At 39.5% G+C, this 126,086-nt stretch overlaps 1 protein-coding gene across 1 annotated transcript; it reads left to right on the forward strand.

Moving 5' to 3' along the window:
- The first annotated feature begins 13,206 nt into the window (after positions 1-13,206).
- Fib (rRNA 2'-O-methyltransferase fibrillarin) lies at positions 13,207-105,121 on the forward strand. Its single transcript, XM_067151215.2, has 6 exons — positions 13,207-13,361; positions 16,974-17,168; positions 42,060-42,205; positions 81,289-81,462; positions 81,596-81,841; positions 104,754-105,121. Exons 1-6 carry the CDS (start codon positions 13,349-13,351, stop codon positions 104,922-104,924), a joined length of 945 nt encoding a protein of 314 aa, XP_067007316.2. The 5' UTR covers positions 13,207-13,348; the 3' UTR covers positions 104,925-105,121.
- The last annotated feature ends 20,965 nt before the right edge of the window (positions 105,122-126,086 follow it).

Here is a 126,086-nt window from a genome sequence, read left to right on the forward strand (position 1 = left end):
GGCGTCTCCGAAGACCTTAAAAAAGTAGTCAGTGGGACGTAAAGCAAATAACATTATTATTAAAACTGCCCGATGAAATGATTTCTCCTTCTGCTGATCGGTTCTGTTTGAACATCCATAAGCTGAATACTGCGGTATGTTAATACCCCGTAGAATGTTTCTTCATTCATATTTCAGATAAACACATACATATTTAAATTTAATCTTGTAATTCACAAGCATACTACAAGGCAACGAACCTAAATTCGTAAAATACACTACTATTTACTTTGCAATAACACAGCACAGAACACTCGTGAAACTACAATCAAGAGGCCTGGCGTCACTGAACTAAGCATAAACAAAGCAAGCGCGCTCCTCGTGGTCTATTGCACCATGCGCTCGCTGCCATCTTACGACGCCAGTCATCTTCTATTCGGCTTACTGCTACCCAAGCTACCAGCCATCCAGGTATAGAGATCAGTGAGTTAAACTTATAATTTTTGCGTGTGTTGGAACTCTGTTTGTGACAAGTATTGTATTGGACTTAGTGACAACAGTAAAGTATAACTTATATTCTGTGCGCATGTAGAAACTTCTCGATATAACTTACTTTCTTTCTTGTGGAACTGAGTTCATTACCACGTTGCCTGTGTGAAACTTAATCTCCGAACAAATATTAACTTAAATGTGACACTACTGCAATATTCTAGGAACTGTGATATTTCTCTAAATCTCAGTCAGCAGAGCTTAATCTCTGAACACATCATTAATTTCAGTGTGACGCTATTACGTTATACTATTAACTGTGACTTTTTAAAAATCTCAGTCAGCATAATTTCCTTAATAGACACGAGTATTTATGAAAGTGATCGGTCATTCCCATGAATGTTACTGCACATGATTACCATGATGAAAGTATAATCGTGTGCTGCGACGCAAGTGTTTCACTGTGAATTCAAACTGTGTTTTTATCCAATTCAAACAGAACTGTGTACCAATCCTTCTGAACAGTGTGTAAATTATCTGTGTGTGACTGACATCGGTGTCTTTGACAAACTCGAACAGTCGCCTATTTTATTTAATGCCATGTGCTCATAACAACGAACTGTACTTTTCATTACAACCATATTTCGTCGTCAAAGTGTTTAGTATTGTTTCATGACTGACAGCAGTGTCCTTTATAAAATTTAGAGCAGTCATACATTTTCTTCAATGTCAAGAGCTACTTTATTTAGTGGAAAATCAGCACGAACTGTGCCAAGTGCGTCAACAACTTTCAGTTTAATTATTTCTATTCATGAACTGTGCTTTATTTTCTTCCAATCTCGATGCTACTCGCATCTTCATCTTTAGTGAAGTTATAAATTCTATCTACAAGATTAAGAGTGAAATCGACTGTATTAAATGAAACAGTGCTGCTAAACCAAAGTGTCGGAGGCCTGTGTAAATTTGGGCTCTCGTGTAAGTTATGTGACGAGTGATTAACCCGCAACATCGTCGGAGATCGTCCAGAACGTCGAATGTTCGAGACTCAAACCCATATCAGTAGGGGAGCTGTGAGAGTTCTAAACCACCTCGTCAGCATTTTTGCTGAGCCAGCAGTGTGACGCTATTACGTTATACGATTAACTGGCGGAAGAATTTTAGTACGATAGTCGATGCAAGCATTATCGATAGGTGCGCGCGCACACATGCGATTGATGCACGCTCTGGTGGAAGAATTTTAGTACGATAGTCGATGCAAGCATTATCGATAGATGTGCGTACACGCTCTAGCGGTAAAAAGTAATAACTTACGTTTACATGATTTTTCATCATCGCATGTAGCTATCTCGCCCGATTCTAACCTTATTGCTATAACACGCGTTTAGTTTACTGAATGAAAAATAACAAGAAAAGAATCGGACACTGTACTCGATATCGAACATGTGTTTAGAACACAACAAGACTAGAATGGAACACAATACTCGGTGTTGTTACTTTCAACATGTTAAGGAATACCTTTGAGAAAAAAATATCGCTTACTGCAATGCTAACAAGACTAGAATTCTGAACAGCTTGCACAAGATAGCGGCTGTTGTAACCTCCTCTTCTTCCTCCGCCGCCGCTACCTCTTCCCGCTCTGTTAAGACATATCGCTATCGAACATACAACACGATCTTATGCATAAGGCAGTGCATATAATATAAATACAGCAAAAGTACATCTTCAATGATTTGCCTTGTCTTGTGCGAAAATAAAAAAGACCATACCGCTTAGCTAACTCGCTCAGTAAACGATACAGCAAAAGTACATCTTCAATGATTTTCCTTCTCATGTGCGAAAATCAAAAAACCATATCGCGTAGCTAACTCGCTCAGTAAACGATACAGCAAAACTACATCTTCAATGATTTGCCTTGTTTTGTGCGAAAATAAAAAATCATACCGCCTAGCCAACTCGCTCTCCGCACAGCTAACACGCTCAGTGATTGCAAATACACGGATTATCGAGTAGAACACTGATACACGTCATGCAAAATTCAAAAACCCATACTGCGTAGCCAACTCGCTCAGTAAACAATACAGCAAAGGTACATCTTCAATGATTTGCCTTGTCTTGTGCGAAAATCAAAAAACCTACTGCGTAGCCAACTCGCTCACCGCACAGCTAACACGCTTTGTAATTGCAACACGGGTTATCGTGCAGAACACTGATACACGTCACTCTTTTTTCGGAACACTCGGACAAGAATGTTGCGAGATAACACTTACACACAGATATATGAATAATTACATGTAAAAAAAAGGCAGGAGGAGAAAGAATAAATCATAAATTTTTTGTATGCATGTTGTCTCTTCCAAGTTGTAAGACCAAATGGGAGCAGACCTGTGAGTTTCTGCTACCGCTCGCAAAACGTGAACGGAAGTGACATGTACATACACGCAAGCCAGACACTTACAGAAATAAAATGGTGGATACTGGGATTCAAATCCCGGTCCTAGCGTCAAGAAGGTCATCTGCCCGTAAAACAGTTCCTTGCTGAGCAGGAAAGGTAGAAAGGAAGCAGCCCCCCAGCATTTGCCTGGTGTAAAATTAGCAGAGCTGACAGCCGTGTAGTTTGAACCCCGCTACATCGCACTGCATAACGCTGTTGATCGTGATTTATCTGTTAGGCGTACACTGTTTGCAAATCCCGGTCTTGGCGTCAGGAAGGGCATCCAGCTGGTATAGATTTTGGAACTTAGAAAATTTCCAGTGCTTTGAGACGAACTTAAACATTTTACGGTGCTATTGCAGAACTTACAATATTTCTACGATTCACAAACTTAGTATTTTACCTGTACACGTGGTCTTATGACCGAATCAGTCACTTCCAGGTCACTCAGCTAGACAGAGCTCTAATCGCTATCCCTCGATATCTCGCAGAGTGTCGCGTGTTGTCTCAAGACCGACTCCAATCCTCAGACATCAATGCTACTCTCGATCGCTCAAAGATGGTGAATCGAGTAGTCGGATTTTTTGGAAACGTGGGTTTGTTTTGGTTTGTTGTGATCGTGTTCAGTCGGTGTTTTTTCATGAAAGTTGAGGAGAGACGTTAGGTTATTTGCAGAATTTTAGCGTGGGAATGTGTATACGAATCAGTGAACATTCATGATGTGTAATTATGTGTAGTAATGTGAAAATGTGTTTATTTTAATATGGGTCGCTCATGCTGTGTGCCGGATTGTAAATAACTACACGAATGCCTCTCATACTAGTATTTTTAAGTTTTCTAAGAAGAAAACATTAAGAGAAAAGTGGATTAGGAGTATACACCGTGACAATTTTGAAGTAAATTATAAAACAGTCATGTGCATGCACCATTTTGAGGATAAGTTTGTGGTTAGGGAAGATGTTTTTCCAGTTCTAAATGGAGAACCTATTCGTGTTCCTCGAAAATATCCAAAACTAAGTAATTATGCTTACCCCATAATTTTCCTAATCAACCATCACATCTAACAGTATGGCTAAGTAAAGGAAGAAAAGATCCTGAACAACGTGTGCAGAAGATATTTCAGGGAGATGAGGAAAATTTTAATGAATGGTGTGAACAGGATACTATTGCAAATTTTGATTATTTTTATGTGAAGTTAAAAATAGATAGGTAAATCCATTCACAACGATTGTGAAGGAAGACTATGTTAGTTTCATTAAAATATATGATAGTGGATATTGAGATATTCCATCAGTGTTTGTGTGCTTTAAAGTGACCTGCGATTTAGATGTAAGTGTATTTTACAAGCATCTGTTCTTGCCTGTCGATAAGTTTGCCTGGATCTTGGAGTCCAATGGAAACAAAACCTACAAGTGTGAGAGATGGATCAAAATGGAGAATCTGGTGAGTTGTCTTACTAAATATAATGAGGAAAATGTGTCTCTCTCTGAAAGAGTAATTTCATTGATAACTGTTACAAAGGAGGGCTTTATACTCCATGCTGATATGGATGTAGAGAGGGCTGGAAAGATAAAGTTTGCATTAGAACAGTTGGAACTTTCTCTTTTTGTCAAATTAAATATTCAGCAGATCTTTTAGTATGGGCTGCAAGTATTTCTTACACACATCCAGGGGCTTATCAGTCTTTGAGAAGAACAAACATAATGACTCTACCTCATTATGTTTATCTAAGACAATTCTTGTCCAAAATACGTCCATACAGTTCTTGTATCGGCCCTTTGTAAAAGTCATTTTTAAGAGAAAAAGTAAGCTCGTGAATGATGCTGAGAAATTTGTTGCTATTTTGCTGGATGTGATCTATGTCAGTTCCAAACTCAGTTATAAAACAGGAAAAATAATAGGAATGGCTGAAAATAGCCCACGAGGAGACTCTGCCACTACCATTCAGGCTTTCATGTTGTCCTCTTTACATTCTGACAATAAATATGTAATAGGTATTTTCCCTGTGAGAAACATGGATGCAAAAACGCTATTGACTCCAACTACTGATGTCTCAACCTTCATGAACGAGCTTCAATTTGATGTAGTCTGCTTGATATCAGATAACCATAGCATGAATCGCAAGATGTTTGAGCTTTTGGATGGTGGTACTCTAAAATCCTGCATAGCACACCCAGCTAATCCTTCCGGGTCACTATTTCTTCTGTTCGACAGTGTATATTTGCTGAAATGTGTAAGAAAAAATTGGTTAAATCAACCCAGTCAAACTTTTGTCATTCGTAACACTGAGCAGTTTTTTTTCCAAAAATAGAAAGCATGCTACACTCTACTGCAATCCAATCTACTTTTCAGTACAGAGATGTTGAGGCAAAGTTATCTGATATTAGAGACCTGTTCCATTCTGAGAAAAAATATGATATTAAAACTGGTTCCAAACTTATCAAGAAAGGCACTGTATCCCACCGCTATAGAGAGACAGAATGTTGCTATTGCTATGAGTATACTATTTGATACAAAAAAATAGTGGCACTGGATATGCTTAAAGGTGAGGGTGTCACTATTTCCGAGGGGACTGTCCAGTTTTAAAAATTAGTTTCTAAGTGTTGGACAATTTCTAATGTTCAGCACTCAATGAAAGGGAAATACACACGAAATGATTATGTTAACCCGATTAATGGCCATGGTGGTGCTAAGCTTGTCTTTCTAGAAACTATTAAGACATATGTTGATATATGGCATAGCAGCACCTCACACAATGAGGGTAAACTTAGTAATGAAACATTATTAGCTTTCACAAACACATTGACAGCAGTTGTTCATTTATGCAGCTATATTTTCAATAAATATAAATGGTCCTACATTCTGACAGGTAAGCTATGGTCAGACAGTTTCGAGGGCAGATTCGGAGCGTACAGAAGGTTAAGTGGCTGCACATATAACGTCTCAGTAGAACAAGTGCTAGAATCTGAACGAAGACTCAAGGTGATAAATTTGTTAAAACTTCATTCTGCAAAGTTGGGGGAATTTACTCTCAAGGATCTGACAGTTACTTTCAGCCAAGATAAAGTAGTTGAAAACTTTGACAAATTTCAGTCTGCCTTAGATGAAACAACTTTAGTGTCGATTTCTCTTGAGACGCTAAAAATAATTGTATGTATTTCAAGTTACACGAGCATGAAGTTTTTGTTAAAGTTAGAGAAAAGTGGAAAGTGGAAAGTGCACACAGTGTAAGCAAGTATTACAATCTGAAGATGACTTAATCATCAATTGTGACAAGGAAGATCTTCTATCGTAATTCAGTGGACTCAGCAGGTGTGGACTGAAGTGTCCTTCATATTTTTGATGTGTTTATGTTATGACATTTATAGACTTGTTCAGGTACTCATTAGCAGCAGGTTTGAACCTGAATTTTTAAAGTTGGAAAATCAGAGAGATGCTGTGGTTACGTTAGGGATACAGTTTATAGAGAGCAATATAAGCAATGTAAGTGATGAATGCAGTTGTGGTGTGCCTTTGATAAAAATTGTCAAGAAATATGTGAACGTGTTTGCTAACATATTTGTTAATAATAAAATTATTCAAAAGTGCTGCATGATAAAAATGTGTCCAGGGAACTGGCAAAGAAACTTGAGAACCAGGAACATAAAAGGAAAATTACTGAGTAACTTGGAGTTAAAGTCAACAAACGTAAGGCATTAAAACTCAGCAGTAAATAAGGTACCGGTAGGCCTAAAGCATATTTTACATTCATTTATCGTTCTGTAGCATTTGCACCCATCTCCCTTTGCTGGCTTGATTACCTCCATTCACATTCAAACATTAGCTTGATTCATTCCAGGAATATTCCAGCCCCACATCCTCACCAATTAAACTCTGCTCTGTAATATTCTTGTTAAAATGTTTGATTCCCTCAGAACAAAAGTTATGCTTTCTTAGCTCTCATGCATAGGAACAAATTGAGAATTTTACACCTTAATTTGTTTAAATGTTCAAAATGATGTTATAAAATTATTTAACCAGTTTTGTAATCTTTTCCCGTTATCCTGTGAATTGAAATTGAAGAGATAGTGTTGTTTGACTAATTTCTAAATAATCAGCTTGCTGTTCCTTTTTTATTTTGGGGTTGTCCATTTATTGCAGTAGAATATATGAGTAGCCCATTTTCAAAACCCACTATATGACGGAAAATTCGATTTCGATTGTTTGGTTCTCCAGCCTTCATTACTCCAAGACCTACATATTTCACTAAAATTTGAGTTGCATAATGCGTTATTTGCCTTCTAAAACTGGAAGAGAAAAGTTCAGTTATTTGCAAAGCGCGCTATGTTCATCGGCCGTACATTTACAAAGGCAGTTATATTCATATGGAGATGCAAAATCCGCTATATTTATCGCAGCTGTTATGGCCTCCATCTTGTCAGAGATTATGCAGATGCAAAACCAGCTCAATTATCCTAATCATTGCATTGAATTCTTTCCTCTAGGAATAAATGTTTATGCTATATCAAGGCAAGCAGACATTGAGCAGAGAATAGGATTCTTTACTCTACCAAGGTAGCAGCTTCTGAGGCACACATTTGTTTGCTTTTGAGTCCGCCAACGGAAGGCAACGTGGTCGTTCTGGTCTTATCTTGATAGTTTTGTTTATCTAGTTTTATTTGCTTGTGATAAGTGTAATGACTGCAATGATGGAAGCAAATGAACGTACAGCTATGTTACGAGAAGAAAACCATACTGCAAATCATACTAGTGAGATTGAAATAGTGATTGAAACTGGGCCTACAATAACCAGGAAGAGGAGAAGATGCCCTGAAACGTGGAAAAGGGATGTCGCTAAAAGAACAAGGAATTCTTTATTTTCAGAACATTTTAATGGAGGCACTTAGTGTGCTTCATTGTTACGTGCTAGCTGTTTGTTTTAATTAGGTTGATGTATTTTCGAAATGCCTTAGCGGAGAATTCTCAAATAATTTTTTTTTGTTTCCAGACACGTATCTAAAGGACTACCAAAGAAACCAGATTGTAAACATCAGAAGTTAGCAACCTTTCGATGCCATGAGCTGTCGATGCAAGATGTTCGTAAAATACATCAGCGGTATTACGAGAAACCAGACTTGCAGTGGAAAAAAACTTAATCCTTCAGCATGTTCAACTTACTACTCCCAAAAAGAAGTGTGTTGCACCGGGTGTTCCTAGGAGGAGGAATTTAAGCACCTACTTTATTCTTCCCAAAGAAAGAGGTGATGTAACTGAAAATGTGGGAGTGTGCCGAGCTGTGTTTTTAAACATTCTGCACGAGAAGCGTGACCGTGTGAATCGATTGTGTCAGAGATTCATGGAAAGTGGTACTACACCTTCTGAAACACGAGGCGGTGACCGTAGAACTGAAATATATAAGCCAAAACGTGAATCAGTGAAAGTATTTATTAAAACTTTCAAACCAATTCAGAACCACTATTGTCGGGGAAAAAACTAAACGACAATACTTCCCTAATGATTTGAACACAAAAAAGATGTGGAAAATGTATGTTGAGATACACCAAAGTGATGATCTCTACGTTGAATATGCATTTTTCCGTACGGTATTCACAGAAAACTACAATATCAATTTTGACTATCCATACTCAGACAAATGCTCTACTTGCATGTGCACTCAGAATAAAATTTTGCAAGAAAAATCTCCAGAGAAGAGAGATGGTTTAAAATTCCGGTTGAAACACACAAGAAACGAGCAGATGCTTTCTACGATAAGATTCGGCTTGAAGTGGAAAATGCACTAACACTGAGCTACGATTGTCAGAAAAACTTAGTACTTCCGAAAATTCCAGATCAGGCAGATTACTACTCCCGCCAAATCTACCTCTACAACTTCACCATATGCCAGGGCTCATCATTATCACCACAAAGTAAAAGCAATACTTTTAGCTATTTTTGGACCGAAAATGAGTATCCCAAGGGATGTAACCAAATTGCTTCACCACTGCATCACAGACTATGCAACTCTGCTTTAGATTAGGTTACAACTGTACGTTCGTTTTCTGACGGATGCGGCGGTCAGAATAAAAATAAAGCAATGCTGGGAATATTGTTTCACTGGCTGATTTTTGAAGCCCCACAACATGTTAAAACTGTTGAGATTTGGTTCCCTGTTTTCGGGCACTCATTCATTCCACCAGACAGAGTTTTCGGGAAATTGGAGAGGGAATTGAGGCAAAGAGATGTGATTGAGAGCCCAGAGGATTACACAAAAGTGTTAGAGATCTATGCTACGGTAATCCATTTGGGTCGAAGTTGTTCAGTCCGTAAATGGAAATCCTAAACTGATGGAATCCTTAAACAGCCAGGCCAATGGCATTTCAAATTCCAGAAGTCAAAGAAAATTACGTTCACGGGTTGCAAAAACAAGAACATCACTTTAGTTCAAGGCGATCCGTTTTACATTGCCATTTGTGAACCTAAAAGTCTTTGCAGGAAGGGACAACACTTCATGCAGAACGCTTGTATTGAAAACGTTGAAGAAAATGTTCAAGTCAAGGCAGCAAAACTGAAGGATATCAGGCGACTTTTGTGCCTCCACTTTGGTGCAAACTGGGGTGAAAACGAAAAGTTGCATTTCTACAATACGCTCCTTGCAGCTGATGTTATTTCTACGAAAGAAGGCTGTATGGATGACGATTGTAAAGACGACAGTCAGAGTGATTTTGAACTAATGGAGGAAGGGGATGTTGATTTCATATAAGCAAGGATTTATTGCATGCTCACCTGATGTTTTCACACTGATGGGTATTATTATCGGCCAAAATGAACAATTAAAGTTTTCCTTATTTTGTCTCAATGTGAAATAATATTTCATTTAGTTTGCAAGTTTTTCTTATTTTGTCTCAATGTGAAAGACTATTTTATTTTATTTTAAAGCTTTTGCAAAGTGACTGTTTAACTAACACCTTTTGAAGTCAATAGATTTCAACTCGTCATATTTTATGTTGCATTATTCCTGTTTAATTTTGAAATTATTTTGTGAATTGGTTGTAGTTTATTAGTGTATGTTAATCAACAGGTAATATATAGTTGAAATACATTTTTTCACGAATATTGCTGTTTTGGGTTGCTATATAGATATTTCAAGTTATTGTTTGTGAATTTTTGAAAAAAATTATCAGCTTTTTATCAGGTTTATGATAGTTTGTACAGATTTTCGTCAATACCCAAGATTTCTTATAGGCACCGTGCAGGTAGATCGAAATGCTACTACTAGCGCTACATAGTGGCCCGTTCTGAAACAAGAGGTGAGGCGCAGTGCGAGAGTCTCAGTACAACGTGTGTAACATTCGAACAAGTTGCGGGTTTAAAGCGATTCAATTCGGGTATCTAAGTGAATCATCATGCAATAAAGAACCTTGTTGTCAGTGGCCACGTGAAGGGCGTTGACGAGTTAATTTCGAATGGTTTCGGATACATCACAGGAAAAGTCACCCGATAAATGTCTGGCAATTTGCTGCCTCATATCGTTAAGCTTGAGGTAGGCAAGGTGTAGTTAGGTAAAAATTTATATAAGTTAGTTTATTTAGTAAGGATTAATTGATGCATGTTTGCTAAGTTGTACGCATTTTTATTTTGTGTTCAGGTTGACCAGAATCGCAATGCCTCTACCAGTGAATGTTCCTGTCCTGCCGGCGCCAGAAGAACTTGCAAACGCGTAGCTGCGGTAGTGTATTATATAAATAATGAAAGTGTTGTTTCCAAAACAGATCGTCCGCAACAGTGAGGAAAACCGAGCCCGAAAACAACGTCAGCAGAAAAATATAGAAAAGGCAAACGCGTGAAGAACTGTTCGGTAAAAGGACTTTGAGGACATCTCTTCCCCCCTTCGAATTAACTGAGGATATTTTAAAACACATCCATTGCAGTCTTCGTAAGAAGCATTGAGCAGAAACTAGTACTGAAATCGAACAATCGTGGAGGGTCATAGTCGCCTTATTGATAGACAGGGTAGTGAATGATGTGGAGAGAGAAGAATGTGAGGAAATTGTGACACAGCTATTACATTTACAAGTCTCTAACGACGTGCGCTTGCCAGACAAATCCACCTTTCGCACTGTGAGTAACGAAATGTTTTTTTTACCAGTAAAGTTCAGGTTGATACAGATCATATAATTAAAAACTCCCTGGACACTCTATCTCAATCAGGAAGCCCTCGATGGTTTCAAGAAAAAAGATAAGTATATCTGCTAGTACGAAAGAAAATCAGATCAAAACTAGGCAACATAACTTTGATACCTTAGCTCTCGCATTTGTAAATGAATTTCCTATTGGGGGAGCTGCTTTGAACATTCTTACGTAAGTGAAATGGAAAGTGAAGCAATAGAATGCTATGGAAGTTCTTTTGTTGTTCGTATTATTCGATGAGGTTGCAAAGTCATTAACATCAACACACAGACGATGTCATCCACGTGTGGAAAAAGTTCTGTTGGCAATTTCTGTAATACCGGTATATGTTATATTTTGATTATTTGAATACACCTTTCTACGTGAATTCTAACACTCGCAATATTGTAAGTACTCTCAACTTCCTCAGCTGTTAATCTCCCGTCATGTAAGAACGGTGGTGTCACGATTATGATACCGCGGCCAGATAAGTTAGTTCTGATGCCTAAATCCTTTATCAGCCATGACCTCATCGCCAGGTTGAAGGAAAGTAAATCACTGACGGTTGTTATGAATGAGTCGCTAGATCTTCCACCGTAACATTTAGATTTAAAGCGATCATACCATTAGGCGTAATTGCAATTAAAACTTTTGCAGTGTAACAACCCTTGTATTGAGAATAGAAATACAATCTCTTGATCTACTTGGGGAGGCTGTTCAACTCTAAATTCCGTGCAGTCAATAATGACTCGACAATTACTGTAATTTCTTTTAAATGCTGGAGACATTGTTTCTTGAACACTTTCCTTACTAGGCCAGAATATGAAATGTTTCGTAAGCAGTGCAAGTTGCATAAGCACGGTCGTAAAAATACGTGAAATTGTTGTCTTGTGAACACCCTCAAAGCAGAATAGGACAGTCCGATTTTCATTTTCATTAGGAAACTGAATAATCTGGTTTCTTTGCATAATTTCGAAACATTACAGTTTGATAATAACGCAAAGCAAAGACGTTGAAGTTCACACCTGTTACGAGTAAATCACGCATTTTTGTATTGTTCCTTATGGAACTGTAGCCTTGGATACCTGGACCCTTGATGTCTGCATGATCGTCTTCCGTTCCACACATTTTATCATGTTTCGTAATGTCCCCTCCCAGGCCGAAATTAAGTGGAATACATGCTTGTGTATTTACGTCGGTTTCATTTTTTGAACAATAAAACATGAAGTCTGAACAACGAAATTCAGATGCATCTGTTCCCACGGATGCATCCTTGGTTATGTTACTTGGGCAAACTGGACTTGAAAATTTTCCGTCTGATTCTTCCTTTTCTAATCGCTTGAGTTGTTAGTGAAAGTGCTCTTGAGTTGTCAGTGAAAGCGCTGTAAGCTGGATCCCGGCGACACATTCCTCTTCTTGGATTCATCCGGAAATATTGTCGGAACATAGGCTGGACTTAGTGGGTGTCCAGATCTTTTGTTTCCGATGAAATGTGCACTACATATTCTTGAGTAAGTCGTAGGTTGCCAAAGTGATCCATCAGTGCTACAAATTAAATTAAATCCGATCAACTGAACTTATTGCAAACATTTGCAGTACGTATGTGTAGGCCTACTTACTTCGTTCGGTTAACTCCTTGTATCGCCTCCTTCGGTCCACATCTATCGCTCGTTTTGAAAAACAATAAATTTGTACTTCACTTCCCGTATTTGCGTATGTATTGGATCATCCGACAACATAACAATTGCGTTTACTTGATCTCCTTTTCTCTGACATTATCATCTGAGTGTTGACACGCTCAGTCATAACAGAACAGCTACTGCGAGTCTGGAGTCTGCCTCACGTGTTGTTCTCCGCCCGGCCTCTAGAGCGACGCGCACGGTGCCTATAGTGCATATGGGGGGGTTTTCCAAATGGGCTACTCATATGTGCATCTAGTCCATTGCCGACGTGTTTTCGTACGTCCAACAGTGGTTTTCCCTATGATGTTACATTTGTAATGTAATGTTAAATTACCGCCTGTGTACATGATATTTTCGCGTTAGCAAATCCCAGCAATCCGGCTACTTCAGCCACCATGTTATTTTTATATTACGGCTTGAGGATTGGAGATGGTCTTCTTTATCCCTACCGTAAACTGTGCAATCTCTTTGGTGTATATTTGGCTTCTTAAAGTTGCCGGCATGGAAGAAAGTGTTGTTTGATGTTTGTAAATTGAGTTTTGCGTCTTACACGTGGTTTCGTTTCAAATTGGATTGAGGATATTTCGGGGTGCTACTTTCGTATTGACTTCGTTGTGGTGAAATGGGTAGGCCTGGTAAGAATTCATAATTTTAGAAATATTGGTAGCTTCTTTTAATATTTCGTGTTTTGTTCTAAGGTTATGTGTGTTAACTTCTGGCACGTGTCTAATATTGTGTCACTAAACTGTTCCCAGTAAAAATTGTACACACCAGGCGAGTTGGCCTGCGGTTAGGGACGCTTAGCTATGAGCTTGCATCCGGGAGATAGTGGGTTCGAACCCCACTGTCGATAGCCCTGAAGATGGTTTTTCGTGGTTTCCCATTTTGACACCAGGCAAATGCTGGGACCTTAATTAAGGCCACGGCTGCTTCCTTCCCATTCCTAAACATTTCCTTTAACATCGTCGCTGTAAGTCCTATCTGTGTCGGTGCGACGTAAATAAAAAAAAAAAAAAAAACAGTTAACATTTTGCCTTCCTTTCGTTGCTTGCCGCGTGAGAATTGCTAAAATATTGGTTATTCGTCGGTCTTTGTAGCATAATTGCCTATTTTTCAGATAAGCATCGTACAGCAAGATCACTTCCTCCTAAAATTTTTAATCATCTTCCCATCCCCTTTTCGACTTTAGGAAAAATTGTATATACAGTATATATCACATGCGTTTTTATTTACATAGGCTATACATTTTCTTTACTCGGTGACAGAAGTGGGGAAGAGGAAGCAGTTTTACTTCAGATGGTTGAAGATTCCAGAGACCAGCGGACCGTGCGTAAAATCCATTTAAATAAATACAATGTTGTTCTTATGCCAGTGGGTGGAAGAAACTCCTTGGCGTCTCTTAACAGAGTGGTAATTAAGCTGCAAGCGGTGGAAAGGGGAGAGAAGTTTGATGCCTGTCAGGGATTTCTAAATGAAGGCTATGCCTACTTATTTACATAACAACTTCACTGGTGGTAATTATACATTATGCTCAGCGCAGGACACCTTGTAGTTTCCTCATACTTTCCGTTGTCATTGGGTACCTGTGTATGGATGGGTCGAAACACCTAAACCACCCTGGAGTCGGAGCTGCATTCTATTCCCCTGATTTCAACCTATATAAATAATTTACTCTACCTGAGGCAGCTTCCTCTTTAATTATTTGCTACCAGACAAGCTCTTTTATATATTAAACACTCCCATATTCTCCAGGCATATATAGCCATGGACTCACTTGGTGCACTGCGAGCCCTAGAAAATTTGAATCATTCACATAACTGGTACATAGAGAATCATACTACTATGGGTACCACGACATTCAGAGATACCAGGAGATCTCCATCATGACTTTTTGGCAAATAGAGCAGCAAAATGGACATGGTTTACCTTTCTCCCTGGCTATTCTGTATTCAGACATGTCAGAATCCTCAGTTGTTGTGGAGTTCCATATAAAACTGAACGGTAAAATTCTGGAAGTAGTTAAAAATTTCATGAACTTGGGAAGTGTGATAACAGAAGATGGAAAGATAACTGAGGAAATTGGGAAAAGAATGCAACAAGCAAACAGTTTCTACCAGAGTGTAAGGGGTATTTTGTGGAACCAAGATGTCCTGAAGAAATGTAAGAATGTATTATGAACCCATACTAACCTATGCAGCTGGATTGTAGACTGCAACAAAATGAGAGGAGAATAGAATACAGGCAGCAGAAATGAAATTCTATCGAGGGCAAGACCAGAAAGGATAGAATTAGAAATGGAGAAGGAAAAGGACAGGAATCTTAAAACTGCAAGACAGGATGGTAACAACAAAGATAAAGTGGTATGGGCATATGATGAGAATGGGAGAAGACAGAGTGCCAAAAAAAAAAAGCTTTTTCAGAGAATTTGACAGGAAAGAGACCACGAGGAAGACCCCTAAAGAGGTGGACAGGTTCAGTGTGGGAGTGCATAGAGAAGAGGAGAGGAAAACCAGAAGATGTACTTAAAAAAGGAGAAGAGTGGTGGAGAGACAGGCAGCAATGGACGTCCTTGATTCATAACCCGACCCGGGGCAGGATGGTGGGTTCTTGGCAAGCATAAAGGATGGATCTCACATCTTTGCTAAGTAAGATATCATTTAATGTTAAGAATTTCATTATGGTCCGTACTGAATCGAAATTTAGAAGGTTGATTAAGGATAAAGGGTTTCCACCTGTTCAATACGTTGACATAGTGACTTAATTAAAATATCACATTTTTATTCTTATCATTATAGTACCGGTTTCAGCATCTCCCATGCCATCATCAGCCAATGAAAATTTGCAAGGTATTATAAGTAATTACATGAAATATTTATGCAGTATAGAAACATATACAGAGCATGCTATCTAGTGTTGTAAAATTTTACAATTTTATATATATATATATATATATATACACACACATTAAAATATGTGTGATTAAAATACAAAGACCGCTTAATCTTTTAAGATGTTAGACACGTCATAAAACACAACACTTTCTTGTGTGTCAAAAAGATTTTTTTACAGCTAAAATGTATGTGAATGGCCTGTAAGAGTACAAGGTGTTCCTTTTAGAACTTTATCTTAAGTCTTTATACATTATCTGACGTAGTGAATTAAATACTGATTTCTAGAACATTGTTCCTTTTTGTTTATGTAAATAGGGTATTTAATCATTATTCATATTTATATGAATCAGTTCCACCTAGTATGTATTCCTGAAATTTCTGTGATATATAGATTTTTTGTCAGAATGTCACAGTCTTTGTGTAGCTATTCTAAAACATCTCATATGATTTAAGCTTGAACTCTGCATTTTTGTGTTGTTCAAAAATTATTGTAAGGCAGAGGCCGTGCGTTGATAGATGATATCTTGAAAATTTCAATATCAGGTGGATTTTGACAAGTTAATATCGATCTCGATCCAACACGGACCTAAAAATAGAGAACGAATTGTGAATTTTACGTTGGAATTCCAAATTTAGAGAAGGCGCTTATTGAAAGGAAAAGAATATTAAGGTATGAAACTCACCTTTAACTCAAAGTGGCCAAGCGTGGTGTATGTGAGGAGCTGGAATGCAAAGTGTCAAGTGACAGCCTGCCTGGATCAGCTGTTACGCGGAGCGTGTTAGGTAGCGGGAGGGGAAGTTGCGGTAACAGGAGAATGTAGGTCAGGAGGGCGTGGATTCTGCTGGGGGTAGAAAGCCAGCGTATTGCGTATCGTTTTATGGACTAATTGATTTTTGGAAGTCTGGCATTGCTTTTCGCCTAGGTAAGAAATTTGTTGAACTTCACCTCTTTTGTACTTAATATATTCTCGTCACGCGTACATTTGGTGCATGCCGTGACACTTTCAAACTTTGCTGTTTTCTTATTTTCACAGAATGTTGCAGCCCTGAGCTTTAAAACCTTGCTAAATGTTTTGGCTTGATATATTTTTTATATCTTTTAAACGTTTACGTGTAAGCTGACTTCTTAATTGGGATTTGTTCAACTTTAAGAGGGAGAAAACTGTTCACAAATCTACTGTATGTGCTACCAAACATGAAAAGTATATTAGAAAGACTACATCTCCTGCCTGCTGCAGAATCTCATATTTCTAGCAGTGAATGCAGTGCATGATAAGAACACCACTACAATTACCATCTTTTTATGCACAGACATGAGGATATGTAACTTTCTTAAGATTTTGTTTACTTCTATAGGATTTTCACCTGGTGGCCGAGGTGGTGGTGGCGGCCGAGGTGGAGGTGGGGGACGTGGAGGCTTTGGAAGAAGTCCAGGTGGCCGTGGAGGATTTGGAAGTCCTGGTGGTCGAGGAGGATTTGGAAGAGGCGCAGGTGGTGGTCGGGGTGGTTTTGGTGGTGGCCGAGGAAGAGGACGAGGTGGACGAGGAGGAGGTAAGAACTGTTGAATATAATTTAGAATATTTCTTTGTATTTGCAGTGGAACCTTGTTGGCACATGTTTTTTGTGCAATCAGAAGAAATATGACAGGATAAAGGGGAAAGCATGTTAAACAGAATTCAACATATGTGGACATAAATTCAGGGTTTAAGAAAATATAGTTATGCGGACGTGCCAACTCTCCCGATTTAAGCGGGAGACCCCGATTTTTCATCGTTCTTCCCGATCTCCGGGACCTCTCCCTCGATTTTCAGAGCAGTTTCGATAATTTTCATATTATTTTAAACTCCCGCGCGTTTCCTCGTTCTATTGATATATGGCAGAGTATGGCTGGTCGATCGTAGTTCTAATAATCACAACCGGATGGCAGTACGGGGCACAGTGGCCAGCCATGTGCTCCTCTTTGGTCTAAACTGTAATACACTCAAATACCTAAATAGCTTAATAATAGGAAATGGAAATCGCAAGCGAGTAACCTAACTTCAGAAATAGCACACCATAGACGTCTACCTTGGGCAGGACCTGCATAAGTGCTCGTATTACGTCACGTAGTAGTGCTTCTTGGTTGTATGTCTTAATATTTGTTTTGGCCGAAATGTCGAAAAATAAATATGATTCAGTGTTTAAAAGCGCCTATAGGGAAGAGTTTCCGTGTTTCATTGAGTCCAGGAAGGGACCAACTTTCACATTCTGTACTATATGAAGGTGTGGCTTTTTTCAGTTGCGCATGGCAAACGACAAAAACATAACAAGAGTGTCCAGTGTGTAGAAAGAAACCAGAAACTGAACTTTTCATGTAAAAACAAAGGTGAAAATCCTGTAACGAATGCCAAGGCTTTATTTACCTCATTTATCGAGAACGTAACCTGAATGTAAATTGTGCCAACCACACGTGGTCTTTGTTTCTCAAAATGTTTCCTGATTCGGAAATCGCAAAACGATATGTGTGTGCTAGAACGAAAACAGCGGCTATCATTACAGAAATGTTCATGGAAGAAAGGGCGAAAATTGCATCATATTTGCAAGTGAATGCATTTTCTGTTGCTACTGATGGTAGCAATAAAAGCGACTTGAAAATATATCCTATTGTTGTAACATTTTTTGGCATGAGCTCAATGAAATTCAGAGTTGTCTACTCTCTGTGCCTAATTTAGAAGGGGATGCTGCTGGAGCTAACATTGCCAATCTTTTGCTCTCAACTTTTCAGGAGCCGGCCTGAGTGACTCATATGGTTGAGGTGCTGGCTTTCTGACCCCAACTTAGCAGGTTCGATCCTTGCTCAGTCCGGTGGTATTTGAAGGTGCACAAATACGTCAGCCTCGTGTTGGTAGATTTACTGGCACTTAAAAGAACTCCTGCAGGACTAAATTATGGCACCTCGGCATCTCCAAAAACCGTAAAAGTAGTTAGTAGGACGTAAAGCAAATATTATTACTATTATTGTTATTATTAATACTATTATTCTTCAGAAATTCTTCATTCCATTAAAAAACTGACTAGCTCTTGGTGCTGATAATGCTCCAGAAATGGTAGGATTAAAGAATGTTGTGGCAAGAGGTTTGAAGCTGGAAAATAGGAACAATAATCGTAGGCTGCTCTTGTCACCTAATTAATCTTGCTGCAGAGAAGGGTGTGGCATGCTTCTCTGTAAATGTAGATTAAAGTATAACTGATATATTTTATTATCTGGAAAGGGGCGCAAACAGGAAAGAAAAGTTCCGAGAATTTCAGACTTAACACAACACAGAGATCAGGAAAATTATGAAGCATGTACCTACTCGATGATTATCACTAAGAAGGTGTTTAAATACGATTTTGCTGCAGTGGGACCTTTTGGCTACTTTATTCAGGAGCGAAATTGTGAGTAAGGTTTCTCACATGGGAACTTTGAAGACTTACAAAATTCCTAAGCAAGTCTTAAGTGCAGATGTCTTGTTTGTCTGAAAAGGTGAAGCATTATTATAACATTTCACCACACTCCCGAGTTAAAGGAGAACTCAGTCATCAGTTTCACCCTGCCCCCCCCCCCCCCAAATGAAACTACTCATGACACTAAGGCCATGCTTTGTCACGTGAAGAACGACTGTTCATATTTCTTTCATCAAATTTACACTAATCTTTTTGCCATTTTCTCTCAAGTTTTATGGATATCTTTGAGAATCCAAACGTAGCTCTTCAGTCACGTATGCCGCACGTCCAGTTATTGAAGTCAGTTTTGGAGGAACTATTGAAGAATGTGATGGCAAGGTTTGTGAAACCACACGTTATTAAAAGCTCCTCCTCTCTCCTTGATATAGATTATCATACTCCAGCAAATCAAAAGGATGATTGTGATCTGATGATAGGGAACTATGCGTTTGTTTAGGTGAACACTTCGAAGTCTGTGCAAAAGTGCATATTCTTTAAGTCTGTTAGAAAGTGTTTCTTTTCAGCATGTGACTATATGGTACCGTACACAAATTTTCGTTCAAAGATGTTTTAATTAATGCAGAAGTTGCAAATATTTCTGCTATAAGTAAGGCATCATTTTCTAGCCTTAAATTTTTCATTAATAAGTTTCCGAATATTCTAACTAGTGAAATGGAGCATTTAGATAAAGAAACTGATGTTCTGTACTCCCAATTTTGTAACTTTCAGCTCGAAGAAACAGCCCTGGCAAAAGGAAGAATTGATGATCAGTGGGCGTTGGTAGGTCAGATGAAATCACTTGATGGTGTACTTAAATATGCTTGATCGAGGATTTAGCGCTGATGGGACTGAAATTTCTGGACGGTTGATCTGGGAAATAGTTTCTTCAAGGAACGAATAACGCAAGATTTTCACAACATGATTTAATTAGGATGTTCGCGAGACCATATAATTTGAACAAATAATCTGGGAAAACGTAGTTTGCGGGAACGGATAATCGAAGTTCCACTGTATACCCATAGAAATTGAATCATATTTTTCTGACTCTAATGAAGTAAATGAGGAATTTGCTTCTTTAGTAACTTCACGGTTCAAAATTCTCGCAGTAGAAAATTGCATCATTCAGCCAGGTATCCTCTCTGGTAAGGATAGGCTGTGGTGGCAAAGGTAAAACTGGCAGGCTTTCTTTACATGCAGCAACATGAACAGGATCATTCGGGAAAACCTTCAACATGAAGTTAATTTGTCTGTATTTAATTACAGTAGAATTCCATTAGTCTGGCATCCAGCAGTCTGGAACGCCCGATGGTCCGCCACCATTCCAGGATTTTTTGTTATTAAACGTTATTAAACGTTTGTTTAAAACGTTTTTGACAGGTGAAGTGCATGGTGTGGTTCGAAACCACCTGGAAGTGTCCACTACGCGTGTGCTATTGTTAGACACAATCGGCATTGTTGGCTGTCGCCACACACAGGTTCAGTTCATTGTTTTGATTGCGAGCGCTCCACAGAGTTTTGTACAGAACATCAGTACTGGAAATGCATCGAAAAATCAAAGCCAGCAACAAAATTCAATAACTAAAGAAACTGGAGATTCAAATCGTGAAGCACCAAAAAGAGCGTTACTGTCGACATTGCCTTCACCTTCTCCTCCTTTATGATCTGGGCATTGGAAGGAGGGCTGGACTTTCCAGCCCTATTTGATGGCTGATGATGCCTATATACAAGGCGAAACATCTATCATTTTAATTAACATTTCAGTGTAAATCAACTAAGACAAGACTTATTGTATTGTGTTGTTCCTCCTCAGTTGAAACTATAGGTGACAGTAAGGAGGTTCTTGACACGCCTATATCCCCCGCTCCTCCACCTCCTCAGGTGCAAGAACAAGGAAGAACGCATCATCAAAATTACACCAGACACAAGACTGTGAAAGAATGACAGGAGTTACTGATCCAAAGGAAAGCAGGCTTAATAAGAATTGACAACTAGGAATTAGTTATATTTTCATCTGCATTAATAATAAGAGTCGCATTGTGATATCTGGATTTCTTCATTTCGACAATTACTTATAAATTGTATAATTTTTAATTTATAAATTGACCTTTTTTATGAATTATTAAGATAAGAATATTCATTAGGACATATTCTCTATAGATTATTGTATAAGTGTTTCCTTGATGACTGCTTTCAATTGTCCAAATAATTTATATATTTTCTCTTGAGTTTTTTGTTTATTTTAATGTTGTCAATCTTATGTTAATTTTAAGGACACTTCCTCTAAAGCATTACTTTGTCAATTTATGTATTTTTCATCTAAACAGTGTTATGTGGCTGAAGATGTTGATAATATACGAAACATATACCACTTTTAAACATTAAATTACCTTAAGCAATCATTGTATCGACTAGGTGGAAAATAAATAAATACTTAATTGTGAATCTAGTGAAGTGCAATACGGACCATGAAGCTGATTTTATGTAAAGGAGGTGTAGATGTCATTGATAAGATGAAATCACAGTACACTGTTATGTTGTCGTTGGCCACTCAGATTGTTTTTTTACACCTTTAGATGTTGGTGCGATCAATGCTCAAGTAATCCTCTTTTGCAACACTAACAGTAAAATGGAACGAAGAAATTTTTTGAAAACTCTGGCACTGGGTCTCACTAGAAATCGTATGGTGGCAAGACTTTCAAAGGAAGGATTTCAGAACGACCTGAAGATTCGAATAAGGAAATACCTCCAATATCCAGAAACAAAGTGTACTCCACAACCTGCTACAAACAAAGAGAGGGTGAGATGTGGCTTTTGTCTGAAAAGAAAGAATCGTTTCTCCATGGTTCGGTGCATTTCTTGTCAGGCTACAGTTTGTGGAGAGCATACAATAACCATGTGTCATCAGTGGTATGGTGAGAAGGAAGCCAGGGATGTCAGCAGCAGTGAATGAAGCTGCAAGATACCCAAGACAATATTCAGAATATAAATGAACTGTACATAATGCAATAATTTTGTTTTCTCATTGGCATATTCTACATTGTTTTGTATATTACATCATTTTGATATAATTTGTGAATAGATTCTCTAAATTTAAAATAATAATTTTCATCATTTATTACGGCACTCGTTCATTTGTATAATAAGGCATTATGACATACGTTATTTTGGGTTTTGAGGCCAAATGTGATAAAAATAAATTAAAGTGCTCCATAAGGTGACAAGAGAATAAAAATAGAAACTTCCTAGCAAGATAATTTCCGATTGATATACATAAGAAAGACGGAAACTTCTTTTTCATTAGTGTGAGCGCCGTGCTAACACCTCGACCGATGACGTGGCGTTACTAAGTTCGACCGATGTTGGGTTAAATTTCATAAAGGCTGTTCCATTGTAAATTTGTAATGAAAAGGTTACATTACTCTACTGAAACTTGGAATAAGTTTTCATGATACATGCATGGTTAAGTTAGGCAATGTTTGTATAAGAAAACAAGAACGTTTGCTACAGAAGCTTCTGGTGTGAAGCTATTGCAATTTTTAAGAAATGACATTGGACATGCTTGTTCACATACTATCAGTTTTAGAAAATAATTAAAAAGAGTAAGCCACAGTATGGAAATCATCCGCAAAATTGTAAGTTTTGAACAGACTGATTGCCATTTCATATCAGTTTTAATGCTTTTTTCCAGCTTTATCAATAATTTGATACAATAGCAATCTGTTCTCGCTATAATGGACTTCCACTGTACTTGCATTTGTGCTACCAAGGAATTAGGGAACACTTCGAGCATAATATAGGCTACTATACCTTCTTTGTGGAGTACAGTGGAACCTCGATTATCCGTTCCCAGAAACTACTTTTCCCCAAGTTATTAGTTCAAATTTGTGGTCCCGCGAGCATCCTAATTAAATCACGTTGTAAAAATCCTGCATTATCTGTTCCTTGAATAAACAATTTCCCGGATTAACTGCCCTGAAATATCAGTCCCATCAACACTAATTCCTCGATCAAGCATTTTTCAAGAAACTGTATATCTCACAAAAGGACACCTACAGCATACTTATGGATCTGGGAGTTAATGTCCCATCATTGCGATAATTAGAGCAAGTAGACTACTGTACTGGAAGAGCGATCTGCGGTGAACTTGCATAAGGGACCATCGTAGCATCGCATTCGGGTGGTATTTTTAACAGAATCCTCAGAAATAAAGCAGAGAATGGCCACAGCAATTGGAAGGAGATGGCGCATTTGAATAGCTTTACTTGAAGACGGAACGAGTCTCGTCCAAAGTTCATACTTGTAAAACGTCTGCATTATGTCCAGGGTTAGATGTTTGTTTTTACTTTTTTTCAATTGTATCGCCGAAGAAGTTTTCAGCACTTCCCTCAGGGCACTGTATAGTCACTGGGCATTCAGGCAGAAATCAAAACTGCTCCTTAACACAAATCTAGTATTTTAATATTATTGTATACAATTATGTTATCAAGACCATCACAAATGTTGCACTTTACATTCATAAGACCATGGGAGGTCCTGGGTTTGCCTATTTCTGTTTTGGTCCTAATATAAGACTGAGAATTTTTCGTTTTTCTGTTAACACCACAGTCGTTTTATTTGCGCACTTTACATTTTAAAAGTTTGCATTATTTCCCACTTGTACTGACTTGTGCAGCGAGCGTGCTTTCTAGCTGAGCTCAAAGTCATGAATAACCATAATTTCTGAAGATTTGATTATATTTTTTCTTTCCAATTTTATTGTACGATTAGTGATAGGCAGGAATGAATATAATGCATTTGAGAACTTTTGAGAATCGATGCTTACATTCAAAACCGCATTCTCGTGTTTAATATAACCTTTAAACGTCGATGCAGGCCTAGGCCTAATTTACACGGTACTGGTATGAGATTTCCAGAAACTGACTGCGAACAATATACGAATGACCAAATTACAATGGAAGATATAAAAAAAGAAGGGAAGTTGCTTGTTAAATTCGGCCGCAAGATGCTTCAACTTAAAATAGAGTTAAAAAATAAACACATTTTAAATGGAGAAGAAAGTTTCCACTCCGTTTTAAAAAAGGGGTCTCTTACACAATCCATCATCAAAGATGTTTGCGGTTGTTGAGTTATTTGCATGTTGCAGAACTTTACTGCATACAAGATGGGGATGTCCAGATTCATCCACACTTAACTTGCCGACAATCAGATTTCATACTTATTGACCTGCATCAGGGTTAAACTCTCATGAAAAACAGCATAGTATGCTTATTTTTATGGTTCTTATAGTCTAGTTTTCACAAAATCTCATTAACCTTTAACTGACATCAATAAGATAATAATGTTATTTTCTTTATGTCCTCCTAACTACTTTTACGGTTTTCGGAGACGCCGAGGTGCCAGAATTTTGTTCTGCAGGAGTTCTTTTATGTGCCAGTAAATCCACCAACAGGAGGCTGACGTATTTGAGCACCGGACTGAGCCAGGATCGAACCTGTCAAGTTGAGGTCAGAAGGCCAGCGCGTCAACCATCTGAGCCACTCAGCCCGGCTCAACTGGTATCATATGTCTGTGAGATGACTGCAAAACTTTTCCATGCCATCCCCTCTCCTTCCCTGGTCCGTACTGCTTTCTGGTTAGACCATTTAAACTTCTCTGCTTTAACGATCATGGCTACCAGGCGGGCTAGTTAGAGTAATATACATATATACATCAGATACAAAAAATGAAATTCATAAAAGTGAGTGAAATGTCCTCATGTCAGAAAAAATCGCATCTAGTTTTTCCATACCCCTGTTGTATAGTTTTTATTCTATTCGTATATTCATTAGTATGTTTTCTCGCTTAACACGTTATTTTTCCTTGTCCCCTGCAGAAACGTCTTAATGAGGTTTCACTGTAATAGCAGAGCCACAACCAGGCCCATCTCAGTGAGTTTTGCGACCTAATGAACCAAACTTTGAAATAGATTTGGAGGAAATGATAGATGAAGTGTTTGAAGACCATGATGTGATGACAAAACCAATTTAGAGCAAGAAGCAGATGATGATGAGACAGCATGTATAGATTATGGAGGTAAGGACACAGAAATGGGTGAAGGGGATGTAAATACAGGACATTCAGATCGCCAAGATAACTGTTATTTTTAAGGTAACGGAAATAGTTTTTAATGGAGAAAGGCACAACCCCCGACTAATGTAAGAACTAGACTATATAACATTGTGTTGCATATTTCCGGGCTGTGACCAAGAACAAATGCCTTAGGTAGAAAAGCAGATGTTGAGGAAGTATGGGGTCTACTTTATACTTGTGACATGTTCTTGAATTGAAAGCAGTTATACGCTTATTAGTATTCACAGCAATATTCAAATCTGACAATGAATCAATAGATAATTTTTTCTCAGTGGATGGAAACAGACGTGATATTTTTCTCACCATTATGACTAAGAAAATGTTTTTGTTTCTTTTGGCAGCTCTGCGATTTGACAACTCAGATGACAAGTTGAAATATTTAAGAATACACTCAAATACTCAAATATTCTATTAAAGGATCTGCCTGTTCAGTACATGCTGTGGCCACGGCCACTTCTTTCCCACTCCTAGGCCTTCCCTATCCCATCGTCGCCATAAGACCTATCTGTGTCAGTGCGACTAAAGCAGCTAGCCCAAAAAAAAAAAAAAGTACATGCTGTTACCTTAAACTAGTACATATTTCGTCCCGTAGGGGTCATCATCACTTACAGTTTGTTTGTCCGACCCTTGTTCCGTTTCTCTACAGCGTCGGGTATGAGGTGAGATGAATCTGTCGTGGCAGGTTTTTATGACCGGGTGCCCTTCCACGCCAGAATCATTAAAGGAGTTAATGAGATGAAATGAGTGACCTGATATATGATAGTAGGAAGGGAGAGGGTGAAACCGGTGCCAGCACATAGACTACTCCTGTTGGATAGCACCAAGGTTCTGCTCAAGGCTATGGAGTGTTTCCCAACAATAATTTTAAAAAGCTATTTACATGTAAAGACATTTCTGCAGGTGACAAGGAAAAATAACGTGTTAAGTGAGAAAACGTACTAATGAACATACAAATAAAAAACTATCCAACAGGGATATGGAAATACTAGATACAATTTTTTCCAATATTGAGGGCATTTTGTGTCTTGTGTCTTGTACAGAGGAAACTATAGGCCTATCTACCATTCCTAAAGATAAGTATTAAAAGGTGTGAAAAACATGAGAACAAATATGAAAACCTTTTCTGCTGGGGATATATAACAAGTACCAGTACACTGAAAGGTTTGAAAAACATCAGGCAGGAAATATGAAAATATGTGCACAAGGGCCAACAAAAATAAAGTATTACTGCAGATGACACTCTTTCTAAAACAAATGTTAGTAGGAGCTTGAGCAGTGGGTAACCTCTATTAAACATTATTTTCTGGTCACGCTTTTAGACGATGAATTGGAGGTTATACTCAACAATGTGCAGCTGTGAGGAATGACTTTGGCTGTTATTCTGAAACGAACAAAACTTCGCTCAACTTGAATGATCGAGTCGAGTTTCAACGTTCCTGTTTCTGCGCACTTATGCCAGTCCACTTTCTGACATGTTAATTTTGCCTTCATTATTAAGGAATTTTACAAAATTTTCTGCATCCATAACTAGGCTATCAGAAGACAAATATGCACCACACTAGTCAATTTCACATGATTATATTCCTGATCAAGGTATATAGGCTACTGTATCATGCAACAAATATTAGCTATACTTCCCTCTACCACTCAATACAAAATACATTTCTACCTTCTGAATGGAATGCGAAATACAAGCACAAACAGGCTCACTCTGCTATTCAGCAATCTTGCTGCTAACTGGCAAGCAAAACTGAACATTCCTGAGGCTAACATCTTGCTCCCCGAAAGTGCAACTTAACCTTTGAAGTTTAGGAAGGCCTTTCCCTGCAATCACACACCTGTGGCGATGGCTCTTACTCAAGTTGGAAATCACATTTCCTTCAGAAGAGCTGACAAATACAGTAACATTTTCAGGTCTGGGAAAAATGTGATCGTACTAAGCAGTAATAGCGGAAATTCGTGACTCGATAAGTGAGGTATTTTTTAATATAAATTTAATACGATGAGAATCGGGACTTTGAATTTTTGACGTGCTAAAAGGGAAAACGTGTTAATCAGGAACGCACTAATGAGGTTTAACTGTATAGGAATAATTTATAAAGCACAGTCAGTAACAGTGTTATATTAAATCACAAGAAACACACACATTGGAAACCATAGTTCACGAACAATAGTCACGGAACTGGTATCATATTATTATTTAAATGTATCTGTGAGACGGTGCTGTAATTTTACTATGCATTTGCTCAAGGTCAAACAAACTTCATGGAAAGAACATCGTTTAAATGGTCTAACACCGTGGTTAGCCGGTTCGAGTCCCGTTGGTCAAAAAAATTATCGCCATCAGCATGTTGGCCAGCAGGGTAGGGGAGGTGGTGGTATACAATTTCTAATCATTAGATTGCATGCTAAAAGCATGGATCAAATTCTTCTTTCAGGTCAGTAATTTTGTCAGCCGAGTTCATTGAAAAATATGCTACGATATAACGCCAAGCCAAGCAGCAATTGATCAAACGTAGTTTTTAGTTCTCTAGACTTAGTGACCCGTGGTCCAAAGTAGGCCAAAATCGGAAGGAGGAGAAAATGCACATCCGATACAAAAGCACACAACATGATGGCGAAATCATCCTGTGTTATTTGGTCCCCGGTATATGTAGTAAGTGTTTGTATGGTAAATCTTGTACAATTATACCGCATAAATTACCATTAGGCCTACTCGAATTTAAAGGTTATGTTGCTCTCGAGAATATGGTTTCGAATGCATTATATTCAATTCTGTCCGTCACTAATCGCAATCCACAAAATTAATTTTTTTAAATATCAAAACTCAAGAAATTTTGTTTTATTCGTGACCTTGAGTTCAGCTGCCAAGTGACTTGAGACACTCGTTGTACAAGCCAGCAGGTTGCAAGTGGAAATGATACAAATTTCTTTAAATGTTAGGCTGTGCATATAAAATGTCATTTTGTATAAGGATATTTTAATTTAAAAAAAAAAATCCCCGTTCTATATTCGGGCCAATATGGTAAGGTCTTTAGGTATGTAAGATGCAGCATCTGTTCAGGTTACGAGAATATCTGTCTTCGATCTGTATATATAAAAGAGAGTTTTGCCTGTACATTGCTCAGAATTTAAAAAGAATGTTATTTTTGTATCGGTCTTGTCCACAGTAACATGAAAATGCACTTTTTAATTTTCCGTCATCTCTGTATGTATGTATGTATGTATGCATGTATGTATGTATGTATGTATGTATGTATGTACAGGCATCACGAGAAAATGGCTGAAGGGAATTTAATGACAGTTGGTATATAGTCGGGAATGAGGCACAACATCCTAGCTTATAAATAATTTTATTCATGCTGAATGAAATGGTAGTTTAGGGGAAGGCCTATAATTTAACTGTCAAATATTTATTAGTAGTCCTATCAATAAATACTACATAAGTAAAGTTATATAGAATTAAATTTCCTGTCATTTATGTCTAATACATTTTTACCATACTGGCTATGATAACAAAGATGTTCACAAATTTAGTTTTTTGTTGCTAAGTCCATATCAACACCGAACCGATGAGAAAATGGGAACAGAATTTAATGCAAATTGGTATGTAAAGTAATAAGATACTACAGTCTAGGCTATACATTTTTATTCACACTGGATGAAGTGGTGGTTTAGGGGGGGTGTCTAAAATTTAATTTTTTAAATCCTAGTACAGATATTATTTCTCCTATTGAAAGGTATCACATAAAAGTTACAGAGAATACAAGTTCTAGTCATTTATGTCTTAAACATTTTTACCGTACTGGCTATGATAATAGATTTCATGAATTTAGACTATTGTTATTTGGTCTATGTCAATGCCGAGCATTGTTAACATGGAAATATTGTTTAATCATGTTAACTGGCTTTGGTTTTTGTCATTTCTTAAGGTGTAAAACCGCGTGGTCATCGGTCCATCTCAACAAAGAAAATTTTGGAAATGATTATTAAAAAATGAGAAGAAATTGTAACGGAATGATCACTTGAAGAATACAAGAGATATTGACATTACATTGACCATTCTTGTGATGTGATTTGTCTCTTCTGCTGCCACTCATCTCCTATAGACGGGATTACTGCTGCTTTCCGAGTAAAACTGCATGCCCGAATATTGGCAGAAAGAAGCTGGGGAGTTAGATAACTTTGCACATTCTATATACTTGTCCTGTCGATGACAGGTACTACAGCTAGTAATCCTGTATAAATCCTGATGGTGCCAGAAGATTGAGTGCATTATTGAAAACTGTAGCACTAGGGAACATGCATGATCCACGGTTTTAATTTAATGTTCTAATGTGATTCAACATTTGATACAGAATTCAAAACTGTTGTCACAGTGTAGAAATAATAATTGCAAACATAATAAAAATCCAAATTAAAGTACGAAAATGTCACATGCTGCAAGTCCGCAATCTCATTGGTCTGACGTCATCGTTCAGGTTGACTGTATTAGCCGACGAAATAACACACAGTGTGCTGTGAGAAACAAGATACACTTCATGTATTTCTACTTTATGTTAGTGTCTGGTATAGTTAAATTTGATGTCTTTACATTGTGTAATACCAGGCGAGTTGGTTGTGTGATTAGGGGCGCGCAGCTGTGAGCTTGCATCCGGTAGATGCATAGTTCAACATAGGAACTTTCGTCGCTGGCATCTTTCCACAAATAGTCATCCTCACTACCGTCCACTGAATTTTGAAATTCCACATTTATTAAAGCTTTTGGACACTAGATCGTTGGGAATGCGCGCCCATGCAGTCTTGATCCAGCTGCATATTAGTCCCACTTCAGGCCTCTTCACTCGTCCAATTGGTGTTAATGCGTGATCACCATCAGACATCCATTCGGTGTACAACTGTTTCATTGCAGTTTGAAAGGCCGGTTCACGCACTCATCCAACGGCTGTAGAATAGAAGTGAGTCCTTCTCTGTGGATTGATGGTAGAGTGTCGGCCTCCGGATCCCAGGATAGGGGGTCCAACCCCGGCAGAGATAGTCGGATTTTTGAAGTTATTATTATTACAAGATATTGAAGGGCGGAAAAAAAGACCATTCGACACTTCATATCGTACGATGTCGGCATGTAAAAGATCTCTGGTGACACATTTGGTGTTTACCCGACAAAATTCATTAAATCTCAGCCATAGATGCCCAAGAGAGTTTCGGTTACACAGTGTGCCATCTAGTAGGCTTAGATTAAAACAGAACGTCAAGATTGACGAGCGGACAGCCAGATGGTGTGTTGTTATTTGAGTCATCAGTCCATAGACTGGTTTGATGCAGCTCTCCATGCCACTCTATCCTGCGCTAACCTTTTCATTTCTACGTAACTATTGCATCCTACATCTGCTCTAATCTGCTTGTCATATTCATACCTTGGTCTACCCCTACCGTTCTTACCACCTACACTTCCTTCAAAAACCAACTGAACAAGTCCTGGGTGTCTTAAGATGTGTCCTATCATTCTATCTCTTCTTTTCGTCAAATTTAGCCAAATCGATCTCCTCTCACCAATTCGATTCAGTATCTCTTCATTCGTGATTCGATCTATCCATCTCACCTTCAGCATTCTTTTGTAACACCACATTTCAAAAGCTTCTATTCTCTTTCTTTCTGAGCTAGTTATCGTCCATGTTTCACTTCCATACAATGCCACGCTCCACACGAAAGTCTTCAAAAACATCTTTCTAATTCCGATATCAATGTTTGAAGTGAGCAAATTTCTTTTCTTAAGAAAGCTCTTCCTTGCTTGTGCTAGTCTGCATTTTATGTCCTCCTTACTTCTGCCATCGTTAGTTATTTTACTGCCCAAGTAACAATATTCACCTACTTCCTTTAAGACTTCATTTCCTAATCTAATATTTCCTGCATCACTTGCCTTCGTTCGACTGCACTCCATTACTTCTGTTTTGGATTTATTTATTTTCATCTTGTACTCCTTACCCAAGACTTCATCCATACCATTCAGCAACTTCTCGAGATCTTCTGCAGTCTCAGATAAAATAACAATATCATCGGCAAATCTCAAGGTTTTGATTTCCTCTCCTTGGACTCTGATTCCATTTCCAAATTTCTCTTTGATTTCCTTTACTGCCTGTTCTATGTAAACATTGAAAAGGAGAGGGGACAAACTGCAGCCTTGCCTCACTCCTTTCTGGATTGCTGCTTCTTTTTCAAAGCCCTCGATTCTTATCACTGCAGACTGATTTTTATACAGATTGTAGATAATTCTTCGTTCTCGGTATCTGATCCCTATCATCTTGAGAATCATAAATAGCTTGGTCCAATCAACATTATCGAATGCCTTTTCTAGATCTACGAATGCCATGTACGTGTGCTTGTCCTTCTTGATTCGATCCTCTAAGATCAGACGTAAAGTCAGTATTGCTTCACGTGTGCCTACATTTCTTCTGAAGCCAAATTGATCTTCTCCCAACTCAGCTTCTACTTGTTTTTCAATTCTTCTGTAAATAATGCGTGTCAAAATTTTGCAGGCATGAGATACTAAACTAATGGTGCGGTAGTAGAACAACATTCTTCCGAAAATCGGATGGGACTTCTCCTGTCTCATACATCTTGCACACTAAATGAAATAACCTTGACATGCTGGGTTCTCCTAAGGCTGTCAGTAATTCAGAGGGAATGTCATCAATTCCAGGTGTCTTGTTTCTATTGAGGTCACTCACAGCTCTGTCAAACTCTGACCTCAAAATTGGGTCTCCCATTTCATCAGCATCAACAGCCTCTTCATGTTCCAGAACCAAATTATTTACATCTTTACCTTGATACAACTGTTGGATATGCTCCTGCCATCTTTCTGCTTTGTCTTCTTTCCCTAGAAGTGGCTTTCCATCTGAGCTCTTAATATTCATACACCTACATTTCCTTTCTCCAAAGGTTTCCTTGATTTTCCTGTATGCAGCATCTACCTTACCCAGGACCATACAGCCTTCGACATCCTTGCACTTCTCCTTCAGCCATTCTTCCTTAGCTACCTTGCACTTTCTATCCACTTTATTCTTTAATCGCCTGTATTCTTTTCTGCCCTCTTTATTTCTAGCATTCTTGTATTTTCGTCGTTCATCAATCAGGTCTAGTATCTCCTGAGTTATCCACTGATTCTTAGTTGATCTTTTCTTCCTTCCTAACTGTCACCGGTTGGTGGGACGGAGAATTGGAACTACAGTGTGTTTAGAAATATAAATTTTAAAGTTTTTGTGTAACTGAAATATGTTTGTAAATTTTTTTAAAGTATGGAGACATCAAGAAACATTGAACTGTATGAACATTGCAACATGCAGAAGTGTTTTGAAGTGATTTTTTTTAAATGTAGTTTTTATGTAATCTGATGTAAAATTTGTAAGGTGATTTATTTTGGAGCATCCTGTACCTGTACTGCAAGTTTGGTTTCCTATGATGAAATTTTGGGTGTTGTAATCGTAATGTTCCAGAACTTGTGCAATTGCTAACGATGTTAAAATTACCATATATGGTAACGAGATTTCCTATTGGCAAAAAGGTCCAGGAATCTAGGGTAAGTTTGATCTTATTGGCTAATTGTAATTGGGCCATTTCCGGCCTTGTGGCTGGCTTCGGAAAATGATGCGTGTGCTCGGCGTCTTTTCCATCCGACCGCCCAAGCGAGCGTTCGCGCTCGAGGGCTGCTGCCCTCGGGAACTCCTGCCTTTCCGAAGTAAGTGTTATTTCAGTGTTTTTGCAATGTTATTATCAATGTTTTCCGGTTTCGTTTCATTTAGTTTAATTCCTTTTGTGTTTCATTATTTCTTCGCTTAATGTCATTTAAAAGTTTAATTTGATGTGTCCGAGTTTACCCTAGGTTCCAATTGCCGTACTTTTAATTCTTTCATCCATTAAATACTTTCGCTTTAACCTATACCTTTAATGTAGCCTCACCTTCATTGTTAAATCTACCTTTATGTTAAGTAACTTAAGTATGTCTTGTTCCGTGTCGTGGAACTGTATTATGCAAAACTTTCTTGTCATTTCTAATATAGTTGAGCTAGAGGGTGTTTCTTATAAGTCTTTTCTCCCCCATAACGTCATACGTTTCCATGGACCTCAGTAGGGCTTCCCAACACGTTCCACATCCTGTCTTAGTTGTCATTTTTCGGCCTGTAAGTGTTCCCTGTATTTGGTTTATATGAATTCTCCACTACTGCGCCATTTTCCTATCTCATTATTATTATTATGTTATTTACTATTTCTATTATTATTTTTATTTATGTACGCTCGAAACTAGCGGTTACACTAACATTTCTTTAGCAGCCCTACTGACTTCATTCTTCATGACTCTCCACTCTTCCTCTATAGTGTTTCCTTCAGCCTTTTCATTTAGTCCTTGTGCAACATGTTCCTTGAAACAATCCCTCACACTCTTTTCTTTCAACTTGTCTAGATCCCATCTTTTTGCATTCTTTCCTTTCTTCAATTTCTTCAACTTCAGATGGCATTTCATGACCAACAAGTTATGGTCAGAGTCCACGTCTGCTCCTGGGAAAGTTTTGCAATCCAACACCTGGTTTCTGAATCTCTGCCTAATCATAATGAAGTCTATTTGATACCTTCCGGTGTCTCCAGGTCTCGTCCACGTATACAGTCGTCGTTTGTGGTGTTTGAACCAGGTATTGGCAAGGACTAAATTATGATTAGTGCAGAATTCAACCAGCCGACTTCCCCTTTCGTTCCTTTGTCCCAATCCAAATTCTCCTACTGTATTACCTTCTCTTCCTTGGCCTACCACTGCATTCCAGTCTCCCATCACAATTAGATTCTCGTCACCTTTTACATATTGTATTAAATCTTCTATCTCCTCATATATTCTTTCGATTTCTTCATCATCCGCTGAACTAGTAGGCATATAGACTTGCACTATTGAGGTGGGCATTGGTTTGGTGTCTATCTTGACGACAATAATTCTTTCACTATGCTGGTCGTAGTAGCTTACCCGCTGCCCTATTTTCTTATTCATTATTAAACCAACTCCTGCATTTCCCCTGTTTGATTTTGTGTTGATAATTCGGTAGTCGCCTGACCAAAAATCTTGTTCTTCCTGCCAACGTACTTCACTTATACCAACTACATCTAACGTTAGCCTATCCATCTCCCTTTTCAGGTTCTCTAACCTACCACAACGATTCAAACTTCTAACATTCCACGCTCCGACTCGCAGAATGTCAGTATCCATCTTCCTGATGATCGCCCCCTCTCGTGTAGTCCCCACCCGGAGATCCGAATGGGGGACTAGTTTACCTCCGGAATATTTTACCCGGGAGGAAGCCATCATCAGTACATCATTCATACAGAAAGAGCTGCATGTCCTTGGGAGTTAGTTACGGCTGTAGTTTCCCATTGCTTTCAGCCGTGTAGCAGTATCAACACAGCTAAGCCATGTTGAGTATTATTACAAGGCCGTATCAGTCAATCATCTAGACTGCCGCCCTTGCAACTATCGAAAGGCTGCTACCCCCCTTTCGATGAACCATTCGTTAGTCTGGTCTCTCAACAGATACCCATCCGATATGGTTGCACCTGCGGCTCGGCTATCTGCATCATTGGGACACGCAAGCCTCCCCACCGCGGCAAGGTCACATGGTTCGCAGAGGAGGAGCCAGATGGTATCAAATTGAAATGTCTGCACACGATAGCTGAGGCCATACGATGATGATGATGATGACGATTATTATTATTATTATTAATATTATTATCATCATCATCATCATCATCATCATTTTGACATAGTTGAGAAAAACAGTTATTTTAGTATGCAACCATTAAGCTGGATATCTCAAGGTAGTTGCCTGAGGTGACAAGCTACAAACAAAAAATATTTTAAGTTATGTGGAGAGGATGTGACTGGACGATTTAAGCAGTGACAGTTTGAAATATTTTCAGTTAAAGCAAGCCTTAGTCGTTTCTCCAAGAAGAATTGGTAAACAATTATAAATTTGAATTTGAAGAGGGTATATAAAGGCGTGTGAACAAGGAAGTGAACATGCTGTCTTCATTTGAGCATGTTAGTCAAAGGCACTGTTCTTGATATTGCTGGTGGTTGAGCTAGATGTCCTGAACACTGTTCTTAATATTTTGTCTGTCGTAATGTGTTCAAATTTATTTTGGCATTCTTCGTTACTTAACACTTTCCAGCTAGAGAATAAAGTAGGCCTAAGTGTAAACAAAACAAGGTGACTTTACTGCTTCACACTTCTTTAAGTGTTCATCCACCCAATAAATAGTCCATTTCTAAATTAAAAAATAAGAGTTGTTTCTGAAAGTTTGAAGTTTAAAGTACCGGTATAAAGTATTGAATGTGAAAGTGTTTTATCGATTGAAAATTATATTATTGTTCTAAGCTTCTGGTCAATAACTTAAATATCCCATATCTGCTTATGGAAATCTATATTTATCTGGTATCAGTAGCTGTCAGCCATGAGGGAAGTCACGGTCGCGATTGCATGGCCTTGAGTCAGTTCGCTTTAATGGCTGGTGTTGTAAAGCATAAGTGAGGGAAACCTCTGAAAAGTGGAGAGAAGACTTTTGTCTTAAACGTATGTTATAAGTTTATGGAAACATATCCCGACAGTTCAGTTGACGATATTATGAAATTAACATCCAAGTTCACCGATGTGTCTGTTTCGAGTGTTTACAGAACATGGAAAGAATTTTCTAGTACCGGCTGTGTTACCACACCGGGTAAAAAGAGGCCACATGTTAGAAGTGTTTTGGATGTGGAGTGCGATGAATTTGTTCGTTCTGCTATACAGAGGAAAGTGCACATATTTTCTAAAAGTAATCAACCCTCTGCGATTAACAATATTTTCGGCTGTAAATTCTGATTCTGAACTCCCAGATTTTAAAAAAATCTTCCCTTCGCATGCTATTGAAAGAAATAGGTTTCGAGTTCATCAGTAGAAATTGAAAAAGTGTTCTTATATTGTGGTGTAGCCTAAGCGTTACCTCCGCAAGATAAGAATTTAGAAAACGGGCAGAAATTTGACTATTTGGACGAGACGTGGGTTAACAAAGGGCACGCAACAACAAAGGCATGACGAGATATTATCGTAAAATTGAAGAAGCAGGCATTTCTTTTGGGTTTAAACAGGGCTAAAAATCCAATAGGGAAGGGTAAGTGAATAATAGTGTTACACATTGGAAGTGATGACGGTTTTGTGGAGGGTGGTGATCTTGTGTTTGAGTCTAAAAACAGAGACTATCACAATTAAATGACTGGTGACATATTTAAATTGTGATTTGAAAGAATATTACCAATATATTATGTTAGACAACGCTCCTTATAACAGTGTGAAGTTTTTCCCAAATAAATCCTGGAAGAAAGCTGAAGTAATTTCCTGGCTGACAAGTAAAAACATAATATGCGCCGAAGGACGTGTTAAAATTGAATTGCTGGAATTGGCAAAGACTTGCAGGCCTTGGTTTGAGAAATACGAAAGAGATGACATAGCTGAACAAGCTGGCCACACTGTATTCAGAAACAGTCCCCGTACCAGTGTGAATTAAACCTGATAGAGATGGTGTGGAGCCAGGTCGAACGTTATGTTGCAAGCCTTAACACCGCTTTAAAACTTTGTAACGTGCGTAAACATCTTGTCACAGCTGTTCAATGGCATTCCTATGTTCAGCATGTGGTACGCGAAGAGAAAAAGATGTGGGACCTGGAAAGTGCTATAGATACTGTAGTTGAAAAAATTGTTATCAATTTAAGAGAGGATTCTAGTGGTGCAAGTGACAGCGAATCGTCTGATCTACAGATTGAGCCTCCTTCAAGTTCGGATTAATGAAATTATGAAATGTCACGTAAGTAGGCATACTTCTTAATTTTCATGGCAAGTATACTTTATAGCAATGATTTTTTCCTTTTTGTTACTGTATCTTAAATATGTTCATATGTCTACATCCGTCAATTTTCATGTAGGTTCATATTGACGTAAAGAGCTGGCAGCGAGACACGTGGACACGCGGAGTGATACAAAATATTTGTTTAAAAAAACCAAACCCCATGGCACTCCAGCCCTTGAAGGGCCTTGGCCTACCAAGCGACCGCTGCTCAGCCTGAAGGCCTGCAGATTACGAGGTGTGTGTGGTCAGCACGACGAATCCTCTCGGCTGTTATTCTTGGTTTTTGAGACCGAAAATATTTGTTTAGGTCTACTTTATTCTTTTGTTGGGAATAGTTTAGGTCAGCCTTCATGTGTTACTAGGTCAAGACTGACTGGATATTGCTTATGAGGTCCTTATCTTGACAAGGAAATAGAAAATTACGAGTCCGCCCTAGGATCAACTAGAACTGAGAATATAGATGTTGTTGCAAGACACTTGAACCAAGGACAACAATGGTACATCAGGAACTTGTGCTTGAATAATTCCCATCCCCGAATTTTAGGCAGGGAGATTTTGAAAAAAGATTCTTTTTAATAGTATAGCTTTGTTAAATATTTATATTGAAAACTGCAAATACAGGGAGTATAGTTTAAGACTTAACACCTCTGTTCACAGGCCACGGGAATTCCTGAGCGAGTGTCATATGAATTGTGTCAACCCTGGCGTGATAAAAAGTGTTGAAAGCTGAGGCAGCAGATGCTTAGCTCTGTCGCTTAGTTCGCTAGTAACGATTGGACTTTTAAGGTGTGTTGTAAGGTTATTATCACAATGGTTAAGTACACTACAGCACAGAGGATATTTTTGATCGAGTGTTATTTGCACAAGAAGAAACCTGTTAAAAGGTGCCTTTGAAAATTCCGTAGACCGTTTCCCAGTTCTGCAGTACTATGTTACGGGATTTTTACTTTGTCTTGACGGTTGGTTCGAGGTCCACTCATACATGATTACAGTTGAAGAGCTATCTGATGGTAGTATGCCGACCCCAATCTATAAAATAAAGAATAACTACGACATGATTCGTCACATTGGCCATGCATCACGTAATCTGGGGGCCTTCGGGCTGAGCAGCAGTCGCTTGGTAGGCCAAGGCCCATTAGGGCTGTAGTGCCATGGGGTTTTAAAAAAATTAATAATGTCCATGGTGGCATTGTGGATTCAAACTTTCTTTTTATGAGTGACAAAGTTTATTCTTTCAGTTGAGTGGATATGTCATTTCACAGAACAGTAGAATCTGGGTTACAGAGAAACCGCATATTTTACAGTTGAGGCCTCTGCACGATGTGAAAGTGGGTGTATGGTGCGCTATTAGTGCCCGAAAAATTGTTGGTCCGATATTAACTTTTGACAGTTATATTCACAACATTCTCGAACCAGTTTTTGCTGAATAAACTGAAGAAGAAAACAGGGTACGGCTATCTCTATCAGGATGGCGCAACGGCCCATATGGCGCATTATTCTCTGCAACGGTTTCAGGAAATGTTCGATGAGGATCAGATCATCAATGAAAGTCTATGTCCCCCTTGTTTGCTTGATTTAAGCACATGCTACTTTTATTTATGGGGTAGTCTGAAAGGAAAAGTTTACAGGAATAATTCTTGAACTACAGAAGAATTAAAAATCAAAATTAGGGACAATGTGAATTCCATTAGTATCCATGAACTGCAAAGTGTGTTTCAAAATCTCATTACAAGTTGTGAAGCTTGCATCGCAGCTCAAGGAGATCTTTTTCAACATTTTCTGTAAATATTGGTGAGTTCAGTTTCGTTCAATAGTATATTTATTTATTTATTTATCTTGAGCATGTATATTGCTGGTGAGTCCAGTTTCATTTAGTTTCCATAGGTGTAATCATGCCGCTTCTTTGAGGCGACTAAGTTTGTTTTCCATTGCGGGCACTGCACTCTCTTTCCTTGCTTCTTTGCGCTCCTGTGCCTTGGTACTCCGCTATGCAGTCTTAAAATATACTCCCTGTACTACACTACAATAAATTATAGAATCATCCTGTCATAACTTCTCATATATAGTCCAGTGACATTCCAAAATATACTGGTGTCTGGTCTGCATTACCAATTTGTAAGATTAAATATGCATTTCTTGGTGCAAACTGATAACAGATCTATGGATATTCAGAATCTTTTCTTCATAATTGGCAGAGAGACTGTGTGCAGTGCTAGTTTTCCTATGAAAACTGAGTTAAAAAACATGTGTGAGCCATCGATATCTGGCCTTACATCCCCTAATTTTTAACTCTTGTACTGTTGCTTTAGCATTCAATGGACACTTTTCACTCGTGACTGTACTGCCAAACTATCTCTTTTCAGTTACATATTCTCACGTCCTGTTTTTTTTTTTTAAATTTCGCCTTTTGTCTGCAAAATGTTCGATGACTACTGTTTGGCTATTGAAGGTGAGCTTTCCTCCAATCATAAATGCTACTCTTGTCCACATCGGTCTTTCCTTCCTGCAACGTGATAACCAGTTTTCTCTGCCTGTTCAATAATGTGGAGTTTTTTCTTCTTTCTTCAGAGGATAACGTTTCACTCTCCTGTTCACTGTCTTTGTGAAGAGTTCTCTTCCTGGTAGTACTGTACATTGCTCTCTCAGTAGTTCTTCATTCTGTCTTTGTTCCTTTTCAACATTATGGCAAGTTATTTCTCCTTTACACTTCTTCTGGATCCATTTCGGGCTGCTACCAAGTATGAAATTGGATTGCAGAAATCACTTACATTTTATTTTACTTTGCTTAGTGGATGATCATAACAGAGCACACTACAACATTCATGCAGTGGAAAGCACTGCAAAGTTGCTAAAATATCCACAGAGCCAGTCGACTACGAACTGAAGGTTGAGGGGCGATTGTAGAAATGCTGTTTAGAAAATGTTTACGGTTAAACAGTGTCTGAGTATGGCTGCCACATTGCAAAGATATTATTTATCATTTAGATGCTGTCTAAAGTCGATGTTGAAGAGGTCATGGTTAAACACTGCTGAGGATACAGTTTAATCTCATATTTTAGGAATGAACCATGATCAGAGGTTATGTACCATGAAACATATACTTCGTATTATCAAGTTGAGAGGATTCCAGGAAGGAAGTTTAGTCCAGTGGCCTCCTGTGGGTTGTCGGCTGTGAAATCGCAGCAGTTCATTTGGAATGTATGGGGAGGTGAAGTTTAAAATATAATTTCACCTTTCAAGAGATAGGCCTAATATAAAGGACTTATTTCTTGAGCATGACTCAAGGGACAGTCTGGTAACTCTCAGCTTGATTACAATTCTTGGCACCCAATGAATATATTTTTATTTTGATAATTACACTGGAATAATAAGTCACATCAGACTGTATCCATATCAGAATAACTTGTCCTGCTTGTCAGAGGGCTGTCACATACATCAGCTGGAAGCGATTCTGTTATGTTATATTTACTGCCAAGTAAGCACACATAATAGTACAGAGTGAGTTGGCTGTGCAGTTAGGGGTGCACAGCTGTAAGCTTGCATCCGGGAGATGGTGGGTCGAACCCCACTGTCGGCAGCCCCTGGTGATTTTTTTCCGTGGTTTCCCTTTTTCACACAAAATGCTGGGTCTGTACCCTAATTAAAGCTACGGCCGCTTCCTTTCCATTCCTAGGCCTTTCCTATCCCATCACCGCCATAAGACCCCTCTGTGTCGGTGAAACGTAAAGCTAATTCTAAAATAAAGTCCACATAATAGTGGCACCACAAAGTAGGTTGCGTGTGGTATTGTTTTCTGTGCATACGCGCCTCACTAATTCAGAAAAAGAGTTTGGCAAGTATGAGATAGGGAAAGGCAAGGACTGGGAAGGAAGAGCCGTGGCCATAGTAACACCTCTAGTATTTGACTGGTGTAAAAATAGGGAAACTATGGAAAACAATCATCAGGGCTGCCGATAATGCTTTTTGAACCTACGATCTCCAGAATGCAAGCTATGGCCCGTACAGCTCATTCCATCACATGGTACTATAATTTCATCTTCCCTTTACCAATGCTAGTTAGATTACGCTCACTAATAACAACACATAATCATATGTGTCTATTTTGGTGTGTTGCTTCACTTTTGATAATATTATAAGATTGCCGGGCAAGTTGGCCGTTTGGTTAGGGGCGCACAGCTGTGAGCTTGCTTCCGGGAGATAGTGGGTTAAAAATTCCACTGTCGGCAGCCCTGAAGATGGTTTCCCGTGGTTTCCCATTTTCACACCAGGCAAATACTGGGGCTGTACCTTAAGGCCACGGCACTTCCTTCCCATTCCTAGGCCTTTCCTGTCCCGTCATCGCCATAAGATCTATCTGTGTCGGTATGACGTAAAGCAAATAGCAGAAAAGAAAACAAATTATGAGATTTAATTTCCACCGAAAGTGATATTCTTATCTTATGCTCGTGTTTTGCGATATTGTGTAATGTGTTGGAAGACAACAGCTGATTAACATTTGGCGTGCACACCGATGAATTTGATTGGTTGCGACAGCAAAGAGTTGCATGGAAGATACTTCTGTGTCCGTTTTTAAACCAGTGTTGAAGCTTAAACGACGTCTAGCTAAACACTGGCTGAACATTGTATATGCAATGGAACATTATGTGTAACTTGAATGTTGTTTAGGTAGATGTTGTCTAAGACTTAAAACTTGTAATAGTTTCTGCAATTGACCGTGAGTGTTGTAATAGACCTGAAGGGAGAGCCGTGAACTAAGAGATTTGTGTTAAAATATTTCTTATAATTGAAGGTCACTGTGATGTTTTGAGATGGACCCATGTTTTAACTGAAGTTGGGACTATATTAGGATGTTTTGTCCTTATGGAGGTTTTTACCTCACACATATTTTACAGCATATGGCAGCATATAAGGTCTTCATTTTAAAATGTTTAGGTGGTCTCAGAGGAGGCAAGAATGTTGTCATTGAACCTCACCGGCATGAAGGAGTTTTCATTGCTCGCGGTAAAGAGGATGCTCTTGTTACTCGCAACATGGTGCCTGGTGAGGCAGTGTATGGTGAAAAGAGAATCAGTGTTGAGGTAAGTTATATATAGTGCATTAGCTTGTGGAGTGTGTCATGGTTTATGTTAATCACAGCTCATTGTTGAAGGGGATTTGCTTTATGTATAGCGATGGCTCAACTAGCTGAGGCAGCGTATTTCCATTTTATATATTTGTATGTTTATATGGTATGTTTGTGTACATCTCTGCCAAGATTCTGATTAAATTAGATGATCTTTTCCAATTCATGCTGCAAAAATGTTTGTGCCTGTTGTAAGGAATTAGGTGGGAATTATTTACTTGCAGTTAGTTTTTTTAAATGCTTGTTATTGTGCTGTTAAGCTATCCAGCTAGTTACACTTGCCACTTATTCTGTATATGTACTTGTTGTTAAATATGCAAGGATTAGCAAAATTATTACAAGCTGTTGGCTTGTTTTTACATTTGTCCCAGTTCAGCATTACTTATTCAACTTTATTACTTATATCCTGTGATGATAAACCCACTCTTTTACTCTTCAATTAATATTTTCTTCCCTTGCCTGTTATAACTGGAAGACATATTTCTCATGCCATTAACAAGGGATCTGGGTGACAATCTTTGTACTGGAAATTCATTACCAATAACTAAAAGATGCACATATAACTAGATAATATACATCTTTCATTCTCTTTGAAGCATGTTAGTCCTGCATTATATACCATATTTACCTGTGTCGATTTCACACTCTTAATTTTGAAGTAGAAATTTGGATAATTCTCCCGCTATGATCATGTAAAATTTTTCTATCATTAGCAGTTTGCTATTTATTTTTTGCAAAATGTGCTGTTGTGGAAATGTTTCGATGGCTGTCAACAGTTTGTAGGCGGTAACTGAGAAATGAGAAACAACGCTGCAGTAATGGGATCATTAGGCAAGGTACATCTAGTGCTGATCTATGCAAACATCACCAGTATCCTGGTATTAACAGTGTGGGAGAGATGCACTTGGTCTGTAACATATACCTTTCTCTGCAACATTTCTATGTACTCAAGTGAATAGTGGTTAGCGATGGGCAGAATTGGAGTTTTTTTGGTTTTAGCGATAAATGCAAATTTTTGCTGCAAGTAGCAGGAAGAAATAGTCGAACCTCGGTATCTCGAACCTCGATTACTCAAATTTTCACTACCTCATAGTAACAGAGTTTCCCGGCTGTGTGTCTCCTTCTTCACGTGTATTTATTTCTCTACTACTCAGAATTCAGTTACATGAATTTTTCGACTTCTCAAAGTAAACATTTCCTTCTTTGAAGCAAAATATACTCTAACTCAAATTTTGTGCAACATTAACTGTGCAATACGCATTTATGGTTTGTGAGGAACAGTAAACGAAGTAAGAAAGGGTTACAGTGAAGCTGGGAACTAATATGATGGGATCATAGATAGTAAATTTCATATTAATCTATATTGAAGAGCAATATAGTGTAAAACAAAAGCTAAAGGTTTCCACCTGTTCAATACTGTTTGTTGTAACCTTTAAAAAGTTACATATTTGTTGAAACTAGTTTCGGTCTTACCAGAGACCATCATCAGTCAAAATCAAAGTTGAGGCAAGACATGAATATAGATAAAATGAAGCAAGCATGAAATTCAATGTAAGACAATCATATGTTCTGCGCAAGCTCTCAGCTTCAAATTGGAGGAAAGCTGAGAGCTTACACAGGACATGTGTTTGTGAAGAGTGTGATGTAAAGCTAATAACATTATTATTAAAAATCATTTATGTCGCTAGTATTTTGCTTATTCTTAAAGTTTACGGTGTCTTCTTTTTCTCATTTGAAGTTAGTTCTGGAACAGTGCGATAAATCATCGAGAAAATGGGTGCATCAAATGCACAAACATTTCTTTTCTTCCACACCCCTCCTCTGAGGGAGCAAACGTGTCCACCATCTGGAGGATATGTATCAGTGCCAGGTGGGGCATCTGCTCCTAAGCCAGTGCAGTTCCCTCGTAGGAGGACCCCCGCAGTAAGGTAGGCTATATAGGAAACCTTCCAGGACCTTCTATCTTTCCGAAACGAGGTGATGGACGTTGAGTGTTCTCCATCGTCGGATGGAGACTGAAGCAATGTTTAGGTTAGAATGTGGCTCACTGCACTATGGCACTGTTTCAGTGGAATTGTGATGTTTATGATAGGCACCTTACTAAGCTGCTCCAGCTTACATTGTCATGCTTTGTGCGCGTAAGACAGCTGTGTAGCTTGGCAGGCGAAGTGCTCCTTCTGTTCTCAATGTTGGGGATATGAATCCCCTCCTTGGGAAAGAATTACACTTTTGGCTTGTATAGAAGGACTTCAGTAAGAATGGATTAATATCTCATCAACTGTGTACACAAATAAATGTATAAATATTACTATGCAGCGATGTTAATTATCTGATTGCATGAAATATATCAAAATCAAAAGTATCACTCCCGTTACTCAGGATTTCAAGCTGTATCCTTACCAAATTACAGGTCAATTGGTCCAGTAGTTTTCGACCCTATCCATAACAAACAAAAAGGACACTATTTCATTTTTAGTAATACTATTGATGACCCACATGAACTGATGACAAATGTGTCAACTGAAGACAATATCATCAATTTTTAGTTTTAACCCCTCAGCGTCGCAGCCATTTTAGGAGCTTCCTACCCCGCGGCCGGATGAGATTTCAACTACGCACGACTGAAATACATTGATTCACTTAAAGCATTACTACAAGTATAAGAGTAGCTCGATCTTCACAAAATTTTGAATTCCGTATGATAGAACTACGTACATGCAGATAATGACATAATTATTTCACATTACCTTAGTAATTTAGTTTCATGTGATAGAGTTTGAAGCACTCTTCGAGACAGAAACCCATGTCACACTCATGGCAGCAGTACACCGACGTTGTCTTTTTTGCCGTGTTTTGAACACACGATACAACGTCTCTGAGGTTTGTATTTCTCACGCTAGGATGATAGTTTCATGATAAAATGTCTTTCCTGCAACCTTGGAACTGTATTATCTGATGCGCGCCGGCCTTGAATATTTCGTTCCCCGGCCGAGCAAGCTTATTTTGTAAACAAACCTTCCTCCAGCTGAACCCAATAAGATAGGCCTAACTGCTCAGTGTTTGTCCCTTTGACTTTTCTGGATATTATTAGAGAATTTAGGAATCCGAATTCACTGTTGAAAACTTCCCTTTGACCTGTATAATTATCAATAGTCTCCTACACGAAATTTCCAAGCATTGGTTCGTCCTCAACGTCACTCTCATCATTTACCGCTGCATCCGCCAAAGCCGCATCATTTATTTAATTATCACTGCTGCTAATAGTGTCACTACTACTTCCGACTAATCTTTCATCTGAATTATACAATATTTCAGCACATTACTGTCAGTCAAACCACGGCTGAGCGCAGCGCGTCACATGGACTGCAGCGAGACCGAAAGCAGCAGGACGAAACTGAATGAGGGGAATAACATTCATGGCGAAACAAACCAACTCGATACATATTTCAGATAAAAGGTCGAGACACTGTCTTTCAAGCGAGATATATACCATGAACAACTGGTTCTCGTATCGTATGACAGAAAGCAGCACTAACTGATGTCTACACAGAGCACTCGTGGAGAGTTACGAAAATATTACAAGCCGAGAAATAAAGACAATATAATAAATAATTCGCACTCTCAGTGTAGAAATAGAGCAAAGAACATCACGCGAAAAGACAAACTTCTCAGATCATCATTTTATTACTTGGGAAAGAATGAAGCAAACAGGCTTTAAAAAAGCAGAGATTACTAGTGCTCAGACTTACTTGACAAATATTTACCCTTGCAAAAACAACTACATTTTAACGATCTTCATTATTATTTTACAACACTCCAATATTTCTTCTTGGAAACAAAACAATTTGCAAATCCATAACTCCAAAACTCTTCGCGCTATAGCGTAAATGCGAAACCATGTATGGGTCTATACCACGTATAGAGGTCTGCAGCTACGGAAGAAAAAAGGGTCTATACAAAGTATAGAGGTCGGCGCTGAGGGGTTAATAACCACTCAAGTATGTCACTATTTTGACACTTGTAATGTTAAGACAATATACTTTGTTTCCCCTTTTCTATATTTTTATGGCCCAAACAACGCGTTTTATTTATTATTTATTTTAATTTTTTAGCCAACATTGGACTACTTTAGTCAGGTTTATGGAGGTTCTTCTTCTTTTCATCCTTTTTCTGTTTAATCCTTTCTGAATGTAATTTTCTTTCTGCTTCTGGAATCACTCTTCCTATTCGCTGCCTGTTTATTTTTGTTTGTAGTCTAGTGTGTTTATCTTTCAATATTTTGAGTGTACATTAGAACACTGTACACAGAAGCTATTGGCACCGCATGTCAAATTTCGAGAAACATCATTTAGAATCAAATTTTAACATGTGAAGAATTTTTACAAGAAAGTGATGGGCATTTTTATGGAAAAATATTGTGTATTGTTTTTATTGTATTTTCAAACATTTCATAAACATGGGTTCATACATTTTAAATTATTAGACAGTAATGATGATGTATCTTAATCAGTTACGAGACACTATGGCTGAAGAAGTCTTAAATTAATCAAAACATGTACCAAAGAATGTATAATATATTTTAATATTGAATGTGTTCTCACTTGTAAAGTGAAGTGTATTGATTGGGTGGACCATTAAACATAATACTAGTTCTTAACCCATGAGAGGTCACAAATGGAGTTTTCATCTGGGCTCTAAATAATTACGAATGTGTAATGTCATAGGACTGTGCTTACGGGCTGTCCCTTTCAAATACCTTTCCGTCAAACTGTTGGCTAGTGGTGGGGGGAGTTTTAGTCCGGCAACAATCACGTTGTTGGTGTGAACACGCTTTTCGTAAACACCTGGAGCATTCCTCCCTGTGCGACTCCGTGCGTTTCTCAGCAAGCTGCAGTTTTCATCCTGTTATGTTAACGGAAATTACGCAAACGTTTATGCTCACTATGTAAATATTTCAGTACTCTAGTGCTTTCTGATATTCTGCATTGACATGGAAGAAGAAAATTTGTAGACTGTTGGACAGTGTAGAATGTGAGGAGTGGCAAGAACTGCTAAATGCAAATAGGAAAGTTCCATTTCGAATACAGTTATTCGCTAACGAGACAGAAGAGACACGATGATAATGCCAGATGTGTTGGAAGACAATTCCCATTCCAAATTTATGTTGCTGAATTATAGGAACTAGGTAAACTAGATGAAGAACCAACCTGTATGGTACTGGAAGACATGGGAAAACATACTGGAACATTCACACACCACCTAAAAATGTTAGGACTCCTTCTCACAATAAAATACAAACCCATTTACCTCAAGTGCGGAGACAAGCTGTTGAAGCATGCTCTCCACTAGATGTGTGGAAACTTTTTCACTGACGATATGGTGAGTGATATATCCAAGTTTACAAGCATATGGATAGAGAAAAATCAAAGTAATTACTCGCGGGAAAGAGACACTGTGAACACGACGACTGCAGAAATTCAAGCCTTCTTTGTTCTTTTGTATATTTCAGCAATTCTGAAAGGTGAATTTGTAAGATCTTTGGGCATCAGTTGGCACTGGTGTGGAATTATTTCGAAATTGTATGGCTCTCGACCGTTTAAAGTTCTTAGTGCAAGCTCTCACGTATAAGTGACACAGGGTTCCATACTGGTGCATTATTTTACCCGCTTTGAAGAAACTATCATGTTTCCCGTTTCTTGTTTGGTATCAGTGTGCAGACAGCCAGAATCTTTTTGATTTCTTCCCAAGAACCTGTAAGATTGTGGATGATAATTAACTGTCCAAACGGCTTGCTTGAACATTTGAAGGTTTCGTCGACGCAGAATGAAGACCAAGTTGATGAAGCAGATTTTCCTTTATTGCTAGCAATAATAACATTCTGTTTTTAGGGCACCTGTTGTCTTCAAGTAGGAATTTTCCATCATAGTTTATGGCTACGTGCCGGCTCTGCAGTGTAGGGGTAGCGTGCCTGCCTCATACCCGGAGGTCCAGGTTTCGATGACCGGCCAGGTCAAGGAATTTAACTTGTACAGTATCCGAGGGTTGGTTTGAGGTCCACTTAGCCTACACGATTACAACTGAGGAGCTATCTGACGCCCCGGTCTAGAAAGCCAGGAATAATGGCAGAGAGGATTTGTCATGCTGACCACATTACACCTCACAATCTACAGGCCATTTGGGCTGAGCAACGGATCGCTTGGTAGGCCACGGCCCTTCAGGGCTGTTGCGCCATGGGGTTTGGTTTAGTTTATGGCTGTGTGATTTTCCTGTCGTATTACTCTTTCATAATCGATTGGACCTTTTGTAGGTCCCACTCTATTCCGTCGGATGCGATGTAATGTTTGTTTGGCTCTTGTATGTGATGGCAGCGATGTCACAAAGTCATAGCCTAAATTGAAGAGCTTTGGTGTAAATTGTTGAAATTATACACTCTGTTTCCCCTCGCATGTCTTTTTTCATTAACTACACTTTTTCTCATTTCATTCACCTATTCATCCAGAATGCGAACATAACTTGCCTCACCTAAAACTATATTACTTTTTCTTGTTATTTTTCCTTTACATTAAGATATACAGCTTTAAGTCAGTTGAGATTTATTGGTATAGTCCACAATGTACCGATGCCCGTTGTAAATCAACAAAGTCGTACCCTTGATGGTCTTGGTGAACTCCATAGCTGCGTAACAATAGGGTGACAAACTAAATTTTCAAATGGAGGACAACTCTTAATAAAAGAAGGACTTTTCATAAAAATGGAGGACAAATGGAATTTTTAAATACAAAGTTTAGTAACACATACCGTACCTTATATTGTCATGTTGATGAATTGCTGAAATTGTGCTGATATTTATCGACTGCATCCACTTTCGACAGCAAATATGAATTGTTTTCTTGTAATAATCTAATTGTAAAACCTCCACATTCACACTGCTGGCATATTTCCACAACTCTGCAAAAACTGGTCTTCTTCACACGCTTTGTACTTCTTCATTTCCTTAAGCACTGTTTCAAATTATTTTGCTGTAGGTGGGTTTATATTTTCTGGTTTAGTTTTTATCGGGGTATGTATATTAATTAATAAGACCTTGTCAGGTTCATTACTGTTGAAGAGCTTGTTAAATGCTTCTGCAATGATTTCTGCGTTTTCCTTATTATTATGAGCTATTTTTCCATCCTTATTTTCCAACAATAATGCTGGGGGGGGGGGGGTGAATTTTTCCAATTGTTTGCCAAAGGCTTTGTAATAATCTCTAGAATTGGTTTTTTAATAATTTTCCTGAATAGAGTTTATTAAATCTTTTTGGTGTTTTCTCTTAATTCTTCTAATAGTTTGGGTGAATTCTTTTCTGACATTCTTGAGGTTAGTGGCGTTTTCTTCTGTTTTTTGGTCTTGAAATTTCAACCAAGCTTGATGTCTTTCTTCATGCATTCTATTAACACAACCAGAGGTCCACTAGGCATATCGTTTCCTTGGATTTAATGGAGCTAGATCTTCTGCATTCTGTTTAAGAATTGGTATTAGGTCATCTAAATTGTCTGTTAGTCTTCTAGTTCCTGTTCTTTGCCAATACTGGGCATTCTGGATTAACTGATGAGGGTAGTATGTGCCTTTCTCTCCAACTCTATTTTGTCCTTTTCTTCTTAATGGAGTAAATTTAATCTTGATTTTAATTAAGTAATGATCTGAACCATTGTCAGTTCCTCTTAGAACTTTGACACAGTGGATTTCCTTGTGAACGAATTTGTCCATACATACATAGTCTAGCTGTCATTCCCCTTTTGTTCAATCAGTATGTTTCCAAGTTTTAAGTTTGTGTGATTTTCTTTTAAAATATGTTGATTTGGAGATTAGTCCATGGGTTCTGCAAATTTCTACGAGTCTTTGGCCATTTCTGTTAGTATATTTATGAGGAACCCACTTTCCTACTACATCTCAATACTTCTTTTCCTTAGCCAGCTGAGGGTTAAAAGATCTTGATGTTATTCATATTTATTCATTGTCTGATCAAGGAGATCCCAGAAATTATCGACTTCTTGCAGAATTTTTTGTTAGGAATCTTTTTTCATTGGTAGGGGCATGAGCATTTATGATGGTGTAAAGTTTGTTTGTGGTTTGTAAAGTTAGAATTGCAATTCCCGGAGAGATGGCTTTAAAATCAATTATGGAATTTATTTTCAAATTTACTATAAATCCTGCACCAAATTGGGGGCATTGTTTCATGACCCTTTGGCCTGGCTTCCCTTTGTACACTCTATAACCTTGAGATTCAAACGGATCTGTTAAATTTCTCATTTCTTGGAGCCCTACCAGAATAATATTTTGCCTATCCTATTCATCTGTGAAGTTCTTGAGCTTTCCGGTTTTCAGTAAGGAGTTTATATTGTGCGTTGCAGTGTAGTTAATATGCTGATGTTTTATTTATGTTTGTGTGTTTGGTTATATGTATGTATTTTTGAGTGTTCAACTTCATTCTTGTCTTTTAGGAGACTACCCACCGAATCCAATGTAGTCCTCTCCATCCTTAAGGAGTTGGACAGTGAAATTCTTTTACTAAGAGACTTTCCCATATCTTAAGTGGAGCAAGCTCCGGTGTACAACTATGGTTATTAGTCAACTGAAGATATTTATTCAACCGTCATCAACATGTGAAACAGACACTGTTGGGTACTGCCACTAAACTGTGGAACCGTTGTGCCCTTTATTGCCTCAAGATGTTTATTTTCTGGCTGTAATTTTATGGCTTTAAGCCAACCCTCTTCTTTTTCCCAACCGAGCTCGATAGCTGCAGTTGCTTAAGTGCGGCCAGTATCCAGTATTCGGGAGATAGTAGGTTCGAACCCCACTGTCGGCAGCCCTGAAAATGGTTTTCCGTGGTTTCCCATTTTCACACCAGGCAAATGCTGGGGCTGTACCTTAATTAAGGCCACGGCCGCTTCCTTCCCACTCCCAGCCCTTTCCTGTTCCATTGTCGCCATAAGACCTATCTGTGTCGGTGCGACGTAAAACAACTAGCAAGAAAAAAAAAAATCTTTTTCCCAGGCTTGGGACCGGCAACAGTAATTACTGAGCTACTCAATCCACCCAGCAGATACTGCAGGCAGGAAATAGCACATTTTAATAGACAGTTCATTTATTCTGCAAAGGCATTTTAATGACTCATCGCACAAATACAAACTCTGACCGTCTCCAAAATACACATATGGGTTGAAGTGATATTATGTACAAAAGGCACAGAATAAACAGTGAACAGAGGACGAACCGGTACTGTTCAGCATAACTCTTACACATCCTTCTCAAGTTCTCTGGATGCTAGTAAGAGCAGGCTGCTAGGTTGCAGCACACACAACAGCTTGAGTAAAGCTCGAACTTGTTCCAACTCTGATGTCATCTGTTTGAGCAGCTCGAGCCGGGCTCAAGTGCAGCCCACTGTGACCATCTTGGTAGAATTTTAAAAACTTTGCACTTAGGGACGAGCTCATATTAAACACAGTACAAGAAATCTTCATGGGAAAGGTATTTGTTATAGAAGGACCATCCTTTGTACCAGGAGTTTCCGTTGCGGGCAGTATTGTTACTGATCCACCCATGGTTGCTATTCATCCGGCAAGTCACTTTGCGGGTGTGTCTGGTTCTGGGAATTACCATCCTGATTTCCTTGCTCTTCCGTGTAAGGCAGAACGCCATCATCTGTGTTTTGCTACTCATGTTCAGGGGATTATAACTTGCTATTTATGGAATGGGAACTATGGAGCACCTTGGCGTTTTGCAAGGACGTAGCTCCCGGACCAGATAAAATCCTTAACTAGATGTTGAAACGCCTTGGTGAAATAACTTGCACTGTCTTGGGGTGGTTGACCGAATTTAGTTAGAGGGTGAGAGTCCGTTTCATTGGCGACAGGGGATAGTAATTCCTCTCCTCAAGCCTGACAAAGACCCTAAATATGCAGGGAGCTACAGACCTGTTTGTCTTGCTAATTGTCTCTGTAAACTGTTTGAGGGGATGTTAAATGGATGAAAGAGGACTTTTGTCTGAGTACCAATGTGGCTTTCAAGCTGCTCGCTCCAGCATTGACCACCTGGTATGCGTGGAGAGTTCTGTTCAGGATGCTTTTCTCTAAAAAGAGAATTTGATGCCTGTTTTCTTTGATTTGGATAGATCATATGACACCACTTCACAATATGGCATCCTTTCAATCCTGCATCAGTGGAAATTCCGTGGTAATTTGCTGGTTTTTATTGCTATATTTTTTCCTTCTGTCTATTTCTTGCCCAAGTTGGGAGGGTATATTCGCAATACCACATTCAGGAAAATGAAGTCCATCAGGGAACAGTTCTCAGTGCCACTCTGTTTGCAATTGCCACAAACACTATTGTTGCTGTTGCAGGTTCAGCAATGATACTGTTGCTATATGTGGACGATTTTGTACTGGTTTATGGGTCACAAAATATGGTAAACTATCAAGGGTTTGGAAGGTCCACCTATTCAGTACCATTAAATTGATCTTATTATATTTTGTTAATACCGAGACTAGTTTCGATCCCTATAAACCTGGGTCATCTTCAGCCATAAGAACCACAATTAGAAAATCATGAAAATACAGTCCACCACAACACTAATACTTGATGTCTGACAATTTTTGAGATAAGGACATGTATGAACATATCTGAGTCTTGTCCAGGATGATATTACACCACTCATGCTACTGGAGTCTAATGGGGTTAAAAACAACTTATCCCCATTTTGGAGGGACTAAGATCTCAAGATATAAAACCATGCTGATGAATATAAGACAATACAGTTAAAAATAATTTGAAATGAACACATTTAAACTATTAATAAGTTCTTGAGCCTTGATTGATCTTGATGTTAGTTATTGAACAAATATAATGGGTGAATTTGTTTCAATAAGTTGTGCCTACAGTATAAATTGTACATAGTGTAGTATTTGGGGGGCTGATAGGGACATTCACAACTTGAATAAGTGGGCCTTCTGGTTCAATGAACTGATCTGTCGTAAAATTGAGTGTGATGTAAATGTCTGGAAAAGATAGAAATGAAAGAAATTTTTAAAATGGATTCAATATATGGGATAGAAGAGACTCGCATATGTTCGTACATGTCCTTATCTCAAAAAATGTCAGACATGCCAAGTGACTGTATTTGCATGATTTTCTGATTCTGGTTCTTATGGCTGAAGATGACCCCGGTTTATAGGGGTTGAAACCAGTCCCAGTATTAATAAAATATAATAAGATCAGTTTAATGGTACTGAATAGGTGGATCTATCAAACCCTTGATAGTTGATCAATTGTCAAGACGGACCCATAATGAAACTCATTACTTATGACAAAATATGGTAGTCGCAAAGTGACAATTACAGCAAGCTGTTAGGAAAGTGGAACAGTGGATATTAGAACATAACTTCTTCCGGAAATATACTCTTCATTCCCATTCTTAGCTTTATTTAGTGGGAGTTGCTTTTCCTGTAGTAGACACTGATTTCTTGGACTCCTTTTCGATAGTAAGTTATCATGCGGCTGCATGTGTGTCAGTTACAGTTAAATGTACTAAGGAACTCAGTATTTTAAGGTTTCTTAGCAGTACTAAGTAGGAGGGTGATCGCCTGGTGTTCCTATACTTTTATAAGTTAAATATTTTATACAGATTAGACTATGACATTGCAGCATATGTATCAGCAAGGAAAAATGTTCGTGATAAACTTGATAGTGTCCCCCACAGTGGAATTCAGCTGGCAACAGGAGCTTTTTGTAGAAGTCCCATAGCCAGCCTGCTTGCTGTACCTCCATTTCACCTGAGAGGAAGCATGTGCGGTTATCATATGCTGCAAATCTATGTCAAATGCACTTCACCCAAGCTGTCCTTGTATATTCCATAACCAGAATGTTATATTGCTTATCCACGGGCAACACAGCCGGTTGAAAATGCTTGGCTGGCATTTAGACAATGTTTGAAGTACGTTCTGGTCCTTGTCCTGTCAGAGTGCCTAGTAAAGTGCCTTCATGGATAGTACATGAATCTAACATTATCCTGGTATTGCATACCAGCCCAAAAGGCAACTCGTGCGCTTCCTTACATCGGAGACTTTCCAGGTTTGTTGTAAGCCATTATACAGGATCAAGTGTGCTGTATACAGATGGCTCGAGGGTAGTAGGGAGTGTGGGCTATTTTTTTCATTGTTAATTAGATTTTTCTTATCTCTGCTGAAAACCTGCAATCTGTACACAGTTTAGATTTATGCTATCCCGGAAGCTCTACAGTACGTGCTATTCAGTGGATGTTAGCATTACCTTGTGTGCTCTTGATCTCTTGAACTCATTGCAGTCTGTTGATATGTGTTTCCTGCAATACCCTCTGGAGCAACATATCCACAGTCTGCTGGCCAGTTTGTGAAAAGTAAGCACCAGAATTACATGGCTTCCAAGCCATGTGGGTGTAGCAGCAAATGAGTTAGCTGATCAGTCTGCTATGGAGGCAGTAACATTACAAGGGTCCTCCTAACAATATACAGTACATTCTTAGCTGAGACATTTGTTAATGTCCCACTATGAGGAGGAGTGACAGGCTAGCCCTCATTACAATAAGCAAAGAAGGGTTAAAGGAACAACGAAGTTATGGAAGACTTAAATTCTGATCTCTGCCAGAGAGAAGCAGTGGTTTTGTGTTGTCTTAGCAACACACTCGTACTTACTGAAGTGAAAAGGCACCCTCCGTGTGTACTTGCAGCAGCCATCTGACCATAGATCACATCCTTACGGATTTGCTCCATAGTCTAAAACTTCCAACTACAACCTCCCTCATTTTATAAGTAATGATCAATCAGTAGATATTGTCATTCTTTTTTTGCAGGATAGTGCTGGGTTTTATTTTAGTTATTTGTTTTTAACTTTTATTGTTAAGTATGTTTTTATTCCTTTGAGTATGTTTCATCTATCTTTTTGTATGCTTTAATATGTTTTTGCTTTTAAGTTAAATAATGTACATGAGTTTACTTTTAAGTCAGTGCCTTATTTTATTACATTTTAATTTATGTTTTGATCATTTTTTAGGCATTGTGAATTAGATCCACTGACTATTTTAAATTCATTTTTGTCTGCATTACTGTATTTTTAAATCTTAGTCAGTGGGAAAGTTTTAAATATTAATCTATTGTATTATTTTATCTTTTACCATTTATTTATTTATTTATTTATTTATTTGTTTATTTGAAAAACCAACACAGCATGATGCTGACTTACAGAGTTCCATAATTAAAAATATATTTACAATGGAGTAGCACAATGCAAACTTAAAATAAGTAAATGAAAGAGCAACAAAGAAAGTATTGGAAGAAAGTTAAAAACTAATAAGATAACTGTGGGGAAACAACAATTAACAATAAAACAAAGGCAAATGCAAAGAATGAGGAAAAGTAAATATTGAAAGTAAAACAAAGAAAAAACTTACAGCTAGAAACTGTAAGATAAATATAGATATGACACAAAGTAACTGTATAGTATAGGGGATGATGACCTAGATGTTAAGCCCCTTTAAGCAGCAACAATCATCAGAGTTGGTTCCGTCCCTTTTGGATTCAGCTGTCCTTCCATAATTAAAGAACCATATTGTTGAAAGTGACAAGAACGTGGAAATTGTTGTAGTGGCATGATTCTCCCACTTTTTTTAAGGCAGGTAAGGCTATGTGAAAGGGGGGGGGGGGGGGGTGTAGGCTTTTATTTTTTTCAAGCCCGTATTATCTTCTGAGATTTAATTATGCTTTGAACTGGTAACACAGTAAAGTACATTCTTCTATAATCATTGTAGACTGTTATGTCTTTACAAATTTTCTTATTTATTTTGACTTTCCCCAACTGGGAGGTAGCTCCTGAGCTCAAAAAACGAGAGAAAATTTAAAGGTAATTGTAAGGAGTTGATTACATAATGATTGATTAGTGTATTTGGCAAATTATGTGGTTTCATTAAAATGTTTGGAGATACAGTTCTTCAGGATTTGGACTGAATACTTCAAGGCAGTGACTGCAACTTCTCTAATTAATGCCTGGTCAAGGTTAAAAGTTATGCAGAACTTGACGGAAAAGAGAGGAATGGTACCCATCCTCTGTGAGTAATTTAGGTTTATTTCTTTCCTTGCAGCTACCATTGCATCCTCGCCTGAGCCTATCCCTCGTAGCTTAAATATAGAATATTTGTCTCCTTACTCTACTCCTGCATCCTTTGCCTTCAACACAAGAGTCCATTAGACTTTAGGTAAGTTATTTGTCATAAATCAGATTGCGAATCGCTCCCACTGTGCTTGGACTGTTATATTTCCCTTTGTATTTTGGTTGCCTCTGTAAATATCTCCAATGTTGGAAGTTCTGTGAATAAATAAGGAACATGGCTTTACTTAAATAAGGAACATGGCTTTACTACCCCTGTCTCTTTTATTATGTGTACCATTATCTAACGCTTATTTCAATATTCCTGCAATATTTTGCGATTTCATCTTTCTTCCAGTCTTCCCTAGCTTTAAATATGCAATTACTGTGATCAGATTCATAGTCAGATTGAATGTGTTACCGAATGTATGAGAATGAGAAGAAAAGGTGATGCTGCAAAGAGTGTTCTGAAAAAAAGGATGACATCTCGTTTTCCCAAAGTACTAGGGATGTAGTAGTTGCTTTAGTTTAGCCACAACAAAATATGAGGGGTAGTCAAATGAAAACCGAACACCTGCCATAACACACCAGATGAAAGGTGGCAACACTGTTTTGTGTATTGTACTGCCATCGCTGTGATAGGTGAGTTGCATAGTGACAACTCACAGGTGCATGCAGTTGTTGCGTTATGTCTTTGTTGGTGTGCTGACCGGTCTAGTGTGTTCGTCCAGTGAATTGCAGTTCGTTTTCTGGTGGCTTGGGCTGCTGGAGTATGCAAAACTCATCGTCGCATGTCCGCTGTATATGGCGAACACTGCATGTCCTTGACGAGTGTGTGCGAGTGGCATAGGAGATTCCTAGAATGGCGCACATCACTGCAAGACAATGTGTGCCCAGACCGGCCCTTCGAGCCATTATTCCTGATGTGATAGGGGTGGATTGATGGCCTTCTCCGGGAAAACCGATAAATCACAGAGGAAGAAATTTGTATTCAGGTCAGCATTAGCCATGGTTCCGTGCATGTCATTGACAAAGAACACGCATTTCCACAAAATTTGTGCGCAGTAGGTTCTGCATCAACTGATGGAGTGACAAAAGATTGACAGAATGGCGTCATGTCTGAGTCATCTGCAGCGGTACCACGAGGAAGAGCGTGCGTTTCTGCTTCGTATCATCACAGGATAAAAGATGGTGCCACCATTTTGAGCCCGAGAGCAAACAGCAAAGCCAACAATGGAAACATTGCAAATCGAAAGCTGTTCACACAAGTTCCGGTAAAGTCATGAGAACCTTCTTTGACTGCAGGGGCCCTCTGCTTGTCGACTTCCTCGCGCATCGAACCACCACCAATGCGCAGCGCTATGAAGAGACTTTGCAAAACTATGATGTGCCATAAAGTCAAAATGCCCAGGATTGCTGTCGGACAGAGTCATCCTGCTGCCTGATAATCATTGCCCTCATACTTCCAATCTGGCAAAGGCTAGGCTTCAGCGATTTAGTTGGGAAGCACTTCAGCATCCTTTGTAGAGCCTGGATCTTTCACCTTGTGATTTTCACAGTTTTGGTGACCTGAACAAAGACATTCGTGGACGTCTGTTACATTCGGACGAGAAAGTGCAAGAGTGGGTGCGATTGTGGATCCGTCTGCAGCCAGCCTCTTTCTACAAAACTGGAATTGATCATCTCGTCCCCCAGTGGGATTAATGTATTAACACTTTTGATAATTACTTTTGAATAAAACCATTCCAGGGTCACACTGTAGCATGTGTTCGTTTTCATTTGACTGCCGCTTATATATTAAAAAGACAATCAATCAATCAATACTGATCTGCATTTAGGGCAGTCGCCCAAGTGACAGATTCCCTATCTGTTGTTTTCTTAGCCTTTCCTTAAATGATTTTAATGACATTGGAAATTTATTGAAAATCTCCCTTGGTAAGTTATTCCTATCCCTAACTCCCCTTCCTATAAATGAATATTTGCCGCAATTTGTCCTCTTGTATTCCAACTTTATCTTCATATCGTGATCTTTCCTACTTTTAAAGACGCCACTCAAACTTATTCGTCTACTAATGTCATTCCACGCCATTTCTCCGCCGACAGCTCGGAACATACCACCAACAGAGCTTGTCAAAAACAGATCAGATGTAAGGCTTTTCAGGCGTTTGCTCTATTAACCAGCGTTTCATCTTAGGTCTGACACTAGACTCATCAGAGTGGGATGTGTCAGACCCTACCCACTGACGCTGTGGTGTATGCAGGTGAATTTTTTTCTTCGGGGGGGGGGGGGGGGGGGGGGCGATGCCCGCTCCCTCCGCGTGACCATCGACTCAATCTACATGGCCTCCGACATGCTATTATTTCTAAGAAGAAGAAAGAGATAGCAGGGAGGAGTGGGAAGTGATACAAGGAGTATCTGCCGGTTTCCGAGTCAGACTCGCTACCACGGCAAGAGTTTGTGTTAGGTATATGGTGTTGAAGTATGGTATTGAAGGGTCAGGGAAAAACCACATAGGCAGAAAGAAGAAAGAGCCTACTTGTAAAACCTGACATCTTGTGATAGCACATGCAAGGATGTGGGCTGGATAAAGTCCAGAGGTTGTGTTAGTTGGGAATAGGTGTCGTGCAATCATAACCATTTCCTTGCAATTTTCTGTTGTTATGGGGATCAGTCCTTCTTGTCACTGCCGGGTCGACTCGGGTCTGCTAGCGTCTGGGCTTTGGGCCACAGGTTCGTTCCATTGTCCAGCAGCCAGCAGTCCCTGGTGCCAAGTCTCCTTTTGGAGAGGGGGGAATTAGAGCCAAGCCTTGCATGCAAGGGGCTATCTTCTTCCTCCTGTTGATGTCCCTCTATACGGTGTTGTTGGAACACACTTGTCACTGCAGATCTAAAACTAAGGTTATTAAAAACATGTATATACAAGTTCACATTGGAGTGCCGGCTGTTTGCCTGCTCTCGCGTCCAGCATTCAACCTAGATAGGAGTGAGATAACTTATTAAACTTATTAAACTGTTTATAGGGCGCGGGCTGGTGTTCCGCTCCCATGTCTCTGTCGGAGGGCGGGGTGGATTGATACGTCCTTGGCCGTCTGGCTGCGTTGCCGTCGTCTTCTTAGGTTGTACTTTTTGTCAATCTTCCTCGCCTGGTCCCTGGGTCTAGGACAGCTGAAACATATGAAGCATATTTACATAGGTGTCTGCAGTTTATGTGGTATATAGGTGTAAGCTTGGCGGGAGTGGGTTGGCTATCAGCCCCTCGCCCACCCAACCCTGTGGCTGAACAGAATGTGCTTTGGTGTAGGATACTTTTTGTACAGATCGACGTCGTAGCGTCCGATCCCGCTTATTACTCCATGACTTTCTGTACATGTTTAGTGTCTGTTTACGTATTTGGTGCCTTATTGAGCTGACTTTCGCAATACTGCGTAGTTGGCGTATTGGCGTGTCGTAAGGGAGTCTGGTCGCTGCTCGTAGGCATTTATTTTGTATTAATTCCAGCTTATCCAGGTTCGTCATTGCAGTGAACCCCCACGCTGGGGCTGCGTACATGATTATTGGTCTGATTAGGGCCTTATACATGTTTATGGCTACTTCCGTGTTAATACTGGACTTTTTGTTCAGTATAGGATATAGCTGGTTAAGTCGTATGTGTGCTTTTCTTTGAATATCATTGATGTGGTGTAGCATGGTGAGCTTTCTGTCTAGGACTACTCCTAGGTATTTGACTTTGTCATGCCACACTATATCTTCGTTGAAAAGCTTTAGCGCTTTTATGTTGACTGGTCTGCGTGTGAGTCTGTTCTTCTTAGTGAACAGCACTGCTTGGCACTTGTCAACATTGACCTTGATGCGCCATTTCGTTAGCCAAGGCTCAAGAGTTCTTAGTGCTACTTGTAGCCTCTTTCGAGCGCACGCTAGCTGTGGATGTTGAACTGTGATAGCGGTGTCATCAGCGTACAGGTGTGTGGTAGTGAGTTCTGTAGTAGGCATGTCGTTTGTATACAGGGCGAAGAGGATTGGGCCGATAAGGGACCCTTGGGCTACGCCCGCTCTAATCCTGCGTGTGCTTGACAGCGTGTTGTGTACGTCTACTTTGAACTCTCGGCCCTCCAGATAAGATTTTATAAGTCTTATATAGCCTGGGTGGAATTCGTGGTCTATTAGTTTCGCTAGTAGGCCTTCGTGCCAGACTTTGTCAAATGCTTTCTGGATATCAAGGAAAACCGTTCCTGTGTCTCTTCGTTTGTTGAGACCTATGGTGGCTTGTTCTATGAATCGAGTGAGCAGTTGTGGGGCAGAATGTCCGTTCCTAAAGCCAAACTGTTCGTTGCGAATTATACCTTTTTCCTTGATATGCCCTATTAACCTTTTCAGTAGTATTTTCTCAAATACTTACTGAGGACGTCCAGAAGGCTGATGGGCCTGTAGTTGTTGCGGTCTGACTTGTCTTTGCCTGGTTTTCCAAATACGAGGATCCTAGCCCTTTTCCATTGTTCAGGGTAATATTGGAGTCTGAACATTGCATTGAAGATGCTGGTAAGTAGTGTTAGGGCTTTGTGAGTTAATTTCTTAATTATTATATTCTGGATCTCGTCTGGGCCAGGCGCCTTCTTGGAGTTAAGATGACCTATAATCCACTTAATTTCGTGTATATTTGTCCTCTTAACCTCCGGCTTAGGTGCGTTTTCAAGGAATTCTGCTACCTTTGCCTCAGTTTGCCTGATGAAGGCTGGGTCAGATGGTATTTCGTTTGGAGTGAAAGCCGCCTTTATGGAGTCCGCTATGATTTCGGCTTTATCACGGTTCTTGTATACCGGGCCGTTAGGTCCCTTGATGGTAGGGATGTTGTGTGATTCTCGCGTGAAGTGTCTCGCTAAGTTCCACACTGGCCTGGTGTTGGTGTCGAAAAGTTTGAGGTGGTTGTTCCACTTTTCCAACCTGTATTCCAGTAGTTGAGTTTGTATTTCCGTGTTTAGTTCGTTTTTCATCTCGCTGTCTTCGTCTCTGTGATGTCGAGCCCACTTACGCCTGTGGCTGTTGCGTCTGCGTATTAACTCTTTTATGTGCGCTGGAATCTCGAAAAGAGGTGATTCTCTGTGTTTGCTTAGCGGTATGCTCGCAGTTGTGGCTGTTTGAATTGCTTCTACGAGGGTTTTGACTGCTTCGTCAATTTGGGCTGTGCTGTCTATTAGCATGCCTTCGCTTCCCTGTAGGAGTGTGTCTAGCTTGCGTTCGAATTTGCCCCAGTTGACTGCTTTATAGTTGAGCCGGCGTCTGGGGTTTTTCTCATATTCCTCTGGGTTCGCATCTAGTGTAAATATCACTGGTTGGTGCCTCGACCCCAGGTCGTTCACTACCTTTATGCTATGCCTTTGAGGAATATGTCGCAATAGGGCTATGTCAAGTATGTCGGATACGTGATCGTTCGGTGCTAGGAACGTGGGCTCACTGGGGGCTGTTACCACATAGTCCTGGGATAGCATGTGGTTATACAGCCTTGTGCCTGCTGGGTTTGGTTTCAGGCATCCCCAGGTGGCGTGTTTCGAGTTTAAGTCCCCTCCTAGCACTGTGTTTCGATTTAGCCCTAGTACTGTTTCTATGTCCTGAGTGTTTAGGCTTGTCAGTCTGGAGTATGCTGCTATGACATTTATAAGTGTTCCCTGCACTGGTAGGGCTATTCCGCATGCCTCCAGCGTGACCAGCTCTGGTATGTCTACCTCCATGTGCTTGATGTCCTTCCTTACCAGGACTGCCACTCCTCCAACTTTGTTAGCCTTATCGCTTCTGTGCATTTTGTAGCCTCTTATAGTGAACTTCCTCCCCGGAGGGAGGAAGGTCTCTGTTAGGAGAGCTACGTGTATTGTGTTCGCGGCTAGGAAGGCTTCGAGTTCATATTTCCTAGACCTGACGCCCTGGCAGTTCCATATTAGAACTCGAAGCTCCTGCGTGTTGTTGTTATTATTATTATTATTATTATTATTATTATTATTATTATTATTATTATTATTATTATCTTTGTTGGGTTGTTCAGCCATCCGGGGTTAGGAGTTCGGAGATTGCATTAGCCAGGTCCCTTAGCCAGGGGTAGGGGAGCATGTTGGCCATCATAACCCCAGTGGTTATGGCTACCGAGAGGTTCAGGTTCGGAAAAAATGTTGTCAGGATTTCTTCTATCCTTTCCCTGAACGCCTTTACTGCCATGTTCCCCGCTGGCTGTTGTGCCTGTAACTGTGTAGTTGGTGAGATTGGTTTGGTGAGAGGTGGGGGCTAGGGGGGTGGTGGTGCGGATGCCGGCTGACTATTGGCAGATTCTCTGCGGGGGGTGGAGCTGGCCTGGGGTGGGCCTTCTAGTAGCTCGGGAAGTGCTGGCGTGGACTTAACCTGCCTTTGTTTGTTTACTTGGGACTGGGCCTTCTTGTTGTTGTTGTTGTTGTTGTTTGAGGTCTTAGCTCGGACGTTGGTGGGGGCTGGTTGGGCTGAGGGCCCGTGGTTGTGTTTTCCTACCGTCCGTACGGGCTGGAAATTTAAAATGCCTCCGCCTGGTGGGCGCTGGTTGTCTGAAGGACCTTGCTTTTGGCCCTTTGTGCCTGATGGGCCTGCGAGACCTGAAGGGTCCTTTGTACCTGATGGGCCTGGGTTCTTTTTGCGTGAAGCGCCTGTGCCTGAGGGGCCTGCTTGGGCCTTAGGGTTGCCACGCTTATTACCCTTTGGCCCTTTGCCTTGATGAGCGGCTTCGTAGTCCTTGCGGCTTGGACAGTCTTTAAAATTGGCCGCGTGTTTTCCCCTGCAGTTAGCGCACTTAGAGTACGCGGGGTCGTTGCCGTGGGGGCAGTCGCGGGACAAGTGGGAGGCGGCGCATCTGCGGCATCTGGGCTCCAGTCGGCACGCCGCCCCTGGATGGCCATGCCTCTGACACACTCCACATTGGGGGCCAGTGGCTGGGGAGCGGTATGGCTCGACCGACACCAGCATGTTCGCGAGCATCCGCATTTTCCGCAGATTGTCTGCGTCTGGGGGTGTCCGCCATGGCAACTAGGAATAGGTTGCCCTTGGCTGGCCTGTTCCCTGCTCGCATCCGCACAACGGAGAATGCAGGGATATCCTGTGCTTTCAATGCAAGCTGGATTTCGTCCGCATTACTTCCGTTAACGGGGGTCTCACTACGAACCGCTTCATAGTGCTGTTGGGCAATATTCTTACAAAGGTAATATTTAGCCGTTTTAGCATTTCGATAGCGGTTTCATAGCTCTCAAAGCTCGTCATGTGTAGCCGGATCGCTTCATGTGCGTCTACTCTCGGCCTAGAGAAATAATATTTTCTTTCTTCATGCGGCAGCTTTTTGAGGAGCTCCGTTTCGAGTGTCTTTGTGTTTGTAGTGTAGACCGTAAGGGGTGGGGGGGTTGACCCCTTATGGGTGATCTGTTTCATCTGTTGTGGTGGTGGAGGTGGGCTCTGATGAGTCTGCCTCTTGTGTGTGGAGTGCTGGGGTTGGGTTGAGCCGATAGATGTTTCGGTGCTACTATCGACTCGGGTACTTGGCTTATTTCTCCCGCCTGCCTGGGCCTTGCGGCTCAGGGGCTGAGTTACTTTTCCTTTCCCCTTTCCCTTCCCCCTCTTCCTCCCTTTTGCCTCCCTGAAGCCGTCACCCTGGTTTCCCGGCTGGCTGGCTTGGACCTCGGGTTCGGTCACCCCGTGCTGGCTGAGTCTCTCTCCCTCGGAGCTCTCAGATTCGGCCTCCCGGGATGCGCCCGTAAGGTCGATCACCAGTGGGGCCTCGTCCGACTCCGAGTCTGAGTTTCCCGCTCGCCCGGGTTGGGGTTTGACTTTAGTTGGCGCCATCCGCCGAGTCCGTTTCTCCCTCTTATTCCTTCCCTTGTGCGCTGTTGTCTTCGCGCTCGGGTTTGCGGAACTGGGTGCCGCTTTCCCGGCGTCCGACTGGCTGACCACTGGGTTGGGTTTGAGGGTTCGGTTCATGTTAGGGGGAGGATTAGCCTCCATTTTATGTTCGTGTTGCTCCGCAGTCGCTGGCTCAGTGGAGCCATACGACTGTTCCTTCCCGTGTTCGGGTTCCGGCACATGAGGGGCTAGCCCCGGTTCCCGGTCGCCCGAGCACAACGTCACGCACTCCAGCTCCGCTTCCAGGCTTCGCCTGCTCTTATTTCGGGGGTCAGCCCTGTGGCTGGCCAGACGATTGGGGAGCGGCTGCACTGGTATGTGCGAGCTGGCTTGTACTGACGGGGTGGTAATCGGAGATGTGGTGGTGGTGGTAGTGGCGGTGGTGGCGCACGCATAGTTGCGCATAGCTTGCCCCGTCAGGTAAACGTTTCCCGTCAGGTTTATTTGCTGTGAGTCAGGGGTAAAGCCTGCTCCCAGCTCCTGCACATTTCGCTTCCTGCTCTCGGAGCACGCTAGGCGCTGAGTCACCTCCAGCTCCCGCTCGGCCGGGTCATTGACCCGAGCGAGGGCCGGTAGCGACAAGCTATGCGCGCTTGTAGCATTCCACCCTGCAGACATATTCAATATATTATTACTAAACAATATATTGCCGGTGGGAGTATTTGGCGGGGGGCGGCGCTGTGATAACTGCGCTTTGCCCTCCGCTGATGTATTGACGGCCATAGAGTGGTCAGAGTGCCGTGATAACGACAGCTCCTCACTCTCTGTCATTTCTTGAAGTTCGTGGATGTTGTCTGAATGGTTCCAGGCTTGCCGACAAATTGCTCTTTACGAAGCCTAACATTGCTCTTTCTGGAAAAACAAGCCTGGTCCCGTGTGTGTAACTGTTGGGACATACGAAAGCGAACTAGTGGACGCGGGATTATCCCTTGTTATGGGGGTCCCTGGGCCACAGAATCCCTATCTAACCCTAGGTACCGAGAGGCGGTAACCGGTTGGGACAGGTAGTGTAGTCTCTCGAAGTTCTCGGTGAAAGGAGAGAGAGAGTGCAGCGAGAGGCACGTACGTGCTTCCACTACGGCAGTCAACTCGTCCTTATGCAGGTGAACTTATCAGAAGGCCATTATAAGAGGCACAGTTTGATAACTGCATACGGGAGATAAATCTCCAGAATGGAATTATTGCCTGCCTAGCAATTCTGAATGGAAAATTCTAAGTTCCCATGGAGGGAATTAGATATTTTCACCAATAGAGCTTGTCAAAAACAGATCAGATGTAAGGCTTTTCAGGCGTTTGCTCTATTAACCAGCGTTTCTTCTTAGGTCTGACACTAGACTCATCAGAGTGGGATGTGTTAGACCCTACCCACTGACGCTGGGGTGTATGCAGGTGAACTTATCAGAAGCCCATTATAAGAGGCACAGTGTGATAACTGCATACGGGAGATCTGTTTTTGACAAGCTCTTTTGGTGAAAATATCTAATTCCCTCCATGGGAACTTAGAATTTTCCATTCGGAATTGCTAGGCGCGCAATTATTCCATTGCGGAGATTTATCTCCCATATGCAGTTATCAGACTGTGCGTCTAAAAGAGGATAGGATAGAATAGAGATGAAACTCAGTGATAAATTTCAGTACCAAGCCACTCGGTGCTAGTAGTTTCAGTCTCTCATCAGAGATAGCACCACAGTGCACATTTTGTGCACTATCTTACTGCTATTATCAACAGATAGCGCAGAGAAGCGACATCCGGCGCTGTGACACACATCCGGGTATGCTTTCAGCTCCTTCCCCCCTTATTCCCCCCCCCGCGTACGGCGATAATAATGCAGTTCTACCACTTCCATGCCCAATGCATTGTGATTCATATATTTTTATTTCCAAGTACTTACTCTAGTTTGTATGGCATACTATGTTACTTAGAACATAACCACACACCTCAAAGCAGCTTTAACTTCAAATGAATGATTGACACATTAACACAAAATTGATATTGTAACAAATAAGAAATCCCTTCGAAAGCAAGACAGCAGAGCACACCATATGCAAGAGAATGGGGTATCACATCAATATCCAAGTACTACATGAAAATAAAAATAACAGAATTTAATGCACTGAGACAGGAAATATATGGAACTACATTAATAGAACCATTCAGCTTTCAGCCCCTGATGTGTACTCAAACAGGAAATACAGGATTTCAGGAGGACTGGCGAAGATATATTTCAAATAAACAAGCACAAGGAACAAAGATTTACAGCACAAGCACATGAGCACTTGGAATTCAAACAACACAAATACTGTAGCATCATGGGAACTACCGATTAAAATCGATATAAGTTCGAACAAGGTTAATCGATTGGGTAAAGTCTAATTTGATGCAATCCAGCGATATTATCTCCACAATGCTTGATGTTATATGACTAATTAGTTTATTAGAAGGGCCCACTGATTGAGGTTAGACTTGAAATACTTCACTTCGAGACAAACTGCCGTTAATTATTAACATCGCTCATTTCATGCTTACTTGCATGCCGTCTATAGAACCTGTATATAACTATCTACACGTTATGAATGACCTCCAGCGCCATGTAAAATGAGAGACTAAAACTACCTGAAGCTAGCTACAGATTGGAATCATAAGCCCCATTAGACTTTCACCCGGGTGGTGCTTCTGATAAGTTCACGTGCATACACCCCAGCGTCAGTGGGTAGGGTCTGACACATCTCACTCCGATGAGTCTAGTGTCAGACGTAAGACAAAACGCTGGTTAATAAAGCAAACGCCTGAAAAGCCTTACATCTGATCTGTTTTTTACATACCACTCTGTCGAGCAGCTCGTCTCCGTTCTCCCAGTTCTTCCCAGCCCAAACTTTGCAACATTTTTGTAGCGCTACTCTTTTGTCGGAAGTCACCCAGAACAAATCGAGCTGCTTTTCTTTGAATTTTTTTCCAGTTCTTGAATCAAGTAATCCTGGTGACGGTCCCATACACTGGAACCATACTCTAGTTGGTGTCTTACCAGAGACTTATAAGCCCTCTCCTTTACATCTTTGCTACAACCCCTAAACACCCTCATAACCATGTGCAGAGATCTGTAATTTTTATTTACAATCATATTTATGTGAATACCCCAATGAAGATCTTTCCTTATATACTTTCCCAGATACGTACCAAAGGTGACTGGTTATAAGTACATGGATAAACATTCGGGCTACATATTCAGACATTTACTGGAATCTTTGGTTCGGAATTACTTTCAAAATAGGTATGAAATTGACACTTATCAGGATTTTTCGTTTTCATTGCTGAGAAAACCTATGTAGTTTTTCATTCTACACAGGAATAAAAAAATCTAGTAGACACTGGTATAGTTTGTTTTTCTTCTATTCAGACTGGCTGTAAAAAAATAAAGGCACATGTAAAGCATGTGGCACGAATGAAACTGGCCGGCTTCATGCAGTTTTGCAAGATATAGATTTTTATTATTCATACCTTTACTGCATATAATTACTGCAACAGTCCACTCCTTAACACAGTATGGCAGGAAAACACTATCCCAGAAGACTGAAGGAAGGGTATAATCATATCTCTTTTCAAGAAGGGAAATAGATGGAAATGCATCAACTTATTGCAAGAAATCAACTTCATTTCCCATTTCAAATCTTATTTACATTAAATTAATAAAAGTAAACTTCCACCTATTTGATACTATATATTTGCTTTAAGCAAATTAATTATTTGTAGAACGTTTCATTCCTTAGGAACATCTTCAGCTACATAACATTGCTTCGGTGAAATTACATAGAATTTTCTTCTAAAAAACCATCTTAAAAAATTGTACTTTTGTTATGCTTAAAACAAAACTAATTTAAAAAGATAAAAATAATTATGGAAGTGGGTTCAAGTAGCCTACTATTTTCAGGCATCAGCAGGCACGGATTTGAGTTCATTATAGCTGTAGTTGTCTAGGTAGACACCAAGCCAATGCCCACCATAATAGTGCAAGTGTATATGCTTTACTAGTTTAGCAGATAGTGAAGAAATCGAAAGAATACATGAAGAGGTAGAAGATATAATACAATATAAATGAGAACTGTACCAGCTGTGTGCGATTGGGTGACGGACATTCATCGTGGTTCAAGACCAGAAGTGGAGTCCAGCAAGGCAGTGCACTATCCTCATTATTGTTTATCACCATCGTGGATGACATGATGAAGAACATAAAGAAAACCTCTGGTAAACTAAATGCAATGGCCTTCGCTGATGATGCTATGATCTGGGGAGAAACTGAGGAAGAAGTACAGTTGAGACTCAGTGAATGGAAGGTTAAGTTCCAGGAGTTCAATCTCAAGGTAAGCAAACGCCAAACAGTAGTGATGGCAACAGAGAGGGACAACCAGCGAACATCATGCTAGGAAACCATCCACTAGAAAGTGTGGAAAGCTTTACATACCTCAGCAGTGTAATATCTTGAAATACACTAGCCACAAAGGAGGTGGCAAATAGAGTGCAGAAGAGCTCTCACTTTTACCAGCAAGTACAAACACTCCTCTGGGATCCCAAAGTACCAACAAAATCAAAGCTGGTGATGTTCAGTCAGTACTTCTTACCAATCTTAACCTATGGTATTGAAACCTGCACCGTCACTAAGAAAGACTTATCAAGTTTGCAGGCATCTGAGATGAAGTTCCTTAGGTCCACAATTCAAAAAACCAAACTGGACAAGTTAAGGAATGCTGTGGTTAGGAAGGAAGCTGGGATTGTTGCACCAATGTTAGATCGGGTCAGCATGTCCAGACTGGGGTGGTTTGGGCATTTAATGATGATGGAGCCAACAAGGACAGCATATGTTAACTTGGAGAGACTTGTGGCAGGGGAACGGATGGTAGGAAGACCAAGAACCCACTGGATGGACATTGTAAAGATGGACATTGCAGATCGGGGAAGGATACTGAAGGACGTCATGAACAACAGAACATATCTCAATAAGGCAGAATGGAAGAGGGTCGCCAACAGTACCCGGGAAACTGGAACTGTAAAATGGTGATGATGATTATGTAAAAGGAGACTAGAATATAATTGTGATGGGAGATAATAATACAGTGGTAGACCAAGGAAGAGAAGGTAGTGCTGTTGGAAAAGTCTGACCGAATCGAGGAATGAAAGATGAAATCAGCTAGTTGAATTCTGCACTGGTCATAATTTATTCCTTGCAAATACTTGGTTCAAACCCCACAAATGATGGCTGTACACATGGACAAGACCTGGGGAAACAGGAAGGTATCAAATAGACTTCATTATGATTAGGCAGAGATTCAGAAACCAGGCGTTAGATTGCAAGACGCTCCCAGAAACAGACGTGGACACTGACCATAATGTGGTGGTCATGAAATGTCATCTTTAAATGAAGAAAGAAAAGAGTGCAAGAAGATGGGTCCTAGATAAGTTGAAAGAAAGCAGTGTGAGGGATTATTTCAAGGAACATGTTGTAGGAGGACTAAGTGAAAAGGTTGAAGGAAACACAATAGATAAAGAGTCGATATTTGAGAAGAACGAGATGAGTAGGGTTGCTGCAGAAAAGTTAGGAAGAAAGGTAAGATCAAGTAAGAATCAGTTGATAACTCGGGAGGTATTAGGCCTGATTGATGAACCGTGGAAATACAAGAATGCAAAAAATGAGGACAGAAGAAAATACAGACTGTTAAAAAATAAAGTAGAAGTGCTAAGGCAGAATGGCTGAAAGAGAAATGCAAGGATGAATGGTTCTAGGAAAGGTAGATGCTGCATACAGAAAAATCAAGGAAACCTTTGGAGAAATAAAAACTAGGTATATGAATGTTAAGAGCTTGAATGGAAAACCACTTCTAGGGAAAGAAGGCAAGGCAGAAGGGTGGCTGGAACTTATCAGACAATTTTATCAAGGGAAATAAGTAGATTATAATGTTCTGGAACAAGAAGAAACTGTTGATGCTGATTAAATGGGAGACCCAGTTTTGTGGTCAATTCCACAGACTTTGAGAAACCTAAATAGAAACAAGGCACTTGGAATTGATGACATTCCCTTTGAATTACTGACTGCTTTAGGAGAAATCATCATGGCGAGGTTCTTCTGTTTGGTGTGAAAGATGTATGATAAGGAGAAGTGCCATCCAATTTTAGACAGAATGTTGTTTTACATATTTCCATGAAATCAGGTGCTCACAAATTTGAAAACTACCGCACCATTAGTTTAGTATATCATGCTTGCAAAATTTTAACATGTATTATTTACAGAAGAATGGAAAGAGAAGTTGAAGCTGAGTTGGGAGAAGATCAGTTTGGCATCAGAAGAAATGTAGGAACCAAAGATAATAGAATAGAGATGAAAGTCAATAATAAATGTCGGTTCCAAGACAGGCGGCCTCTTGTAGTTTCAGTACGCAATCAGAGATTGCACATTGTGTGTAATACCTTACTTTTATTATCAACAGATAGCACAGAGAGGTGACTTCTGCCGTAGTGACGCACACTCGGTTATGCTCACCACCACTTCCACCACCCTCAATCCTATTCCCCCTTCCTATCAACACTCCCCTCCCCCTTCTATGAGATTATAATGCAGTTCTACTATTTCCAGTCCCAATATGTTATAATTCATATATTTTTATTTTCAAGTACTTGCTAAGTCCTAAATAATGATCTGATACCCCCTAGTTCGTACGGCATACTATGTTATTGGGAGCACACCACAAAGTACCTTTACCTTGAAATGAATGATTGTCACATAAATACAAAGTTGATATTATGACAAATAATAAATCCCTTTTAAAGCAAGACACCAGAGCACAGCATATGCAAGATATTGGTATCACATCAGTATCCAAGTACCACATGAAAATAACAATAACAGAATTAAGTGCGCCGAGACAGGAAATATATAGAAATACATTAATATATTTCTAATAAACAAGCACAAGGAACAAAGATTTACAGCACAAGCACATGGGCACTTGGAATTCAAACAACACAAATACTGTAGCATCATGGGAACTATCGCTTATAATCGATATTAGTTCAAACAACGTTAATCGATTGGGTAAAGTCGGATTCACTGAAATCCAGCAATATTATCTCCATATTACTTGATGTTATATGACTAATTCTTTGTCAGAAGTGCCCACTAAATGAGGTTAGACTTCAAATACGAGTACTTCACTACGAGACAAATGGCCTTTAGTTATTATAATCGCTCTTTTCATGCCTACTTGCCTGCCATCTACAGAACATTCCTACAACTATCTACTCATTGTGAATGACCTCCAGCGCCATTAGGATAAGAACTACCTGAAGCTAGCTGAAGCCCCATTAGACTTTCACCGGGGTGGTAGGAACGCGTGAAGCACACCTGACTTTACGTCTGATCTTAGGGGGTCGAATTAAGAGAGGCAAGCCTACGTACATGGCATTTGTAGTCTAGAAAAGGCATTCGATAATGTTGATTGGACCAAGCTATTTGAGATTCTGAAGGTGATTGGGATCAGACACCGTGAAAGAATAATTATCTACAATCTGTATAAAAATCACTCTACAGTGATAAGAATTGAAGGCTATGAAAAAGCAGCAGCAATCCAGAAAGGAATGAGGCAAGGCTGTAGTTTGTCCCCTCTCCTTTCCAATGTTTACATGGAATAGACGATAAAGGAAATCAAAGAGGAATTTGGGAAAGTAATCACAATCCAAAGAGAGGAAATCAAAACTCTGAGATTTGTCAATGATGTTATTCTATCTGAGTCTGCAGAAGATCTGGAGAAATTGCTGAATGGTATACCATTCACACGGAAGACAGTCTTGAAGAAGAAGTACAAGATGAAAATAAATAAATAAATAAATAAATCAAAAACAAAGGTAATGGAACGCGGTAGAAAGTCTGGTGATGCAGGAAATATTAGATCAGCAATTGAAAGGAAGTAGATTAATATTGTTACTTGGGTAGTAGAATAACTAATGATAGCAAAAGTAAGGAGGTCATAAAAAATGCAGGCTAGCATAAGCAAGGAATGCCTTTGTTAAAAAAAGAAATTTGCTCTCTAACATTGATATAGCAATTAGAAAGATGTTTTTCAAGACTTTTGTATGGAGTGTGACATTGTATGGAAGTGAAACATGGATGATATCTAGCTCAGAAAGAAAGAGAATAGAAGCTTTTGAAATGTGGTGTTACAAAAGAACGTGAAGGTGAGATAGATAGATCAAATCACAAATACTGATACTGAATTGAATATGTAGGAGGAGAACAATTTGCCAGGCTCCTCACTTTCATCTTTCCTATCCAACCACCCTTGGTCACGTCTTGTTCTTTTCTGACCCTAATGGCATTAGGTTTGCGAGGCTTAGGGAGTATTTCATTTTCATAGTCCTTTCCTTTCTTTCCCTGATAGCTTCATTTTGGATCTCTTCCCTTTAACCTTTTGATTACTGTTAAGAGAGGATGGTTGCTCAGTTGTACTTTCTTTTAAAAATAATAATCGCAACCACCACTATCACATGGTGGCGGGCGAGTTGGCCGTGCAGGTAGAGGCGCGCGGCTGTGAGCTTGCATCCGGAAGATAGTAGGTTCGAATCCCACTATCGGCAGCCCTGAAAATGGTTTTCCGTGCGTTTCCCATTTTCACACCAGGCAAATGCTGGGGCTGTACCTTAATTAAGGCCACGGCCGCTTCCTTCCAACTCCTAGGCCTTTCCTATTCCATCGTCGCCATAAGACCTATTTGTGTCGGTGCGACGTAAAGCCCCTAGCACTTGGTGGCAGAGGCATTATTATTTACAGAAATGTAGGCAGTTCAGGAGGGTGAGGTTTGAAAGTTAGACATTGCCGGGCTGAGAAGCTCATATGGTGGAACGCTGGCTTTCTGAGTCCAACTTGACAGGTTTGATCCATGTTGTGTCCAGTGGTATTTGAAGGGGCTCCACTACATCAGCCTCATGTCGGTAGATTTACTGTTATGTAAATGAACTCCTGCAGGGCAAAATTTTGACACCTCTGTGTCTTTAAAAACTGTAAAAGTAGTTAGTGGGGTGTAGAAACCAATAGCATTAAGTTGGTCATTATTTAACACTGTTAGCCAGGCTGGCGACTGTGATCATTAAGGAGCCAACCCTATATGGTCTGACACCATGCTTAAAGCTCTGTACGGATGTGGATATCCTCAAAAGTAGTGTCCTGATGGATCCAAACTGTATGGCATTCGGATAATTTTGCCTATAATTTCAAAATAATTATTTTTATTGATTTTTCACTCAGGTATACTCTAGAAATCTTTACAAGTGAGTCTTTCATACAATCCATGCAGTTATTTTTGCTTGTGAGGCAACCCTTGACATTGGTATGAGAAAATGGTGATACATGAAGAGCCTTAAGTCTGCAAAGCCTTAAATCTGACCTAAGCTTAACTGGCTTCTGCCTGCAATTAGTGAAAGGAAGGAACAAAGGTTCTGAAAGAGAACCACTCAATATGTCTCTAGTTGTTGCAAGAGGAAATCCCCCATAAAAGTGTCACTATAGTGGGGCTGGTGCTAGGTATCAGGCCTATTGTATTATGTTAACAGATCCATCCATTTAAATATCTTGGGTGTAATATAACTGGATAGTAGCATTATCCATGGATAACCATTTTCGGATGTGGGTGAGGGTAATACTGGTGTAGGAAGTGCGGATGCGGATAATGTTTTGAATATCTACGCAGGGCTTTAACCATAGTTAGCCATTTGGAGTCCTGTTCATGGAAAGAAATTTCACCATCGGAATGTCGTCCGCCAGGGTAGGAGAGTTAGTTTCTAATCAGTAGATTGCATGCCAAAAACCTGAATTCAGTTACAGACCTCTCCTCTGTGTTCATGAGGAGTGAGGGCATGCGATGCTGTTGATGGTGATTCGTCGGGCTGACTGGCTCAGACGGTTGAGGCGCTGGCCTTCTGACCCCAACTTGGCAGGTTCGATCCTGGCTCAGTCCAGTGGTATTTGAAGGTGCCCAAATACGTCAGCCTCATGTCGGTAGATTTACTGGCACGTTGAAGAAGAACTCCTGTGGGACTAAATTCCAGCACCTTGGCATCTCCGAAAACCGTAAAAGTTAGTGGGACGTAAAGCCAATATTATTATTATTATTATTATTATTATTATTATTATTATTATTATTATTATTATTATTATTGTGATTCGTCCATCAGCTGGAGACATTCAGTCTTGAGGGGATCCCTTGGTGTTATTGGACAGGAGTAATCTGCATGCTGGTTCTTACCCTCTCCCTTACTACTCTCATATATCACATTATTCATTTAGTCTCATTAACCTCTCTGATGAGGCTGACATCAGGAAGGGCATCTGGTCGTTAAAACTTGCTTCACACCCCAAAACCGTAGAGAAACAGGACAAGTGTTGGACGCACACACTGCATCAGTTAAACATTAAATACAAAGCATTCACCTATAATTTTTTTACCATGGAATTATTTGGCGAGATATAGGCACTCATCATAACAATTAGGCCCCATTCACCATGAAAATGAAACATAACTTGTTGTTGTTGTTGTTTGAGTCATCAGTCCATAGACTGGTTTGATGCAGCTCTCCATGCCACCCTATCTTGTGCTAACCTTTTCATTTAAACGTAGCTATTGCATCCTACATCTGCTCTAATCTGTTTGTCATATTCATACCTTGGTCTACCCCTACCGTTCTTGCCACCTACACTTCCTTCAAAAACCAACTGAACAAGTCCTGGGTGTCTTAAGATGTGTCCTATCATTCTATCTCTTCTTCTCGTCAAATTTAGCCAAATCGATCTCCTCTCACCAATTCGATTCAGTATCTCTTCATTCGTGATTCGATCTATCCATCTCACCTTCAGCATTCTTCTGTAACACCACATTTCAAAAGCTTCTATTCTCTTTCTTTCTGAGCTAGTTATCGTCCATGTTTCACTTCCATACAATGCCACGCTCCACACAAAAGTCTTCAAAAACATCTTTCTAATTCCGATATCAATGTTTGAAGTGAGCAAATTTCTTTTCTTAAGAAAGCTCTTCCTTGCTTGTGCTAGTCTGCATTTTATGTCCTCCTTACTTCTGCCATCGTTGGTTATTTTACTACCCAAGTAACAATATTCATCTACTTCCTTTAAGACTTCGTTTCCTAATCTAATATTCCCTACATCACCTGCCTTCGTTCGATTGCACTCCATTACTTTTGTTTTGGACTTATTTATTTTCATCTTGTACTCCTTACCTAAGACTTCATCCATACCATTCAGCGACTTCTCGAGATCTTCTGCAGTCTCAGATAAAATAACAATATCATCGGCAAATCTCAAGGTTTTGATTTCCTCTCCTTGGACTGTGATTCCCTTTCCAAATTTCTCTTTGATTTCCTTTACTGCCTGTTCTATGTAAACATTGAAAAGGAGAGGGGACAAACTGCAGCCTTGCCTCACTCCTTTCTGGATTGCTGCTTCCTTTTCAAAGCCCTCGATTCTTATCACTGCAGACTGATTTTTATACAGGTTGTAGATAATTCTTCGTTCTCGGTATCTGATCCCTATCATCTTCAGAATCATAAATAGCCTGGTCCAATCAACATTATCGAATGCCTTTTCTATATCTACGAATGCCATGTACGTGGGTTTGTCCTTCTTGATTCGATCCTCTAAGATCAGACGTAAAATCAGGATTGCTTCACGTGTTCCTACATTTCTTCTGAAGCCAAATTGATCTTCCCCCAACTCAGCTTCAACTTGTTTTTCCATTCTTCTGTAAATAATACGTGTTAAAATTTTGCAGGCATGAGATACTAAACTAATAGTGCGGTAGTTTTCACACCTGTCAGCACCGGCTTTCTTGGGAATAGGTATAACAACATTCTGCTGAAAATCGGATGGGACTTCTCCTGTCTCATACATCTTGCACACTAAATGAAATAACCTTGACATGCTGGGTTCTCCTAAGGCTGTCAGTAATTCAGAGGGAATGTCATCAATTCCAGGTGTCTTGTTCCTATTTAGGTCACTCACAGCTCTGTCAAACTCTGACCTCAAAATTGGGTCTCCCATTTCATCAGCATCAACAGCCTCTTCATGTTCCAGAACCAAATTATTTACATCTTTACCTTGATACAACTGTTGGATATGCTCCTGCCATCTTTCTGCTTTGTCTTCTTTCCCTAGAAGTGGCTTTCCATCTGAGCTCTTAATATTCATACACCTAGATTTCCTTTCTCCAAAGGTTTCCTTGATTTTCCTGTATGCAGCATCTACCTTACCCAGGACCATACAGCCTTCGACATCCTTGCACTTCTCCTTCAGCCATTCTTCCTTAGCTACCTTGCACTTTCTATCCACTTTATTCTTTAATCGCCTGTATTCTTTTCTGCCCTCTTTATTTCTAGCATTCTTGTATTTTCGTCGTTCATCAATCAGGTGTAGTATCTCCTGAGTTATCCACTGATTTTTAGTTGATCTTTTCTTCCTTCCTAACTGTCACCGGTTGGTGGGACGGAGAATTGGAACTACAGTGTGTTTAGAAATATAAATTTTAAAGTTTTTGTGTAACTGAAATATGTTTGTAAATTTTTTTAAAGTATGGAAACATCAAGAAACATTGAACTGTATGAACATTGCAACATGCAGAAGTGTTTTGAAGTGATTTTTTTAAAATGTAGTTTTTATGTAATCTGATGTAAAATTTGTAAGGTGATTTATTTTGGAGCATCCTGTACCTGTACTGCAAGTGTGGTTTCCTATGATGAAATTTTGGGTGTTGTAATCGTAATATTCCAGAACTTGTGCAATTATGTCCTTGGTTCCTTTGATACTTCATTGACTACATACGCCAGTGAAAGTTATTTGTTTTGTTTCACCAGTGATTATAAGGCTAATTTAGTCATACCCATATGCGCTGGGATATTTCTTGTCAGCAGCCATTCCACTAACATTTCTATACGAGCACTCGAAGTAGGGGCCTTGTCCATTATTACGGAGTGGTAAGGAGCAGTGTCCATAACAGTGACAGAAGGGCCTTTGAGCTGTAGCATGAGCTTCTGAAACCAATCTAAAAAGCTAACATGGCCCATATCTTTATAATTGCCAGTTTTTTTAGATTGGGACAGAGGAAGGCTACCTTCCATAAAATCCACTGAATGAACTTGTGTATGTTGTTATTAATATGGTGCTCCTCCCAGTTGGTTGATTACTAGAGCTTTTGAGACTATCATTAGTCCAAGATTTAGCAATGCACTCCCCAGCATTCTCCCACATCTCATGCAACAACCTTGTGGAGATCCTTATTGTATGATTTAAACATCATGACCTGTATTGACAAACATTCACATTAATAAGAAATTAAATTGTATTGAATAGGTTGACCTTATTAATGTGAGATCCTTATTGACAAGTTTGTTCAGAAAAATACACATAGCGCCATCACGATGTGCAACTTTCCAAGTAATACTTTTCTTCCGGTCAGTTTGTTATATCTCAAACCTATGGTTCGCAGTACCAATTTTAAGGATGTTTTACCCCCAGAGAAAAGTTTAGCCAGCTTAAAAGAGGCTATTAACTCATTGCGGACCGTGTCAAGCTTGCTCTTATGCTGCGGGCCATGGACGGCGTAAGACGTTTAATGTTCCGTGCGAAGCAATGCTGTTTGTATTAGTCATCTATGCATTCTTACACCTTAGTCAGCGTTACTGGTTGTAGCAGGAAGTTGGTTGACCTTGTTGAGATAACCCTCGCGTTGAGTGGGCTCATGTTTATCTCAGCAGTTTTAGCTGGAAAATCTCAGAACTTCCTCGCGCGTCAAGTCAGTACTTGAGATTCCAATGCAGTGCGTGTCGTTCTTACCGAGTGTAGTATAATGGCTTATAATACAAAGTTTTATACGGAAGATTAATTATTAGATATTGTTCACAAATGCCTTTGCTGGCAGGATGTAGTGTTTACAGTGCACTGTGTCTTCTGGTATGGGCTAGAATAAATTTGTTACTTTTATTGACCTGTCTCAGTCTCATCCTTGGCTTTGACAATATGAAAGTGACCGAGGTATGAGTGATACTAGTAACACCGTTCCTTATGCAGCCAGTCCCTGTTATGAATGGTGTGAACATATCTTTTTTGCTAGGGGCTTTACATCGCAACGACACAGATAAGTCTTTTGGCGACGATGAGATAGGAAAGGCCTAGGAGTTGGAAAGAAGTGGCCGTGGCCTTAATTAAGGTACAGCCCCAGCATTTGCCTGGTGTGAAAATGGGAAACCACGGAAAACCATTTTCAGGGCTGCCGATAGTGGGATTCGAACCTACTATCTCCCGGATGCAAGCTCACAGCCGCGCGCCTCTACACGCACGGCCAATTCGCCCGGTGTGAAAATATCGCTCATAGGGCCAGTTGGTGCATGCATTTCAGTGGGCATGGCAGACTGATATGTAATAGCATATTCTGACTCGGTGAGGAAAGCAACGGGAAACTACCTCACTCCTCATTTCCCTAGTATGTCTCTTCAGTGACACCTAGGCTATCTATGACAGCTGTTGGTGGAGCTGTAGAGGATCAAACCAGCCTTTGGGCTGAATACCCAACATACATACACATTGTTCACAATGATTATTCTGGTGATGAACTTATTCCTGAAATAGACTCAGATAGTGAAAGTGACAAAGAAATACCGATTCCCAAATCCAATAGGCTTATAGAGAAAAGTGAAGTGCCTGATACATATCATCCTAGTTATTGTCGAGCCGTTCCACCATTTACAGAGAATTCAGGTATAAAAGTTCAAATAGAAAATAAGCAGGATATCTTGAGGTACGTGAGTATTTTCATGAATGACAAATTTTATCAGTATGTGTGTGAGCAGACCAATCTATACGCGAGTCAAGTGATAAGTGCGGTGCCCTGGCCTTTCACAAAGAATTCAATCATGCAATCCTGGATACTGATTAGTCCAAAATCCTGATATAAAAATGTACTGGACCGAAGACCGTGTTATTCATACTCCGATATTTTCTAAAACAATGTTCTGAATATGCTTCCTTCATATTCTTTCATTTCTTCACTTCGGTGACAGTAATCATTATGCCGAAAATACAGATAGGCTGTATAAAATTAGACGTATTTTGAAACCTGTCACACCAGATATCACACCTTAAATATTCACAAGAGGTAAGCACAAAGTATCATTTTTCTAACATTTATAGTTTAGGAGTAATTGTAAATTGTATTAAGTGATGCACGTCTAGAGGGCCGAGCATTAAAATGGCCGGTCCAGGCATTCAAGTGTCCCGCTCAGAAGCAGGTACTGAACTTGTTAATTTTGCCACAGTAAAGTATTCCTGCCTGCTGTACTAGTCATACATGTGTCTATATTGCATCAGCCTGAAAAGAATCAGTTCCTGTTACAGGAGATGCCTTAATTTGTATCTTTCGAAGTGTGCTAAGAAACTAGTCCCCAGTATAAGCCCCTTTTCTGCTACTGCTAGGTTCCCTACTCCCTTTTTCCTTCAGTTTGATATGTGCATTCCACAATTTTTTCTGCAGGAACAGAGCAACGGCCATAGATCCATATGAATTACCTCTCCCTCTTGTAAAACTCATGAGTTCTCTTCAATAATTCATAGGCCTGACTATTAAGGGGCACTTCTTGGTGCAAAGGATTATCACTTCGCAATTCATCACTGTGTTATCATTCTGTGACATTGCAATGAACTAGTTACGACAACAACAAAAAAAAAAACCTTTCATAAACCTGTGAATTACACCTGAACACATGCGAGTGTCGACACATAAAATGGCAACACTTCAATTTGGTAGTCAAGCTACTTATAGATGGCACCACTATACTAGCCAAATTGCCAACAACAATCAGATAAAATAGTTCATTTTTATTTTGCAGCTAGCTTAAATATTACATTTTTGAAATTGCATATTTTTATATCTAAATAAAAAGTTATAAGCACTGTAGGGCGTTGAATTCAATCTAATATGTATGTGTACTGTATCGATGCAACATAAAGCCAATCGTAAACAAATTTAAAAAATAGGTAAACAAATTTTAAAAATAGGCTTCTTCTCTGACTACTGATTTAATTTCTTTATTACCTAAAGATTCTTTTTTGAAGAATGTAGTGTAAGCAGAACCAGATATGGTGCGTTCAGCAGACACACACCATTTATTTATTATAAATGTGATGCTGGTATTTCAATGAACATCCAAACATAGTGTTGCTATTGATGCTTTCACGGCATAAACCCAAAAGCCTATACAGTATCATCCAAAAATTGTATTTTTTATGAAAGTATGTGGACCTGTTGAGGATCCAACCAGCCTTCGGGCTGAATACCCAACATACACAACATACATACATGTTTACTTTATCGTGTTAGAAAAACACTTCCGTGACAGTGGTGTCATGGTTGTGCATGGCATGAAATTATAGAAATGTCTTTAGCCGGTACCTTAACTAATTCACATCATCTTGTTGCAGTTTCTTCTTCCCCAGTGTTACTGTGATTTTCATATAGATATTTCTAGAATTGTAGTGTGATAACCACATGAATTGAAAGTGAGTTGTACCTTGTCTATGATCAGAATACACCAGTGGAATATTCGCTAGTTAATTCGTTCAATTTATGTTCGTGAAATAGCATCTGGCGTCTTAAAGTTCTACTAATGTCTTTTGCAGAGAATTGCTGGATAGGGCAGATGTTATATTACTGGGTTGTACATGCATGAAATCTAGTGTGTGTAATATGCCAAAATAAAAGCATCCATATCAGATCTCCATAAATGTTTCAATATTTTGTACACAATTACTTGTACATATTTTACAAGTTAACCTTTATTGAAAAGCTATTTTTGAAGAGGATTTTGGTCATGGTAATGATGTAGTTGGTTTCTCCTTTAACTTGCATTGTCAGTTCGGCAGGTCTTAAGATGTTTACGTTTTAATTTCTAGAATGAAGGAGAGGAAAAAGTGGAATACAGAGTGTGGAATCCATTCCGTTCAAAGCTGGCAGCTGCAATTCTTGGTGGTGTGGATCAGATATACATGCCTCCTGGTAGCAAAGTCCTATATTTAGGAGCTGCCTCGGGAACGACTGTGTCTCATGTGTCAGATGTCGTAGGTCCAGTAAGTTCTAGCTTGTTTTTTCCTTGTTTGTTACATAACTATCTCCACTGGATATTCATATGCTAATATCAACTTTTACATCTTTACAATATTATTGCATTTACAATTTCAATTATAATTTATTTCATTTCAGGAAGGCTTGGTATATGCTGTCGAATTTTCTCATCGTTCTGGTCGAGACTTAATCAATATGTCCAAGAAGAGACCTAACATTATCCCAATCATCGAAGATGCTCGACATCCTCACAAATATCGTATGTTAGTGGGGATGGTGGACACAATATTTGCAGATGTTGCTCAACCTGACCAGGCTCGTATTGTAGCTCTCAATGCGCAGTACTTCCTCAAAAACGGGGGTCACTTCGTAATTTCTATAAAGGTTGGTTTCCTCATAATACACCTCCAGTGGTGCCATCCATGTGTTGTATATGCATGTGTTTTGTCAGGAAACTCTTAGTTTAAAATCCCAGTTTTTTAAAATTTGTTCTTGTTATCATCAGGCCATTGACTGATTTAAGAGGGGACCCTACTGATTTTTCTTTCTTTGTTAATTTTAACCTAATTTGCACCAAATTTGGTGATAAACTTAATATAATCCAGATTAAGAAAACAAATTGGTTTATCATTAGCAGTTTCAAAATTAAACTTACGGCTCTTTTTTCCTTGTCAAAGAAAGGCAGGTTTCTTTTTTTTTAAATGCTCATGCTACAACAATTAGTTGAAAACTTTGTTGAAAAAGTACCAGGCTTTTCAATTAAAGCAGTTTTTTACCATCATTTTTTCCTATTGGTATTATATGGCTATGGTTAATGGTGTGGGTTACTGTAGTCAGGTCTCAGTTCATGAACCATGGGCAACGGTTGAGTGGCCTAGTAAGTGGTCCTGAGAGTCGGGATACCAGTTGCTATGGAATGAGAGTGGGCATCTCGGACATATTCTGAGTCATGGCCTTCCTTGTGCTCAGGCGGCTAGAACTATACAATTCACCGGTGGTCCATAACCCGTTAGAGGAGATCCTCACTTGGACTATGTGCAAGTAGGGTAGCATCCTGCTTCATGAATTTACCGAGCTCAGAACATTTTAAGCAAGCCTCGGACCTATGGGAGTAGCTGAGTCCCACTCCCATTTGGCAGGCGAGGGACTCCTTGGAAACAACTTGGCGAACGAAATGGAATTCGATGGGGAGCTATCATTATTAATGGGGTATATGTAAGAAAGAAAGTAGAACTGGCTGAGTCAGCAAAGAGGATGCATCTGGATGTGCTAGGAGTAAGTGATATTCGGGTAAGGGGAGATAACGAGGAAGAGATAGGATATTATAAAGTGTACTTGACGGGTGTTAGAAAGGGAAGGGCAGAGTCTGGGGTAGGGCTCTTTATCAGGAATACCATTGCACTCAACATAGTTTCTGTTTGGCATGTAAATGAGCAAATGATGTGGGTAGATTTGTCAGTTGGAGGAATTAGGACTAGAATTGTCTCCGTGTATTCACCATGTGAGGGTGCAGATGAGGATGAAGTTGACAAGTTCTACGAAGCATTGAGTGACATCGTGGTCTGTTAGGAATGTACAAGTTCTCCGGGGATTTTTCGATGATACAGACCACTATCTGATCTGTAGTGAACTAGGTATCTCTAGGCATAGGGTAGAGAAAGTGAAATCTGTCTGCAAACTAATAAAGGTAGAAAATCTCCGGGACGAGGAAATTAGACAGAAGTACATGGATATGATTAGTGAGAAGTTTCGAACAGTAGATAGTAAGCAGGTTCAGGATATAGAAAGTGAATGGATGGCATACAGGGATAATGTAGTAGAAACAGCAAGGGAATGCCTAAGAACAACTGTGTGTAAAGGTGGGGAAAGGCGAACATCTTGGTGAATGATGGAAGTGAGAGCAGCTTGTAAACGTAAAAAGAAGGCTTATCAGAAATGGCTCCAAACAAGGGCTGAGGCAGACAGGGATTTGTACATAGATGAAAGAAACAGAGCGAAACAAATAGTTGTTGAATCCAAAATGAAGTCATGGGAAGATTTTGGTAATAACCTGGAAAGGCTTGGTCAAGCAGCAGGGAAACCTTTCTGGACAGTAATAAAGAATCTTAGGAAGGGAGGGAAAAAGGAAATGAACAGTGTTAAGAGTAATTCAGGTGAACTCATAATAGATCCCAGGGAATCACTGGAGAGGTAGAGGGAATATTTTGAACATCTCAATGTAAAAGGAAATCATCCTGGTGGTGTTGCGAACAGCCAAGCTCATGGGGAGGAGGAAAATAATGTTGGTGAAATTACGCTTGAGGAAGTGGAAAGGATGGTAAATAAACTCCATTGTCATAAAGCAGCAGGAATAGATGAAATTAGACCTGAAATGATAAAGTATAATGGGAAGGCAGGGATGAAATGGCTTCATAGGTTAGTAAGATTAGCATGGAGTATTGGTAAGGTACCTTCAGAGTGGACAAAAGCAGTAATTGCACCTATCGTATAAACAAGGGAACAGGAAGGATTGCAACAACTATCGAGGTATCTCATTGATTAGTACACCAGGCAAAGTATTCACTGGCATCTTGGAAGGGAGGGTACGATCAGTCGTTGAGAGGAAGTTGGATGAAAACCAGTGTGGTTTCAGAGCACAGAGAGGCTGTCAGGATCAGATTTTCAGTATGCGCCAGGTAATTGAGAAATGCTACGAGAGGAATAGGCAGTTGTGTTTATGTTTCGTAGATCTCGAGAAAGCATATCACAGGATACCGAGGGACAAGATGTTCTCTATACTGGGGGACTGTGGAATTAAAGGTAAATTATTAAAATATCAAAGGCATTTGTGTTGACAATTGGGTTTCAGTGAGAATTGATTATAGAATGAGTTCTTGGTTCAGGGTAATTACAGGGGTCAGACAAGGCTGTAATCTTTCACCTTTGCTGTTCGTAGTTTACATGGATCATCTGCTGAAAGGTATAAAATGGCAGGGAGGGATTCAGTTAGGTGGCCTATGCTGATGACTTGGTCTTAATGGAAGATTGTGCCGAAAGCCTGCAGTCTAATATCTTGGAACTTGAAAATAGGTGCAATGAGTATGGTATGAAAATTAGCCTCTCGAAGACTAAATTGATGTCAGTAGGTAAGAAATTCAACAGAATTGAATGTCAGATTGGTGATCCAAAGCTAGAACAGGTCGATAATTTCAAGTATTTAGGTTGTGTGTTCTCCCAGGATGGTAATATAGTAAGTGAGATTGAATCACGGTGTCATAAAGCTAATGCAGTGAACTCGCAGTTGCGATCAACAGTATTCTGTAAGAAGGAAGTCAGCTCCCAGACGAAACTATCTTTACATCGGTCTGTTTTCAGACCAACTTTGCTTTACAGAAGCGACAGCTGGGTGGACTCAGGATATCTTATTCATAAGTTAGAAGTAACAGACATGAAAGTAGCAAGAATAATTGCTGGTACAAACCGGTGGGAACAATGACAGGAAGGTACTTGGAATGAGGAGATAAAGGCTAATTTAGGAATGAACTCAATGGATGAAGCTGTACGCATAAACCGGCTTCGGTGGTGGGGTCATGTGAGACGAATGGAGGGGGATAGGTTACGTAGGAAAATAATGGACTCTGTTGTGGAGGGTAAGAGAAGTCGAGGTAGACCAAGACGATGATGGTTAGACTCGGTTTCTAATGATTTAAAGATAAGAGGCATAGAACTAAATGAGGCCACAACACAAGTTGCAAATCTAGGATTGTTGTGACGTTTAGTAAATTCACAGTGTCTTGCAGACTGGACGCTGAAAGGCACAACAGTCTATAAAGATAATGCATGTATGTATGTATGTATGTATGTATGTATGTATGTATGTATGTATGTATGTATGTATGTATCATATGAGTGAAACTATTGAGTCTTGCTTTTCTTATTAATATACTGGTGTGAAACAAGTGCAGTGAAACATCGTTAAGATGTTTCTGCAGGGGACAAGGAAAAAGGACGTGTTAAGCGAGAAAACGTACTAATGAATATGACTTTTTCTGGCATGAGGGCATTTTACGTCATGTATCCACGAGTACTACAATGAAAACTATAGGCCTATCTACAGTTTCTAAAGATGAGAGGAAAGTATTGAAAGGTGTGAAGAAACACGAGGGAACCAATATGAAAACCTTTTCTGCTGTGGATTATAACATATCGGTACACTGAAAGGTGTGAAAACACCAGACAAAAATACAAAAACGTGCATAGGGGCCAACAAAAATATCAAAGCATAATTGCATGTCACACTCTTTCTAAAACAAATGTTAGTAGGATCCTTTTATTTCGGAGCAATGGGTTATTAAACAATATTTTCTGGTCACACTCTTAGACGATGAATTGGAGGTTACACTCAATCATGTGCAACTGCGAAGAATGACTTTAGCCGCCATTTAGAATCAAATAAATCTTCAATCAACTCGAGGGTGTGAGTTTCAACATTCGAGAGTTCTTCGTGCTTATGCCAGTCCACTTTCTGTCAGATTTTAATTTTGTCTTCATTATTAAGGAATTTTACATTTCCTGTATCCATAACTAGGCTATCGCAAGAAAAAGCACCGTGCTAGCCAGTTTCACACGATTACATTCCTAATCTAGATATAGGCTACCGTATCACGTAACAAATATTAGCTAGACTTGACTGTACCACTCGTCCGGCTCCATGGCTAAATTGTTAGCAGGCTGGCCTTTGGTCACAGGGGTCCCAGGTTCGATTCCCAGCAGGGTTGGGAATTTTAACCTACATTAGTTAATTTTGCTGGCACAGGGGCTGGGTGTATGTGTCGTCTTCATCATCATTTCATCCTCATCACAACGCGCAGGTCGCCTACGGGAGTCAAAGCAAAAGAGCTGCACCTGGCGAGCCGAAGATATCCTCGGACACCCCCGGCACTAAAAAGCCATATGCCATTTCATTTCACTGTACCACTCAACACAAAGTACATTTCTACCGTCTGAATGGAATGCGAAATACAAGCACAAACAGGCTCACTCTGCTATTCAACAATCTCGCTGCCAACCGGCAAGCAAAACTGAACATTCCTGTGGCTATCGGCTTGCGTCCCGAAAGTGCAACTTAACAGCTCCTACCCGAGTTGGTAATCACGTTTCTTTCAGAAAGGATGAAAAATACAGTATAATTTTCAAGTCTAGGAAAAATGTGATCGTACTAAGTGGTAATGGCGAAAATTTGTGACGGGATAGGTTAGGTATTTTTTTTATAGATTTAATACGATGAGAATCGAAACTTCGAATTTACAACGTGCTAAGCGGGAAAAAGTGTTAATGTGGAACACACTAACGAGGTTTCACTGTATTTATTATTATTTATTGTAGAATTATTAAATCTTGAATGAAATTGGAGACTGTGTCAGTGATCATATTAAACATTAGTTGTACGTACAATATTAAGTTTGATCAATTACTAATGCAAAATGCAATATTAATATACACGTCTCAGAATTGGAATACTCTTGACTCCTTCATACATAAGAACCCCCACAAACGTGTATATTGCCATTCTCCAATTTCTGTCAGACACCTTCTGTTGGTCTAGCCTTCTATGTACTAGATAGAGACAACATCAAAAACTTTCATTCTGCACTAAATGACATCAAAAAAGCAAAACAGATTCTTTAGTTCAATAATGACCCTAAATATGGTTTTCCTTGGTTTCCCATTTTCTCACCAGGTAAAAACTGGGACTGTACCTTAATTAAATCCATGGTCACTTCCTTCCCATTCCCAATTGTTGTAAAGCCATAAGTGAAGTTGTTATATAACCTGATATAATTTTAATTTTTAACACTAGGTTTACCGCAGCGGTCAAAATGACCGTTTTCAGTTTTGTTTTCTCTATCACTCTCGTTATACGGTTAGAACATGCAAACCCTTCGGTGGCTTTTAACGATATTTAGTGTACTTTTCGGCACATAGCTTCAAAAACCCGTAACTCCTTTCTAGTTAGCGCTATGAGATCATATACCTACTTTTACCAGGCGGTCATTTTGACCGGTATTGCAGTAGCTACCCCATCAGACTTTTGTGGCATTCATTTAGAACGGGATATAACTCTAACAAGCAGTTAAAGTGTACTTTATTACCGTAGTATTGTTGTGCTGCGATGGGACAGCCGATGGCTCTTTTCAAGCATGACAGGAAAATATAGTCAGTATTAGTTCAGTAATGAAAGGTGTGCAATCGTAACGAGCAGTCAATTGTCGTGTTCACTCGTTACAAACATTCAAACTAGAATTCCCGATTGTAATTCCCTCGAAGAAGCATGTTCTCGCGTAGTCTGCAAGTGGATGCCAAAATTCTGAAGCATAAGCATATAATCTCCCCATCACAATCAAGCGATGAAGCTGGGACTGATTTAGACCTCGATAATTGCGAAGACCTGTGTAACTTGACAAACGGAAATAGTTCGGATAGTGATTCTAGTTGCGTCGAGCCTTCAGAATTTCCACGTGAACATGAAATCACACAGCAGCCTTTGACCTCAAAGGTTAGGGAACTACCCGCCAAATGGCGATGCACGCACACTAGCAAAGCAGCTGATGACAAAGGTAAGACTATTTGAAGTTAGTCATTTTGTATTTACGTAATTCTGTGCACAGTGTAAGTAAATTTGGTATTACATTTTTCAGGTGAAGGAAACACTAAGGAAGATAATGAAATTACTAGCAAGGAGCACGATATCAACTACAGAAGGCCGAGCATACGCTGTGGTATGTCAACATATGGGCGTGGTCAGCATATGACGGTCGGCGAGGAAGAAGTCGCTTTGGATGGAACAGTGTGGACTCTTGTCGATCTACAAAGCCTGCCAGGCCGTCAAGCACAGTAAAATATACTGAGGGAAGTCCGAGGTCTAACAGGACATGCAAAACACCACATTGAAGGAACTTGTGCCGCTACAGCTTGTCGTCTTTTTATTGACGAATCCAAGCAGCGCCTGAGGTTGGAGCCCGCGAAGTTCTGAACAATCCTGAACGGACACTTTCTTTGGAAGAATTGGACGCTGTCATTGGCATTTTATACGCACGTGGAACTTATGGAGCTGACACGAACCTTCTCGATCTGTGGTCACAAAAGTGAGGTCCTGGAATTTTCTCCCAAACTGTGGCACAAAACTGTTTCCTGGATATCATGAGGTTTCTTAGATTCGATGACAAATCTACCAGTAGGGATCACCTGAAAATTGATAGATTGGCGCTTGTACCTGTTGTGCGGGACAAATTTATATCTAATTTTACTATTTCCTTCAGACCAAATGAGAACATTACTGTGGATGAACAGCTCTTTCCATCGAATGCTAGATGCCCATTTATGCAGTATATGGCCAATAAACCAGAAAAGTTTGGTATGAAATTTTGGTTGGTTGTGGATGTGGAAATTAAGTATGTTGTAAACGGTTTTTCTATCTTGGAAAAGATGAAACGTGACCCACTGATCAGACCCTAAGTGAACACGTAGTATTGCGTCTTGCTGAGTTTTTCATCAATCAGCGAAGAAGTGTGCGAAGGGAACAAGATAATTGAAAGGCGTGCAATCTCTAAAAACACTGGTCTGTTGTTAATTTCACTTCAAAGGTGACCAAGCAAAGTGTGTGTGTGTTCAGTGCGAAAAATAAGTTAAAAAGCAGAAAGTGACATTCATGCACATATGTATATAATGTAAGGTAAAGTGTGTAAGAAGAACATTCTGCCTTACTAGTGTACTTATTTGTTTGTTTATTTATTTATTTATTCATAATAGTGTTCACAAGTCATGCATGATAATTAAATTATGGTCTATGATGTTTTTATACTAAATTCAAACCTTTTTCAGACATCAATATCCTCAAGAAACGAATACCTGCCACTATCGGTCAAAATGACCGCTTCGGTAAAAGTAGATAGAAAGAATGTTTGGTAATCCTAGTGTTAATGGATCTTGAAGTCGTACGCTTACATTGGCCTTGATAGCAATAACAGTACTCGAAACCGACTTTCAAGCTATTAGGTCGTGTTACGCACATTTAGTACGTGTTGAAGAGGTGTTAAGTACAGTACAAAAATGGCCAGCCAGACACCAGTGGGATCCGATCCCACAACCTCCCGATTTCGCGTCGGTTGCTCTACCAATTGAGCTACGGTGGCCTAAGCCATCTTAGTTCTGTTGGAAAGAATTTAAGCTACAGGTTTGGTACTACTACCATCACACTGTACAGTGCGTTTAAGTTGCCCATTGAGGGCCAAGTCAATGAATATCGAATTTTCACGACCGCATTGTATTCGAAACCGACTTTCAGGCTATTAGGTCGTGTTACGTACATTTAGTACGTGTGGAAGAGGTGTTAAGTACAGAACAAAGATGGCCTAGGCCACCATAGCTCAATTTGTAGAGCAACCGACGCGAAATCGGGAGGTTGTGGGTTTGGATCCCACTGATGTCTGGTTGGCCATTTTTGTTCTGTACTTAACACCCCTTCAACACGTACTAAATGTACGTAACACGACCTAACAGCTTGAAAGTCGCTTCCGAATACAATGCGGTCGTGAAAATTCAATATTCAATAACAGTACTAATTGGAATGGGTGTGCCCAAGAATTCTAGAAAGTTCACTTTACTACATTAACAGTTCTGCTCTGAAATTAAGCCTTTTAGCGTAGGGCGGGCATATGTGAATCCTCAGTGTGACACTAGTTGGAACCTCAATAGATCCACCATCAGCTGTCATAAGTAGCCTAATTGTCACTGCAGGGGCATACTAAGGAAATGAAGAGTGAGGTACTTTCCCGTTGTTTGCCTCACTGGTCAGAGGGTTCTGTTACATACCAGGCTGCCAAGCCCACTGAAATGCATACACCAACCAATCCACTGAACAACACCCATCATACGGACTGATAGTAGAAATTTAGTTACTACACCATACGTTTTATAGCATTATAATGGATTAGAAATAGTACAAATCTTAGGTGGAATACCTTGTAGAGGGGAGATGTGTTCTCTGCGATGGTCAGTGACCCTCCCACAGGCCCCCAAAAGTACATTTACTTTCATAATCTAATGTAATTTTCATATGCCATTCTTCATTGCTGAAGCACTATGACTGAGACACAATTGGATATTACATCATTTCTAGCAATCAAGTTTAATGCCTTCTGTTACCAACCTACACACAATAAAAATGCAACTGAATTCAATCTGTAGAGGAGGATAGAGCTGTAAAATTCGTGCACCCTCGTGTGAGCGGGGAAGTTAGTCTTAAATAAGAATTCTGCCAATTAGTCGGCAAAGTGAGCCGGGAATGGAGTATGACCCGTGCTTTAGATGCCTGCACCTGTTTTCACTATTCTGAGTGTGCACTGGTGGTCTCTTGCTTGATTTGTCACTAGACACACGTAACTAATCCAGACCAATGGTTTTGTCACTAGCCGGTTGTAACCAGTCCAGACCAGTCGCATTGTCACTGATTCGAATTATACATTAATTCAGCTTTTCACCACCACTGTCCAACATAGAATGTGCTGCTATCACCCATCAGACCTAAATTAATGCAGCTACAGAATGCTAGAATCCTAGCAGCAGCTTCGCGCGGTCCTGTTTCGGTTTACATCCCCTCACCCCCTTAGCTTAATCACACTTTAATGATCTTGTCTGTACTACTAGTTCTTAAACCGAGCTTGATAGCTGCAGTCGCTTAAGTGCGGCCAGTATCCAGTATTCGGGAGATAGTAGGTTCGAACCCCACTGTCGGCAGCCCTGAAAATGGTTTTCCGTGGTTTCCCATTTTCACACCAGGCAAATGCTGGGGCTGTACCTTAATTAAGGCCACGGCCGCTTCCTTCCCACTCCTAGCCCTTCTCTGTACCATCGTCGCCATAAGACCTATCTGTGTCGGTGCAACGTAAAGCAACTAGCAAAAAAAAAAAAAAAAACCCTAGTTCTTAAGTTCATCTAACAATGTATCACAAGTTGTTAAGTTCAAGAGTTGGCAGCCTTGTTCACCGCACAATAACGTCAACTATTAAAAATTATTTAAAATAGTATATATTTGGTCCACCTTGTCATTACCACGAGAAAGAAACAAATGACAGTGCAATCGCACGTAGATGTCTGCTCTGAAAAAGTGGCGTAGCCTCATACTTCATTCACTTTCATATTGCCAAAGCCAAGGATGACATTGAGATGGGAAAATTAAAGGAAAAACATGATTTAACCCATACCAGGAGACATAATGTATCTCACCAGAGATGGATGTGAGCAGATAAAGTGTAACAATTAAATTGAAACAAGAAATTAAGTGGTTTCAACCTATTCAATACAAGTAAATAAGAAATGTAGTGTTACATTCTTATTTGGTTAAAAGCGGTACCGGTTTCGACCACTAATCTGGGTCATCATCAGCCGATTGTCCGACTCGTTGGCTGAATGGTCAGCGTACTGGCCTACGGTTCAGAGGGTCCCGGGTTCAATTCCCGGCCAGGTCGGGGATTTTAACCTTCATTGGTTAATTCCAATGGCTCGGGGGCTGGGTGTTTGTGATGTCCCCAACATCCCTGCAACTCACACACCACACACAACACTATCCTCCACTACAATAACACGCAGTTACCTACACATGGCAGATGCCGCCCACACTCATCGGAGGGTCTGCCTTACAAGGGCTGCACTCGGCTAGAAATAGCCACACGAAATTATATTTATCAGCCGATTATACAAAAACTCTAACTAGTATTGTATAGAGTTGTTATCGTGCATTTATATCATCATAGAAGTTATGAAGTGGGCGAAGACAAGCTCCATGGGGTCATATTTTTCTGTGATAGCGAGTTTGCAAAATGTTTTATGCATGGGAACAAGTACTCTTACAAGTTTTTTACAACAACAGCAACAACAAAAAACGGGGAAAGTCCAGGCTCAGTTAGTAGACATTTAAGAGACTGATGTCAATAAATTAAAGAACTTTTTTTTTCAGGACGAAATGCCGCCATTCTGGCGTCTATTATTATTATTATTATTATTATTATTATTATTATTATTATTATTATTATTATTATTGTTGTTGTTGTTGTTGTTGTTATTATTATTATTATTATTAATATTATTATTATTATTATTATTATTATTATTATTATTCATGGTGTGAGTTACTGTAGTCATGTCCTAATTCATGAATCATGGGCAACAGCTGAGTGACCTAGTAAGTAGAAGTTGCTATGGAATGGGAGTGGGCATCTCGAACATATTCTGAGTCATGGCCCTCCTTGTGCTCAGGCGGCCGGGACTATACAATCCACCGATGGTCCCTAACCCGTTAGAGGAGAGATCCTCACTTGGACTATGTGTAAGTAGGGTAGCATCCTGCTTCATGAATTTACCGAGCTCAGGACATTTTAAGCAAGCCTCGGACATATGGGAGTAACTGAGTCCCACTCCCATTTGACAGGCGAGGGACTCCTTGGAAACAGCTTGGTGAACGAAATGGCATTTGATCGGGAGCTATCAATATTAATGGGGCTCATGGAAGAAAGAAAGTACAACTGGCTGAGTCTGCTAGGTGTGAGTGATATTCAGGTAAGGAGATAGAACGAGGAAGAGATAGGAGATTATAAAGTGTACTTGACGGTTATTAAAAAGGGAAGGGAAAAGTGTGGGGTAGGGCTGTTTATCAGGAATACTATTGCATGCAACATAGTTTCTGTTAGGTATGTAAACGAGCGAATGATGTGGGTAGATTTGGCAAATTATGGAAGGATATTGATGCTAAATGGGATCAGTATAAAATAAAACCAAAAAGAGAAGCGGTAGCCTTCTTCAGACTTAATACTGGCCACGACTGTCTTGTAGGTCATCGGAAACTAATCAACATCCTGAGATCCAAAAAATGCACACTTAGCCATGAACCTGGAAGCAAAATGGATAAGGGATACCTGCTACATTGCAACAAACATGATGTGACAGCCAGAACTTCAGGAAATCTCACTCAAATATAATGGAATGTAAGAAACCTGATGGATTGGAATCCGGGCTAACCATAAGATACAACAATAACAACTTGCTCTAATTATCACAATGACGGGGCGTAAATGCCAAGAACTATAAGTATGCCGTAGAAGTCCTTTCATAAGGTACAGTTTCTTGAAAAACGCTTGATCGAAGATTTAGCGAAGATGGGCCTGAAATTTCTGGATGGTTGGTCCGGGAAATCGTTTTTTCGAGGAACAGATAGTGCAGGATTTTTACGCGATTTAATTAGGATGCTCGGGGGTCCATGTAATTTGAACGAATAATCCAGGAAAACTTAGTTTCCGGGAATGGATAATCGAGGTTCCACTGTATATATGGCCAGAGTAAGTATAAAGCTGAACAAATCCTGGTTGAGTCCAACAAGAAGTTACGAGCATATCTTGGAAATAACCTGGAAGTGATAGATCAAGAGGCAGGAAAGCCTTTGTGGATTATAATAAAGAAAGAAAGTTTTGGAAAAGGAAGACAAATAGTGTTTTAAGCAAATCAGGTGAAATCATTGTAGATCCCATGGAATCATTGGACATATGGAAGAAATAAAACAAAATCTTTCTGTTGAAGGCTCAAAGAGTGGCATTCATGGTGAGAAGAAAACAGTGGTTGCAGCAAAATTATGCTCAAGGAAGTTGAAAGGATGGTAAATAAACTACATTACCTTAAAGCAGCAAGGTTGGTAAATAAACTACATTATCATAAAGCATGGTTCATGGTGTAGGTTACTGTAGTCACGTCCTAGTTGGTGAACCATGGACAACGGCTGAGTGGCCTAGTAAGTGGTCCTGAGAGTCGGGATACCAGTTGCTATGGAATGGGAGTGGGCATCTCGGACATATTCTGAGTCATGGCCTTCCTTGTGCTCAGGCGGCTAGGACTACACAATTCACCGGTGGTCCATAACCCGTTAGAGGAGAGATCCTCACTTGGACTATGTGCAAGTAGGGTAGCATCCTGCTTTATGAATTTACCGAGCTCAGAACATTTTAAGCAAGCCTCGGACCTATGGGAGTAACCGAGTCCCACTCCCATTTGACAGGCGAGGGACTCCTTGGAAACAGCTTGGTGAACGAAATGGCATTTGATCGGGAGCTATCAATATTAATGGGGCTCATGGAAGAAAGAAAGTACAACTGGCTGAGTCAGCTAAGAGAAAGCATCTGGATGTGCTAGGAGTAAGTGATATTCGGGTAAGGGGAGATAACGAGGAAGAGATAGGATATTATAAAGTGTACTTGACGGGTGTTAGAAAGGGAAGGGCTGGGCTGAGTGGCTCAGACGGTTAAGGCGCTGGCCTCCTAACCCCAACTTGGCAGGTTCGATCCTGGCTCAGTCCGGTGGTATTTGAAGGTGCTCAAATACGACAGCCCCGTGTCGGTAGATTTACTGGCACGTAAAAGAACTCCTGCGGTACTAAATTCCGGCACCTCGGTGTCTCCGAAGACCTTAAAAAGTAGTTAGTGGGACGTAAAGCAAATAACAATAACAGAAAGTGAAGGGCAGAGTCTGGGGTAGGGCTCATTATCAGGAATACCATTGCACTCAACATAGTTTCTGTTTGGCATGTAAATGAGCAAATGATATGGGTAGATTTGTCAGTTGGAGGAATTAGGACTAGAATTGTCTCCGTGTATTCACCATGTGAGGGTGCAGATGAGGATGAAGTTGACAAGTTTTATGAAGCATTGAGTGACATCGTGGTCAGGGTCAACAGCAAGAATAGAATAGTGCTAATGGGCGATTTCAATGCGAGAGTTGGGAATAGAAATGAAGGGTACGAAAAGGTGATTGGTAAATGTGGGGAAGATGTGGAAGCTAATGGGAATGGGAAGCGTTTGCTGGACTTCTTTGCTAGTATGGGTTTAGCAGTTACATTCTTTAAACATAAAGCTATTCACCGCTACACATGGGAGGCTAGAGGTACCAGATCCATAATAGACTATATCCTAACCGACTTCAAATTCAGGAAATCTGTTAGGAATGTAGAAGTTTTCCGGGGATTTTTCGATGCTACAGACCACTATCTGATCTGTAGTGAACTAAGTATCTCTAGGCCTAGGGTAGAGAAAGTGAAATCTGTCTGCAAAAGAATAAGGGTAGAAAATCTCCAGGACGAGGAAATTAGACAGAAGTACCTGGATATGATTAGTGAGAAGTTTCGAACAGTAGATAGTAAGCAGGTTCAGGATATGGAAAGTGTATGACGGCATACAGGGATTATGTAGTAGAAACAGCAAGGGAATGCCTAAAAACAACTGTGTGTAAAGGTGGGGAAAGGCGAACATCTTGGTGAATGATGAAGTGAGAGCAGCTTGTAAACGTAAAAAGAGGTCTTATCAGAAATGGCTCCAAACAAGGGCCGAGGCAGACAGGGATTTGTATGTAGATGAAAGAAACAGAGCGAAACAAATAGTTGTTGAATCCAAAAAGAAGTTGTGGGAAGATTTTGGTAATAACCTGGAGAGGCTTGGTCAAGCAGCAGGGAAACCTTTCTGGACAGTAATAAAGAATCTTAGGAAGGGAGGGAAAAAGGAAATGAACAGTGTTTTGAGTAATTCAGGTGAACTCATAATAGATCCCAGGAAATCACTGGAGAGGTGGAGGGAATATTTCAAACATCTAAATGTAAAAGGAAATCATCCTGGTGGTGTTGCGAACAGCCAAGCTCATAGGGAGGAGGAAAATAATGTTGGTGAAATTACGCTTGAGGAAGTGGAAAGGGTGGTAAATAAACTCCATTTTCATAAAGCAGCAGGAATAGATGAAATTAGACCTGAAATGGTAAAGTATAGTGGGAAGGCAGGGATGAAATGGCTTCATAGAGTAGTAAAATTAGCATGGAGTGTTGGTAAGGTACCTTCAGATTGGAGAAAAGCAATAATTGCACCTATCTATAAGCAAGGGAACAGGAAGGATTGCAACAGCTATAGAGGTATCTCATTGATTAGTATACCAAGCAAAGTATAAAGAATAAAGTTCATATATCCCAGTAATTGCAGTTCAAGTCCCTGGAGTAGTAGTTTTGATAGAAATATTTGAGAAATTATTGTAGACAACCTCGTATTTTTCAGTAGGCCTAATTAAGGACATTTTTTTTCTCCGTCCCGTGGAGTAGGGAAAATAATAGTAATCCACCAGCTGTAATAATCACATAACCACATTTCAGTAGAATTGTAGTGAAGATAAGGTATAATATATTAGATAGTATCTTGCCAGTTATATTCGTGTTTTTTCTTCGTGTACGGCAATCCTTTTGATACTTAAGCTTTTAACCAAACGCAGTGTAGTGTAGTGTAGATACATTGTAGTATAGATACAGTACATTTAGATAGTGCCGTATCTTGCGTGCTATATTCGTGTGTTATCTTTCGTGTATATCTGTTAGACCGTAATACTAATAATAATTTGTCTAACCATTTAGCTTCGTTGGTAATCTTTGAGTACAGTAGTTCTTGCAAATTTCATTTCTGTTGTGCTTAGTAGTGACATACGGTACGGTACCGGTATCGTAATTACGATACGTCTGAAAGTAGTTTAAAAATTACTGTAGTGTACTGTACAGTAGTATACGAGTAATATCCTATTAGAATTTAGTGTGCTTATTTTATTATTGTAAAATATTTGTGTAGTACTGGTGTGGTAGAGGTATCCGTAGAAACTCTTACTAAAATATTGTTGAAATTAGGATAGGCTTAATTGCAGTTTGGAATTGTGTAGTTCTTGTGTATTACTTTCGATATTCAGTAATTAACAGCAGCTTTTATCCTGTTAGGGGTTGTAGGATAAAAAAAAAAAATATTAATAATAATAGAGCACGACTAAGTAGTATTGTAGTGTAGTCGTATATTAATTACCCTATTGTTGTGTACTATCCCAGACAATATATCCCTCCGTTCATTTATTTTTTTTTTGCAAATAAGTTAGTTTATTTTTTTTAATTTAAAATTTTTCCCCCGTAAAGAATGGCTAAGGAGCGCGAGTGTACTTATTGTAGGTGTGGTGAGGCATTGAGGGGTATGAGGGAGGAGTTGGAAAGTTTGAGGGAGATAATTAGGATTCTCACAGAAGACGGGAAGGAAGATAGGACTCCCTCAAACAATGTACAGGTTACAGTAGGTGTACAAGAGGGAGGGGAAGGAGAGGGAGGAGTTGTAGAAGACAGGTGGTCTAATGTTCTAAGGGGAAGGAGATTGCAGGCCAAGGGGTCTATTCAGGATCAGAATTCAGGACAGGTGTCAGTGCGAAATCGGTATGAGTCACTCCAGGTAGAACAACAGAGGGAAGATGAGGGACAGGGAACTGTTGCTGAGATGCGTGGAAGTAGGAGGAAGGGAAAATGTAGGAAAGGGAAATGTAGAGTAGAGGATAGGAAAAGACAGGTGGAACAGGGTCATGGGAAGGAGAAAAGGGAGGAGGAAGTAGCTTCTGCAGCTATCAGGAAAGATAGGGCTGACCAGGAGGGGAGGGGATCAAATGAGGTGGGTAGGGTTGAGGCTCTGGTCATGGGGGATTCCATCGTTAGACACGTGGGGAAAGTGTGTGGAGGAAAGGGAACCAGGGTAGAATGTTATCCAGGAATTAGGTTGAGGCAGATGTTGAGGAAAGGAGAAGAGAGGGAGGAGGGGAAGGAGAAGGTGGTAGTGTTTCACGTTGGTACCAACAACGTAAGGCAAGCTGATATAAGTACCAACATAGTTGGAGATGTGTGGGATCTGGTAAATGCAGCACGGGTGAAGTTTAAGAAAGCGGAGATTGTTATTAGTGGAATACTGTGTAGGAGGGATACTGACTGGAGGGTGATTGGGGATTTAAATGAGACTATGGAGTGGGTATGTGGGAAACTGGGAGTGAAATTTCTAGATCCTAATGGGTGGGTAGGAGAAAGGGATCTGCGCTCGGATGGCCTTCATTTAAACCGCAGTGGTACGTATAAGTTAGGAAATTTGTTTGGAAGGGTAATAGGGAGGTACATTCAGGGAAGCGGGATGGCCTAGGGAGCGGTGATAAGGTAACATGGAACTGGAAATCAAGTAGGGATGACATAAAATTGTTAGTGTTGAACTGTAGAAGTATTGTAAAGAAAGGAATAGAATTAAGTAATTTAATAGATATATATTTACCAGATATTGTAATAGGAGTTGAATCATGGCTGAGAAATGATATAATGGATGCAGAAATTTTCTCACGGCACTGGAGTGTGTATCGTAGAGATAGGATAGGAAAGGTGGGAGGGGGAGTTTTCATTCTGGTGAAAGAAGAATTTGTAAGCTACGAAAAAGTTAAAGATGAGACACATGAAATTCTAGGTGTAAGGCTCATTTCTAAAGATAATAGGCAACTTGATATATTTGGAGTGTACAGATCGGGAAAGGGTAGCACTGATGCGGATTCGGAATTATTTGATAGGATAGTCAGCTATGTGGGAAACGACATGGAAAGAAATGTGATTGTAGCGGGAGATCTGAATTTGCCAGATGTCAATTGGGAAGGAAATGCGAACGACAGGAAGCATGACCAACAAATGGCAAATAAGTTAATATGGGAAGGACAGCTGATTCAGAAAGTGATGGAACCAACCAGAGGGAAAAATATTTTGGATGTGGTGCTGATAAAACCAGATGAGCTCTATAGGGAAACTGAAGTAATAGATGGTATTAGTGATCATGAAGCTGTTTTTGTGGTAGTTAAAAATAAATGTGATAGAAAGGAAGGTCTTAAAAGTAGGACTGTTAGGCAGTACCATATGGCTGATAAAGCAGGTATGAGGCAGTTTCTAAAAAGTAACTATGATCGGTGGAAAACGGTAAATAAAAATGTAAACAGACTCTGGGATGGGTTTAAAGAAATTGTTGAGGAATGCGAAAACAGGTTTGTACCTTTAAGGGTGGTAAGGAATGGTAAAGACCCACCTTATTATAATAGAGAAATAAAGAGACTAAGAAGGAGGTGCAGACTGGAAAGAAATAGAGTTAGAAATGGCTGTGGAAGTAAGGAGAAATTGAAGGAACTTACTAGAAAATTGAATCTAGCAAAGAAGGCAGCTAAGGATAACATGATGGCAAGCATAATTGGCAGTCATACAAATTTTAGTGAAAAATGGAAGGGTATGTATAGGTATTTTAAGGCAGAAACAGGTTCCAAGAAGGACATTCCAGGAATAATTAATGAACAAGGGGAGTGTGTATGTGAGGATCTTCAAAAGGCAGAAGTATTCAGTCAGCAGTATGTAAAGATTGTTGATTACAAGGATAATGTCGAGATAGAGGAAGAGACTAAGGCCAAAGAAGTAATAAAATTTACGTATGATAACAATGTCATTTACAATAAGATACAAAAGTTGAAAACTAGAAAAGCGGCTGGAATTGATCAGATTTCTGGGGATATACTAAAGACAATGGGTTGGGATATAGTACCATATCTGAAGTACTTATTTGATTATTGTTTGGTCGGAGGAGCTATACCAGATGAATGGAGAGTTGCTATAGTAGCCCCTGTGTATAAAGGAAAGGGTGATAGACATAAAGCTGAAAATTACAGGCCAGTAAGTTTGACATGCATTGTATGTAAGCTTTGGGAAGGCATTCTTTCTGATTATATTAGACATGTTTGTGAAATTAATAACTGGTTCGATAGAAGGCAATTCGGTTTTAGGAAAGGTTATTCCACTGAAGCTCAACTTGTAGGATTCCAGCAAGATATAGCAGATATCTTGGATTCTGGAGGTCAAATGGACTGTATCGCGATTGACATGTCTAAAGCATTTGATAGGGTGGATCATGGGAGACTACTGGCAAAAATGAGTGCAATTGGACTAGACAAAAGAGTGACTGAATGGGTTGCTATATTTCTAGAAAATAGATCTCAGAGAGTTAGAGTAGGTGAAGCTTTGTCTGACCCTGTAATAGTTGAGAGGGGAGTTCCTCAGGGCAGTGTTATCGGACCTTTATGTTTTCTTATATATATAAATGATATGAGTAAAGGAGTGGAATCGGAGCTAAGGCTTTTTGCGGATGATGTTATTCTATATAGAGTGATAAATAAGTTACAAGATTGTGAGCAACTGCAACGTGACCTCGAAAATATTGTGAGATGGACAGCAGGCAATGGTATGTTGATAAATGGGGCTAAAAGTCAGGTTGTGAGTTTTACAAATAGGAAAAGTCCTCTCAGTTTTAATTACTGCGTTGATGGGGTGAAAGTTCCTTTTGGGGATCATTGTAAGTATCTAGGTGTTAATATAAGGAAAGATCTTCACTGGGGTAATCACATAAATGGGATTGTAAATAAAGGGTACCGATCTCTGCACACGGTTATGAGGGTGTTTAGGGGTTGTAGTAAGGATGTAAAGGAGAGTGCATATAAGTCTCTGGTAAGACCCCAACTAGAGTATGGTTCCAGTGTATGGGACCCTCACCAGGATTACCTGATTCAAGAACTGGAAAAAATCCAAAGAAAAGCAGCTCGATTTGTTCTGGGTGATTTCCGACAAAAGAGTAGCGTTACAAAAATGTTGCAATGTTTGGGTTGGGAAGAATTGAGAGAAAGAAGAAGAGCTGCTCGACTAAGTGGTATGTTCCGAGCTGTCAGCGGAGAGATGGCGTGGAATGACATTAGTAGACGAATAGGTTTGAATGGCATCTATAAAAGTAGGAAAGATCACAATATGAAGATAAAGTTGGAATTCAAGAGGACAAACTGGGGCAAATATTCATTTATAGGAAGGGGAGTTAGGGATTGTAATAACTTACCAAGGGAGATGTTCAATAAATTTCCAATTTCTTTGAAATCATTTCGGAAAAGGCTAGGAAAGCAACAGATAGGGAATCTGCCACCTGGGCGACTGCCCTAAATGCAGATCAGTATTGATTGAGTATTCACTGGAATCTTGGAAGGAAGGGTGCGATCAGTCGTTGAGAGGAAGTTGGATGAAAACCAGTGTGGTTTCAGACCACAGAGAGGCTGTCAGGATCAGATTTTCAGTATGCGCTAGGTAATTGAAAAATGCGACGAGAGGAATAGGCAGTTGTGTTTGTTTCGTAGATCTAGAGAAAGCATATCACAGGGTACCGAGGGACAAGATGTTCGCTACACTGGGGAACTATAGAATTAAAGGAAGATTATTAAAATCATTCAAAGGCATTTATGTGGACAATTGGTCTTCAGTGAGAATTGATGGCAGAATGAGCTCTTGGTTCAGGGTACTTACAGGGGGTTAGACAAGGCTGCAATCTTTCGCCCTTGCTGTTCGTAGTTTACATGGATCATCTGCTGAAAGATATAAAATGGCAGGGAGGGATTCAGTTAGGTGGAAATGTAATAAGCAGTCTGGCCTATGCTGACGACTTGGTCTTAATGGCAGATTGTGCCGAAAGCCTGCAGTCTAATATCTTGGGACTTGAAAGGAGGTGCAATGAGTATGGTATGAAAATTAGCCTCTTGAAGACTAAATTGATGTCAGTAGGTAAGAAATTCAACAGAATTGAACGTCAGATTGGTGATACAAAGTTAGAACAGGTTGAGAATTTCAAGTATTTAGGTTGTGTGTTCTCCCAGGATGGTAATATAGTAGGTGAGATTGAATCAAGGTGTTGTAAAGCTAATGCAGTGAGCTCGCAGTTGCGATCAACAGTATTCTGTAAGAAGGAAGTCAGCTCCCAGACGAAACTATCTTTACATCGGTCTGTTTTCAGACCAACTTTGCTTTACAGAAGCAACAGCTGGGTGGACTCAGGATATCTTATTCATAAGTTAGAAGTAACAGACATGAAAGTAGCAAGAATGATTGCTGGTACAAACCGGTGGGAACAATGGCAGGAGGGTAGTCGGAATGAGGAGATAAAGGCTAATTTGGGAATGAACTCGATCGATGAAGCTGTACGCATAACCGGCTTCGGTGGTGGGGTCATGTGAGGCGAATGGAGGAGGGTAGGTTACCTAGGAGAATAATGGATTCTGTTATGGAGGGTAAGAGAACTTGAGGTAGACCAAGACGACAATGGTTAGACTCGGTTTCTAGCGATTTAAAGATAAGAGGGATAGAACTAAATGAGGCCACAACACTAATTGCAAATCGAGGATTGTGGCGACGTTTAGTAAATTCACAGAGGCTTGCAGACTGAATGCTGAAAGGCATAACAGTTTATAATGATAATGTATGTACGTATGTATCATAAAGCAGCAGGACTAAATGAAATTAGACCTGAAGTGGTGAAATACAGTGGTAAGGAAGGGATGAAAAATGACTTCATAGAGAGTTATAGTATTAGCATGGAATATAAGGTACCTTGTGATTGGACAAAAGAATTGCACCTGCCTATATGCAGGGGAACTGCAACTGTCAAGGTAATTCATTGATCAATATACCAAGCAAGATGTTCACTGGCATTTTGGAAAGGAGGATGCAATTCACTGGTGGAGAGTAAGTTGGATGAAAACTAGTGTGGTTTTGTACCACAGAAGGGCTGTCAGGACTAGATTTTTACCATGTTTCAAGTAATTGCAAAATCCTATGAGAGGAATAAAGAGTTGTTAGGCTTATGTTTCGTAGGTGTTATTAGCCATATGGAGGGCTTGTGGGTAGGGTATTAGAGGTAATCAAAGGTATGTATGTTGACAGTTGGGTTTCAGTAAGAATTGATGGTAGATTCTTGATTCAAAGTAGTTACAAGAGATAGACAGAGCTGTAATGTTTCACCTTTGTTGTTTATAGTAAGTTGGGATGGTTCTCCATAGGAAATCATATTATTTATTTACATAGTTTACGCCCACGTTGGAGCACTTAAATCAAAGCCAAATACATTTACGTTAACAAAGAATTAACTGAAGATTTAGCTATCATCATCTTCTTCCTTTCCCAAAACCTCTTCATTCTGGCTGACCTGGCTGCCCTTTCTTCATCAGATATGACATGTTGTTTGTGTTGTACAGTTTTTAATGACAATCTTATGTGTTTGTTCTTGAGAATCCTTTTTTCTTCTCTATTTTCAATTTGCTTCATTGTAATATTCAGCTCTTCTAAATCATTCTGAACTTCTTTAAACCAATTATTTTTTGTTTTACTTTTCCAAAAGTAATTAAATAGTTGTTTTATTATCCTATTATCATTTAATCTAGAAAGACGACAGAAAAAGGCAATTCTTTTTCTCATCGTATCTATTATAGATTCACTTTCCCTATAAACCACTGCATTAGGCAATAATCTCCATTGTCCATCAACCTGATGTTTTTTATTAATGATTGTTCTGAGTATCCTTCTGTCAACCTTTTGCACTGTATCAGTTGTTGCTTTGGTGTTCAATTTAAATAGTGTTTCACAAGCATAAGTCGCTTCAGGTTTAATGACGGAACAGTAATGTTGAAGTTTAGCATTTATTGAAAGAGATTTTTTCTTGTACGTTGGCCATGTAATTCGTTGTGCTTTTTTTAACTTAAATGTTCTGCTTTCTATTGATGATTTTTCATTGGTGTTCCAAGTTATAATTTCACCAAGATATTTAAACTTACTCACAATTTTAATTTGTTTGGTATTGGCTAAGGTAATGGTTGGTGCTGTAACAGGGAAGGTTGGCATTATTTCTGTTTTTTCATATGAAATTTGCAATCCAACTTTTCTTGCTATGTTATCAAGTTCTTCTATTTGCAATTTAGCTTCTGCCTATCTTGATGTTAGGTTGACACATCTTATTCCATTCCCGCATGATTTTTTCCAACACACAATTAAACAATAATGGTGAGAGTCCATCTCTCTGCCGAAGTCCAGTATTAATGTCAAATGGCTTTGAGAGTTAATTTCTAAATCTGACTTTAGATTTAGTGTTCTTAAGGGTAATTCCAATAAGGCGAATAAGTTTTGAATGTAAACCAAATTCTTTTAGGATATTCAATAATGACTCACGATGGATAACATCATATGATAGAACCATTCACAAATATCTACGTTGTTTCCGTGGCGCTGCAGTTCTTTTGATACTATACATAACAAAATTATTTAGGAAATGTTGGGAAACGAGAACTGCACTTGTGATTATGTCATGTGAGGCAAATGGAGAAAGGTCTTAAATGTTGATTTGGCAGTCTGTGGAGATATCAAAATTGTAATGCTTTTAATCTGTAGTTACATATAGATGATTTAAAATATTTTGTCCATGATTCACAAAACTATATAAACTGACTACTGTTTATTTTTATTATTATTATTATTATTATTATTATTATTATTATTATTATTTATATTTTTTTTTTTTACTTTCCTTTGTAGGCAAGCTGTATTGATTCAACGGCACAGCCTGAGGCAGTATTTGCCGCAGAAGTGAAGAAACTGCAAGCTGATAAGTTGAAACCTCAGGAGCAGATTACACTGGAACCATATGAGAGGGATCATGCCGTTGTAGTGGGTGCCTTTAGACCTCCACCAAAAGTAAAGGGATGAGAGAATCTTTCTTCCAAATGTTCGCTACTCATTACATAGAAGTGTGTTATCAAGTATGATATGTTCTCATTCCCATGAACAAATAGTTTATCCAGTGCAGAGCTGTTTTTGTTGTTTTATTTTTATATGAGACGGTGCTCGTTATCTAAATGTATATATGTGTGTGGTTTTACATAATAAATGTGTGTGTACCACTTTATGATGATTTCATTGCAATGTCACTAAACCAATTTTGTTGGATCTAAAATTGTAAGATTTTGTAAGATGCAGTTAATCCAGGTCTGTTCACCAACTGCTGCTGCTGATGACAATAATAATAATAATTATAATAATAATAGTATATGAGAGGAAGGGAAGGTGTAGATCGAAGAATCAAAGGAACAAAACCGCCAACGAATACTGGAGTACTGGACAAATGTTAAAGTCAGGGAAGGAGACAGCTGAAATGGTGTGGTCCTTAGTCGAAATGACACGAATGAAGTATATGGTAAGGATAAGAAGGTTCGCCTTCAACATAGTAGATACTCAAACACACTGCCGTGTGGATCATTTGAAACTGAGTAGACACTTGTGTTGTGTACAGTTGCCAACATACATAACCTCAACCGTTGAGTTCCGATGTTAATTCTGGCTTCACACAGATCATGTTGTATTTTGCTCGTAACAATGGTAAATATTTTGCTAATAACATTCACATAATTTTATGGGAATATTCTGTTCCGTTCTCAAGTCTCAGAAGAAGGTCTGACATTCTGTTTAAACCAAATTAAAAGCAATGTTCTGTAGTTGGTAGAAGCATGTGTGGTAATGAAGAAAAAGAAAAAAACAATATAAAAATGAGAGTGGGATTTAAATGTGATGTTAACAAAGCATGTACGGTAGGTTAATAATTTCATAGTCTTTCTCATTACCATGATATGCGGGCTGTCCTTTGTAAGGTCTCAAAAGGAAAAATTTGAGGTTTTGGAATAATTTTAAACCAGAGTACAAGCCATCTGCAGGAAGAATGTAGAAACATGTGGTTATTTATGTTGTCTCAAAAGCAGAGTTACATAATATCTATAATATTATAAAAGGAAGTGTTTGTCTGTCTGTCTGTCTGTGCGCGATGCCCAGCAAAATCTACAGCACGTAGAGATCTGAAATTTTGAACATACGTAGATGGAAAGGGGTCCGAATGCACCTCGAAGCCGGAATTTTCATTTTCGCTTTCGTTGGTGAGTTATGAACGAAAAACCATCGGAAAACGTGCGTTGGGATATGACAATCCAACGTGCTGTCACCAAGATTAAATGCATCGAGTCGCTGTCGCTAGGCAACATCCATAAGATAGGTAGAGAACACAATATTCAAGGAGCCATTTTACGTCCAGGACGTAGGAAGCTGATTTTGGTCTTAAATGGTGGGAGGGCATATGACGGTGTTGATGATGATTCGTCCATCGGATCGGGACGTTAAGTCTTGAGCTATTCGCGAGGAATGGCATATATGCCGGCGCCGGGTTTCGTCCTCTTCATTCTTGCTATCATATATCATGTCATTCATTTCTTTTACAAGAATTACCCGATGTTCTACACAGTTACAAGTCTATCGACTACACGGCAGAGCTATTGTCGAATACATAGTTTTCGGGGGGTCGCCGAAGTGAATTGTATACTCTGGATTTTTAGTATCAGGAGACAAACAACGTGGGGGTAAGAAAGCCCAGGAACCCTTAGGGGAGAGGGGCAGGGGGGTTAGATAAACAAATTAATGAAAATACTGTTGAATCCATACTTTTTAGGGTCGCTGATATGAATAGTGACACCCCGGATTTTTTTTAAAGTTCAAGTTCAACCCCCTTTGGGGTTATACAAATCATCGAAAGGAGTGTCGAATCCATACTTTTCGGGATCGCTGAGATGGATAGTAACATTCCGATTTTTTAAAACTCAAAGTTTAGCCCCCTTTAGGGTGGGGGAATGGGGAGTGAGATATAATAGTAATCGAATATACTGTCGAATCGATAGTTTTCCAGGTCGCTGAGATGAATAGTAACATTCCGGATGTTTAAAGTCTAACTTCAGCCCCCTTTGGCATAGGGGGTGAGAAAGGGTGAAAAAATAAATTGTCATAAATGACCGAGATAATGGACGTGTGTATGTTCCAGTATGACTTACTACCTGGAAAACGTACTGTGGGAGTAAGACGCCCCTAGAATCACTAGCGAAACGGGTAAAATATTATCCATACTAATAAATGGAAGTTTGTTTGGCGCGATCTATATATACTGTACTATATACAATATTAAGGCATAAAAATGAAAGCAGACGGAAATTAGTGAGACCATTCTAGGCGTCTTAGAAATTTAAAACTTGGTACCAGACAACCTGATGACTTCAGGATCCCTAGAAAAATCTCAAATTCTCATAATTCTCTGATGGGTACATGCTGGGAGTTTCAAACCTGCATAACAACACAGTCGGTGATATTTATCCAGAACCTACAGGTTTAAGGAAATTCCGTGGTTTCCCATCTTCACACCAGGCAAATGCTGGGGCTGTACCTTAATTAAGGCCACGGCCGCTTCCTTCCAACTCCTAGGCCTTTCCTATCCCATCGTCGCCATAAGACCTATCTGTGTCGGTGCGACGTAAAGCCCCTAGCAAAAAAAAGGTTTAAGGAAACTTTTAAGCCCATAAAAGTCCTAATTTTTAACCCACTCCCCCATATCAAGATCGCAGCACAATCTCCCAGAAAAGTTAGAAAATTGAAATTTTGCAAATTTTAGCATGTAACCGACGGAAAATTTAAGAGATGTTAAAACTTTTTATTTTTTACCTCCGAAAAATATCGAAATATGGAGGCAATTTTAATGACGGTGCAGTCCTTCCTTACGATGTATTTCGTGGCTAAACGGTAAGTCGTATCACAAAACGGATGGCACAATCTCCGTTCAATTTGGAGTGATCTACAACTTCGGTCCTATGACCTTTTGTCGTATCTCTATCCCTTATACATTAAATTTTTCTCTATTTCTGGATTTACCTAAATTTTGCACTTTGTACACGTACAATTGATGGTTTCATTCACTTATAGGAAAGATGGGATCATCAACTTCTACACGAATATTGGCCCACCCAGTACCCATATGTGAGCCAAATTCTATGTTTGAAGCTGTCGCATAAATATCTGTGTGAAAATCTTACACAAATTTCACCCTATTCAACGTTTCTAAAACATAATGAATTGTGGTAGACAAGTGCACCTGTCGTTATCATCACAACTCCACAACTCGCACTTTACATTGGAAATATCATCTGCAGACCTCCGTATGCTTTTTCTCGGATAACGCCAATTTACATGCAATTTAAAAATTATTATTAGCTTCATGTACAGTAATTTACTTCGATATCTGTATACAATCTGGAATACCGTAGCGAAGCACGGGTACAATTGCTAGTATATAAATATAAAGATGTGCGAAAGAAGTCTGTAGAAAGATGAAAAGAAATAAAAATAAACTGTGCACCAAAGGTTCATATTGTGGTGCACCAGAAATTAGGAACGATAAGTGTGTTTCTTGTCGCCTCAAGTAGCTCTTTTTCTGCACTTCACTACAGCCATACACTTGTGCAGATTGGTCTTGCACCTAGTAACACCCAAGTGCAGCCTATTTAGAGATCTACAAGTCGTCCAGTACTCCCTATGACCAGCTGATAATTCTTCACAAGGCGTTTTCCATTCTCCAAGATGCTCGACCACAAAGTGAGTTGTTTACTGTTGTGTTCCTTAAATTGAGGATTCTGTAGAAAGCACACCTTTTCCAGAAATCTTTGCCTGTATTAACATAAATTGCACCATTACACATTATTTACACAATGACAGCAATAAAAATAATAATAATCGTGAATACAAAACTGTTTCAGTTTAAGGTTGTTCTTATATACAATTTTCTGTAAAAGTCTGCAGCCTTAATCAAGGTACAGACCCAGTGTTGGCCTACTGTGAAAATGGGCTACGGAAAACCATCTTCAGGGATGCTGACGGTTGTCATCAAACCCCTAGCCTTCCGAATCCAAGTTGATAGCTACAAGACCCAAACCACATTGCAAACTCGCTCAGTAGGAAAATAATATGAGCTCAGTAGGAAAATAATATGAAAGTGGGAGTAACGAGAGGAAAAAATTGTATCTTTTGTATGTATATGTATGTATTTTTCAAACGGAACATCTGCCCGACATTCCGGGTGACCATGAAGGCCTAAAAGGAAAATACAGGAAAACCCCTATTTAGCATTTTTACAGGAGCCTGACTTTTTTAAACCTTAAACCAGGGTATTACCTTAAATTGAGGATTCTGTAGAAAGCACACCTTTTCCAGAAATCTGTGCCTGTATTAACGTAAATTGCACCATTACACATTATTTACACAATGACAGCAATAAAAATAATAATAATCGTATGGCCTCAGCTACTGTGTGCAGACATTTCAATATGACGCCATCTGGCTGTCTGCTCGTCAATTTCGACATTCCGTTTTATTCTAGGCCTACTAGATGGCAGACGGAGTAAACCGAAACTCTCTTGGGCGTCTCTGGCTGAGATTTAACGAATTTCGTCTGGTAAACACCAAATGTGTCACCAGAGATCTTTTACATGTCGACATCGTATGATGGAGTGTCGAACGGACTTTCTCCCGTCCTTCAAAAATCCAACCACCTCTGCCGGGTTTGAACCCGCTATCTTGGGATCTGGAGGCCGATACTCTACCACTGATCCACAGAAGCAGCTATGACAGCAATGAAACAAGGAAATATCTACCCTACACACTATTCTGCAGTTACAACTTTATACAGTTTGTGTTGAAGATTACTCTTGTGTTAAACTGTCGCTGCTATCTAAGCAAGAAACCTGTATTGCACCATAACTAGCTTTGGTCTTCTTTCAATGCAGACATCTAGTACATACATCTTTATCGTACACTGTCATACCTTTTAGCATTCAGTTTGCAAGGCTCTGTAAATTAACTAAGTGCTTTCATAATCCTCCATTTGTAAGCAGCTCTGTAGCCTGTTGTAGTTCCACACATCTTAAAGCTGATCGCCTCGGTCTCCCTGTACGCCCCTTAGTTGGTTCCGAAATCGTGTTCAATGTTAATTATAATGTTATTGGATTTACGTCCCATTAACTACTACTTTTATGGTTTTTGGAGACGCCGAGGTGCCAGAATTTAGTCCCACAGGAGTTCTTTTACGTACCAGTAAATCTACTGATATGATGCCGATGTATTTGAGCCCCTTCAAATACCGCTGGACTGAGCCAGGATCGAACCTGCCAGGTTGGGGTCAGAAGGCCAGCGCCCTAACTGTCTAAGCTACTCAGCCCGGCTCAATGTTAATTAGGAATATGTTTGCTATTATTCCTGATATTGGTGAGCCTATGGTTAACCCTTCCTTTTGATAATAGATTTCAGTGAATACAAAACTGTTTTGGTTTAAGGTTGTTCTTATATACAATTTTCTGTAAAAGTCTGAAAAGATACTACACTCGCACAAACACACATTAAAATCGGTATGAAAACAGCAATCAGTATGTTCAAAACTTTTTGCAGATGTTTTCCATACACTGGCTTGCTGATTACTACGGTGTTTTGTAATTCCGATAGTCTGTGAACTTGCATGTCCAGTTTCATACTTAAAAATTGTAATAGCATCACTCCAGAGACTTCTGTAGTACGTTTCCATTTTCTTGCTTCAAACAGCGTCGCCTAACCTAGGTTTAACACGCAGGTATTACAAAAACATATTTCAAGCCCCCTGTGGAGTAATGGTAACTTTTTCACTATAAATTTACATAGGAACAGCCTATCTGAATTAAACCAGATGTGAGAATATAATAACCTAACTTCTGAAATTAGTTACGCACACTGCTATATCTTGAGAAGTATCACATTCTTATTTTATTTCAGTACCTAGTATTGAAATTAAGCAGTCATTTCCTTAACCCCTCAGCGTCGCCACCATTTAAAGAGCTTCCTACCCCGCGGCCGGATGAGATTTCAACTACGCGCGACTGAAATACATTGATTCACTTAAAGTGCTACTACAAGTATAAGAATAGCCCGATATTCACAAAATTTGGAATTCCTTATGATATAACTATGTACATGCAGATAATTACATAATTGTTTCACATTTCCTTAGTAATCTAGTTTTGTGTGATAGAGTTCGAAGCACTCTTCGAGACAGAGATCCAAGTCACACTCCTGCCAGCAGTACACCGACGCCTTCTTTTCGCCATGTTTTGAACAGTGTTGATAAAGTTAACCATGATAGGTTAAAATAAGTGTTTGATCCATATTGACTAGTTTGAATGTAGTACAGAAATATGTAAAATAGTTATATTTGAATCATCCTTGTCAATACACTTATTAATAGAAGAGAATTATTTATTCAACCACCGAGCTCGATAGCTGCAGTCGCTTAAGTGCGGCCAGTATCCAGTATTCGGGAGATAGTAGGTTCGAACTCCACTGTTGGCAGTTCTGAAAATGGTTTTCCGTGGTTTCCCATTTTCACACCAGGCAAATGCTGGGGCTGTAACTTAATTAAGGCCACGGCCGCTTCCTTCCCACTCCCAGCCCTTCCCTGTCCCATCATCGCCACAAGACCCATCTGTGTCGGTACGACGTAAAGCAACTAGCAACAACATTTATTCAACCAAACATGTTTCAGGAATTCAACCATTCCCTTCATCAGTGGTCAGATCAAAGAATAACGTCTCTGAGGTTTGGATTTCTCAATCTTGGGTCCTAATTTCCTGATAAAATGTCTTTCCTGCAACCTTGAAACTGTATTATCTGATGTGCGCCGGCCTTGAATATTTCGTTCCCCGCCCGAGCGAGCGTATTTTGTAAACAAACCTTCCACCAGCTGAACTCGATAACATAACTGCTCAATGTTTGTCCCTGTGACTTGTCTGAATATTATTAGAGAATTTAGGAATCAGAATTCACTGTTGAAAACTCCCCTTTGAGCTGTATAATTATCTATAGTCTCCTACACGAAATTTCCAAATACTGGTTCCTCCTCATCATCACTCTCATCATTTACCACTGCATTTGCCACAGCCAAATCATCTATTTCATTATCACTGTTCCTAATACTGTCACTACTATTTCCGACTAACCTTTCATGTGAATTATACAATATTTCAAGCATGTTACTGTCAGTCAAACCACAGCTGGAGCTAGCCATTGAGCGTGACGCGTCATACGGACTGATGAAGCTGCAGCAAGACCGAAAGCAGCAGAACGAAACTGAATGAGGGGAATAACATTTATGACAAAACAAACCAACTCAATACATATTTCTGATAAAAGGTCGAGACATCGTCTTTCAAACGAGATATATACCACGAACAACTGGTTCTCGTATCGTATGACAGAAAACAGCACTAACTGATGCCTATACAGAGCGCTCGTGGAGAGTTACGAAAATATTACAAGCCGAGAAATAAAGACAAAAATAATAAATAAACCCCACTCTTTATGTAAAATTAGAGCAAAGAACATCACACGAAAAGACAAACTTCTCAGATCATCATATCTTTATTTTATTCTGTGGAAAAGAATGAAGCAAACAGACTTTAAAAAAAAAAAAAAAAAAAAAAACAGAGATTAGTGCTCAGACTTACTTGAAAAATAATTGTCGTTGCAAACACAACTACTTTTTAATGATTTTCAATTCTTATTTACCGCACTGATAAACACCAAAATGTCTTCTTGGAAACAAAACAATTTGCATATCCATAACTCTGAAACTCTTCGAGCTGTAGCCGTAAATTTTAAGGAGTTAACAACTGCAGTCCGTGCACTTATTGCAAAAACATTCTTGAGATGTTTACAACCAGTTGGTGTTGTGGGATATTGTTAATTGAAGTCGACAGTAGGTTTGAATGTCTAGGAGAGCTTGCTTGTGCATGTAGCAAGGAATTGATACGGAAGATGATCGATCGCATTCAATATAATCGCTGAAGTAGAGTGTACAAATATTGTTAACGGAAAAACTAACGCACCCAAATTTGTTCATAGTAGCGGCTGAATCAGTGAAAGGGTTCTCACTGTGACCGAAGGATTTTGCACAGATTAATATAGGAATTTCCGAAGGACATAACAATATTGTTATTACAACAGCGTTCTTTTCTACTGTTCTACAGCGCCTGCGCTCGGATGTGTAGGTGAGCCTGATATCTCACTTTAGTGCTAAGCACCCACGCACTAAATCCTTCTTCTGCCTTTAATCATCCTTAGCAAGCTTATGAAGTCTCGTTCATAGGTTCTAAATGTACCATAACTGTAACTAATAAGAAATAAATAATTGAGAATTTTGACATTTCCTTACACTAAATGTGGGATCTGCCCTAATGTAAATTACATTATAATCGAATATAAAATTACATTACTCTTATATAGGTAGAATAATTTTTGAAACTTGAAATTTCTTCCATTAAATGGGGGTTTACACTAAATCAAGGTCATACAAAATCGGGGTTATACTGTACTTTCATTGCCTTTCTTGTTTATGAACTTGCCTCCATAATATGTAGACTTAACATGAGTACAGTCAAGAGCAGCCATTGCTGCTAGAAAATTCTACTCTTTCTGCCTCTCTGGTTTTGCAACAGTTTGAGGAAATTTAATCCACACTGCAGCTTTAGTCATGATGAAGTCCCGTACATAACCTCATCAATATTTTTAGACAGTCTTTTATGGATACCAAGTCCCCAATGCCACACTGAAATCCAGGGTGACCTAAGAGCCTTAAACATTATTTTAATTTAACTATATTCTCAGTAGCACCTCTTGTTTCCACTTTCCTTGTCCAAATAAATTCAATTTTGATAAATAGTAGACTTTTAAGATTGGTTCTTAGAATTCAGAATTCCTCGTGGAAAACATTTCTGTGAGAAACCACATAATTAATAACCTCAGTTTAACTTACCACTGTTAAATGAAGTCTTTTAAGGTATGGTACACCTTGAAATATCCATCCACGTGCAGGGCAACTTTGCATTTGTTGCACTTGAAGCAAGATTCCTTCCAGATTCCATGCTCAAAACAGACTTTACATCTCCTTGATGGGGCTGATTTACGTGCTGTAGGAGCAATCTTTAAGGAAAATGACCCAGTGCCTTTCGTGTAGTCTCATTGGTGTGCTACGTTGAGATGGACCACTTTTAGTGGTGTAATCAGGAAGGGTGACATCTTCCAGAATTTGATCTGCAATGCTGGTGCGGAATGATCAGCAGCTCATTCTCTTTTTCCTCGTGCTCAGCATGTCGTGTATGTAGCTAGAATTCAGCAATCTCACATCCAGTAAGTAGAAGTACAATTTCTTGTACACTTTTTACATACCTGCGCATGAGAGGGCAAGATGCTAAGCACTGGTCATGCAAATCCACGCCAACCTTTCCTGAACTGTAGTCCACTACAATGTTTGGCTTTAGTTCCTTTTTACCTTGGCCATACTCTTTTTCAACCTCTACGAAGTGTGGTGTAGCACGTACTGTTGACATCTTGAGCACATTTTATAGGTAAGATGCCATGGAAGAGGCGAATATGAGTTCGCCTTTCTTCAAGCTTGTGGATTTGAAGGTAGGAGGGATGACCTTTCCCGTTGGTTGCACTGTTCCAATTGCATTAGTGTCCCTCCCCAACAATAGCCTGAATGAATAATGTAGGAAACTATACTATTTGTCCATGTATATTGTTCTCCAAACACCAAGTAATTCTTCGCAGAATTCAAGCACTACCTTTTCACATGTTAGCAGCTGGATTCCATCCCCTGCCCCACCCGCAGCAGGTTTTCTCTTCCTGTATAAATCTTGAAGTTCCAACAGTATGCACTGTTAGGCTCACATCATTTGTAGCTTTTCAGTCCAAATCATGCCCGTTTCGAAAGATTGTACTGCACCTAACCTAATCTACCTTGGAACTTCATGAGGCTTTCATCAGTAACTACTTTTTCACCAGGAGTGTAATCTTTCTGAAATCTGTCCAAGAGAATGTCAATTACTGGTCTTAATTTTCTCAATTTTTTGCTTTCTGTTTCTTGTGAATCTGTGACCAGCTGTCTCCTAAAATTTACATGTTTCATGAGCTTAGTGTGATTTGCTTTGGCATTCTGGGCACAGAGTATGTAGGCATTTAATTGAAACCTCCATACCCCAGAAAAATAGTTTTCTCCACCATTTGCTTGTCTTACGAAGAAAGCAATATGTTGCACTCAAATGATTGGCTGTATCGACGCCACCGATGTAAGTATTGTAATGCACAACTACACTTGGCTTATTTACAACTCTTCTGTCGCGCCAAACAAGGATTAGTACATGTACACTATTGCGGCATGCTATCTTTTCTCCTTTTTTTGCTATGGGCTTACGTCGCACTGACACATAGGTCTTATGGCGACGATGGGATAGGAAGGGCCTAGGAGTTGGAAGGAAGCGGCCGTGGCCTTAATTAAGGTACAGCCCCAGCATTTGCCTGGTGTGAAAATGGGAAACCACGGAAAACCATTTTCAGAGCTGCCGACAGTGGGATTCAAACCTACTATCTCCCAGATGCAAGCTCACAGCCGCGCGCCTCTACGCGCACAGCCAACTTGCCCGGTTTTCCTCCTTTTTTTTTTAGGGTTGGTTTCTTGATAGAACCAGGAACATCTTTCCCATTAGGAAGCAGAGTTCCAGTAAGGTGACATTACAAAGCTAGAAGTTCAGTGGCAAGTGTTGGGCTTGCGTAGAAACAGTCGGTGAAAATATGGTATCCAGAAATATGGGGCCATGTTTCTTGAAGGTTATTATAAAGCTGAAGAACTATTCTTGAAGTGAAAGGAAGGGATGGTTTATGAGGCTTTCTGTAGTGATTTTCCCATGATATGGTATAAAAGTACAGATAGAGCTACAAACAGTCGGCCAAAACATATATGCGTATTCCCCATTTTGTAGGTTTTTGTGAGTTGCAAGTGATGAAAGAGATTTTTCCCTTGAATCCCAAAACAGATTCATCTAGTGACAAATTCTGTCCTCGTATAAACAGTTCTCTGCATCTGCTGTTAATGTATTTGAGAAAGTTGCCAACTTTTTGTGATCTACTTTTCAGAGAGCGATCTAAATTGGGAACTCTCTCTAAATGCAACATCCAGAATATTTGAAGAAATCGTTTCCGTGTCATAACTTCACTGATAAACTGCAGTCTTGATGTAAAGTACAAAACAAAAGCAAAGTCACCTCCGTACAGGCCATGAAGGCCCTTGAAGGAGTGGAAGCTAAAGGCTTCCACCATTGTTAACCTCGGCTCTACGCCCAGCCGCCTTTGCCCCCAGGAATTAACCTGGTACTCATTTTTGGTGTAGGCTGAGTGAACCTCAGGGCCATATGCACCTCCGGAAGTGGAAATCTTGTTTCTTAAATTTTACGACTTCCTGACAGGGATTCGAACCCACGTCCTTCCGGGCGAACCAAGCACTCCTTTACCGCCTCAGCTAGGCAGCCCCTTAATGTAAAGTACTTTGTCCAATAATCCTTCATGTCAGGTAAATAAATTATTCTCATACTAGCATAATACCCGTGCTTCGCTACGGTAGTTTACCGAAATTTATAATTGAATGCTTATTGTTTTAGATATATAATCCGCTGAAATTCGCGATCTGACTCGTTTTCAGCGAGAATCCACCAAAATTCCCGATCTGACTCGTTTTCTGTTAGAATACGGCACGTTTCCTCACATTTTTCAATCTTTCTTCCCAGCAATCGATTTCGTACTACCCGGACTACGCTCAGGTATTCTTCCCGGCCAGCTGGGTCTGTAAATCTTTGCCATCTTTTCCTATAATCATTTTTAATATCGATAAAATCCTTCAGGAGATCCGGCGTGGTGTCATATTGGGTGCCTTGGCGGCACTGAACCCGCGGCCGGACTGCATTCTTAGTCATTACCCGTCCAGGAGCCGTTTCCAGCGCGGTCCGCACATTTGACAACGGTCCGGAACATTATTATTATTATTACTATTATATGTTGCTGGGATGAATGATGGCAGGGAAAACCGGAGTATCCGGAGAAAAACCTGTCCCGCCTCCGTTTTGTCCAGCACGAATGTCACATGGAGTGACCGGGATTTGAACCACGGAACCCAGCTGTGAGAGGACGGCGTGCTGCCGCCTGAGCAACGGAGGATCCTTATAAGTACATTAAGTACAGTAAACTCAATTGGTCTCACCTCCTTCTACACCCCACCGCCGTTAAGTTTATTTACCGCCACCCCCCACCCAAAAAAATAATTAAAAGAAGGCGTGTTTCTTTATGTTTAAAGGAAATTCCAAACACCAATGTTCACGTCTATTACCTTCAGTTTTGAGATACAAGTATCCCTATAAAAATAATTTACTTTTTTCACTTCATTTCACACTACTCCCCCCCCCCAAGTGAATTTTTCCGCAAAAACAATACTTGTTTCTTTAATCGTAAAGGATCTTCTAAATACCAATTATCACGTCTCTAACTTCTTCAATTTTTGATTTATGTGTCCTCATGAAAGGATTTCAACTCCTTTACACTCCCGCCCCCCAAGATGGTTCCCCCCCACCAAACGCGTTTTTCTTTGTTTTTAAAGGAGATCCAAATACGAATTTTCACTTCTGTAACAACTTTAGTTTTTATTAGATGTATGTATTCTCATACAATTAAGTCAATTATTTTTTCAATTCTTTCACCCCCCCCCCCCAATAATGGATTTTCCAAGAATACGTGTTTCTTTACTTTTTAAGCAGATTGCAAATACCAAATTTCACGTCCGTAACATCTTCATTTTTGAGATATCAGTAGCCTAATTAAAATAATTCAACACCATTTTTAGAAACATATACACCCCCCCTCCAGCCAAGTGGTATTTCCGAAAACTAAAAATACACGTTTCTTTATGTTTAATAGAGATAAAATATCCATTTTTCACTTCTGTAGGCCTACGTTTTTTTAGACATACTGTAAAAATTCTCATTTTAAAATGTCACCCCTTTTGAGTTCCCCTTAAAAGGAGTTTCCAAAAACAAATCACCTATGTTTCTTTACATTTACATGAGATTCCAAACACCCACTTTTTACGACTGTAACATGTTACGTTTCCAAGATATTCGGGAGATATAGTCTTTCAAAAAATTCACCCCAATTTGTCACTTCTGTTTAACCGCCACTAATTGGATTTTCCAAAAACTAAAATATACGTGTTTCTTTGTTTTTAAAGAAGATCCCATATACAAATTTTCAGTTCTGTAATATTTTCCGTTTCTGAGATGTATGTATCCTCATTAAAGGCATTCAGCCCATTTTTCACCCTTTTAAAAAATTTAATTACTTTAATTACTCTAACTATAATTCAATGGTGACGTGATATTACACGAGAGGGAACATATCAGGGCCTTCATACTTTACCAGTAAGTAAAGGATTACGGTGAGGTATAATCTTATTTATTATCTCTGAAGTATTTTTCTTTATCTCCTTCTTCTGAGCTTTTTTTCACAGAAGTCTCTCCCCTAGTATTGAACTAGGAAGACTTTGACCCCCTTTAGGAATTCAACCTTTTAATTGGGATTTTCCGAAAACAAAAGAATACGTGTTCCTTTATTTTTAAAGGAGATTCTAACTACCAATTTTTACATCTGTAAATTTAAACTTTAAGATGTAGACACACTAATTTTAAAAAATTCACGCCCCCTTTTCACCCACCAATAGTGGATTTTCCAAAAACGAAAAAATGCATGTTTCTTTACTTTTAAAGTAGACCCCATATACCAATTTTCAGGTCTGTAATATCTTCAGGTTTTGAAATATAAGTAGCCTCATTAAAGGCATTCAACCAATTATTCACCCTTTTACACCCTTCCTATTGGGATTTTCCGAAAACAAAAGAATACGTGTTCCTTTATATTTAAAGGAGATTCTAAATACCAATTTTTACATCTATAAACTTTAACAGTTTTGAGATATAGATACACTCATTTTAAAAAATCACCCCCTTTTCACCCCCCCCCCCCCCCCATTAAGTGGAGTTTCCAAAAACAAAAAAATACGTCTTTCTTTATTTTTAAAGGAGATCCCAAATACCAATTTTCAGGTCTGTAATATCTTCAGGTTCTGAAATATAAGTAGACTCATTAAAGGCATTCGACCCATTCTTCAACCTTTTCCACCCTTCCTATTGGGATTTTCCGAAAACAAAATATACGTGTTTGTTTTTAAAGGAGATTCTAAATACCAATTTTCACATCTATAACCTTTAAACGTTTTGAGATATAGATACACTCATTTTAAAATATTACCCCCTTTTCACCCCCCCCCCCCCCGTTAATTGGATTTTCCAGAAACAAAAAAATACATGTTTCTTTATTTTTAAAAGAGATCCCAAACGCCAATTTTCAGGTCTGTAATATCTTCAGTTTCTGAAACATAAGTAGCCTCATTAAAGACATTCAACCCTTTCTTCACCCCTTTTCACCCCTCCTAGTGCGATTTTCCGAAAACAAAAAAATACGTGTTTCTTTATTTTTAATGAAGATTCTAAATACCATTTTTTACATCTGCAAACTTAAAAATGTTGGTGATATAAATTCACTCATTTTAAAAATTAACCCCCTTTTCACCCTCGTATTAATTGGATTTTCCAAAAACAAAAAAAATACGTGTTTCTTTATTTTTAAAAGAGATCAAAAGCACCAATTTTCAGGTCTGTAATATCTTCAGTTTCTGAGATATAAGTACTGGTATCCTGATTAAAGGCATTCAACCCATTTCCCCCCATTTTCACCCTTTTTCACCCCTCCTATTGGTATTTTCTGAAAACAATACCAATTTTTACATCTGTAAACTTTTAAATTTTTGAGATATAGATACACTCATTTTAAAATTTCACCCCCCTTTTCACCCCCTTAGCGAAGGAATATCCAAAAATCCTCTCTTAGCGAGCACCTACATCATAATATGAATATATCCCCAAAATTTCATTTCTTTACGTCCAGTAGTTTTGGCTCTGCGATGATGAATCAGTCAGTCAGTCAGTCAGGACAAGTTATTTTATATATATATATATAGATTGATGATGATGCCTAGGAATGCCAACATTTCATGCTGTTCCACACCTGGCCAAACATGCCAGGTGGAGAATTTTGACACAGTTTTGTTGACTTTTTGTGCCCTAGCATATGCATTAGCTTCAGCAGTAATTTTCAATATTAGTGCTGAAGTAAAGGAAAGCATAAAATACTGCAGTGGAGTGACACAGTTTGCAGGGATCTGTGGACCAGGAATTTTTTGACCCATTGAATACTTCTGTCTTGCTGGTTCTTTATCATGATAGGTCATATTTTTATATACAGTGTCTTTGGATGTAGCTATGATAGGCCTAGCATGACCAGCACCATCATATTCTATATCACTATCACTCACCTCAGAATCCACCACAGCATTCTTAAAAATCACTTGCAGCTCCACCTTTAACATTACAACTTGACTGCTCTTCTTCGGCGCCGATTTTCTTGCTGTCACTATTCGTTCATTCTTTGTTTCTTACATTTGGGCCTACATTCCCTATCGAAACTCCCTTCACTTTGTACACTATTTGTTTCTTACATTTGGGCCTACATTCCCTATCGAAACTCCCTTCACTTTGTACACTATTATATCATTTATACCATCGCTTTCACTCAACAAATCACGAAACTCATCTAATTCACATAAATAATCATCATTGCCATTCTGTTCATCTATCAGCCTCCTTATATAATTCTCATCCATGATTGCACGATATTATTCTCAAAAATCACAAATATCTCTCAAGAAATAGGCATATACTAACTTGGAGTGGTAAATACAGAATGTAAACACAACTGTTGTTATGATCACGCCGCCAACGTATGTTCGTAAATTTTTACAAATAATTCCTTGGAATACGTATGGTGCATTCTTTTGAGAACAGGAAATTCTTCCTTTAAGCTCTACGGAGTTAATTTATTAGCCAGTAGATGGTAGTCGCATATATAAAATGAGTATGAACGAAGCAAAGACAGTGTCGAGTTGGTGGTGGGGACAGAGCGGTGTGGAGCAGTTGTTGTGACGTCATCACCCGGTTGTACCGAGTGAATATACTGTGGAGGCACGTTTAAATATGTTATTGGTATGGCAACGTAAATTCAGTGCCCTTTCCTCACAAAATAACTGTTTTGCTGAATACAGCAATTTTGTTTTATGCTGGAGAAGCCGACCTGCTCATTTCATCCTTGTGATGCCTCTTGATATGATCCCACAAATTTGATACGCCACTACCCGTCACGTAAATGCGGCTGCAAAATTTCCATTTTGCTGATTTTTATCATCATTAATTTCAAAGAACTGCCATGCATCAGATAGTTTTCGTGGCATTTGTGGTACAAATTTCTGTAAAAACTTATTCAATTCCTTAAATATTCTAAAACATGAATACCATCTAAAAATGCAATTAAATATCAAACTAATACCACAATTATTATCTAATATACTTTGCATTATCTACAAACACAAGTGGAGGAAATGTAGACGCAAATTAAGAAGCACGGACTGAATACAAGTACAATACTCTTACAAAGGTAGGCCATGAAGTTCGGATCAGAGTATCTTCAAACTTTGTACACATTTAGTAGTCCAGTAGGACAAGATAATGTGCAAGAAGTAAGATGTACTACTAAGGTGTTCTGGAGAAAATCGCAAGAGAAGTTTCCGAATCGAACCTGTACCGGTGCATTGCGATTGTGAGCACAAAACAGCGGTGGTCGAGTGGTTAACATTCAAGCTCTGTAATTGCTGGTTCGAGTCCTGCTTGTCGTTTTGTTTTTCAACACTGTCATATTCTTTCATATACTGTATACGTATTACAATTCAAAGGTAATATAATGGAAAAAAAGGTGTATTTGCATGAACTTTTATTGGATTTCCAATGTTATTTGGTTCTTTACTAATGTTTTTCATTACAAAAAAATATCTTTCTTAATCTGTTTACCCTCCAGGGTTGGTTTTTCCCTCGGACTCGGCGAGGGATCCCACCTCTACCGCCTCAAGGGCAGTGTCCTTGAGCGCGAGGCTTTGGGTCGGGGTCACAACTGGGAAGAATGACCAGTACCTCACTCAGGCGGCCTCACCTGCTATGCTGAACAGGGGCCTTTTGGAGGGATGGGAAGATTGGAAGAAATAGGCAAGGAAGCAGCCGTGGCCTTACGTTAGGTAGGGGCTACATCTCGGCACTTGTCCAGAGGATAAATGGGAAACCACGGAAAACCACTTCAAGGATGGCTGATAAGTGAATTGAACCCCCCTCTACTCAGTTGACCTCCCGAGGTTGAATGGACCCCGTTCCAGCCCTCATACCACTTTTCAAATTTTGTGGCAGAGTCGGGAATCGAACCCAGGCCTCTGGAGGTGGCAGCTAATAACACTAACCACTCCACCACAGAGGTGGTCTACAAGATAATATATATTATTTATAATTATCAACAGTAAACGACCAAATGCATAAAGTTTTCCTGAAAATGTATGCCTGTCGTGATTTGCGATATCCCTCATGCCTGACAGTGAAATCTGGTAAGGTACCCGGAACTGCTTTGCACCTGGATGCTCTGATCTGCAATATATATAAAAGAATATGACCAGTATTGAAAAACAAAAGAGCGATGAGAGGGACTCGATCCAGTTATCCAGCGATTACGGAGCTTGAATGCTAATCACTCGACCGTCGCCATCTCGTGCTCGTGACCGTAACACACTTGTACATATTCTACGCGGAAATTCTCTTGCGATTTTCTTGAAAACGCCTAAGTAGTACGCCTTACTACACTAATGTCCAAAAGTCAATCATAATCACTAAACGATGTCATACCACCTGATAGGAATGTCAGGCGGATTGCTGAACAAACGGAAGCTGACTCACACGCCATATGTCACACAACTTGTCCAAAAAAAAAAAAAAAAAAAAAAACAGTGTCGGGAAGATTCTGATAGCTAAGGTACACCTTTGACAACAACTAACAAAACTTGGCAATGTCTTCCACAACAAAATATGCTGTTAATAGGGTGTATGGTTACCCCTAATGGCCACACATGCTTCGCAGCGACGTGGCATGCTCTCTATCAGATGGTCCAAGAGCTCTTTTGGCAGTTGATCCCATTCCTCCTAAAGGGCAATGTGAAGGTCTCGGAGGGTTCTTGGTGGAGGCTGATGGGATGCAATTCGCTTGCCCAATGCATCTCAGACATGTTCTATAGGATTCAGATCCGCAGACCTCGCTGGCCAGTCCATGCGATGAATGTCTTCCCCAGCTAGAAATTCATCCACCAGAGCAGTGCAGTGTGGTTGGGCATTATCGACCATTAAGGGGAAGTCTGGACCAACCTCACTTCTGAAGAGTCGAACATGTGGTCTCAGTACCTCATGCCTGTATCTCCGAACGTTAACAGTGATCCTCGGACCACCCATGAAGATCTGCAGGTCCGTACGGCCATTCACCATGATGCTGTCCTAATAATGATACCACCACCATAGTGGTTCCGTTCCACGATGTTCCTGTGGTTGTATAGATGGGAGCTCAAGAGAAGAGTTTCGCTAGGAATGTGGCCGGGAATGCGTTAGCCCTCGCTTCTCCCCTCGTCCCTGGCGTATCGTCACCAAGCTGGTGTATGTACTTGCGTTTCTGAAAACATTCGCCCTCGCAGTCGCAGTGTCCTCAGGTGGTCTCTTCCTTCAAGGCACTCGATGTATTTTTGTATACTGCAGGTGGGCAGAATTATTCATCTATTTATAGACTACATCTGACCAGCGAAATATTAAGACAAGGCAGTTTTCAACTAATAGTAATCCAGGTTATTTTCCACTGACACTGGGAAGTTATGCCATCTTCAGAATTAGATTTTATCACGGGCAGAGTCCATCCTCAAGGTGCAAATCGAAAGAGCTTCTGTTATTATTTTTTATTTTAATATATATATATACTGCATTAATTATTATAATACTTTTTACATATTTTTACAAAATGATCGCCAACGTCCGATGACGGTTACAGTACTAGAAGACGATATTTATTTCCTGTATTTCAAATGTAGTAAGTTTCATGAAGTGAACTAAAGGCAGGTCAATTTCGTTCGTCAGTGTGCCGAGTTACGAATGCATTCTCTCTCAAACACATGTACCGGCGTGTTCGTTACGTGAAGAAAATAATAATAATAATGAACCAGATTGAATATTTGCGCGTATAACAATTCTATGATTACGATCCAATCATTCAACTCATCCAGACATGTAGTCAGTCATTCACTCATTCAGCCATTCAGTTAATATATAATGTCTATTGTAAGCTAAGGAGAAATATGTTCGTACTCTTAAAACAAATTACACTAATTAATAATAGGGGTACCGGTAAGATACGTGTTGTCCTAGACAATATAACACTGTTAATGTCTAGGTCAAAAAGAAATAAAATTAAAAAACTACAATTTAGAGATTGGGTGTAGGCTAAATAGTGATTAGAAGTAATTATGATGTTTAATGTAGTAACAGATATAAGAAGAGCATTCATATAAAAAATAGCAATAAATGATTACTCTGTCCCCAGTTCCAGGAGATCCGGAACTAGGGGATGGGATTATTCTATTCTACTATTCTGTATAACAATGTTCTCGCTTGTGCGTCACAAATTCTGTGCCGCAAGGGTTATTTTACGTGTCGATAAAGCTGTCGACACGACGCTGACGTAGTTCAGCACCTTCAGATACCATTGCACTTAGCTGAAGTAGAACCCACAGACATATTGTACGCTCAGAAAGCCAGTGCTGTACCATCTGAAATGGGTGAGAGAGGAGGGAATTTATTCACTATTCGACGAGTTAGTTTACTGACGAACTCAATTTTATAGAATTTTATTTAATCACAAAATATTTAAAAATACTGTAGGCCTAATTACCTTCATCAATCCTTGTTTCTCTATGTCACTTTTCTTGATAGGCAAAACTATGAAATAAAATAAAATTTAAAACAATAGACTGTAGGCCTAAATTACCTTCATCAATCCTTGTGTCCCTATGTCACATTTCTTGGTGACACACAAAACTATGAAATAAAATAAAATTTAGAACAATAGTCTGTAGGCCTAAATTAGCTTAATCAATCCTTGTGTCCCTATGTCACTTTTCTTGGTGACATACAAAACTATGGAATAAAATAACATTTAAAACAATAGTCTGTAGACCTAAATTATCTTCATCAATCCTTGTGTCCCTATGTCACTTTTCTTGATAGGCAAAACTATGAAATAAAATAAAATTTAAAACAATAGACTGTAGGTCTAAATTATCTTAATCAATCCTTGTGTCCCTATGTCACTTTTCTTGGTGACACACAAAACTATGAAATAAAATAAAATTTAAAACAATAGTCTGTAGGCCTAAATTATCTTCATCAATCCTTGTGTCCCTATGTCACTTTTCTTGATAGGCAAAACTATGAAATAAATAAAATTTAAATAAATAGACTGTAGGCCTAAATTATCTTCATCAATCCTTGTGTCCCTATGTCACTTTTCTTGGTGACACACAAAACTATGAAATAAAATAAAATTTAAAACAATAGTCTGTAGGCCTAAATTAGCTTAATCCTTGTGTCCCTATGTCACTTTTCTTGATAGGCAAAACTATGAAATAAATAAAATTTAAAACAATAGACTGTAGGCCTAAATTACCTTAATCCTTGTGTCCCTATGTCACTTTTCTTGGTGACACACAAAACTATGAAATAAAATAACATTTAAAACAATAGTCTGTAGGCCTAAATTATCTTCATCAATCCTTGTGTCCCTATGTCACTTTTCTTGATAGGCAAAACTATGAAATAAAATAACATTTAAAACAATACACTGTAGGCCTAAATTAGCTTAATCAATCCTTGTGCCCCTATGTCACTTTTCTTGATAGGCAAAACTATGAAATAAAATAACATTTAAAACAATACACTGTAGGCCTAAATTAGCTTAATCAATCCTTGTGTCCCTATGTCACTTTTCTTGATAGACAAAACTATGAAATAAAATAACATTTAAAACAATAGTCTGTAGGCC

Source organism: Anabrus simplex, chromosome 7 (assembly GCF_040414725.1).
Source record: "Anabrus simplex isolate iqAnaSimp1 chromosome 7, ASM4041472v1, whole genome shotgun sequence".
Taxonomy (NCBI): domain Eukaryota; kingdom Metazoa; phylum Arthropoda; class Insecta; order Orthoptera; family Tettigoniidae; genus Anabrus; species Anabrus simplex.

Excerpts from the sequence above, each read along its gene's own strand:
- Fib (XM_067151215.2), top strand. Across the intron at positions 81,463-81,595 it reads TGTCAGATGTCGTAGGTCCA|GAAGGCTTGGTATATGCTGT; the intron begins GTAAGTTCTAGC and ends ATTTCATTTCAG. Across the intron at positions 81,842-104,753 it reads ACTTCGTAATTTCTATAAAG|GCAAGCTGTATTGATTCAAC; the intron begins GTTGGTTTCCTC and ends TTTCCTTTGTAG.